General features: G+C 34.3%; 9 protein-coding genes across 10 annotated transcripts; 5 read left to right on the top strand and 4 right to left on the bottom strand.

Annotated features, from left to right (window-relative positions):
- Positions 1–14,973: 14,973 nt before the first annotated feature.
- On the bottom strand, positions 14,974–16,769 carry LOC103498359 (cytochrome P450 89A2-like). The gene has a single exon (XM_008460938.3). The coding sequence runs from the start codon at positions 16,763–16,765 to the stop codon at positions 15,167–15,169; it is 1,599 nt and encodes a 532-aa protein (XP_008459160.2). The 5' UTR covers positions 16,766–16,769; the 3' UTR covers positions 14,974–15,166.
- Positions 16,770–26,890: 10,121 nt separating this feature from the next.
- Positions 26,891–31,646, top strand: LOC103498450 (uncharacterized). The gene is made up of 6 exons (XM_051079114.1): positions 26,891–26,971; positions 27,056–27,781; positions 27,888–28,421; positions 28,518–28,707; positions 31,220–31,362; positions 31,467–31,646. Exons 1-6 carry the CDS (start codon positions 26,891–26,893, stop codon positions 31,644–31,646), a joined length of 1,854 nt encoding a protein of 617 aa, XP_050935071.1.
- An 11,298-nt stretch (positions 31,647–42,944) lies between these two features.
- Positions 42,945–45,600, bottom strand: LOC103498360 (disease resistance protein RUN1). The gene is given in 4 exon segments (XM_051079170.1): positions 42,945–43,248; positions 43,660–44,308; positions 44,311–44,766; positions 44,932–45,600. Coding segments are annotated over 4 exon segments (1,869 nt in total). The 5' UTR covers positions 45,405–45,600; the 3' UTR covers positions 42,945–42,957.
- A 10,311-nt stretch (positions 45,601–55,911) lies between these two features.
- On the top strand, positions 55,912–60,290 carry LOC127143854 (uncharacterized). The gene is made up of 3 exons (XM_051079113.1): positions 55,912–56,067; positions 57,167–59,768; positions 59,849–60,290. The coding sequence occupies exons 2-3, from the start codon at positions 57,169–57,171 to the stop codon at positions 60,288–60,290; spliced, it is 3,042 nt and encodes a 1,013-aa protein (XP_050935070.1). The 5' UTR covers positions 55,912–56,067; positions 57,167–57,168.
- A 4-nt stretch (positions 60,291–60,294) lies between these two features.
- LOC127151683 (uncharacterized) lies at positions 60,295–61,404 on the top strand. The gene is made up of 4 exons (XM_051091598.1): positions 60,295–60,480; positions 60,556–60,747; positions 60,829–61,183; positions 61,269–61,404. The coding sequence occupies exons 1-3, from the start codon at positions 60,298–60,300 to the stop codon at positions 61,174–61,176; spliced, it is 723 nt and encodes a 240-aa protein (XP_050947555.1). The 5' UTR covers positions 60,295–60,297; the 3' UTR covers positions 61,177–61,183; positions 61,269–61,404.
- Positions 61,405–66,139: 4,735 nt separating this feature from the next.
- LOC127143863 (disease resistance protein SUMM2-like) lies at positions 66,140–77,546 on the top strand. The gene is made up of 2 exons (XM_051079124.1): positions 66,140–66,264; positions 75,327–77,546. Exon 2 carries the CDS (start codon positions 75,381–75,383, stop codon positions 76,392–76,394), a length of 1,014 nt encoding a protein of 337 aa, XP_050935081.1. The 5' UTR covers positions 66,140–66,264; positions 75,327–75,380; the 3' UTR covers positions 76,395–77,546.
- LOC103498458 (glycosyl hydrolase 5 family protein-like) lies at positions 76,621–85,424 on the top strand. Its single transcript, XM_051079112.1, has 7 exons — positions 76,621–76,891; positions 78,624–78,712; positions 78,832–78,872; positions 78,971–79,142; positions 83,206–83,721; positions 84,250–84,850; positions 84,964–85,424. Exons 1-7 carry the CDS (start codon positions 76,621–76,623, stop codon positions 85,422–85,424), a joined length of 2,151 nt encoding a protein of 716 aa, XP_050935069.1.
- Positions 85,425–91,199: 5,775 nt separating this feature from the next.
- Positions 91,200–102,968, bottom strand: LOC103498393 (uncharacterized). The gene is made up of 8 exons (XM_008460978.3): positions 102,661–102,968; positions 101,935–102,240; positions 101,751–101,809; positions 99,586–99,645; positions 99,421–99,490; positions 98,407–98,476; positions 98,292–98,318; positions 91,200–91,552 (listed from the first exon to the last, which is right to left on the bottom strand). The coding sequence occupies exons 2-8, from the start codon at positions 102,142–102,144 to the stop codon at positions 91,503–91,505; spliced, it is 546 nt and encodes a 181-aa protein (XP_008459200.1). The 5' UTR covers positions 102,145–102,240; positions 102,661–102,968; the 3' UTR covers positions 91,200–91,502.
- Positions 102,969–112,550: 9,582 nt separating this feature from the next.
- LOC103498392 (binding partner of ACD11 1-like) lies at positions 112,551–115,009 on the bottom strand. Of its 2 annotated transcripts, none has more exons than XM_008460977.3 (5): positions 114,719–115,009; positions 114,229–114,332; positions 114,063–114,138; positions 113,363–113,467; positions 112,551–113,272 (listed from the first exon to the last, which is right to left on the bottom strand). In XM_008460977.3, the coding sequence occupies exons 1-5, from the start codon at positions 114,722–114,724 to the stop codon at positions 112,805–112,807; spliced, it is 759 nt and encodes a 252-aa protein (XP_008459199.3). In that variant the 5' UTR covers positions 114,725–115,009; the 3' UTR covers positions 112,551–112,804. The 2 variants fall into 2 exon arrangements, with proteins under 2 accessions (XP_008459199.3, XP_016902374.2); XM_017046885.2 differs by lacking the exon at positions 114,719–115,009 and adding an exon at positions 114,408–114,685.
- Between the last annotated feature and the right edge of the window lie 10,473 nt (positions 115,010–125,482).

Here is a 125,482-nt window from a genome sequence, read left to right as displayed (position 1 = left end):
TTTTGGGGGAGAAGAGTTTTGTGCAAAAAGTTGTTTTTGATAGGCCACCTAAAGGAGATGCTAAAGTTTGTTGTTTTTGTGGAGCTTATATGATTATTATTAATGTTGATTGAAGAGTTTTGTGCAGATTTTATTTTTGATGGATTAAGGAGTTTGTGGTAGATGTGCTTATTTTGTTTTGGGTCAAAAGAGCAGTATATTTTGTTTCTGTGATATGCCCTACGTTTTTTTATGCTTCTTGTTTCTAGTGATGTATGTTTTGACTTCTACAATGGCTTTAGTTTTGACTACTGTTAGTTTGATGGCGTTTGTCGAGTTCTTATTGATATATACCTTTGGAAGTCTCTGCATCACAAGATGGTTTTATATCGATTATTTGGTTTTCTATTGATGATATTTTATTATGGGGCATCTAGTTGAACATAAAAATAATTTTTCTTTTTTTGACAAAAATGGAGAGTTTATTGAGATTTTTGTCAAAACGAATTAATGAGATTCAAAAGAAGGTTAAAAGGATATTTCTTTTAAAAGATAAAAAATAAAAGATAAAAGATATTCCTCATAAATAAGAATCTTTTATCTATATGTTTTAAAGAATATCTCGAATATTTAATAGAGTGGTTATGTATGGAAGTGTTTTGCTTGGAATAATGTGGATATTACTGAACTTTCAATTTGAAAGCATTATCCTTCTGTCTCATTTCTTGTCAAGTCTTCTGATTCATCTGAACGCTGATATCCTAACTCCAAATGATGATTGTGTTGCTGAATGTTGAATGCTCATATCCTGAAGCTGTTTATGTTGTTGTTTCTGTGGAAGTTGTTCAGTTAAGATGTTGTTTCAAGACTGTTGTAGGTCAATATCTTGAAGTTGTTTATGTTGCTGTTTCTCTTGAAGCTGTGCAATTCAGATGTTATTTTGAATACTGGCTACAAGGTAGAGAAATGAAATGATGATCGTGTTGATCTGTTGTGTTAGTTATGTGGTTGAATATGGATGTTTACTGATTGTTACTTTATGAAAAGCCTCTGAGATGCATTGTATTGAACCTAAAAAGAAATTTATTTTAGACAAAAGGGGGAGTTTGTTGAAGATTTGTCTAAAAGATATTATGAGATCATTCTTTTTAAAGATAAGATAATTAAAAAGATTCTCCTTTTATTTTAGGAATCTTGCTAATTATCTTTAAGAAATAAGATTTATACATATAGATCTTATATGTATAAATAGGGCATTAAAAGATAGGGTATGTGTGCGAAAAAATATTAAAAGATTATTTACAGCTGAAGGTCATTGAAGAACTGGTTGCAGAAGCTGAAGGAACGAAAAGGTATTATGATCTTATGTCTATAAGATCATCTTGTTGATCTAAGTTGATGTCGTCGATGAGTAATGAAAAGGACGAGATAGTGGTTTGTGTGGTCACAATAATCTTTAGAAGTATATAAAGATATCGTCGAAGACATTCACGCATACATTCAGGGGCAGCCTGTAATCAGACATCATGGAGGAGAGTTACTCATGCATTCAGAGAGAGCCTGGAGTCTGAAGCTAATACGCATGTTATTTAGTCATATAGTTGAACAGAGTTTATATGTTGTATCGATGTATATTGACTAAAGTGAATCTTAATAAAATTACTCATCAAGGTTGTGCGCAGCTCCTCAAACGTAGGCAACATTGGTCGAACTGGGTTATAAGAGTTTCTTATGTTATTCTCTTTTGTTGTCCCTCTAGCTATTACAACAGTCATTAGTTTTATTATTAACTGAAGGTTTAATTAATTATCTCATATTGTTTTTTCATATTGTTTTTTTCTAAAATAATCGAACTCCCGACCATAAATATTAGGTGTCGGGAGTTGTATATGATCTCTTGACGTCGCACTGCATTTTCTGCATCGGGAAACACATATTGTCCGACACTTTCCTGACGAGCATTTATGCGTCAAGAGATCATTTTCTGAAGCTTTTTCGTACATATCCAGATGATTTGGTGCATCAAAAAATCCCCAATTTCTTGTGGTGTATCATTACAATTACAATTATTGTCACAATCGCAAAGAAAAAATTATGAATTTTGGTACATTTAGTGTTACCATTACCATTTCTCTGTTTGACACTCAAGGTAAATAAGAGTAGATGTGACAAAATTTTGTCATTACAAGTAAATATGATAAAAAAGTTTCATCATCATCATCTAATAATTAAATTAGATAATATAATTATTTCACCATTCCTTTAAAATTAATTAATTATATCTATCTATCTATATATCTATATATATGTAATTAACCTAATTCCTTAAATCTCACCGATTAACTAATAAAATTCAACTTAACTCAAATATTTCATAACACCAAAAACCCAATTTCTATAATTAATTAAATACTCATCCAAAAATATTTAATTAATTCTAGTTTCCACAAACCAAACAAATCTCAAAGTATTTCAGATTAACACCCTTTCAATTCCAGCATGCTTAAAATTAAAACTTAAGATAATTAAATTTAAATTAACTTACTTTGGGGTGTTACAGTTCCATTGTAGAAAGACCCGAAACGATCAGATTTACTTTCACATCTACCAAATTCAGTGCTTTTCAAATTGTTTATACTAAGGTGCCTAATTAACTTTGTTATATTCCGACGTAGAAAGGAACGTCAGGAAGCCTGTCGAAAGAAATGCATCAAGAGACCGATCCTGACGCATCACCAATAAGGCATCGGGAATCGTCTTCTCCCAACATCATCTTTATCGACGTCTTTGATGCATTGGCAACAAGTGATCCCCAACGTCGACAGTTCTGACGTCATTTATGCGTCGGAAAAAATGACTCCCGACGTTTGTATATACGACGTCATCCATGCGTCGGCAATAACCATCCCTAACGTGACGTTTGCACCATATTCCCGACGTATGTACTACATAGAAAACATTTTAAATATGTAACATTTTATTTTTTTCCTAAAATATTTTTATGTAGTACTTTCTTGTAAGATTTATTTCTTAAAATATTTGCATTCATTTTCGATACAATTAAAGAAAATTCAAAATAAATTAGTAAATTACGAAATACAAACACAAATTCAACAAAAAATTAAATGTTCACAATACAAAGAAGTTCAAAAAATGTAACAACGTTCATAATACAAATAAAAAATATTCCTCATTAAAAAAAGCGCAAAGAAAGTCGTGTTTCATAACGTACGTTTCTTAACGAGCCTCATATGCCATTCTACACTGTGGGTCCTACAGTAATACAAAAGTGGCTAAACATAGTACATATCTATGCATATCATCACTGTATACTGTGGTTTCAAGAACTTAAGAATAATGGAAACATGTATATGTACAACAAAGCTAGGGATCATGTGGTGGTCCTTGCTGTGCCCGAGTCATGTCTTCTATGAGCTTCCGCATTCGTTTCACTTCTGAAACTAATGCTTAGTGATTTCTTTTATTTCTTCAATCCGTTGTATTTCTTGATCAAGCTTAGCCAATAATTAGAACTCTACTGTAGACTGCGGACATGAGGTCATGGAATTACTCGCATTGGTTGTCTTGCAGACCCTAGGCTTGGATCCCCAACCAAGGCCTTTTGAGTAGTCCAGTCGTCTACCCAACACCGTCTCGCATATCTCGTCCTTAGAAAGTGGTTGAGTACCCTCTAGGGTAAGTTGGAACCGGAGTTCTAGCATTTGATTCTGCGACAAATATAGAAATTATCTTAGTAAGTAAAAAATACATTATATATTAAAGAGGACAAATAAGAGCAGAAGTGTTGCTTGGATAACATATATGCACATCCTCCGCAGACTGTTACACGAACGTCCTGCGAACATGTGTTTACCCAAACAACTCCACACAGTTGACCGGGTCCCCACTTTGCTCAGCGAGCTCATGCTGCCGTTGTAGAAACGACTTTGACCCGCTGCTATAATTGTAAGGCTGCTTCTATCTAGCATTCTTGTTCGTCCGTGATTGCTCCTGCATGAAAAAAAATATATTGTTTATTTCTTATACATATTAAAAGTTGAAATCATAATTAACCATCACAAAGGGTTTAGTTACTCACCTAGAATGCACGGCTCATGTAGTGGTCATAGAGGTAGTGTCAATCCTCCTCACGTCCAACCAATTGGTGTAGTGGGTTGGCACGAGCCTCCTTGGGGTCACTGTACTTTTAAAGTGCTTGTAATAGTCGCCCCGAAAATCTTTAAATGTGCTAAGTAACTGATGCTTAACGAACCTATTCATTACTTGATCATTGAAATCAAACACAAAAAACCGCTACACATTACAAAATCAACACACTAGCTTAGTTAACTTAAATATGTTTCAAATGAAAACAGAAATATGTAGTGGATTTACCTGGAGGTTGCCCTTGACGACCTCAATGTAATCTCTACCTACACCCGCCCACTTAAGGCAACAATGGGAAAATATCTTTAACACACACATGCCTATCACCTAGCTAAAGCAAACGGTGTGTAAGAAAATAGGCTTCTCCGTGTCAGGGGCAATTGTCATCATAATCCACCCATTGGCTGCAACGTAACACTCCATCTCTAAGAGTCGAGACTGCACACGTCTCCTAGGAGTCAAAGTTGTAGATGGTTGAGAAGAACATGCTCAATAAATTATAAGAACATATATTGTTAGAAAAAAACTTGAAATAATCCCAAGTTAAAATGTATACTATTATTAGACTCACCCATAATTGTTGCTCACCAACGATGATCCTCCCATAGGGTTATCTAGATCCTTTGCAAACTCGAGGAACATGGCATCCGTCTCGATGAAATCACTCGAAAATGGTGACATAGTGCCTGTAGACCTAGAAAAAAACATTCAATAAGCAAATACGAACCATATAACTAGAATTGAAATATATAAACTACATAAATATATCGGTAGGTGGTTCGTCACTATAATTTGTCGTCGTTGTTCGTTCCGCTTGCATGTGACAACTGTTTATCCACATCGTCGATGAAGTCGTTAGTGACATGACGCACAACCAATCTTTCAACGATTGTGGGATCAATGTCAGTCCTGCACAAAGTGTCGTCCTCCATGTGCTCATCCACTCGATGGCTGACAAAGATTTCTAGTACATTTAGGTGCTCATTCTCAATATATTCCACTTTTGGCACGTCCCATATATGCTTATTCTAAATTGCTTGCACAACTTTCCAATTGCTACTATTTTTTGGGTCATTTAGATAAAAAACTTGATCTACTTGCTTCGCAAGAATTACAATTTCCTCGACAAACAAAAAATGGGACGTGTTGAGAGATTTGTATCCTAGTTCAGCGTATGTTCTTTGACTTTTGTTGACGTCTGTGTCATACCACCGACACTTAAATAACCAGACATTTATTTCCAATGGATATTGAACATGCAAGACTTCATCTAGAACACTGTAAAAAGTATTGTCGCCACTTTCACTTGCATCACTTTCACTAATGACCATCAGTTCACTATTTTGTGTAATGCACCGGGACGTTTTGATGTAGAAAATCTCAACCCATCCACGATGCATCCATTGTAACAATGAGGTCAAATGATAGTGCCATCACAATTGAAAAGAAATCGTGAGATAGATTTTCAGACTCACGTAGTTCTATAACCTTGAATCAATGTGACAATGATTAATCATATTCATGTGCTTAAATACGTTACTACATACATCTCACACGAAAACTTTCTATATACTTGTGCTCAAAACCATTCAAGGAATCCCCTTTGACGTCTTTTATACAAATCCATAACATTTTGAGCATGTCGACGTATTAGCCTCAAATGTTTCCTGACGAGGATGATTATTAGTTTAATTTGTGTAACAATAATGTATAACAAATACTAAACAACTATACCTAACAATTATGAAGGTAAGGAATGCTTACTTCCGATAGTCCAATATTTCATCTACATTGTTGAGTATGTACTAATAGAAGAGGCGTTTCTCTTTCTGTGATATAATACAAAGACTTGATGCAGCTAATGGACGTACTTTCTGCTTGAAAATTTCAAACTCACCAATTACCTTGTCCTCTAGAATGGTATCATCATTTCACTCATCTCTTGTGAATCAAGTTTCTATACCACTTAGGTAATGCGAACAAAAGGTGCTCAATTCATTCATCACATATGCTTCTGCAATTGACCTCTCAGGACGTGCTTTATTTTTAACATACTGTTTTAAATTGCGTAGACTTTTTTCAATGGGATACATCCAGCTATAAGAAATCAGACTAGTAACCTTGATTTCATATGGTAAGTGAATGGCTAGGTGTACCATAACGCTAAAGAAGGCAGGTGGAAATATTCTTTCCAACTTAAAAAGTATGATTATGATATTTGCTTGCAATTTGTCCAAATCACTTACTCTTATCGTTCTGGCGCACAAGTCACGAAAAAAATTACATAATTTAGTAATAGTAGTGTACACATTTTTTTGATAATAATGCTCAAATACTAATAGGTACCACTCGATGTAATAGAATATGACAATCGTGCATTTTGAGTTCTGATATTTTCCCCTCTTTCATGCACACATCGCGATATATTGAAAACAAATCCATCAGAAAACTTAACTGATTTCAGGAACTTACAAAACTCAAATCTTTAATTGTTAGTCAACGTGTAGCTCGGGTGTGGCTTGACCAATAGGTTACCAACTTCTATAAGGTGTAAATCCTTTCTTATCTTCAGATCTTGTAGGTATAATCGAGCATTCATGGTATCCTTGGTTTTTCCTTCGATATTTAACTACGTACCAACCATATTGTTACAAACATTCTTCTCAATGTGCATTTGGTCAAGTTTTTAACGTAACAGTAGTCTCGACCAGTTAGAAAGTTTGAAAAAAAATACTTCTCTTCGTCCAATTAAGAGCTTTCTTTCTTTTTTTATCCTTTATTGAAAGATGTTTATTCATAACTGGAAAGTCCAACTGATCTAGCTGTTCTAAGATGTCATACCCATTAAGAGTTTTCTTTCTTTTCTTTCCCATCGTGTAGCCTACTTCTACGCCACACATGGTCCTCTGGAAGATAACGTATAAGTTCCATAAGGATATTCTACCTCGTATTCCGAATGACGATCTATCACCCATGCATATGGGACATGCCTAATACCCCTTTATACTCCACTCTGATAGGTCACCATACATCAGGAAGTCATTAATCATCTACAACAAGGTTGCATGTAACTAAAAGAACTGACCTATAAAAGAGTCATACGTACGCACCCCGAAAGTCCATAACTCTTTTAGCTCCTCAATCAATGGTTGAAATACACACCGATTTCCTACCAGAAGATCTAGGATCGAGTATGAGTAGTGACATAAAGAAATTTGTCTCTTTCATGCATTTTCATGGCGGCAAATTGTAAGGAAGTAACACAACATGCCACATACTATATGAGGTACTCATTTGACCAAATGGGTTAAACCCATCAAAGTGCTTCCATCCCTCTCGATCAGCTGGATGTCTCAACACATCATCTGTTTCAACACGTTTATCCCTATGCCATCTCCTATTAGCGGACCCTTCTTGTGATACAAACAAGCGTTGTAATCTCGGTACCAAAGGAAAGTGGCGCAATACCTTATACAGAATTTTTCTCTCTATTATGATTAACCTTATACTGAGCCTCACCACATGTAGGACATTGTTGCAAATCAGCTAACTCTTTCCAGTACGATACACAATCGTATTTACACGGGTGAATAGTCTCGTATCTCAAGTCTAAGTCACAAAGTTTTTGCTTGGCTTCATAAAATGAATTAGGGATAATACTACTACACACTGGAAATGCTGCTCTTAAGAGTTCTAAAAACATGTCAAATGACATGTTACTTCAACCATTTAGAACCTTCACATGCATAAACTTAACCAAAAACTTCAAGGACGAAGATTCAAAAAAATCGGGGAACAACTCATTACGTGCTTCATTCAATAAGTCCTGAAATATATTTGTTGCATCTTCATCTATATCTACCCCAATATTCCTCAACATTTCATCTTCCAAACGACCTTCCTCCATTTCCTCTTCTTGTTCAATAGGGGCTTGTAAATCATTCAGCATACCAAACATATCATCTTCTTCATCAAACTGCCTACTATTAGTTCCTTCATCAACCTGCCTACTACTAGTTCTTTCATCAAAAGGGTTAATACTAGTTCCTTCCTCAAAGTTTTATGTACCTTTAAAGCTTAATCTCTCCATGATACACCAAAGTTTTATGTACCTTTAAAGTTTTATGTAGTAGGGGGATATTCCAATAGTCAGTAGATGTCATTGCACACCATCTAGCAAGTTCCAATTTAAGTTCATACAACTCTTGCATGGACACCTTATTCATCCGTAAGCATCAATGTGAAACATGGAAAATTCTAAAAATTGGGTCATTCCCTTTCTATACTCCAGAAAAAACTTATTTCTAAGTTTCATCCAACCATTGTCAATCATTTAAGTTCCTAAAACATAAATAAGTTTGATTAGAAAAATATATTCCTCTCCTCTCACATCCTAAACTTACTTCCATGAATATACAATCTCTCAAATTTTTCACTAAAACTAACTTCAAACTATAGAGGCTACCATAACTACAGGATAGCCAACACAACCTAATTATTAACTATAAACAACTTCAATCTTTGCATCCTACCCACCTCTTCCAACAACGTTACCTTACAAGCTATCCTACTACTACCCCTTCAGACACTCAGAAATACAAACAAATTAAAAAAAGAAAAAAAAAGGCTTCCATAACTGCAGGATGACTATCTCAAATCAACAACAAAGTTATTCAAAGCTACTAAGAAATAAACTACTAGAATTGAACTAAAGGCTACCATAACTGCAGGATAACCAAAACGAATCTTAGCACAATTTCAATTCAACCCCACTCCCTTCAAAATTTCAATTCAACGTCCTTCCCTTCAAAATTTCAACTCACCCCCCTCACAATTTCAATTCAACCTCCTCCCCTTTCAAAATTTCATTTCAACCCCCTTCAAAATTAGATTCAATTCGCTTCAAAATTTCATCCTCAACCCCCCCTCCTCTTTAATTTTCAATTCACCCCCTTATTCAATTAAACCCCACTCCCCCTCTTCAAATGCAACCTACACATTCAAATTTTTAATTCTCCAAATCAATTTCTCAAATACCCTCCCCCCTCCCCCCCCCCCCCCCCCTTCAACCCTTATTCAAAATTCCAACATAAAAAACCAAAATCTATTCTTAAACAATATCCTAAAACTAATTCATCATTAAAATCCTAAAACTAATTTTAAAAATAAAAAACCTAAACTATTTAAACTAACCTAAACTAACATTTAAGGATTTGGGGTTTTAAACTGACCTCAAATAGAGATGTGAGGTGGTAGACGACGAGAGAGACACGATGGCAGGCTCACGACAGCAAGGGCAACAGCAGCAACGGTTGACTTTTTTCCTCTCTTCGTTTCGCCAGTCGAACTCTCCTTTTCCCTATCTCTTTCGTTTTGGTTTTGGGTTTCATAGAACTGAAACAACTTTTTTATATGGTAACTCTCAATGCAGCACGAAAATGTTGGGAGCTCCCTTTAATCCCGATGCCATTTTCGTCGAACCACTAATGGCATCTTGATCCTCCATTACTCCATGCCATTCCCTACGTATCACTAATGGTATCAGGAACTCCTCTTACTCCCGACGCCATTCTCGACGCCATGCAGGAAGCGTCAGGAATCTCTATCTGACCTAATTAATATTAGAAAATTTCTGACTAAAAGTTCCCAATATGTGCTAGGGCGTCAGGATAAGGTGATTATTCCCGACGCTCTACACATAGACGTCGAAAAATGTGGTCTTGTTTCTCAACGACTTTATCACAACATCGGATAAAGGTGATAATAAAATAATGTTTTCGCCTGTGGCCAACGTGTGAAAAGTGGCGTCGAGATATGGCGTATGTTCCGGTGTTTGAAGAGTGAATCTATAGTTATTTTATTTACAAATTCTTTTATATTGTGCTACATCAACAAATATTTTAGGCTTGTTGTCACACCCCGCTCCAAATGTCACTCTATGCGACCAAGTGGGACGTGACCTCCTAAACATTCAACGCATATCTCCCCGCGAGATAACACGCAAAATGCCTAGTAAGGAAAATTACTTCAACAATAACCGATCTCAATGCAACTTGAACCTTTGCTTTATCACCTAGCACAACTTAAACCATTTAACTTCCAAGTGGTAAAACTAATACAAAGTAGCAAAATAAGACAAACAACTTCTCTTTATTAGCTTAACAACATGCATTCGAAATATAATACAATGTTCAATGCTCTTTAACAACAAAAACTTAAAATAAAGCTTTCTTGCCTTCATCGTCTAGCACAACTTCTCCAACTTAAAACGTCTTGCTAACGCCTCAACGCATAGCAGCTCACCTTACCTTCTTTACATGACCTCAACGCTTGATACCCAAGAAAGAGAAACTTAAACCATAAGTCAAATACTTAGTGAGTGATGGATTTAAAAAATCCTTTTGGGGAATACAATTCAATCAATAAATTCATTTTCAATTTCATAAATATGCTATCAATGCCTCATTTTAATAAAACATAAATCACACATTAGCCCGTACTTATTTATTTTCACCAAGAACATGAATGATTCCCACATATAGACTTGGGATTCATTTCACCAGTATCAAGCCTTATAGATTCCTGTGCTTAGACCTGGGATTCCTTCACCAGCATCCTTGGGGGTATTTCCCTAGTTCCTTTTCCATTGCTTTGGTTGTTGACTCAAACAACCTTTTACTCATTATGTGTACATAATGGTCAGCTCATTGATAGGAATAAGTCTAATGGTTTACTCGCATACAAGTATCACAATAATCATCACATAGAAACATTAGTTTTAGAAACTTTCTTTTCAAATAATATCAACATCAACAACATACATTATGCGTTAAACATAAATGCAACACAAGACTTGGAAAAAATGCTTTCAAAACACTTTTTTTTTAGAAAATTACTCAAAAAATATACTAAGTTTTCTTCATTTCAGAACACCTAACTTCAACTCCTTCTTCTCGCCTAGTGCTTCCTTTAGCAAATAACACAACACTTGGTAAAATCTCAGGAAATCGTCATAATAACAACATTTTCTTTAGTCCTTTTAATCTTATTTATACTATTCCAAAATTGGATTAGTCATCCTTGAGCCTCTCTTAGCTTGCCAGCTCTGATCCTACTTACAACTTTACATGTGTCAACTTATAACTCATCAAACCATGCATTAAGCTTAAACTCAACACGTAAACCAACTGTCAACTGAAGATTAATTTAAACATTTTCTTGAAATGATAAACTCTTCTCATCTAGAAGCACCTCATGTTGCAACACCATAACGCCTAACCTTTCTCACATTATAGAACTTGAAAGCATACTTCTTCTCCTCGCATTGCCTAGCTTCAACACGAACTTCTACTCAGAAAGCCTACTTTAAAACACTTAGTTCCATAAATCTTTCTAATCAAAATTCTTTCCTCTACAGGACCCTTCTATTCCAGACTTGGGCCTCACACTTGTTTACTATATTTGTAACTAAAAAATAAAAGAATAACTAAATTTAAACTACAGAGCACTGCGTAAAAAAACATTAAAAGCATTTAGTTTTTTTACAAAAAAACAAAATGCATCCAATCGGACATTTTAATAGTGTTAATTTACATATATAGAAAAAATTCAAAAATATTTTATGACCCTTATAACAAAAGCAAAAGCCCATGAATCCACCATTGTATTTTCATAAATTCCAAATTTGCCTCTGTAATTGGTTTTGAATTTTTTGTGGCTAGTATTGAATTTATGTGCATCTTCTTCATATTCTTCTTCTTCTTCTTCATATTTCCAATTCTTCTCGTTCGTGATTTCTTCATCTCCTCTTCTAGAATTTCTTCCTTCTTCACATCTCTCATCTTTTTTCTTGTTCTTTTTTCACTACAAAATCATGTACCAAAATCTAAACGATCAGTCGTCTATCCTAGATAGACAGAGATAAATCACTATCACTAAACGATCGTTTACCAAGATCATTTAGATTTGGTACGAGATCATGTATCAAATCGTTTAGATTTTGTACAAGATCATTGTGTCATGGCCTGCCCCGCATGCATCCTTAACCTCGCGATGTGGCATGCAATACAACTTAAGCAGCCTTGACGCCTTAAGATGAAATGTTAGAACGCTCAACTCAAGTTCTTAAATCTTAACTTTATCGCCTAGTTCAACTTAACTCCTTTAACTAATAAGCGATAAAAATAACACAACCTAGCGAAAAATATCAAAATATCTATTTTATTAGTTTAACAATATGCAATCCAAATACAATTAACATGTTTTCCTAAGTTTATAAATTACAACATAAAGCTTTAATTGCCTTGCACAACACCAATGCATGGTAGCTCTCCTTTCTTATTCCAACTTGACTCTAACACAGTGACCTAGGGGATGGAAAACTCAATTAAAACATAAGTCAAAGCTTAGTGAGTGATAGTTTTTTAAAACATTTTTTGGCACACAATATATGAAATCATTTTCAAAATCATGGTTTTCATTGCCTCATTTCAATAAAAAATAAATCACATATTAGCCCTTCATATTCCTTACGCAATGAATATGAACCATTCCCACGCATAGACTACTGTGATGTCCTTTTCATCAACAACATCCCTTTGAAAAATTTCTTATTCATTTCCAGTTGCTCAGGCCGGTTAGCGCAATACATTCCTTTTACACATTGCTAACTTCATTTCACAATGCAGTCATTTTCTACATGGCTCCCTTTGCTCCTAGTGTGCACATAATAGTTAGATTCATTGATAGGAATAACACTAATAGTTTACACACAAATAATATTCATTCAAAAAACATTGAATTTTATTTGAAACATGATGGAAGCTATCTTTAGAAATCATTCCTTTTATAAACATTAACATATAAACAATATTACAATTAACAAAAAGTTTAGAAGAAAGTTTGAAAATCTACAAACATTTTAGAAAATCACCCACAAACTCTTAGTTCCTTTCTTTGGAATGCCTAGATTCCCAAAATCTTCACTACAATAATTTTTGGCAATTCCGACACTTTTTATATTGACGAATCATTTTATGTGGCAAACCTATTTATCTCGACAAAATTCTAATTGGTTGGCAAAGTTTTAGAAATTCATACATATTATATACATATTTATGCCAACACAAGATTTATACATATGACGACACAAACAACGTTGACTTAAGTTTAAGGAAAAAATTGATATATTTTTATACATATTTATGCTAACGCAAGAATTATTCATATGACGTCGCAAAAAACATAGCCATAGGTTTTAAAAACAAAAAACCCATTTTTTTTACACATGTATATGTGAACGCAAAACTTATACATATGGCGACTCATAGAAACATTGGCATAAGTTTTAAAAACAAAAAAAAACCCAATCATTGTTTTACATATTTATGCCAATAAAATATTTATACATATGCTGTCGCAAAAACCACCGGCATAAATTTTTTAAAAAATATCCATAAGTTGGGAGGTTCATTGTGATCATTGGGAGACCATTAAATAGGAGGTAATTTTTATGTGTTTGTTGTACATATATTGTGCTCACAAATTGATTTGACTAATAAACTACAAATTTGTGCGGGAATAAATGCAGAAGAATAAGAAAAGTGGAGAATGTCTAAATTTCAACAATTATTGTGGATCAAAATCTTTTCTTTGAGTGCAGAATGAATTTGGAAGGATAGAAAAAGCAAATTCATTATCGTTTTATTCATTTTCATTGCATCTAAATATTTTTTTATTATGATTGAAATTATAGACAATCGATAAGCATGAAGGAGTAGGCCAAGTAGAGTCTTTTTTTACAAAGTTCACTTTTCAGAGAAGGATGAGTAGGTAAATGAGTCGGCCAAAGAATCATATGTAAGTTATATTCTATGATATGTTCGTAATTTTATACTAACCCATGTATATAATATTTACCATCTAAACCATTATAAATATAATTCGCAATGCAAGAGGAGATGAGAAAATCATTAGAAGATGGATGTGAACCAACACTAGAGGCAATTATTTATGAATCAGTTTTGGAAAAACTTTCAGGTCATACTAAAGGTCTTGGTGGAAGCCAACCCCCAATGTTGCAACATGTGGTATATCGACCCGTGTGTTTGAGAAAGATATTAGCCAAAGATAAGTATGAAAAGCTTCAAATGGAGGTGATCAACTTCAAAGAGGAAATTGTCATGTTGAAGTCAACAATTTTGGGCTTCCAAGATCAATTGACTAATATCACGAGACAACTTGCTCTGCAACAAAGGCAAGAAGGTAAACTTTTAGACAACTAGGTAGCATTATAACAGTATTGAGTTATGGTTAATGGATCTCACAATCATCTACCAATATCAAAACGATCCGTTGTTAGAAATAGACCACTATCGTTGTCTATGTCACATAAGTGATTGATTCAAACCATCGTTTACCAATATCTAAATGATCGTATAGCAATATTTAAACAATCGTATACCAATATCTAAACAATTTTTTAGATTATATTATATGATCGTTTAAATTAGAAGTTTTTTTGTGCACATGTGGCCAATTCACGTAAATTCATGTTTTCTTATTCAAAATTGTTCTATAGTATAAATATTTTTGCATTTTGTTATATTTTTTTTAAAAAATCCTTCTCATATTGGGGTGAAGAAACATGAAAGCGTTATAAAGTACATAAAAAGGGTGAAATCTGTTAATATAATTCAAATAAAAATCTATAAGAAAGATAAATATGTAATTTATGATTCTAATTCAAAGTAGTTAAATACTTTATGGGAGTTATGAAAAATTTACAACTTCCTCAGCTAAATAAAAACTTGGATCAATAAATCAATCTAAACCGACTATGAATCCTTACCTCATATCATTTATGCAAATTGAAACAAACTAATCTAAAACATTCCTTTCCTAAGACTAGCTACCGCATAGAACCGGGGAAAATCAAACATTCGCAAATTTGATGGCGTAGATATCATAATACATAAAACACAAAACTAATCATATAGTAGAATACGGAAACTTTATGACATTAGAATCTACAAATTACGTTGGCTTTAAGAGGTTTTTCCATCACCACGGTGAACTCTACCTTCTCCGTCAGATCAACATCCTCTCCCTCTACCCCCTTCCATTCAAATTTCCATACCAAATTCCCTATGAAATACTCCAAATGAAGAATTGCCAAACCAAATCCAGGACATATTCTCCTCCCTGCTCCAAACGGCATCATCTTTATCTCTTTGCTCCCTGTTATATCAAACTCAACTCCTCCTTCTTCTCCCGCACCGCCTTTCATGAACCTCTCTGGCTTGAACTCCATCGGATCTTCCCACACTTTTGGATCCCAACCCATTTCTGCCACCATGAAATTTACACTTCCATTCTTCGGTATGACATAATTCTCCAACTCTGTATCTTCTTTCACAGCGTGTGGTAACACGAAATGGCCTGGTGGGTGTCTTCTTAATCCTTCTAAAACCACCGCTTTCAAATATGGAAGTTTCCCCAATTCCTCTTCCTTCACCTCCTCTCTTGACCCATCTCCCATTACTCCTTTAATCTCTGCGTAAAGCTTGTTTTGAATTTCTGGGTTCTTCACTAAATTTGCCATTATCCATTGCAAAGCTGTGGATGTTGTATCGGTGCCGGCGTTGAGAAATTCGGAGGCTATGGCAACAATTTCTTCGTCTGTGAGCTTTCTCTTTTCCTCTGGGTGCTCCAAATCGAGAAGCGTATCGACGTACGACACCACGAATTCTTCGTCCTGTTTTTCTTCTTCTCCTCCTCCTCTATTTTCCTTGGCCTTTCTTCTTGCTTCGATCAATGGAATCAGGACTTCATCACGATTGTTCTTGAGTTTAAGAAAGGTTTCCCAACGCTTTCGGAGTAAAATCTTGGTCAATATAGGCCAGAAATTAAGAACATTAAAACGCCTAAGATTTATCAGCATCGTATGATGTACGTTCTCGATTTCCTTAATCTGGGATTCGTTGAGTTTATCTCCAAAACACATCAACACCAACAAACAGAACATAGCGTACTGAAAATGATCAACAACGCAGACGGGATTTCCCGATTGAGAGTGAGAAACAAATCGATTAATAAGAACATCCAAAACCCACTTACGAGCACGGCCGTAGGATTTGACACGAGAAGGATGGAGGATTTGGGAAGTAAGATTACGGCGGAGGAGACGCCAGAGTGGGCCGTAAGAAGCGGTGTTGATGTTGTGTTGGTTACTGGAAGCAATCTTGGTGACGGGTGGAGCCGGCGGACGGTCGGCGAAGAGAGCGCCATTGAGGACGAGAGCTTTGTGGGCGATAGAACGGTCGGCGATGAAGACGGCAGGGCGGGAGCCGATGGGGAGGGTGATGATGGGACCGTATTTGGAGACGAAGGTGCGGAGAAGTGATTCCATTTGAAGAGGGGATTTTCGGAGCCATCGGAGATTTGTGAGGATGGGGATTGAAGGAGGGCCTGGTGGGAGTTTTGTGGAGCTTCGGAAGTGGGAGAAAATGGAGTTTAGAAGAGAGCAGATACAGATAGAGATTATGATGATGAACCACATCTCCATTATTTTTTTTTTCCTTTCTTTCTTTCTTCTTCTTCGGTTCCTTTTATCTTTCATTCATTATAACATATATATGTATATGTATACATGTGGGTAGCCCCCACGTTTCTTGTTCGATAAGAGAGTTTTGTTTTTCATTAGTAATTTATGGTGAAAAAAATGTCAATTACATGAACAAATCAAAACTTCATTATAAAGAATATTATTTGAAATCTTTAGATTATCTTGACATTAAAAAAAAAAAAAAAATTGTTTTACTTATCATAATACTAAATCGAAATGGATTAATATTTTCAGATGAAACACACTAACATAATATCACTCAATCATTTAAAACACAACTTGTTTATAAGATTAAAAGTTCATCAAATCATAAATCAAACAAAGGTGCAGAGTAGATTAAATGGGGATATTGATATTTTAATTTTCTGATCATGGAGGAGGATGCCTTTTGTAGAAATCTAGAAATGGACTTTATATAGAATGGAATAAATTATTTGGATAAAATTAATGTGCACGAACAAAGAAACAAAAAGCATGTAAGTGCTTCCGTCACTAATGGTTGTCTTTCCCTTAAATTCCGAATTTTTTAATTTTTGCTTGGTGGCTATTCCATTGTTATCACTACATATCAATTTTATTTCACTTTCTTTTCCCGACCCAATTCTTGGAATCATCCTCATTCTTCCCTCGTGTTCATACTTACCTATTTCTTTGTATAACTTAAGTTGATTTTTTTTTTCATTCTTCGAAAAACAAATACAATACATTATTATACTTTAATCGAATGTCTTTAATAAATATGAATGTGTTTGACTACGCCAAAGTTTTCTTCAATAATTATATTAATATGTACTTTCCATTAAAATTGGAGTCTTGGGATACGTATGACCCAAGCCTTTTGGTAGAATAGCATGGACTTGTGAAATTCCACTCCTTACTTTGACTCGGATTTAGTTGGTCTCACCATTAAAAAAACAATGCGTTTATATCAAATCAAATTTTTATGTTGTGGATCGAAGAGTTCCTCTTATATCTCATGAGTACTCTAAACTCTCTGGTATGGGTGCTCCACTTGAGTTCTCTTCTAAGCTTCCTTGAACTCTTCTTGAGCTTGTTTGATGGGTCTTACTGAGCTCTTTATGTTGAGTTTTATATCCTAAAACTCGTAGATAGTTGTAAATTTAATTCATTGATTGTTTTAATCAAATGTTATTATTGTTTTCTTCAATAAGTGTTATTGATTATTTTACTAGTTTTGTTTTAATAACCCTAAATCCAATACCCTAAAATCCTAAGTTGTCGTATGAGTCTTAAACTGTATGAGAAGACATACAAAGCACTACAAGAAAGTGAAGATTTTTCGATGCACCAACAGACATCGGGGAAATGGATGTCAGGACAAAGAACTTTCCCCGACACTGTAATGGACATATCGAGGCAACGTAAATACATTGTTTAATTATTCACGACGCCATGCATAATTAAATAATATGTCTTTTCTCACTACACGGCTTGCATGGCATCAGGAATGGGCTTCCATTTTTCTGACACTTGGAGTAGTGCGCTAGTAATGTGGGGGGTTATTCTCGACGCACTACTAATGACGTCGAGAATGGTGAACAATTAAATAATATATATATATATATATACATATATTTTCTGGTAACGCGCCTTGTATGTCGTCGGGAACGGGCATCAATTTTCTCAAACGCCATTAGTGGTATGTCGGTAATGTGGGGGTTATTCCCAACACACTACTAATGGCATCAAAAAATGGGGGGATTCTCCCTACGCTTTTGTTGTGCGTCAGGAGTTTCCCTATAAAAAACAATTCTTCAATTCTGTAAATCACATAACCAAAAGAGAAAACAAAGAAGAACGAGAGACAGAGATCAAGAAGAAGAGAAAGAGAAGCTCGTCGTGCTCACCGTCGTTCCCCTCCGCCACTCGTCATTGTCTATCGTCGTTCCTCCTAATTCTGGTAAGTGTTTTAGTTTTAATTTTGGTTTAGTTTAGGGTTAGTTTAGATTTTTGTGTATATTTTTATATAGATTATGGATTTAAATTTAAAATTAGTTTTAGGATTTTTATTTTGAATTAGTTTTAGGATTTTGTTTTTGAATTACTTTTTGGTATTGGATTTGAAAATTTGAAGAGGGTGGTGATGCAGGGGTTAAATTGAAAACGTGAAGTGGGGAGTTGAATTGAAAATTTGAGGGGATGGGGTTTAATTGAAAATTTGAAAGGGGTTAGGTGTTGTAGAAAATTTGAGGGGGGAGGGGGGGTTAATTGAAAATTTAAAGGGAGTAATAGTATTAAGATCAATATTCAAGATACAATTTAAAGAGTCTATAGTATAGAGATAAAACTAAGTACCTTATCTTGGTAATACTATGAATACGACCCACTTTGTATTTGATCGAAACGCAACGATCAACACGTTTGTATAGGAGACATGTAGTGATGGTATGTTATGCAATGAGTTTCAATAAGATGTACTAGACCATGAAATACAAACAACTAAATGTAACTTCGTTGGCTAGTTAGGTTCTATTTCAATAGAATGACCTAGCCAATTTATTCTTATTATTGTGTGTATTATAAACGTTAGTTCGCAAGGTATTTTCTTTGATTTGTATTGGGTGAGTGTGGCTAGATTTCTATCTGAATAGGCTTACCATTTTGGGGACAATAACAAGCGAGGAGCTGGGAACATAATAATATGAGATGGAGTTTACTTCTTGTCAACTTTAGGGTAAGTAGATGAGTGTTTCCTTAAATAGTTTCTTTAGGACTTGAACAAAAAGCCCTACCATTTGTACGACATTAGAGGGGTTTATGATTATTGGTTGGACCAAAACTAGGTTGTTCATTAAAAAAGCATTGATATTTAAGGACTAAGAAGTAATTATGGATATGACTAACTTATTGTTATTGGTCTATGTCCTTGGACATAGAAATATATCTTTAGTGAGAAGAGAGTTCGGTGAAATTTTCTCTCATCTACTTTGTATTCTCTAAATTCCAAATTCCATTGGTTCTGAAAAACCAAACCTCCATATTCAATTTTGTGGCTCCTAAAAAGGCATTTTTTTTTTAAATTCAAAGACCTAGGTGAGAGTAAGAAATTTCTTCTCTATAATTTATTCTGCAAAGCGTGATTAACTATCTAAAATACAATAGATTGAATTGTCTTCAATGGGTCCACCAAAACTCTTCTTCTTGAATCGTTATCTACTATTGATAGGAAATATCTTGCACCTCCAAGAGTAGTTGTCCTCTTTGGTCCCCATGTGCATACTCTAGAATGCCAATTGAAGATACAGTGCTCTAGTAGTTTTACCCAAAGATACAGTGCTCATATACTCCCAAGGATCTAATTGATGTGGATCCTAAAAAACCTTGTTTATTTAATTAAAGCAATTCCTCTTTCATTGACATGCTTGAGTCTAGCACACCATAATTCAACATTCATTTCATCATTTTGAGAGGTTAACATTAAACAAAGTTCCTTTTAGTTTGACCATGACTCCTTTATTAACCTTCACCTTTTTTATTTTGCAAGTGTAGTCCGTTCTACCAAATACTCCTAGTGATAGGAAATTTTTTTAAGATCCCGTAATACCTTACTTTGAGAATAACTCTAACTTGGTTGTCGAACATCCTGAGTTGAATCAAACCCATTCTCTTGATTTTGCATTTAAAATGATTTCCAAACTAGATAGCTTCTATATTCCAGAGATCAAAGTCTTGAAACCTGTCCATGATCCAATCTAAGGTTCTTATACCAAATAGACATTCAGTTACCATAAGAACTGCAGATCATACCCCTCAGTTGCATTTTCATTATTGTTTTCTAATCCTTTTTTATACTTGAATTTCCTCTTTTAAGTGGTCACCTACTAGAAATTTGACCTTTCTTGATGCATGCAAATTTTGAATCCTTGATGGTCATGGTAAAGAACCATAAAAAAAATATTTTTCTTAATACAATATAGAAAAATATTTATCTTGACGTTTAGGTACGTCAAGAAAAGTTCACCCTTTTTTGAAGAAATATGAAAGATGTAAAAAATGTAGACTCTTGATTTCTTTATGGACAAAATTCCATTAATTTCGTTGATGGTCCAAAAACGTCAAGAAAATATTTCTTTATAGGCAACAAAAATCAAGGATAATCGATTAGTTGATTGACAATGTCCATCAAGTTAGATAGGTTTTCTTGATGGATAAGACTCATCATGGGATTATTTTTCTTGATTGACAATGGTTATCATCGAAATAAAAATTAATATATTTGGTTTTGGATATCTTGATGGGGTTAGGGGTTTCTTAATGGGCAAGCTAAGGCGCAAAAAATTATATGGGCAAGACCCATTGTTGAAGTGTAGTTTGCTAAAAGAATATCTTTTAAATTAAAAGAGAAGATATATTTGAGAGAAGATAATCAATGAATATTTGATTCTCCTATATTTATGGAATCCCCCTATTTATCTCCAAGATATAAAATAAGTTCCTCTTTTTTAGGGATCTTATATTTTTAGAAGATACAAGTTAGGTTATATATGTTCTCTGAAGAGGATTAAAACGTGGGCAGAAAGATAGAAAAAAAAAGCTTGGGTGCTAATTACGAAAACTGATCTTCTGATTGGTGATTGAAGCGGCTACGACTGAAACGAAAGGTAGTTTATAACTTCTGGAGCAACATGACTACCTAAAGTAGAGTTTTGAGGATGAGTAATATATAGAGTGAGTCTATCGTTAGTTTGATTAATGACTAAGTCACGCATACATTCAGGGGGAACCTGATCATCAGACGCTGTCGACGGGAGTCTTCTTTATTCCAGGGGGAGCCGGGAGTCTGATGTTAATTCACAAGTCATATAGTTATAGTATCGAGATGTATACTTAAGCTATATTGATATTTTGATGTTTATGGTGACTATTAATAAAATTACTCATCTGAGCTGTGCGTAGCTCCCCAGACGTAGGCATTATTGGCTGAACTGGGTTACCAAAGTTTCATGTGTTCTTCTCTTCTACTGTCTCACTAGTTATTACGTATATTATTAGTGGCAGTCGTAACTGAAGGGTCCTTGATTAGCTTTTACTGTTTTTCATTTGGTATCAGAGTGGGTTGAAAAATCATGGAGATAATCAGAGAAGGACCATCTGCATTTCGTCCTTCTATTTTAGATGGTAAAAACTACTCATATTGGAAACCTCGGATGATCTTCTTCATTAAGACGTTAGATGGAAAAGCTTGGAGAGCTCTTGTGGCTGGTTATGATCCTCTTATGATTATCGTGAATGGTGTCTCAATTCCAAAACCTGAAGTTGATTGGACCGATGTTGAAGAGCAAGCTTCTGTTGGGAATGCTAGAGCTCTTAACGCGATATTTAATGGTGTTGACCTGAACGTTTTCAAGTTAATAAATTACTGCAGTACAGCCAAAGAAGCTTGGAAAACCTTGGAGGTAGCATATGAAGGTACCTCCAAAGTAAAGATCTCAAGACTACAGCTGAAAACATCTAAGTTTGAGGCATTGAGAATGACCGAGGATGAATCAGTGTCTGATTACAATAAAATAGTTCTTGAAATCGCAAATGAATCCCTGCTGCTCGGTGACAAGATACCTGATTATAAGATAGTTTGGAAAGTTCTTCGATCCTTGCCCAGAAAATTGATATGAAAGTTACTGCGATTGAGGAAGCTCATGATATTACAACGCTGAAACTTGATGAATTGTTTGGTTCGTTGCTTACGTTTGAGATGACCACTGCTAATAGAGAAAGTAAGAAAGGCAAGGGAATTGCTTTTAAATCTACACATGTAAACGAGGAGGCTGATTGTGATACTGAAGCAAACATGGATGAGTCAATAGCTTTATTAACCAAACAATTCACAAACGCCCTTCAAAATTGAAAAAATCTGAATGCCACAGGTATGAATGTTTAAACTTCTAATCAGTATCGAAGAAGAAATGATAATTTTCCTACCAGAAGAAACAATGAAAATTCTGATAGAAGAAGTGATGGTTATCTTAAGAAAAAGAAAGGTGAAAGAAATATTTTCAGGTGTAGAGAATGTGGAGGAGTTGGTCATTATCAGGCAGAATGTCTCACATTCCTGAGAAAACAGAAGAAAAATTTTCGTGTCACACTGTCAGATAAAGAATTTGTTGATAGTAGAGATGATGATGGCAACATAAATGCTTTCACAATACGAATTACTAATAAGAACACTGATGATGATAGTGAATGTTCGATAGAAAGTAAAAATGATGAATTGTCAATTGAGAAGCTTGAAACTCTATGGAAAGAAGATTGTGAAGCAAGGGCAATACAAAAGGAAAGGATCCAAGATCTTTTAGAAGAAAATGAACGATTGATGTCTGTAATATCTTCTCTAAAGTTAAAATTGAGAGAGGTTCAAAATGAGAATGATCAGATTTTAAAATTTGTTAAAATGCTAAATTCATGAACGAAGAATTTAGATTCAATACTAAAAGCTGGACACAATGGCTCTCATAGATATGGGTTGGGATTTGTGGCCTCTGCAAGTAGTTCTAAAGCTACATCAGAAATCAAATTTGTCCCTGCCTCAATGAGAGTTGAATATGACACGATTCATACAAAGACTGGCATCAGGACTCCAGTTAAATCTCTTGGGAGAACTTGTTACTATTGTGGTCGAAAAGGTCATATCAGGTCAATTTGTTATAAATTAAAGCGAGACCAGTTACGTCAACAGAAACACTGGAATAGAAGCCGTGCTCAACCTCGCATGGTTTTGAGAATTAAATCTGCTGAAAGATGTAAGGTTGCCTTTACATCCGTTCAGACCGCAGATGATGTGTGGTATTTTGATAGTGGGTGCTCCAGACATATGAATGGAAACAGATCCTACTTTACGAACTTAAACGACTGTGTCATTAGACATGTTACTTTTGGTGATGGTGCAAAAGGAAAAATTATAGCTAAAGGTAACATAGACAAAGATGATCTATCACGACTGAACGATGTTAGGTATGTGGATGGACTAAAAGCAAACTTGATCAATATAAGTCAACTGTGTGATCAAGGTTACAAAGTTAGTTTTGATGATATTGGTTGTGTTGTCTTGAATAAAGAAAATCAAATTTGTATGAGTGGTAAACGACAAGCTGATAATTGCTATCATTGGAATTCAAATATGTCTGACACCTGTCAGTTGATAAGATCCGATCAAACATGGCTATGGCACAGAAAGCTGGGGCATGTCAGCATGAGAGGATTGGAAAAAGTTATTAAAAATAAAGCAGTTGTGGGAATTCCTAATTTAGACGTAAATGGAAACTTCTTCTGTGAAGACTGTCAAATTGGCAAGCAAACAAGGTCTACTCATAAAAGTTTGAAAGAATGTTATACCAATAGAGTCTTGGAACTGTTACATATGGATCTCATGGGTCCAATGCAAACAAAAAGTCTTGGAGGTAAGAGGTATGTGCTGGTTGTTGTTGATGATTACTCAAGTACACTTGGGTTTGTTTTCTCAAAGGAAAAACAGATACGGTTGAAATATGCAAAAATCTGTGTTTGAAGCTACAACGTGAAGAAGTGAAAAAGATAACAAGAATCCGAAGTGATCATGGTAAAGAATTCGATAATGAAGGCTTTAACAGTTTTTGTCTGTTAGAAGGAACTCACCATGAGTTTTCTGCACCGATAACTCCTCAACAAAATGGTGTAGTAGAAAGAAAGAACAAGACATTACAAGAAATGGCTCGTGTTATGATACATGCCAAAAATTTACCTTTATGTTTTTTCGCAGAAGCTGTAAATACTGCCTGTCACATTCATAACAGAGTAACTATTAGAACTGGAACAACTATTACTCTTTATGAACATTGGAAAGAGAGAAAACTAAATGTCAAATACTTCCATGTGTTTGGAAGTACATGTTATATCTTAGCTGACCGAGAATACCATAAAAAATGGGATGCAAGGTCGGAACAAGGAATCTTTCTCAGGTACTCTCAGATCAGTCGAGCCTATAGAGTCTACAATAACAGATCCGACAGTGTTATGGAAACAATCAATGAATTTATAAATGATCTCGATTCTGCTATCAAACTGATGAATGATGAGGAAGATGAGACTCCAAACATGTCTGAAGTCAGAACTACGAGTACTGTGGAAGAGTCTAAAGCTGATAATTCATCCGACGGTCCAGGAAAAAGTTTGAAAAAATCATCAGAAGAAATTATCAATAAAAAATTAGAACTAATTCCTTCAGCTCATGTAGAGAAAAATCATCCAGCAAGATCTATCATAGGTGATCCATCAGCTGGGATGCAGACCAGAAGGAAAGATAAGATTGACTATTTGAAGATGGTTGCTAATTTGTGTTATATTTCCACCATTGAACCTTCAACTGTTGACTCTGCTCTCAAGAATGAGTATTGGTTAAATGCTATGCAAGAGGAGCTACTGCAATTTAAACGAAACAATGTCTGAACGTTAGTCTCAAAGCCAGAAGGTGTAAATGTTATTGGCACCAAATGGATATTTAAAAATAAGATTGATGAAACTTGATGTGCGACGAAAAATAAAGCCAGATTAGTAGCTCAAGGGTATACTCAAGTTGAAGGTGTTGACTTTAATGAAACTTTTGCTCCTGTTGCTCGACTTGAAGCCATTCGACTTTTACTGGGTATATCATGCATACAGAAATTTAAATTGTATCAGATGGATGTAAAGAGTGCCTTCTTAAATGGGTACTTGAATGAGGAGGTTTATGTTGCTCAGCCAAAAGGTTTTATAAATTCCGAGCACCCGAAGCATGTCTATAAGCTCAACAAAGCCTTATATGGACTAAAGCAAGTTCCGAGAGCTTGGTATGACCGACTAACTGAATACTTGAGAAGTAGAGGGTATTCTAGAGGAGAAATTGACAAGACCTTGTTCATACACAGGAAATCCGACCAACTATTGGTGGCTCAAATTTATGTTGATGACATCATTTTTGGAGGATTTCCTCAGGATCTAGTACATAATTTCATTAATATTATGCAGTCAGAATTCGAAATGAGCATGGTAGGAGAGCTTTTATGCTTTCTGGGACTTCAAATTAAGCAAAAGAATGATGGCATTTTCATATCTCAAGAAAAGTATGCCAGGAGTATGGTCAAAAAGTTTGGTTTGGAACAGGCTCAAAATAAGCGAACTCCAGCTGTAACTCATGTTAAACTTACAAAAGACACTGAAGGTGCTGAAGTTGATCACAAACTTTACAGGAGTATAGTAGGTAGCCTATTATACTTAACAGCAAGTCGACTGGACATAGCTTATGCTGTGGGAATATGTGCTCGTTATCAGGCAGATCCCCGCATCACTCACCTAGAAGCTGTTAAACGAATTCTCAAATACATTCATGGGACCAGTGACTTTGGAATGATGTATTCCTATAATACAACTCCCACCCTAGTTGGATATTGTGATGCTGACTGGATAGTTTCAGCTGATGATCGTAAAAGTACGTCTGGAGGTTGGTTCTTTTTAGGAAACAATTTAATCTCTTAGTTAAGTAAGAAGCAAAACTATGTTTCTTTATCTACAGCTGAAGCTGAATATATAGCTGCAGGTAGTGGTTGTACACAATTGATTTGGATGAAAAACATGCTCCATGAATATGGCTTTGATCAGGACACTATGACGTTGTATTTTGACAATATGAGTGCAATTGATATATCTAAGAATCCCGTTCAACATAGTCAAACTAAGCATATTGATATAAGACACCACTTTATTCGAGAACTAGTTTAAGACAAAGTAATCAAGCTTGATCATATTCGTTCAAATTTACAATTAGTCGATATCTTCACTAAACCCCTGGATGCTAGCTCATTCGAATACTTACGTGTTGGTTTAGGTGTGTATCGCACTTAACTTCATGATGAGAAATAAAGACGGCGCATGTCTCCACTTTTCAAATATTTAAAGTTGTTAGTGCCGTTTTCGGAGTAAATGGAGGTCTTTTCGGCTGATAGAGCTCTGCTTTTCATTAATGAATGTTTAATTTCAGATTATTTGAATTTTATTCTGGCTATTTAAACTAAGATCATCTTAAGTCATTACACATTCTTGAGTTGATAGATTAGTTGAAATTTTTCATCGATTACTCGAATCGTATTCATCATGGTGAATACTCGCAAGGGGTCTTATGTGCCTAAGCAGTCTGAAGATGCACCTAATGCCATCACTTCTTTGCCTTCTGCAGTACATCATATAAAGGTCAGAGGCCATCGTTTCAAAAGCACTCCTCCCCGGAGACCCTATCGGCTTCCATCTGAGAAAGTGTAGGGAGAAGCCACCAGTAGGTTGCAGAAGTCTTTACGTTCTGAGGCTGTGCCTGAAGTCGGGGAGTCTGCTGCTCCTGTTTCTCCTGCTGTGCATGCACATCGAGCTTCTGAGGCCACTGTATCGGATATGGATTCAGATGATCAGGATAATGTTTCGTTAATTCGTTTGTTAAAGAAACCCTCAGAGCCAGTTACAACCGAGAGGCTCCCTTCTGATCCCCCAGGTTCCATTCACTCTCAAGAGAGCTCATCAACCGAAGGGGTATTCATTCCAACTTCAGGAGACCCTCGACGCTCACCAGCTATACCTTCAGGTCATTCTTCCTCTGTTCACCCTTCTCAATCGAAACTACCTACTTCGCAACCGGATGCAGTGCCTGCACACATTCTTGAAATCGCTACTGCTACACGTGAGGAACAAACTGATGGTTCTCAAAATGATGATCAGTGTGCTTCTTTTAACCAGACTGAGATACCTCCTGAAGATATTCTTCCTCCTACTGATGATCCCATTGCACCATCTTCTGAAGGAAGGCCAGAGTCTCTTAAAGGTCCTAAACCCCCAAAAAGAAAAACTCAACAAGGTATGAGAAATGTTACCAAAAAAACTGGTAGAAAGAAAATCCTTGCAAATGTTCCATCTGTTCCCATTGATGGAATTTCTTTTCATCATGAGGAAAGCGTTCAACGTTGGAAGTTTGTGATGCAGAGGAGAATTGTCGATGAGGTAAATATATCTGACAAACACCAATCCTACATGAGTATTATGGACCTTATCCATAAGGCTAGTTTGAAAAAAAACTATCTCGAATATTGGCCCTTTTTATCCCCAGTTAATTAGAGAATTTATTGTCAATCTGCCTGATGATTTTAATGATTCGAGTAGTGTTGACTATCAGACGGTGCACATTAGAGGGTTCAAATTTGTGATTTCACCTGCTGTGATAAATGGTTTTCTTAGAAATACTATTGATATTGACTGCTCTCCATCATGTCCTACTACTAAGGTTTTAGCTACTGTCTTACCTGGAGGGACCTTGTCCACATGGCCTGTGAATGGAATCCCTGCAGCTGCTCTCCGTGTCAAGTATGCCATTCTGCACAAGATTGGCATTGCCAATTGGTTTCCTTCCTCACATGCCTCAAGCATATCTGCTGCCTTAGATACATTCTTGTATCAAATTTGCAATAATGATAAAGTAGATACGGGTGCCTTCATTTACAATCAACTGTTGAGGCATGTTGGGTCATTTGGGGTCAAGGTTCTCATTGCTTTTCCGAGGTTGTTCTCCAGTCTGCTACTTCACCTAAATGGAGCGGTGCTTACTGCATCTGATGCTCCTGGACCTGAACCTAAGACAATTGTAGTTAGTTACAGACTTTTTCAAGGCAGTCATGTGCCTGATATTGACCATGATGTGCATCCAACTCGGGGCCCACGTATTTTTGACACTACTGACTAGGATGACTCTGCTGAAGGCTTCTATGTGGATCGTGAGTTAGCTACCCGCATTATTAATTCCTTGACTGCTGAATCTCGTGCATTGACTAACTTCATCACTCTGTTGTCTGAATGTCGATTAGAGGTTGATGATCTCATTCGACATTTGAAGTCTTCGACACCATCTACTAGTCGTCAGCAGCCACCATCTGGTTAATGTCATTACTTTTCAAGTTCAAAGGGGGACTGAATGTACTGAGAGAAATATTGTGGGATGTTTTTTGTTTTTAATGGTTTTGGGCAGAAATGGATAATGTTCTGGCCCTATTCTTTTGGTGACTGTAGTTTTCTTTTGTGACAGATGTAGTTTGATAAAATCATCTTTTATCTCCTAAATTGAAATATCTTCTGAATGGAATGACATCTGTCTTACTAAGAACTGACGGCTGCGAATGAATGAAATGACTCTGTGGTACTGCTGTTGTTGAACCAGAGAAGATATTCCTTTTAGACAAAAGGGGAGTTTGTTGAAGTGTAGTTTGTCTAAAAGAATATTTTTTAAATTAAAAGAGAAGATATATTTAAGAGAAGATAATCAATGAATATTTGATTCTCTTATATTTATGGAATCCCTCTATTTATCTCAAAGATATAAAATAAGTTCCTCTTCTTTAGGGATCTTATATTTTTAGAAGATACAAAAAGTTGGGTTATATATGTTCTCTGAAGAGGATTAAAACGTGAGCAAAAAGATAGAAAAACAAAAAAAGCTTGTGTGCTGATTACGAAGACTGATCTTCCGATTGGTGATTGAAGTGGCTACGGCTGAAACGAAAGATAGTTTATAACTTCTGGAGCAACATGACTACCTAAAGTAGACTTTTGAGGATGAGTAATATACAAAGTGAGTCTATGGTTAGTTTGATTAATGATTGAGTCACGCATACATTTAGGGGGAGCCTGACCATCAGACGCTGTCGATGGGAGTCTTTTTTATTCCAGGGGGAGCCTGGAGTCTGATGTTAATTCACAAGTCATATAGTTATAGTATTGATATGTATACTTAAGCTATATTAATGTTTTGATGTTTATGGTGACTATTAATAAAATTACTCATCTGAGCTGTGCACAGCTCCCCAGACGTAGGCATTATTGGTCGAACTGGGTTACCAAAGTCTCATGTGTTATTCTCTTCTACTGTCTCACTAGTTATTACGTATATTATTAGTGGCAGTCATAACTAAAGGGTCCTTGATTATCTTTTACTATTTTTCACCCATGAAGAAAAATGATGTATTGATAGGCATTCCCCATCAAGATTCAATTTTTTTCTTTTTAAATAATAAAATAGGTCAAACGCACTTACCGCTCAAGTTTACCTTCTATTGCACAAAAAATTTTTGCCGCTTAACTGCTTGATTTGAATGAAGATCCATGAAATCGAATGATTTGCATAAAAATCCGCTGCCACTTGAAACTTCTGTCAAAAAGTGACCATGCGTCGGAAGGGTTTGGAAGGTTCGCCGCTCAACTGATCTTTTTAAGCATAACTGCCGCTTGAAACTTATGCCGAAAGGTCACCGTTTGCCAGAAGGGTTAGGATGGTCGCTGCTCGCAAATGTCGTCGCCGCTCGAAAGTTTCCATCACCGATCAATTTCGCCATTCTCCCCGTACCCTTCTCCAATGTTTCATCGTTGACTTCTAGTCATGTTCTTAGACAAAAATATTTGTATTGAAGTTTATCTCAAGCGTCACATTGATAAGTTGAGATTATTATACCAAATATTTTTTACAAAGAAATAACTCTAGAAAGAGTATTGAAAGTAAATTAAAACAAATCAAATTTCAAGTAAAGTAGAACAAAACTTAAAGCATATTAATCAAAATGAAACTGAAATAAGAAGGATGAAAAAAAACATATAGAGAAATGGGATTTTGGAATTAAGATTTGGCGATGGGAAAGTATGGAATTGGATGGGAGTGATGGTGATGAGATGAGGATGATGGCCTAATTTTAGGATTATAAACAATAAATATAAACCCATTTTTTGCCCTTCAATTCCCATTTCCCATTATCCCCCTTTCAATTTTCATCTTTCTTCTTCTTCCACCTCACTCTCTTTCTGCACACCAACCAAAAGGAGAAAAAACCACCTTGTTGGTCCCACTTTACTTTTTTTGTTTAATTATTTCTATTGGATTTGGTTGTTGTGGTTCAACTATTATCTGAACTGCTTTGTTTGGATTTTGCTCCTTTTTCGATGGGTTGTTGGCTTGTTGGTTTTGGGTTTTATTTAGTGTAGGTTGGGCTTTCAGTAGGTATGCATAAAAAGACTAATCACAAAAGAGACTTTGAGACTAAAGGTGATACTCAATCGAGTGTGGATTGGTAATTATAGTGAGTACATCTCACACGACATTGATTCTCTACAACTATTGTTGACTAGGTTTTACTCAAGGATGTCATAGATGGTCAAGGGGTTCTTCACAGTATTAATGCCTAGTGACTTCGAATTCAGGGGGTGCTACCTCTCATTGTTCATGTGGCTATTTTAGTGATCTTATCTTTGAATTATGTATCAATATATCAAGCTTCACTATGTACAACATGATAAGTATTTTGTGTCAATACTAGTACTGTATGCCATTATCATGTACTTCTATATCATTTCATGTGGCAATATATGATCTATTTCTATGGGTCAATGACCCCCCAAATGTAGATGTTGTGTCATCGAGTTGGGTTATCAATTCCAAGTATTCTGATTACTGTTTTTCACTATCTGTTACCTTTGTCGTTACTCCAGTTCTTGACTTGAGTGTTAACTTAAGACATCAAGTTATTCGTAAGTTCCTTTTTCATTTGGTATCAGAAAGAGTTGCGTGTAATTTTTTATGGACACTATTCGTGAAGGAAGTTCTACTACAAGGCCCCCAATTCTTGATGGAACTAACTATACTTATTGAAAGGTAAGAATGATAGCATTTTTGAAATCTATGGACAACAAAACTTGGAAAGCTGTGATGACTGGATGGGAACACCCAACTATGACAGATGTTACTGGGAAAGTCTTGCTTAAGCCTGAATCTCGTGGTCAAATGTTGAAGATGAAGCTTTGTTGGGAAATTCCCACATATTCAACGGAGTAGACCAGAATATTTTCAAAATAATCAACACTTGCACGTATGCTAAGAAGGCTTGAAAAGTCTTAGAAGTGGTTTATGAAGGAACACCCAAAGTGATGATGTCTCAGTTACAAATTTTAACCTCTAAATTTGATCCATCAAAATGTATGAAGATGAATCAAGTTCTAAATACAATGTTCATTTTCTAGTTATTGCAAATGAATCTTTTGCCCTCGGGGAAAAGATTTCATAGACTAAACTAGTCTGAAAGGTTCTGTCTTCCCTACCCCAACGCTTCAATATGAAAGTCATGACCATAGAAAAAGTAAATGATATTGCCACTATGAAACTTGATGAACTATTTGGTTCTTTAAGAACCTTTGAGTCGAATCATCCTCACTCATAAAGAAAATTGAAATTCATTTACAATTTGTAAGTGAGGATGATTCCCAGCAACATAAAGAATGAATTCCTGATGATAACTTAGATGTCTCTATTGCTCTCTTGGAAGCAAGTTTCAAAACTAAGAAGTCAGTTTAACAACTTGTTGGAAAATTATGGAGGCCAGAACAACAACGATTTTGGTAGTACAAGTTCTTCCAACTTTGGAACCTACGACAGTAATGAACGAAGGGAGAATGAAAAATTCTCTAATGGTAATAACTTTGGACGTGACAGGAGTTTTAGATGTTAGGAGTGTGAAGGATTTGAGCATTATCAAGCAGAATGCCTCACCTTTGTTTAAAGAAAGAAGAAGAGTCTAACGACTACCTTGACTGTTGAAGAGTCATCCTCGAATAGTGATGAAGAAGAAAACAACAGAGGTCATCTTAGTTGTGTTGTTGAGGACGATCACGAGGCCATTGAACTTATTCTTAGGAGTTGGTTAATAATATCATTGATGATTGTGGTGCACCATAGTTTAATAAACCAAGCTATATAGATTTGTACTCAAAATGGTAAAAAGATCAGGATGTTTTGAAGTAGCAAAAAGTGCATACAATCATCTCCACTCTTAAAAATAAATTGAGGGAGGTTCGACTTGAATTTGATTCACTTACCAAATATGTCAAAATGCTTACCTCGGCTTTTAAAGTCTAGATAAAATTTTGACGAATGGAAAACCTGGTTTTCATAACAAAAGTCTAGGCTTTTTTGGACAAAGTTCAAGCACTAGAAGATCTACCATTGTATTTGTTCGTGCCTCTAACAGTAAAGGTTGGAATAAAGAAAAAAATCTTCCAAAAAAACTAATGATATGCATCAAAATACTATTTTGAAGTCTTTTAAGAGTTTGAATAAAATTTGACTTCTAAGTCTACTAAGAGATGGACATGTTATTTTTATGGTAGACTCGGACATATCTGTCCATCTTGTTTTTAGTTGCATGGTTACAATTACTCCAACAGAAGTCATCTTGGAAATCTGCAACAAGTCAAATTTTATTCAATCAGAATCCAAGACAGTGTGGAAAGGGAAGAGAAAAGACAATTTTGTCAATTGAAATGTGGCATTTACATCTATTCATGCCTCCAACAAAGAAGACTGATACTTTGACAGTGGATGCTCAAGACACATGGCTAGTAACTCAATGTTTTTTTCTGAATTTAAGGAAATGTTCTGTTGGTCATGTTATCTTTTTTGATGGAGAAAAAGGAAAAGGTCTTTGAAATGGGAACATGTACAAACCAGAATTACTAGAACTTCAAGATGTAAGGCTCATTGAGGGTTTATGAGGTAACATGATCAGAATTGGTCAACTATGTGATCAGGGGAACCTTGTCAACTTTTCTAAAGATAAATGTGAAGTTCTTGATAAAGAAAAGAATATTATCATGAGAGGAACTTGGCTATCTGCAATTGTTATCACTGGGTTTCAGGCATAGAACGTTTAGTTTGTAATTGGACAATGTCTGATGAAGTTGAGTTGTGAAACAAACATCTCGGGCACATAAGTCTACCTTCCATATGCAAAACTATTAGAGTTGAGGCTATTCTGGGAATCCCACTATTAAAGGCTGAATCCAATACTTTCTCTGGGGAATATGTCTGGCAGGAAAGCAAATAAAGGCATCTCATATGTCTGTAGGACAGTGTACTCTTGAGCTCCTTCACATGGAATTGATAGGTCCTATGCAGGTAGAAAGTCTTAGTGGAAAAAGGTATATGTGTTCGTGTGTATAGATAAGTTTTCCAAGTATACATAGGTAAAGTTTATCATAGTGAAGTTTGACAAATTTAAAGTGTGTTGTGCTTTAAGTCTTAAACTTTAAAAAAAGCAAGACAAAGAAGTACTTAGCATTCACAATGACCATAGAAGGGAGTTTGAAAATGTTGCTTTCAATGAATTCTATCTCAATGAATGGAAACGTCATGAATTTTCTGCTCGTCTGATCCCCTAATGGAATGGGGTTGTTGAGCGTAAAAATAGAACCTTTCAAAAAATGGCTCGTGTAATGCTACATGCTAAGTCTCTCCCTTTATATTTTTTGGCAAAAGCACTGAATACTGCCTGTCACATTTACAAGCGTATCTCTCTTCGTCCAGGTACTTTACTAATGAACTATCAACTATGGAAAGGTCGTAAGCCAAATGTAAAGTACTTTCAAATTTTCAACAGTACATGTTATATTCTGATGGACAAAGAGTTTCGCCATAAGTGGGATTCTAAGTCAAATAAAGCGATTTAGTTGGGGTATTCTACAAATAGTAGGGCCTTTAAGATATTTAATAAGAGAACCAGGATTGTCATGAAGTCTAACAATGTTATGATAAATGACTATGCATAAAAATCGTTGAAGCATGGAGATAATGATGATGACTGAGTTCCTTTCTTTGAGATTTTCTCTTCTAACGATGAATGCAGTCAAGATGATGCTACTTCAGTCAATAGCAAATGGTCTGGCACAATAATACCCTCGTTTGTCAATTGAGCTAAGTAATGCATCTGCAACAGATCCTACGATTAATGACTCTTGGAATACATCACGAGACAATAATCAAACAAGTTCCACGATAATCAGAGCAAATATTCCATTTGCTCATGTTATCAAGAATCATCCCTCTAGCAGCATTATAAGAGAAATAGATAGTGGAATCATAACTCGCAAAAAAGGAACGTCGTGACTATGCCAAAATGATTGCTAATGTCTGTTATTCCTCTCTTATTGAACTAACTAGTCTTACAGAGTGTCACACCCTACCCTACAAAATGCGTCCTGAACCTCGCATTGTGGCATGTGAAATGACCTAAGTAACTCTGATGTCACAAAATCAAATGCTTGAATGCTCAACTTAAGTCCTTTAACCTTAGCTTCATCGCTTAGTTTGAAATTAATCCTTAAAATACTAAACAATAAAGAATATACAACACAAGATAATTAATAAACTTCTCTTTATTTACTTAACTTCAGCGTTCCAAATATACATATAACATGCTTTCTTAAATACGTGAACTAAACAATAAAACTTCTAATGCCTTGCGCGGCTCCACACTAAAACGTCTTGCTAATGTCTCAACGTGTGTAGCAGCTCGCCTTATCTTTTCCAACTTGGCCTTCACGCATGGTAATCTGGGAAGGGAAACTTAACACGTAAGTCAAATACTTAGTGAGTGAGATTTTAGAAAAAAACTTTTCGGGAATACAATCATATAAATACTTTTCATAAAACAGGCTCTCAACGTCCCATTCAATAAAACATAAATCTCACATTACCCTTTCATATTTCTTTTGAGAACATGAACCATTCCCACACATAGACATTTTTTAGTTCATTTCCCATTGCTCTGGCTTGCTAACTCAATACACTCCTTTTACATATTTTCAGCTTCTTACGCCATGTGGTCCTTCACTCCATGGTTACTTTGACTCATTATGTGCACATAATAGCTAGCTCATTCACAGGAATAAGACTAATGATTTAATCACATACATAGCATTCAATCATCAAACATGAAACTTTAGCTTGAAACATCACATAAAACTTTATTTAGAAACCATGCTTTCTTATAAACATTAATAAGAATGTATATGCATTAAACATTAACTTAAAAATACACACTTAGAAAGAAAGCTTTGAAAACTCTATTCAACTTTAGAAAAATCACTCACTACACTAAGTTTCCTTCTTCTCTTTGAACACTTAACCCGAACCTTCTTCTCGTCTGATAGCTTCTCAGCAGAACAACAATTATCTTTTTCTCTTAGCAAAGTTTGAGAATAACATCCTTTCCTATTTATACTAATCCTAAGTTGGGATTAGTCAATCCTTAAGCTTCTTTAACTCACTAGCTCTTACTTGAGTGCTACACGTGTCTATTTAACATTTCTGTTAGCTATGCTTAAGCTTAACCTTGAAATGTAGCCGACTAATTAAACACAATTAGAAAATTTTCCCCAAAATTCCTAACTTTCCTCTCCTGGCTTCCTCTTGCGTTGAACTCCAAGACGCCTAGTTACTCTTGATCACAATTCCCTTCATCGCGTCACATAGCTTCAATACGAACTTATACTCATAATCCCTACTGAAAAACGCTTCCTTCTCGAAATCCCTTTTAATAAACTCTTACTTCAAAATGGCTCTTCTGATCCAGACTTGGGTCTCACATAGAGGCTCTCAAGGATGATCGATGGATATCAACTATGCAAGAGGAATTTCTTCAGTTTGAAAGGAATCGTGTATGAGAATTGGTTCCCAAACCTTTAAGATCTAATATAATCGTCATTAATCTATATTTAAAAGTAAAATTGATGAAAAGGGAACAATGACTAGAAACAAGGCTCGTCTGGTCGAGCAAGGATATTTTGAAATTGAAGAAGTAGACTTTAGTGAACATTTGCTTATGGAGCTCATCTTAAAGCTATTTAGTTGCTACTCGTAAAATCAAGCTTTACAAGATGGATATTAAAAATTCCTTTCTAAATGGATTTCTCAATGAAGAAGTTTATGTTGCTCAGCCAAAAGGTTTTGTGGATCCCATGAATCCAGATCATGTGTACAAGTTGCACAAAGCTCTAGATAGGCTGAAGCAAGAGCCCCGCGCCTTGTATGATAGATTATAGTTAAGTTTCTTTCTCAACAAGGCTATTGCCGATGGGAGCTGATAAGATGATGTTTATTAAATGCTCCGATTGCTCAAGTGTATGTGGATGATATTATATTTGGTGGATCTCCTCAAGCCTTCGTGAATGGGTTTGTTGATCAGATATTGTCCGAATGTGAAATGAGCATGGCTAGCAAGCTAGCATTTTTTCTGGCTTTCAAGTTTCGACAATGTAATATTGGATTTTTTCTATCTCAAGAGAAGTATGCCATAAATATGATCAAGAACTTTGGAAACCCAATTGCTTATCCTGCTAAGATCTCCAAAGTTGCTGGGGAGAAAGAGGATATGAGTGTGTACAAAAGCATAATTCGGAGTTTACTATACCTAACTACTGATCGTCCAGACATTCCCTTTGTTGTTGGTGTTTGCAATCGGTATCAGTAAATCCTATAGTATCTTATCTTCATTATGATAAGAGAATTTTGAAATATATTCTTGGCACATTGGACTATGGTCTGTGGTATTCTTTTGATACGAATTCCATTCTAGTTGGGTACTGCGATGCCAATTGGACAGGATGCTCTAAGGATCGTAAGAGCACATCTGATGGATGTTTTTTTGGGTAATAATCTAATTGAATGGTTTAGCAAGAAACAAAATCGCGTCTCCCTCTTTAGGCTGGAGCTAAATATATATCAGCAGGTAACAGTTATGCCCAGCTTCTTTGGATGAAACAGATGCTTTCTGAATATAGTTTTTCCTAAGATTCCATGTTACTTTATTGTGATAACATTAGTGCAATTAATATCTCCAAAATTCTTGTTTAGCACAGTCGAACCAAGCACATTGATATTCATCATCACTTTATTCGATAACTGGTTAAGAAGGAGATTATTATCTTAAGTATGTTTAGAGTCCAGTACAACTTGCAGACATTCTTATTAAGCCCTTGGATGCCACTATCTTTGAAGCGTTACGAGCTGCGCTCAAAGTTTGTAAATTCAACCCATAGAAATTAATGATTTTTTGTGGGCTTATTTCTATAGGTCTGCAAGTGGCAATTATGTTGATTTTTGGGCCTTTCCTCTGTTACCTGACTCATAAGTTATTCGTTTGAATTTTCTCATTTGGAGGATTTATCGGGGCATTTTTCATATTTGTCTGTTTGTGTATGATCATTTGTGTTCCCGATCCCTTCAATCGTTTTAGCTACTCAGTTTTGTGAAATATTTAGTGTTTCGATCTACTACCATGGTTTCCATGTGCAGAGGTAGCTATTGCTCTACTACTTCCATCTCTCATCCTTTTACTTCTCAAAAGTCGAATCCTTCAAGCTCCTATTCTGAGCATATTGTGCCCTCAAAGCCCAAGATATTTAAAATCCTATTTAGAGCCTTCTCAAGCGTCGTCGTAGTCAAGCTATGTCTCGAAAGTATCAACAGCCTCTTAGTTCCCAAAATGTTGAGGATGAAACGTTTGTTCGAGCCTCTGTGGCTCCTTTTGATTCTCGACTGCTAGAGGAGTTTTTTCCCCATGTTCACAAGTCTATTTAAACTCAAATGACTTTCCATGTCACCTCTTCGTGAATGTTCCCTACATTCTTCGAGCCCTCTCAAGTTGATACTTCTAGGGTTCCCCTCAATAACCTTATTCTCGTCGATGATGATTTTGACTCTTCTAGTGAAGATCATGTTGCTCTCTCTAAGTTGTTACAGTGTCCTCGTCGTGTTTCTAGTACGCTCCCTGTGATTCTTTTATACCTCCTCCTACAAATTTTGTTACTATAGCCTCCTCTGTTGGTATTGGTACTAAAACTTATGCGGTCCCTAAGGCTTCTTCACCTGTCAACCCCTCTACTGCTCTTTTTGATACTATTCTTCAGCTCAATATGGTTTCTTCTCCTTTTTAAGGTTAAAAGAACTTTCTAACTGTATTTTAGGATTTAGATCTCCCATAGTTAGATTTAAATTTCGCTCTTCTACTATTGTCCTTGTTCTCTTTCTTTTTAGATTTACCTCTAGCCAAAATGAGCTTCTCCATCTCTTTTACCTGTATTCTTAGTTTCGAGATAACGAGATCATAGAGCATTCATCGCTATTTCGAACAAACTATGTCTATCATACTTGACAACATTTTTAACCTCATTATAAGTTTCAGGTAGAAATTAAGCAGAATAATGACCTTATTTTCATTATCTAGTTTCTCCTCTATATTAGTGAGATGAAAAGTAATTCATATTCTATTAAACTCATCCACATTTTAAACGACATTAAAGAAAAATTGACATCAAAAGCCTTTAATAACATGTTCTTCGATGTCGGTTAAGAAACAACATCATACTTTATAATGTCAGTTTGACATTGAAGTCCAGGTTTGTTGTAGTGGATAGAGTTTATTGGTTAACGATTTGGTTAAAAATATTATTATCGTAGAGGATGATTGTACTACGTGTAATCTTCTTCACCTCTGCATAATCTTCTATCATTTGTTCAGGCTTGTCATCAGATTCAACCTTCATTTTCTTTTGTTGAACCAGTAGCATCTTCATTTTCTTCTTCCATATAGTGAAGTCCCCTCTTCCATCGAATCTGATCTCAACCACAAATTTCATTGTTGTTTTCGTTTAAGGCTCAAAGTAGAGTTAGAAGGAAAAAGAAGAAAAAAGATCTTAGCTCTATTGCTCTAATACCAATTGTTGAAGAAAAATTGAAGCAAGAAAGAACTAATATCCAACAGTTACATAGAAGTTATTAAACTATTTATTGAAAGCAATATACACGAAACCGACTTACGTGGAAACCCAAGAACTGGGAGAAAAACTACGATGTTTTTAGTTTTATTATTTTATGATATGAATACAATAGGTACAAAGGGAGAGAATAAATAGAGTACTATATGAGTAAGAAAGGAAAATATCTAGGAAATATTTAGGAAATAAAATCTTATGTATTATTTTTTCCAAAAATAATTCTAATAATTCCAACACTCCCCCTCAAGTTGGGACGTAAATATCAATGAGGCCCAACTTGCTAACACAAAAGTCAAAGTTTGGTTTGAGAAGCCCCTTGGTGAGGATATCAGCAACCTGTTGGCTCGAAGGGATGTACGGAATGCATATGCTCCCACTGTCAAGTCTTTCTTTGATGAAATATCGATCAATCTCAACATGTTTAGTTCTATCATGCTGAACTGGGTTGTTAGCAATACTAATAGTAGCTTTATTATCACAAAAGAGCTTCAATGGAGTCTCACATTCCTAATAAAGATTAGACAGAACTTTATGGAGCCAAATTTTCTCACATATTCTCAAACTCATAGCTCTATATTCGGCCTCAGCACTGCTTCTGGCCACAATACTTTGTTTCTTACTCCTCCAAGTTACAAGATTGCCCCAAACAAAGGTATAATAACCGGAGATAGACTTTTTGTCAACAACAGATCCTGTCCAATCTAAGTCAGTATATGCCTCAATGGTCTTTTTGTCTGTCTTTCTAAACATCAACCATTTACAAGGTGTCGTTTTTAAGTATCTCAAAATTCTTTTGACAACTTCCATGTGTTCCTCATATGGAGCCTGCATAAACTGGCTGACAGCTCTAACAACAAAGGAAATATCAGGACGAGTATGAGATAAGTAAATCAATTTACCCACAAGGCACTGATATTGGTCTTTATCAACTGGAACTTGATCATAAGAGTTTCTTAGTTTATAGTTGAATTCAATAGGAGTGTCAGCGGGACGACATCGCAACATACCTGTCTCGGTTAGCAGATCAAGGGTGTATTTTCTCTGAGACACGGAGATACCTTCTTTAGATCTGGCCACCTTCATTCCAAGGAAATATTTCAGATTTCCCAAATCCTTGATTTCAAATTCATTACCCATTCTCTGCTTAAGTTAACTGATTTCTGCCTAATCATCTCCAGATAAAACGATGTCATCCATATAAACTATCAGAACTGCAATATTTCCTGTCTCGAAAACTTTTGTAAATAAAGTGTGATCAGATTGTCCCTGACTGTATCCTTGGGACTTGACAAAAGTAGTGAATCTGTCAAACCATGCTCTAGGTGACTATTTTAGACCATATAAGGATTTCTGGAGTTTACAAACCTGTTGACCAAATTGGGCTTCAAAACCAAGCGGAGGGCTCATGTAGACCTTCTCTACTAGATCTCCATTCAAAAAAGCATTTTTAACATCCAGCTGATATAGAGGCCAATCTTTGTTTACAGCAACAGAGAGAAGGACTCTAACAGTATTCAACTTAGCAACATGAGAAAAAGTTTCTGAGTAATCAACACCATAAGTCTGAGTAAATCCTTTTGCAACTAACCTTGCCTTGTGTCTGTCAAGAGTTCCATCTGCTTTGTATTTGAGAGTGAACACCCATTTGCATCCCACGGGCTTGTGTCCCTTGGGTAGGGTATAGATCTCCCAAGTGTTATTCTTTTCAAGAGCTTTCATCTCTTCCATGACAGCATTCTTCCATTAAGGGCACTCTAGAGCAATATAAATATTTTTTGGTATTGTGGTAGAGTCAAGGCTAGCAGTAAAAGCTCTGAACTGTGGTGATAGATTCTCGTATGATACATAATTAGATATGGAGTGCTTTGTACAAGACCTAGTACCTTTTCTCAGTGCAATAGGAAGATCAAGAGAAGGATCACCACGGTTCTTTTCTTCCATATTTTCAAGAACAGCAGCCTCAAACCTGTCATTCTCACTGATCATCGTATTATTAGTATAAGGATCTGTAGGGTTTTCCATACCTTGGTCTCGAGGAGGTTCGAAGTCTTGGACTGGAGCCAGTGGTTGACTAGTAGGAGACCCGACTCCCTTTCTGAGATTCCTCCTGTAGTATGTTTCCCAAGGAACTTGGTTTGTAGGTAGGATTATAGGGTGAGGATTAATGTCAGACACAGTATTAGGAGTAGGTTCGATAAATTCAAAGGTGTTGTTAGACTCTTCATTCACACTCTCCCCCTAAAGATGGCTAACGGGAAAATAGAGTCGATCCTCACCGAAAGTAACATCCATAGTGACAAAGTATTTCCTAGACGGCGGGTGAAAACATTTATAACCACGCTGGTGAGAGGGATACCCAAAAAACACACAAGCTTGAGCCCGAGGGGTAAATTTGGTCTAATTAGGACCAAAACTATGGACATAAGTGGTACACCCAAACACACGAAGAGGAACCTCTGAAACGAGACGAGTAGAGGGGTAGGACTCCTTAAGGAATTCTAAGGGAGTTTGAAGGTGGAGGATATGAGAAGGCATTCTATTGATTAAATGAGCTGCTGTAACAATAACATCTCCCTACAGGTATGAAGGAAGGGAAGTGGAAAGCATAAGGGAACGAGCTACTTCTAGAAGGGGACGATTTTTTCGCTCGGCCACTCCATTTTGTTGAGGAGTGTAGGCGCACAAGTTTTGGTGAACAATCCCCTTAGAGGCTAGAAATTCACTAAGGTTATGGTTTTGGAATTCCTGACTGTTATCAATCCGAAGAATAGCAATTTTTTTATGGAATTGTGTTTCAATGGTGTGATAGAATTTAAGATTAAGGCATCGGAGAGTTTTCGATTTCAATCCCGTACTTAAAAAACACTCGAGGTTAAAGCAGTTGATTATTTCTAATTTGATAAGATTCGACATTAACGATATATCGCCAATTTCAGTCAGCATTTCACAATTTTCTAAACTTAACTGCCTTATGCTTTCAAAACACTGTCAAACAAAACAAATCAACTGTTAGGAAATTGACAAATAAAGAATAAGGAAACATGGAATAATAAACAATCTAACCCACCGCTACTTTATGTGGTTCACTATTTGGGTGTTATGTACATCATTAGTCATAAGAAGAACAATTTTACAAGAGAGCAGGTTACAAGATACAAAATAGTAGCGCCTTCTTCTAGAGTTAAAAGGTTTATACTGTACACTTCTCTAAATTCGTGCTTGGCCGTTCAAAGGCCATATAACACAGTCAAGATATTTTAACATCTATCATATGTAGGGTAACTCTAGTTAAATTATTTTTTCGTATTCTTAAATTAGAGGGTGAAAATAATGGCGTGAGTGTTGTAAAAACATTGAAAAAGAGTAGTTTCGTGATTGAGATCCTAAGAGAATTTTTTGTGATTTTCTAATAATTTTAGTAGAAATCCTTCCTATGGGTTGCGGTTTTTATTTTCTAATTCTTATTTTTGTTTTTCTCTGGTTGAAAAACTTGACAATCAAAGATAAATAGAAAACGTATATATAGATCAAAGTAACAATCACATTACCTTGAGGTTAGCTACGAGGTGCATTATAGGATAACGTGAGATGACCAATACAACAAGGTTTTTTGGATTAAAAGTATATAGTACCAGAGAGGATGAAGAACGATGACATTCAAACCATCTTAAGTAGTTAGAAAAGCATCGAGGAGTCCCAATAACATTAACATTATTCCGTATTATAAGCAACCTCAATTTTGTCATTTTTGAAAATGACTTAGCATCCAACCACACTACTTCTTCTGCTTTGGGCAATTCTAAAACTATCCCCTCAACATTTTCTGTTGCCTGAAAACACAAGAAGCCATTCAATATATCTAGCTGACAAGCAAAAGTTCTTTAATTGTAGATAACATATATGGGCCTCACACTATATATATAAATAAGTATAAATGAAAAGTCATGATTTTGTGAAACATATACAAAGGGTGTTTCGCCACGGACTTCATAAGTAAATGCTAAATAACTCAACTCCAATGGTGAGAAGTTTGCATATTTACCGAGACACTTCATCTTCCTTTTTTTCACTTTTGCAAATTATCAGCAAACCTCATCTTCACAACCTTACATACCGGACTTCATAGCTTCAACATATTAATTTCAGGCTTCTAAATTCACTCAGTGCTTTAAGCACCCAAACAAAGATATGTGAAAGGTATATTCTATTTATCTAAGTGCGAGGCTAGGAATAAATCATACCTCATCTTCTTGTAGAACTTGAACATCTTGGTGATACCACAATCTACTACGTCTTCCCAGATCTGAAGGAGATTCTTGACGAACGATCTCTTTGCCCATTAGTTGAATCAAGTCATGCATTTGGAATCTATTGTATTCAATATATATAAGACATTTCTTAATAAGCACTTCAATTTCAGAACGGGTGTAGAAATCACAAGCATCTATAAAAGAGTACACATCTTCTGTTGGATACCCTCTAAAGAAACATGCAATATCTAGAAAAATTGTCTTCTGAAGATCACCAAGTCTATCAAAACTTAGTTTAAGTTTATTATGAACATCTTGATTTGGAATCTTTTTCAACTTCTTCAATTGGCTTTCCCACTCAAGTTTACTACAATTACAAAGAGAACCTCCCACCACAACAAGGGCTAGAGGAAGTCCATTTGCCTGTTCTACTGCAACATTTGAAAGCTCTTCAAAACTCACATCAGGAACAGGATTGTTAAATGCATTCCAACAAAATAGCTCAAGCGCTTCTCTATGATTTAACTTATCAACCTTGTAGGTCCACTTAATGTTGAGTTTATTTAGAAGATGAAAATCTCTTGTTGTTATGATGATCCTACTTCCCGAACCAAACCAACTCAAATGTCCTACTAGTTTTTCTTGCTGATCTGAAGATCCACATCATCGAGAACAATAAGTACCTTTTTGTTTCTTAGTCTATGCCTCAACACATTACTTCCTTCGTCGGAAAAACTTATAGACCTATGCATTTTAATCAACAAGATGTCTTGAAGAAGAGATTCTTGCAATTTAGTTAGCTCATCATCCCTCGAGAAGTTGCATTTTTCTTTTATATTAGGAAGAAAACTACAGCCTTCAAACCGATATGCAATACAATTATAAACAGCTTTTGCAACAGTTGTCTTGCCTATTCCACCAAGGCCATAAATTCCAATCATTCGAACATCATTGGTCTCTAAATCTAATGCGGAGTTTAGCTTCTCAATATGAGAACTAATCCCAACTGGATTCTTGGCAATTGTTAAGAGCGTCTTGTTAAGCTTAGTCGATATCTCATGAACAATTTCTTTGACAAGAGTAGCCTCATCACACGAACTACATAAAAAACCACAATATATATAGATAGTGAGATATAGAAAATGATAATAAATAAAAGAATAATTAGAATAACACTGGAAAAATCAAGAGACCTTGTAATCTTTACAAGATAGATTATTTTTCGTTGGTTTTGAGATAGAATTCCACGTTATTATTTGTTACCTGTCATACAAATGCCAGCTTGATAAGTTGGCAGCTTTAGTTAGAGCTTCTCTCCATCTCTCTACCTTTTTCAAGTCTTCCTTGAATCTTTCTTTATGTACAATATATGCTTCTCCAAATACGCCTGTTTGTTTCCTAACTTCAGAAGGATCAATATGATAAAACAGTGGCCAAACCATTTGCCCTTTGCCACCTTCCATACAACTCATAATTTGAACAACCTCATCTAAACACCAACTAGAAGATGCATAATTTTTGGAAAAAGCTACAACAAAAAACCTTGATCCGTTGATTGCTTCACAAAGTTCTTGAGAAATTTGCATCCCCCTCTTCAGCTCCTCGGTGTCTCTAAAGACATTGATTCCAGCCCTCACCAAAGCTTCATACAAATGACCCATAAACGATTTCCGAGTATCCTCACCTCTAAAACTTAGAAACACGTCGTAAGACCAAGAAGACTTTGAAGAATCCATCATAATTTGGCTACCAATTTTTGCACTATTGTGTTAAGAAAATCAGCAGAACTGAGGATCGGAGTAGTAGACTTCAGCTACAAAGAATGGCTAAAAACAAGAGGCCTCCTGACATATGGATGCATCTAATTGTTTTTCCGTTTGTTTCCATATGCATATAGTTTGTATTAAGTGGTTCAATATTTCAAAATGGAAAATAAATTTGAGGGAGAGATGCATATGTAACTAGAGTTGACAATATTATTTAGTAAATTGAAAGATTCGTCTTGAAACCATAGTGTGACATCACCTATAATTGAATCCTACACGCATATTCTTTAAATATGTTTATTTACACACTAGGATTTGGTCTCGATTGTTTAAATAAACGTTTAGATGGGAGGTGTCATGTCAAATCCATTTTAATTACAAGGAGATTTGTCCAATAAGTTGATGGATTGAAAGGGAAATATGGTGGATGGGCAGTTTATAAGGTTAAACATGGTTGTCGACACACGTATACCCTAAATAAATAAATATAGTTTTACACAATTGTTTGAACCTTTTCCACACTTTTTACATAATTAGGCCAATGAGCTACTATTTACGCGCAAAAAAAAAGTTGACCTAATTTAGTTTTTCAGCTCTCTTTCCCAAGCATGTGCTAAGGGTTGTTATTCACGGTTATCAATTTTCTTTCTTTTCCAAACCTACACGATTAAAGAAAGTTTTTCCAAAAGTCCAAACACTGTTTCCCCCATTGGACAAAAGCAAGAATCAGCAAATCAGCAAATAAGATATGTTTTATGATTGATTTTCCTAAATAGTCAATGTTGTGTTTGTAAGCTTGTTGTATGAAAGATGTATTATATTGATGATTATCTGAAAGCATTTTGTCATTGATGCTTAATTACGTGATATTGTTATTACTATGATTTTATGTGAGAAAAGTAAGCTGAGAAGCTAACCTTTCTGTTTTTTATGATTGTATAACATGAGAGGATGAGATTTATCGCAAGACGCTAGTGGAAATCCCATGTAACTTGTGTGACGCTGGTTGAATATGAATCCCATGTCTAGGTGGGGGAGAATATCAGGACAGGGCGAGTTGTGATTGTTATTGATGCTGAACGTTGGTGGAAGTCCTAGGTAACTCGTGTGACGTTGGTTGAATGTGAATCTCAGGTCTCGGCAAAGGGAGAATTCCAAGTCTAGGTGAGATGGTGATGAGATGTTGGTTGAATGTGAATCCTAAGTCTGAGAAAGATTGAATGTGACGAGACGTTGGTGAAAATCCCAGGTAACTCACGTGACACTGGTTGAGTGTGAATTTATGGTCTAGGCGAAGGGAGAATCTCAAGTCTCAGTGTTAAGTATGTTCGTGAGATGATTTAAGCACGCAGTGCTTGTAACACTTGTTATAATAATGATTTAATTGTTTGTGGCTTGATGTGATGAGATTTATGCGTTGTGATTTGATCTTGTCGATTTTGTGTGTTTTCCCAAAAAAGGTCTTCTCAAACTGATCACTCACTAAGTTTATTTGACTTATGTTTTAAGTTTTCCCCTCCCTAGGTTTGTTAGGCATTAAAGCCAAGCAAATGATGGATTTCAGGTGTTGTAGCCTAGTTAAGGAGGGAAGGCATAGTTATTCTATAGTCTTAGGTGGCGTCTCATCTTGCTTCAGCCGGTTGGTAAGTGAATTTTCCAATTCAGAAAGAAGGAGAGTGCAATATCCAAGTTGGCAAGGCCTAACTCGGGGAGCAAAAGAGTCAAAGAGTTGAGTCTAGGAAAAGGTAGCCATAAAGGCAGTCTGCTAAGAGAGGTGGTTAGGTAACCGAGATGAAGGACGAAGTGCCACCGTTACACCTCTCGGTACCCTCCACAAAGAGCAGCATTTAGCAACGAAGAAAGAAAAAGAGACCCAGAAGTTTGTTCTTGAATTGGGTTGTTGATGACTCGAGGAAAAGGGTCGAGATCGGAGTTCTTATACTCCCAAACACCTTGGCGCGAAAAGCAGCACCTTGGTAGAAGAAGAAGGACGTGAGAAGATCAGATTGGGTTTTATTTTATGCCAAAGAAATATTTAATGGTTGTATTTTTGTAATTTATGGACCTTGTAAAAATGTTAAGTTAATAAAGAGAAGAAGTTTAATTTGTTATATTTCCTACAAGTTGTTAAGTAATGAGAGCTAGGGCGCAACGAAGATAATTTGAAGAGTTATTCTCTGCTGCAAAGAGTTGTGAAAGTCTCTAAAGCTCAATGGAAGAGCTTTACACACTACTAGAAAAATAGGTTTTACTAACACTACTAATCAAGACATTGTATCGTTAAAAATAAAAAAACGGGTGGGGTGAGGTAAATTGTGTCGTTGAAAATAAAAATATGGATTTTTTCTTCAATTTCACGCGCGCGAGCTCCAGATCATAGTTTCAAAGCTCTCTAACGGTTATTTTGATTTCTTTTTTATAAATACGTATTTCCCCATAATTTCTTATCAATTCATCAATCCAACTCCAATTTTCACCAAAATTCTCTCTAAATTTCATATTGCCATAACTCTTCCCTCTTTCCTCTCCATTCTATCGGTTTTGTCCCAAAAACTCTAGCAATCTTATTTACTCTTCCCTCTCCATTATGCTATTTTTCTCCCAAAAACTCCAGCAATTTTTTTTTATCCAATGGAAGGGTAATCTTCTAAGAGGTAAGAAGGCAATGGATATTCAATTTGTTTGAGAGTTTCTTCCCTTTATTTCTACTTTTTGTTTGTGAATTAAATTTGCATCTAAAAAATAACTTGTTTTGATTTTTGTTACAAATTCTCTTGATATCCCTTACATATTCTTTTATGTTTTCTTTTTTCTTAACCACTTTCCTTTTAAAATTCATCAATCCAACTTCAATTTTCACCAAAATTCTCTCTAAATTTCATTTTCATAGAACTCTTCCCTCTCCATTCTACCATTTTCTCCCCAAAACTCTAGCAATCTTTTTCACTCTTCTCTTACCATTTTGTAATTTTTCTTCCAAAAACTCCACCAATCTTTTTTGATTCAATGGAGGAATACTCTTCTCAGAGGTAAGAGTGCAATGGGTATTCAATTTGTTTGAGAATTTCTTTCATTTATTTCTATATTTTGCTTGTGAATTAAATTTGCATCTAAAAATCAACTTGATTTTATTCTTATTACAAATTTTCTTTATATTCACTACATATTATTTTATGTTTTACTTTTTCTACTAACTACCTTCCTTTCAAAATTCATCAATCCAACTCCAATTTTCACCAAAATTCTCTCTGAATTTCATTCAATGGAGGGGCAATCTTGTAAGTGATCGTAGGTACATCATTTTATCCTTTATTTATTTTTTATATCTATTTACTTTTTTATTTTATTTTTATTTTATTTTTAAAGTTGGATTTGAATTTAATTTTAACTTTTTCTTAAAAAAAAAAAAAAAAGAAAAACATTAGTCTCCTCCCTATTTTCCCTAACTCACCCAATTTTTTCTCCCACGATTTTTTTCTTCTCCCCTCTCATGACTCTCCCACCTTCTCCACTCTCAAAACACGAGCCCTCGCTACCCTATAAAAACAAAGGAGAATGTTTTTTAGAGAGTACATTAGATTGAGATCAATTGGATGGGTTGAAAAAAAGCTAAGGAAACTATTTTGTCAAATTGGTCTTCAAAGGTAACTTTTTTTTTTAATTTCCTCTCTTTTCATTCCCTTTTGAGACTATGATAAATTATAACGGTGTATTGTTTAAAAAAAAAATTGTTGGAATTTCATTAATTGATTTTATTTTGTTAGGGTTAGGTCAATTGGGTTGCTTTTATTGTTGCTTCAAATTTAGCACCAATTGATTTCAACGTGCTTTAAATTTGTTAGATTGAGGTCATTTGAGGCATTACTGTGCTTTAATTTTGTTAGGTTTAGGCCAATTGAATTTATCTTCAAATTTAGCGATTTAGCCCAATTGATTTCAATGTGCTTCAAATTTGTTAGATTTACGCCATTTTGTTAGGTTTAAGCCAATTGATTTAAATTTGTTAGATTTAGGGTTTAATTTGGCTATTGTTAATTTTTTATTTACTATTTATTAAATATGTTGCATGTTTGAAATTAATTGATTAGACGCCTATATGACAAAATACTTTGTTAGGTTTGATATTTATTTCAGCATACTACACTTTGTATTTATTTTCCAAACTTGTATTATTTTCAACCTGTATATTATTTCCAATATATTATTTTATATTATTACCAATATATTTATTCTCAACCTGTATATTATTTCCAACCTCTATTATTTGTCATATTTCACATTGTTTTGCAAATATTATTATTATTATTATTATTTATTTTTCAATTTCTATAATTGCAAAATGTATGGAAAAAATTCATTTGTTTTTTGTCATATGGATATAAAAATTTGAGACGGGAAAGAAGTAACGTTCATTTACGAATTTTATGATTTAAATTCCATAAATATATAAAATTTCTCATTTTGAAAAATTAATTAATAAATTGTTATAAAAAATATATCAACAATTTTATATTTTAAAATGGGTCTGCGTAGTGTTTTCTTAGAAATTTATTAATTCTTTAGATACATGAAATTTTCCATTAAATGTCTATGATGGAGATCAAAATATCAAAGTTCGATATGTTACTATTCTTGGGGTGAATAAAAAAAATATCTTTTAAAACAAAAAAATAAATTCCATTTTTCTAATGGCTCTCATGTTTAGCTATTCAAGTGTAGATGGTGTGACATCGACAACAACGAAACTCGTAGGACATCCGTGGAATTAGGCCCACAAATTCTTTAACACGTTGTGTTTTTGTTTGCTAAGGAAACAATCATTCTCACAACCTAGACATATCAAGTATTTTACCTCGATGACCCAAACAAAGGTACCAATTGGAATGTTGTTCAAGTGGTCCAAAATAAACGTATATAGGACGTGCCTGAGGTGGACGAAGATGTTGAGAATGAACAATTGAATGTATTGAAAATTGTTGTCGGACATCGTGTGGATAAACATATTAAGGATGACACTCTATCCAGACCAGGCATTGATCCTACACTGGTGGAAAGACCGGTTGCGTGTCATGTCGTTAACAACTTCATAAACAATGATGATGAACAATTATCACCTCAAAGTGGATCAAGCGAGAATGAATAATAATGACGAATCACGTATCCACATATTTCATTTTTTTTATATATTCATTTGAGATACTCTCATTTTTTTTACTAATTTTGGTTTTTATGTCCACAGGTACTATGTCATCATTCTCCAATGGTTTCGAGGAGATATATGCTCTGTTTCTCAAGTTCGACAACGCGTTAAATAAAACAGGAGGATCGTCCTTAGTGGGCAACACTTCAGGTTAGTCCCATTACTTTGTTGATAATTTGCGAACATATAAAGTTTTGTTTCTGATAGTATTTTGTTTTCTTAAATATATGGGGCTCAACCCACTCCAACTGATCTTAGGAAACGTCAACACTCACGAAACATAGAGTTGGAGAGGTACATCCATAAATATGGGAAGATTCCGATCACCATCGACTTAGGAGTGAAGAAGTCAATCTCTTCACATGTTCGGTTCACAACACTATTGGTGTATGTGTGAGAGATACATTTCCAGTTTGCTGCCTTAAGTGGGCGAATGTTCTGCCAAACTACATCGAGGTGGTCAAGAGCGCTCTACAGGTAACTTCAATAATTAATTGGCATTTATTTTAAACATATATAAGTATAAACCTAGCCAATACGTCTATTCTTTACTTTGTAGCGCTATTTCATACTTGATTTCACAGATCAATCACTTATTAGATTTATTGAGCATCAAATGCTCACATCTTTCAAGGAGTTCAACAAAGGTTGTCATATACATTTCAAAAAGTACAGCGACTCTGAAGAAGCACGTGTCAACCCACCAGACAAATTGGTGAATCGTTTGGAAGATTGACATTTCCTATACATCACTATTTGAGTCAAGCATTTCAAGTGATTCATATATTGTAATGTTACTTCACATTACTTCATTCTTTTTTTTTCTGCATGTATAATTTTAAGAAATGTTTGAATGTAGGCGCAACCAAGGACCATCAAGGCTGCTAGGCAGAAGTAGCCTTACAATTATAGTAGCGGGTCTAAGTCATTCCTACAACAACGGCACGAGCTCAATGAACAACACGGTCAGTCAGTGGTCCGTGTGGAGTTGTCTATAGAAACACGTGCTTAAAGTGGCCAATTCGTTTCACTCGCGGTCGTGATGCGCATGTAAGTTTATGAAAATATTTTTTCTTATTCTGTAACTTAATTAAAAATTGTGTTGCAGAATCAAATGCTGGAACACCAATCCTAACCCACCTCAGAAAGTTTTCAACCACTCTTAGGGGACAAGATATATGAGATTGTTTTGGATAGAAGACCAGACTACTCAGAAGGTCTTAGTTGGGGCCCCAAGGCCAAGTCCCGAAAGAGTGGTAGCAGTTCTTCATCTTCATATGAGCAAGACATGCACGCTAGAGAGGTTAGCGAACTAAGAGCTAGCCTTAAAATGCTCAACGATTAATTAAAGAACAACGAAGAACATCGAAGTTGCATGCCCGCCAAATGGAAGAAAATGCCAGACAAATGGAGGAAATGAAGAAGATGAGCGAGGAAATGAATCAGCCACAGAGAGTACCTTGATTTACTTGCATTACATACGTATTTTTCAAATTTTAAGTTGTTTAATTTGCTAACAATAATATATATCTAAATTTACTTTTATGTCGTTGTAGGTGTGGACTTGTGGGAATATGGCTTCTATGGCGATTAGGAGAATGTATTATTTTTCTTCTTTATATAATTTCTTTAAAAAAAATTTGTGATTGTTTGATGTTAACATTTAGTTTCTAATATAAATTATAATTAATTTTGTATTTTATATAATTATTTATTAATTTTGTATTAGCTTTTTTTAATTTTATTCAATTTAAATTGAATCGGAACCCAAAAGAGTTCCTCACGATAAAAAAAATTTGAATATAGTATTTGGAAAAAAAAAAGAATATATATATATATTTATTTATTTATTTAAAATAGGAGAATTGTCAAAAATGGCAAATTTGACAAAATATTTACAACATATAGCAAAATTTTAGATTCTATCATTGATAGATATTGATAGACACTGATATGCTTCTATCAATCATATTGTTAGAATCCAAAATTTTGTTATGTGTTGTAAATATTTTAGTTTATTTTACTATATTTAAAAATGTCTCTTAAAAATATCTTCGATGCATATAGGGTGTCGGGAAAGATGACCGTCCCTCGACGTCATGAGCAACATGTTAGGAGAACATCAAGTGTACCAGTGAAGAATTAAGTGTATTTGCAATACATTCTGTATATCAAACATATCACGTATATCAAGCGTATCAAATTTGTTCACTACTACAAAACTGGGTTTACTTGACGCTTTTTAACTGTCAAGTATTGGTTTACTTGACGTTTTTCAATGTGTCAACTAATCCAGTGTCAAGAATAAGGGAGTTTTACTTGACAGTTTCTAAGTGTCAAGTATAATTATACTTGATATTGAAAAAACGTCAAGTATATAATTATACTTGACAGTTTTTATGCGTCAACTAATCCAGTGTGAAGAATAAGGGGGTTTTATTTTTTACAGATTTTACACGTCAAGTGAAATTATACTTGACAGTTTATAGGTATCAAGTATATAAGGTTTGTTCAAATAAAAAATTATATATTTTAAAATATCCATATATCTTATATTCACCTGTTTTGAAGTCCAACAATACTAAAATACACATCAATTGAAAAATTGAATCAACCCAAACTTTCAATCAAAGAACTAATAAATTGCATATATATCCTTGAATATACATATAGTTGGTCATTACATACTTACAACTTAGGAACATCGTTCTTATTCATATTACAAAACATGTTATGATCATCAGTCTTAATCATAAAACACAAAGTATATGTAATAATAAGAAACAAGGACATCACCCTCCTCCAAGCTCCACACTCTTAGATAACTGCAAACTCAAAGTTTCACGATTGTTATCATCAACTCCTTGAAATCTACAAACAAGATGAGAACAACATTAAAACTAAGAACTCTAACTTTTAAGTCTAAGACCTTTGAACTAGAATTATGTCTTTGAAATAGACACAAAATGTAGGATCTCTATGAAGTATTGGACGCTTACAACATACTTTAAGAATTAGTGGATGGTTGCTCACATAGCTATCAAAAGAATAAGAGAGAACACATGGGATGTCATAGTACTTAGATGCCTTTTTTAAAAAAAAAAAGATTTTTTTTTAAACAAAATCAATAACTTCTTTAAGAGAACATAGGCTAAAGCAAATGGAAAACCTAAAAGTTGAGAAGAAAAAACATTACAGATTTATGCTTTCGGGTTTTGTAGTTGAAGATTCTCATCATTCTTTCTCCTTCCATGAAGTTGTGAACATAAACTTGAACCCCTATGAAATAACGCATTTGAGAAAGACAATATCTGCAGCTTAACTGAGAATTAAGTCATGAACATAAAATTGAATCAAAACATTATTTTTGCAAAGCTTAAATGAGAAATCACTACTCAACTCTTCCTTTCAGCATTCACATATCTAATTTCACCCACATGATTTGAGAAACATTAAACAAAATACCTTCCAAGATGATAACATTAGATGTATTGACCTGGTGCAAACCAATGATTAATTTTCTGAAATAAATGTACCAAAGAATATGTCTAATACCATTAAGAAAATGTAATTTAATTTTCTTAATAAATAAGACTCTTACCACAAATCCAAAAAGTAGCCAGATTATGATAAGAAAACCTGCAGTTGGTCCATTGCAAGTTCAGGAGGGAGAGACATACAATCTCGGCAAGATAGTGGGGAGAAGAGCGCCCAATTGACATACAATCTTGAGATTGAGTTTTGAGTTTACCTTGCAACGGACGAGCGCCCAATTAACACCTCAGAAGAAAGGATGTCATTTGATTTCACCGGCTCCTTCTCGAGAACCTAATCGATTTTTGGGGTCTCTATGCAATAACCTAAAAATTAACTGCTTTGCATTGAGACTAGCCTGAAACACAACATTTGAAAGGCCTCACAACTTAGATTTGTATATACATAAGGAATAAAAGACTTTCTAAACATTGATATATTTAATAGTGAGTAAAAAGAGATTTAATGAGCTCAGATAACTTTAAAATGTATTTACCAATATACTTCTCGGAAATTTAAGATCCTTATGGAGAATGTTGGCAAATGTCTTTTGCCTTGTCTTCCCCTTAAAAGGGTTTGTATCCATAAAGCATTTCATATAGAAGGATGCCTGAATTATAAACCATAAAGGAACACAAATATTATCAATCACAAGAGATCATAATGAGTTTATAAGGAGTTGAGGCAACTTGTTTCGTCAATCAGAGGATTTTTGGTTCGAACGCTAGAGATTGTGGAATGGGTTGCTTTACAATTGAAGGTTGGTTCCTTTTTTGCTGATTTTGGATGTTTTAACGGGTGGTGGTTGACTTTTCCTATTGGAAGATTTTAGAGTATGAGATTGATTGTTTCTTTTCAAGTTTCTCGGTGCTAGTTCATCAAAAGCTTCCTTCTGGGACTGTACTTCGTGCATTGTCGAAGAGTTTTCAGTATGCTTTGTCAGCTATTTGTTGGTTGGTCTCACGATGGTTTTCTAGATTTCTTTGGTTGGTTGTTGTAGTAGCCATTGTTTTTTTCTGCTAAAGACCAATGGTTGATTAAAGTTGTTTTTTTTTTTTTTTTTTTTTTGCCTCTGTTTTTGTGGATCGTAATCAGAAAGCGAAGCCAATTGAATGGATTAACCTAGCGAATTTGAAAAACTAGTTTCATCTCACAACACACAACACCAGTAACTATCTGTAGTAAGAAACTACTCGAAGAAAAGCAAACTGATGAAAGTTTCACTGATATTTCAAGAGAGAGAGATTACATGTCGAGCTCCCGAAGACTGTAGGCATGGCGAATAAGGTGAGCAGTGGAGTTATCATCCATCTTCCAACCAGCAAAGCTCAAATTATTCCTCCTACCGAGAGATAATTTAACTCTTTTCTTCCATTTTCTACATACGCCACACTACAAGAAAATGGCCCATTCCCGACGCCGAAAATCACGTCGGCATAAAAAACGTCGGGAATAAGGGCTTTCCCGACGCCATCAATAACGCGTCGGGAGATGCGTCGGGAAAACAATCTTTCCCGACGCACCACGAAGGCGTCGGCAACAATACGTCGGGAAAAGGGACTTTTCCCGACGCCGTGCACAGTGCGTCGGGAGAGGCGTCGGGAATAGGGGTTTTTCCCGACGCCACGTAAAACGTCGGGAAAAGGGGTTTAATGAGCGTCGGGAATTCCCCTTTTCCCGACGCATTTTGGGGGATTTCCCGACGCCTCGTGACTGCGTCGGGAAATCCCCTTTAAATTCATTTCGGTTCTGTGAATACAGAACCGAAGCCGAGAGGAGAGGAGAAAAAGAAAGGAGAAGAAGAAGAAGTCGCCTTGCCGCCGTTGTTTCCTTTTGTTCCGCCGCCGTCCGTCGCCGACCGCCCTCGCCGTTGTTCCTCGTCGCCGTCTGCCACGTTAGGTAAGTGAAATATGTAAATTTATTTGATTTAAGTTTATGTTTTAGGGTTTTTTTTTGATAAAAATTAGTTTAGGGTTATTTTTTATGAAAATTAGTTTAGGATTTTCTTTTGGAATAGATTTTTGTTTGTTAAATGTATTTTTGTATAGAGTGTGTGTAATTTGTAGTTGAATTGAAATTTGAAATTTGAATGGTTTAGGATTTTTGTTTTAGAAAATTGAATAAAATTGAATGGGGGTTGAATTGGGGGAGAGGTTTATTGTTAAATTGAAAATTGAATTGGGAGGGGGGTTTATATTTGAATTGAAAATTGAAAATTGAAAATTGAAATTGGGGGGGGGGGGAGGGGAATTTAGTTGAATGGAAAATTGAAATTGGAGAGGGGGGGGGGAGTGGAGTTAATAGTTAAATTTAAAATTGAATTAGAGGGAGGGGGTTTAAGTTAAATTGAAAATTGAGATTGGGGGGGGGGGGGAGGGGAATTTATAGTTGAATGGAAAATTGAAATTGGAGAGGGGGGGGGGGAGTGGAGTTAATAGTTAAATTTAAAATTGAATTGGAGGGAGGGGGTTTAAGTTAAATTGAAAATTGAGATTGGGGGGGGGGGGGGAGGGGAATTTATAGTTGAATGAAAAATTGAAATTTGAAGGGGGGGGGGGGGAGTTAATAGTTAAATTGAATTGGGAATGTAATATGTGTGTTAAGATTTGTTTTTGCTATCCTGCAGTTATGGTAGCATTTTTTGTTTTGAATTTGTTTATGTTTGGGATGGCTATCCTGCAGTTATGGTAGCCTTTTTTGTTTTGAATTTGTTTATGTTTGGGATGGCTATCCTGCAGTTATGGTAGCCTTTTTTGTTTTGAATTTGTTTATGTTTGGGATGGCTATCCTGCAGTTATGGTAGCCTTTTTTGTTTTGAATTTGCTGGTATCAAGGGGTGGTAGTTAGGATAGCTTGAAGTATTTTGTTGTTAATAATTAGGTTGTGTTGGCTATCCTGCAGTTATGGTAGCCTTTGTAGTTTGGAGGGGTTTGTAGGATGTGAAGATATTTTGAAGTATTGTGTTGTTAATAATTAGGTTGTGTTGGCTATCCTGCAGTTATGGATAAGGGTTGGATGAAACTTAGAAATAAGTTATCCCTTGAGTATAGACATGGAGTGACCCAATTTTTAGAATTTGCCAAATTTCACGTTGATGCTTACGGACGATTGAGGTGTCCATGCAAGAGATGTTTGAATTTAAATTGGAGCTCATTAGAGGGTGTGGAAAGACATCTGCTGACTATAGGAATATCCCCCTACTACACAGAATGGGTGTATCATGGAGAGTCATTAAGCTATAGAGGTACAGAAAACTTTGAGGAAGGAACTAGTAGTAATCCTTTTAATGAAGGAACTAGTAGTACACAATTTAATGAAGAAGGTGATATCTTTGGTATGCTAAATGATTTACAAGCCCCTATAGAACATGAAGAGGAAATAGAGGAATTTCGTTTGGAAGATGAAATGGCGATGAATGTTGGGGTAAATATAGATGAAGATACAACAAATAATATATTTCAGGACTTATTGAATCAAGCATGTAATGAGTTGTACCCCGGTTGTTCTGAATTTTCGTCGTTGAATTTTTTGGTTAAGTTGATGCATGTGAAAGTTCTAAATGGTTGGAGTAACAAGTCGTTCGACATGTTGTTAGAACTTTTAAGAGCAGCGTTTCCAATGTGTAATAGTACTATTCCTAGTTCATTTTATGAAGCAAAACGAAAACTTCGTGACTTGGGCTTGGGATACGAGACTATTCACGCGTGCAAGTATGATTGTGTATTGTATTGGAAAGAGTTTGCTGATTTGCAACATTGTCCTACATGTGGCGAGGCTAGGTACAAGGTTAATGATAATAGAGGGAAAAAAATTCCGCATAAGGTATTGCGCCACTTTCCTTTAGTACCTAGATTACAGCGCTTGTTTGTATCGCAGGAAGGGTCTGCTGACATGAGATGGCATAGGGACAAACGTGTTGAAACAGATGATGTCTTGAGACATCCAGCTGATGCAGAGGGGTGGAAGCACTTTGATTCTGAATTTCCTGATTTTGCTTCTGATCCACGAAACGTGCGTTTGGGCTTGGCTTCAGATGGGTTTAACCCATTTGGTCAAATGAGTACCTCGTACAGTATGTGGCCTGTTGTGTTACTTCCTTACAATTTGCCACCATGGAAATGCATGAAAGAGACAAATTTCTTTATGTCATTGCTCATACCCGGTCCTAAATCTCCTGGTAGGGAAATTGATGTGTATCTCCAACCATTGATTGAGGAATTGAAAGACTTATGGACTTTTGGGGTGCGTACGTATGACTCTCTTACAGGTCAGTTCTTTCAGCTATACGCAGCCTTGTTGTGGACGATTAATGACTTCCCGGCGTATGGTGACCTATCAGGGTGGAGTACGAAGGGGTATCAGGCATGTCCTATATGCATGAGTGATAGATCGTCCTTCGGGATACGAGGTAGAATATCTTTCATGGGACATAGACGCTATCTTCCACAGAATCACGTGTGGCGTAGAAGTAGGCTACACGATGGAAAGGTAGAGCGTAAGGCTCCTCCTGTGGTGATGAATGGGTATGAAATATTAGAACAACTAGATCAGTTGGAATTTCCAGTTATGAGTAAACATCCTTCAATACAGGATAAGAAAAGAAAGAGAGCTCTTAATTGGACGAAGAAAAGTATTTTTTTCAATCTTCCTTATTGGTCGAGACTTTTGTTACGTCACAAACTTGATGTAATGCACATTGAGAAGAATGTTTGTGACAATTTGATTGGTACGTTATTGAACATCGAAGGGAAAACGAAGGATACCACGAATGCTAGGTTGGACTTACAAGATCTGAAGATAAGAAAGGATTTACATCTTGTAGAAGTGGGTAACCGATTGGTGAAGCCACATGCGAGCTACACGTTGACTACCTGTGAACGAGTAGAGTTTTGTAAGTTTCTGAAATCAGTTAAGTTTCCCGATGGATTTGTTTCCAATATATCGAGATGTGTGCATGAAAGAGAGGGGAAAATATCAGGACTAAAAACGCATGATTGCCATGTTTTATTACATCGACTGCTACCAATTGGTATTCGAGCATTCTTACCGAAGAACGTATACACTGCTATAACCGAATTATGTAATTTTTTCCGTGACTTGTGCGCCCGAACGATAAGAGTAAGTGATCTAGACAGATTGCAAGCAGATATCATAATCATACTTTGTAAGTTGGAAAGAATATTTCCACCTGCCTTTTTTAGCGTTATGGTGCACCTTGCCGTTCACTTACCATATGAAACGAAGATTACTGGTCCGGTTTCTTATAGTTGGATGTATCCGATCGAAAGGAGTCTACGAACGTTAAAGCAGTATGTTAGAAACAAAGCACGTCCTGAGGGGTCAATTGCAGAAGGCTATATCATGAATGAATCTAGTACCTTTTGTTCACGTTACCTACGTGGTATAGAGACTCGATTCACAAGAGATGAGCGAAATGATGATACCATTGTAGAGAACGAGGTAATTGGTGATTTTGAAATTTTCAAGCAGAAAGTACGACCCTTAGGTGCATCAAGTGTTCGTGCTATATCAGAGGAAGAGAAACGACTCTTCCATTGGTACATACTGAATAATGCTGACGAAATAACAGAGTATCGCAAGTAAGCATATTCATCATCTTTGTAATTTTTAAATATTTGTTATATATTGTTCTTACAGAAATTAAACTCATCTCTATTAGGAAACATTTGAGGCTCCAACGTCGACATGCTCAAACTTCTATGGATTTGTATAAAATACATGAACGAGCATTCCCTGAATGGTTTCGAGCACAGGTGTTAGAACTGCGTCAGTCTGCAAACCTATCTGATGATTTCTTCTCACTAGCGATGGGACCATCCTTTGACGTTCGTTGTTACAATGGATGCATCGTTGGTGGTGTAAGATTTCACACTATTGAACTTGATTCTCGACGTACTACTCAAAATAGTGGAATAATGGTCATTGGTGAAAGCGATGCAAGTGGAACTGGAGACAATAATTTCTACGGTGTTCTGGACGAAGTGTTGCACGTACAATATCCGTTGGGAAGAAATGTATGGCTATTTAAGTGTCGGTGGTATGACACGGACGTAAACAAAAGTCAAAGAACGACACACATTGAACGACACACACGGACGTAATCAAGCAATGAACAGGTTTGTTGAGCATCAGATGCTCACGACCTTTAAAGAGTTCCGGGCCGACTGTCATAAACATTTCAAAAAGTACAGCGACCCGGAGGAGGCTCGTGCCAACCCACCAAACGCATTGGTTGGACGTGATGAGGATTGGCACTTCCTCTGCGACCATTATATCAGCCGTGCATTCCAGGTATTTGTCATGATTAATTATGATAACAAGTTTTTATATGTATAAGAAATAAACAATATAATTGTTTTAATGCAGGAGCAATCACGGACAAACAAGGCTGCTCGACAGAAGCAGCCTTACAATCATAGTAGCGGGTCGAAGTCGTTTCTACAACGACAGTATGAGCTCGCTGAAAGAAGAGGGCAGCCGGTCGATCGTGTGGAATTGTTCCGGGAAACACACGTTCGAGCTGGGACATTCGTGTCGCAGGCCGCCGAGGATGCGCATGTAAGTTATACCCTTATTAATTATCCACTTTTATTATATATTTTAGCGCGTTACCTAACATAATTTTTAAATTTGTTGCAGAATCAAATGCTGGAACTCCAATCCCAGCCTACCCCAGAGGGTAGTCAGCCACTCTCTGAGGATGAGATATGCGATCAGGTGTTGGGTCGACGACCAGGCTACTCAAAAGGCCTTGGTTGGGGACCCAAGCCGAAGGCCCGCAGAACGGCAAGTGCAAGCAGTTCGTCGACATCTTGTTCGCAGTCCACACAAAAAGAGATTGAATTACAAGCTAAACTTCATGAAGCTTTGGAACGGATTGAAGTACAAGATAGAAATCACCAAGCATTAGCTTCACAAGTGGAAGCTATGAAAAAGATGATTGAAGACCTAACTCGTGCACAACAGGGACCACCACATGATCCCTAGCCCTGCGGTACGTCGTATATGTCTCTATTATTCTTAAGTTTTTGCAATATATAATTATGTATTAAACTTAGTTATTTTTATACCATTTTTAGGACCGAAGGTGTAGAATGACGCGCATACGCACCTCGTTGGGAGATTGGGTCTTATGTTTATGTTTTTTGTATATTGAAAACTATATTTTCTTGTAATCAACTTATTCGTATTATTAATTTTAATTCTATGTTTTAATTTGTGTTTGTATATTTATTAATTTAATCCAAAACGTCGCCAAATTTTTTTGAGCAATCCGAACATCATTGTGAATGTTTGAGCAAAATATTATAAGGAAAAAAGTAAAAATAAAATATTTAAAAAAATATATAAAAAATATTTCCCGACGTTCATTACGTCGGGAAAAAAACGTCGGAAAATAGGCTTTCCCGACGCCGTGAGATGCGTCGGCATAAACGGCGTCGGGAATAAGGTTTTCCCGACGCCGGCTTTCCCGACGCATCCCACGGCGTCGGGAAAGCCTTTCCCGACGCCGTACCAATTCGGCGTCGGGAAAGCCTCTCGCGACGCATTTCCCCCGACGTTCTTCCCGACGTCGTTTTGTACGTCGGGATATCCTTTCCCGACGTTCTTTGCATTTTCGCCGACGTATTTGTGCGTCGGGAGTACCCACATCTCTTGTAGTGCCACACGCCCTGTGTTTTTCCACAATCGCATAAACCCTCAAAATTGGGGGGAAATAAAAATAGCAATTGAAGAACCGAAATTGAAAATGAATTACGTACTGAGCCAAATCGATGAAGGAGGTGATCATAGCAAAAATATGAGCCAGTAGATCAACCCATAGTCTATTCTACTTCATTTTCAACCTCCACATCATAGCACCAAACACTACATTCTCAAACTCTCCACCACGCCTCTTCAGCAACATAAATACACAGTACAAAGATTTCGTAGATACCCATTCAATCTCCCATTTTAAGTTACTTACCGTGAAAAACCTTTTAGGCGACGAATGGATGCAACTTCACTAGAAAGCGGTGTACGAACGCAACAAAGCTTCAGCAGCGGTGGCTTATGGCGAACTTGTGGCTTGCGATGAACTTGTGAATGGCGGCAGATGAACTTGTTCTGAGTAGAAACGGTGCGCGACGAACTTCTAAACAACGACAGACGTACACAACTTCGCTTGAGCGACGAACGAACGCAACAAGTCTTAAGCGGCAGCTTGCAAGCAGACGAAAGAGACGATCATGAAGTCTTCAATCGTGAAGAGAAATATGAGAGGGGGGAGTTAGGGTTTTTTAACAAAATTTGGGGGAAAAAGGGAAAATTTAGGAAAATAAAATTAAAAGATCAAAAATTTTGAATGAAATATTGAAAAATATATATTACTTGACATTTTTTAAATGTCAAGTAATTAAAAATAATCTCGACACTTTTAACCTATCAAGTATTTAAAACAAAAAAAAAAACAAAAATTATGGATTTTTTCACTCTTTCTTATTCTTGGCGCTTTTTTATGTTACTTGACGGTTTTTATTAAAACTGTCAAGTATATCAATTATAAAAGCATCAAGTAAACCCAGTTTTGTAGTAGTGGTAGAGTGTATCAATTAAGCATAATAAGTTTATTAGAAGTGTATCATGTCTATCAAACTTATTAGTGAAGCATTTAAGTTTATGAAACTAATTCATCAAGTGTATTTCACCTAAGGCGTATAAGTGTATCGAAAAGAATCAAGTGTAAAAAGGAGTATTATATATATCAAGGTGTTTTTGGTGTATCAAAGAGTACCGAGTTTATCAAAGACTATCAAGTGTATCAAGGTCCAAAGGGTATCAAGAATTATCAAATTTATCAAGTGTGTATCAAGAAGTATTAGGTGCATAAAATGTATATCAGCAACGAGGAAAATTGAGGCATTTTATATTTTTTATATGTTGGCTGAGCTTTGTTTTTAGCCATTTCATAAACAATACATAATATGTGTGTGCTAGACTTAATTATTATAACTTGTTTTACCTTTTCTTCAAGTGCCCTAAAGTATTAAGATAAATGAAAAACTTCTTCGTTAAATTGTTCAAAATGTATATGTTTACATGACTTTGTGGGTCTCAAATGTGATAATGACGATCGGACAATTCTAAGATTTGGTTATTTATTTATTTTCTTTTAATTTTGGACAAGAGAATGAGCATATTAAGTAGGATTGTTCACTTTTAAGTTGAAAATATTAGATGAATTACTTATTTTTTTTATTTGATAAAAGACCAATATAAGAACAGATACATCAATTTGCATGTAAATACGTCAACCTACAAAATAAATACATTATATTGCGTCAGCATAAAAATAGTTGGATACGCCATAAATCACGTGTTAAAAAAGTATCGGTAATAAATACATATCTATTGTTTGCTTGGAAGGAGTATTTGTGCTTCATATGATTTTTTTTGGAAGAAAAACTTGTGAACAAAATATTGATGCGTGGCTTCTTAGAGACCACACAAACCAAATAAAATAATATCTGGAAAACTGGAAAGTAATGAAACGAAAAGTGGAAAAGGTTACGATAAAGTGGGAGAAAAAAGGTAGGAAAAAAAAAAAGGAAAGAAAGAAAGAGAGGGAGATAGTACAGAAACGTTTGATGTTGGTTTCTTAGGTTTTTTCTTGTATGTCCAAAATTTTGATGTTGGTTTCTTCAATAGATCGAAAAATTTCATGCGTCATTAACATTCTATTAATTGTCATACAATAAAGTTTAGACAAAAATTAAAAAGAATATGCTTTAGCCACACAAAAACACAAAATGTTACTACTATATATCTCCCTCTTAAAACTTTTCATTAAAGCTATTGAATTTCCCTCAATGATCTATTATATCCGATCCTCTCATTTTTTTAGAAGCTTTTGTACTATTTTCCTATAATTTTTACAAGCTTTTGAACTAATTTCGGAGAATAGATCGAAATAGGGACACCAATAATCTACGGAAAAAAACTACCATTGAAGGACTTACACTCAAAAAGTGGGGCTGAATTGAATTTAAGTTCATTTTGCAAATGGATATGTTCAAGGGGGTTTTGAGCTGGTTAGGTTCTATATGACACATCAACTAGAATAAAAGTAGAAGATATTTGTATGTTCAATTTATGAACAATTAAATTATTTTTAATACAAGGTATTTTTGCATATACAATACAATAAGGTACCTGTTTAGAAGATTCTCTTCAAGTTTTTTTAGCTATATTTTATCTTGTAATTACTATAGCTTAAAATCTACGTTATGGCATCCAAGGTAGATTTAAATCGTCTAACAAAATTTGAATATGAATATTTAAGGATAGGCTTTCTGAAGGAGGGATCAAAATCAAGAGAGAAAGCCTAGAGGGTCATAATCAATGGAAGACTTAAAGGAAGAAGAAAGTCGTCACATTGATAGGATCAACTATCTGATAGAATTGAACTTTGATGGTTAAGGAGCGCAAATCAAACTCTGTAGGAGGCTCGACTGAAAGGAGTCCAAGATTCAAGCTGAAAGGATCAAAGAATGATCGAAGAATTTGAGAAGCGACTGGTCCGGAGGACTTGTTCGTTCCACTAAGGATTGACTGAATAGTGAAAAGTATAAGAAGCAGGCAATTGGCCGACGGATGAGGCGGGATAGGATCGATCGAAGAACTTTTCCAGCAAGCGAAAAGGATACTTCAACTGCGAGGACCGGAACTGCCGAGGACGATTCCTTTAGGTGACTCCGCTTATCCAGGTCTGCCTTCTGCCCTTCTTCTCTTTCGAGCGGCAATCCCCACACCCATTCTATATCTATCGGAGGCGCGAGGCGGAGAAGGAGTTGAATTGACTTTCATGAATGAATGAAAGAAGATTCTAATATAAGCGGGCTTGGGCAATTCAAAGACTGAATCGACCGAAGGACTTCTGCTTCAAGCACTTATGCAAGAGCCAGAGAAAGGGCTCACCCTCGTGCCTCTCCTTATCTTAATCAGTTCTTCCCTTATCTCAATAGTCTTTGTTCATTGATTGCGCTCCGCAGTCAAATTCTTTGTATATTCCGTCGGACTATTCGCTATTCTAGGTTAATATGGTAGATTTCAGACTACGAATTAAGCTATGGAGGCTGCATTCAAAAAGAAAGAATGTCCAAAGTAAAGGCGAAAACAATGAACGAGGGAAAATGCAGAATTGACTCTGGGATAGTTTAAGCTAGTCCTAATACAAGATATTTGTGTGGAAAAAGCAGACAAAAGAGAAATCTAGCGTTTTTTTTAGTAGAAGATAAGACTTTAAATTGGTTTTATACAAAGTATTTACTTTAGTGTTTTAAATGTTAGGTGATTCTCACTAAATTATTAAAATAACTTATTCTATGTTTAAAATCAATCTAAAACACGAAAAGTGTTTTAAATGGCAAAATTGTTAAAAGCATATTAGATCTACGTTTTATCTATTATTGTGTATCTGGGTCTACCAATAAAATGATGGATTTTTATGTGTGTCTATCGTTACCTATGACATATAAAAAGTAAAAATTTTCCATATTTATAAATATTTTCAATAACCTTGATACATTTGAAAACATATTACAGCGATCATAGGGAACAATCTGGTTTGATTAATTTTAACCTATTTCAAAATTATGGTTCAACATGTCTTAAATTTAAACAAAATTGGTATGTTCTGTCACTCCGTCACCATCTAACGATCTACGTCAAAAGTAGTTCTCTTCTTATTTAAAGTTGAAAAGTAGTTTTCTTTTGTTATAATTTAAAGTCGAAAAATAGTAAAGGGTTAAAGTGGAAGAGTTAATTGTTCATATTTGGTTCATATGAGAAAAATAAAGCAAAGTTGATTGGACTCAATCATGAAATCTGGTCGGAAGGAATATTTTATCTATAGCATAAATACATGCAATCGATAAAGAATAATTCTGTCCTTCGTCCCACCATGCAAGTTTATAAATAAATGTATTTCCAAATTAATTTTCTCACCACCAGAGACTATCATTTCTACTCTTTTTTTATTTAGTCTCTCCCACAAGACGACGCTGTCCTCTCTTTTTCATCTAATTAATTAAGGTGAGTATATATTTATATATATGTGTGTGTGTTTCTTTCATATGTTCTTAAAACTTCATTATCGAGACAAAATTGCATAAATTGTAAATAAATAGCTTTGTTAGTTACATCTGTCCTTAGATGTGTTCTTAATTAGAATATGTAATAATATATTTGTCATTTTTATTATTGCTTTTAGTAGGTTTAATGGTGCTTCTTCAATTGCTGCCCTATTAAAGTAGTCTCTTTAGAAGACTTCAAATAAAAGTGTGTGTTTCCAGATCAATTGAAAAAGTCTTAAAAGCATTTTATTATTATTATTATTATTATTATTATTATTATTATTATTATTATTATTATTATTATTATTATTATTATTATTATTATTATTATTATTATTATTATTATTATTATTATTATTATTATTATTATTATTATTATTATTATTATGTTAGGGAAATTGTTGAATAAAACATTTTAGTTTTAACACACAAATAATAATAATAATAATAATAATAATAATAATAATAATAATAATAATAATAATAATAATAATAGTAATAATAAAACCAACTTTTCTCCAAAGTCCAAATTAAATGAAAATTAATTTCAACAAAACAGTGGATACAAACTTTTTATATTCATATCATTAAATTTACTAAGGTAATTTTAGTAAGGCTGATGGTAGTTTAAAAACATTTCTTTCATTCTTTTGGTGTTAGTCAATTTATTTCAAGTTTAGTTAATGAATCAATATGCGATAAGATTTAATTTATTTTTTAAAAACTTAATGTTATATCTCTAGATTATGGTATAATTTTGAATTATATTATATTATTGAAGATTATTGAGAGAAGTAGGAGTTACGAAGAAAAAGAACAAAAAGATATTAAAGTGATGTATAGAAACATGATAGAAATGATTATTGGAAAATTGATGAAGAAAATATTTGTGTGTATATATATAATTTTAGTTTTTTAGGAGATTAAATACTTAATTTATTATCTTTTATTATTTTAGTGTTTGGCTATTTGTAACAAATTAAATATTCATAAGACGTTCATAGTAGCTACAGAATATAAAGTTTATATAATATTTCTAAACTAAAAATTTGAAAACGTGTATATAAAATTATTGATTTCAAAAAATTTATATCTAAAGTAATACTAATTTTAAATTTAAAAATATATATATTATCCAAAGAAAATGTTAGAAATTTTATAGTGTTGATCTAGCTAGAAAAGCACAAAGAAGAGATATACTAATTTAAAATAAAAGACATAACAAAAAAAAATAATAAAGTCTTATGTTATTTTACTTTCTCATTTTAGCTAAAAAAAAAAGAAAAAATATAATAGAAAAGAATATGCAAGAAAAAATTTCATTCTACTCATGTAGATAATGAAAAAAATAACAAAAGAAAAATAGTTTCGAATAAATAAAAAATAAAATAAAATTTACAAAGAAATGAAAGAAAATATATTTGTATATATGATCTCCAACACCATCGAAAAATAAATCTTGTCTTTTTGCATTTTCCTCTACACCTAATTGATGATTCAATTTTCGAGATTCGCTCATTATCTTATCTTCTCATCTTTCGTGTCTCCTTGCATTCCCCTCTCTATTTGATAATGACTCAGTGCTTCAATGAAGCAAGGAGATACCATACATTTATATTGAATAAATTGGTAGAAAGCGTGAGTTAGAGAATTTTAAAAGGCTTCCTTGAGTTTATTATATCATGACTATAAAAACTCTTCCACTGCCCATGGAGTTAATTAGGATGATAAATATTTTTCAATCAAATATTGAAATGGTTAGAAAAATTGAGAAGAAAAGTTAAAATGCACCAATGACCACTATTCATGCATTGAAGTTGAATGACAAAATTGTCATCAAATGAATGATAAGAAAACTTATAATTAAAGGGTAAAATGGACAAAAAAATTTCTCCATGTAAAACCTCTTATATAGCTTAAGATATAGATATAGATTAAAGATTTAAGATATGAGAGTTAACTTCGTAAATTGAACAAAGTTGAAAATAATTTTGTATGAAAATTTAATTATGAAAATTTTTCATAAATATAACAAACTACTAAAATATTTACGGTCAGTGTAACAAAGTCCATAAAGTTAACCAATTTTTTTAATATTTCAGGTTTGCCCTTTCGTATTTCTTCTCCTCCTCCTGCGATTTCTTTCCATCGTCATTCTTCTTTTTCTTTTTCTTTTTTTACGTCACCAAATCTGATTTCTTTCTATCGTCTTTCTTCTTTTTTTATTTTTTTTCGCTGTGATTTCTTTCCATCATTTTTCTTCTTTTCTCTTTTTTTTTTTTTTTGCTGCGATTTCTTTCTTCCATCGTATTTTATCTTTTCCTTTTTTTACATCGTTCAGATTAGAATAACCAAATCTAAAAGATCGTGTATAAAGAATCTTGAAAAAAATCGTTTAGATTGAAGTAGTCAAATCTAAACGATTGTGTAAAAAAAAAATAAACAATCATATATCTGTTGAATAAGAAATTTTCGAAACCAATCACAAATTGTCACGTCATTTACTAAAATAATTGTATTTGGGATTAACTAAAATTTGGCACGTCCTAAATTAAATTTAAAGACAAATTTGACAATTCTAATAATGTCACATGTTTTTATTATGACAATTAGATCAAATTAATTATTTTTGCTCAATTAAATATTATTTACTTCGGCTAAAATTCAATTGAGCCCAAAATAAGCTTAATTTAGCCCAGAGTTAAATATTACCCAAATCCATGTGATTGAGCCCATGGGTCTAGTCCATTGACCAACTAGGCCCAAGTTCATAAAATTTCACCAGGGAACTCTATAAATAGAGGAGCTCTCTTCATTTGTGGGGTTGGAAAATTTTTTACTCTAGAAGGTCTAGAGATAATTCTCTCAAGAGCCAGAAAACTCTCTAACTCCAGAAGTCGACCACCTTTGAAGATTGAAGTTCTTCGAAGATACAAGCTTTCTTCCAAGACTCTAACTTCAAGAACATCACATGCTTTGCTTCCTTAAATCAAACGTAAGCATCCAACCGAGAGAGAATCAAAGGATCAAATTCTAGAGATCGAACTACATCACATCAAATCCAAATTGACACGCCCAATGAGACCTTTCTACCTCTCATCTCTCTCTCATCATCCAAATCTACAAAAAAAAAAAATCAATGGCATCAAAAAAGGTTGCATCCAAATCTTCTGTTGCAAGTGACGCTTACACAAGACCCATCACCTACAGTCGTTCTAAGGTAATCACCCAGGAGCAGGATCAAGGTTTTTTCATCATGCAAAGCATTCTTAAGCAATTGATGTTGTCTCCTAAAGCTGGAATTTTCATCAAGGAAAATCCTTTGTACGATAATTTTGATTCTGCCTTTAGCAAGTTAAAGAAGGAAGCACACCTTGACGTGATGTCTGTCATGATGGTTGACATAACGGCCGAAGCTGCTATGACGAAGATGGAGAGAAAAATTAACCTCCTGATGAAGGTTGTGGAGGAACAAGACCATAAAATCACAGCTTTGAGAGAGCAGATGCAGATTCATGAAACAGCTAAGTCGAGTCAAACTCCTATTGTCAAAGCTAGTGATAAAGGGAAGAATGTGGTGCAAGAAAACCAACCACAACAATAATCAGCTTCTGTTGCTTCTCTCTTAGTTCAGAAGTTGCAAGATATGATTACAAGCTCCATAAGAGCACAGTATGGAGGACCACCACAAACTTCTTTCATGTACTCCAAGCCATACACCAAGAGAATCAATGACTTACGAATGCATGTTGGGTACCAACCTCTAAGGTTCCAACAAATCGACAGAAAAGGCAATCTAAACCAACACGTTGCTCACTTTGTTGAAACATGCAAAAACACAGGATCAAGAGGAGATCAACTAGTCAAGCAATTCGTTCGAAGCTTAAAAGGAAATGCTTTCAAGTGGTATATTGATCTAGAGCCAGAAGTAATTGACAGCTAGAAACAGCTGGAAACAAAGTTTCTCAACCGCTTCTATAACACTAGGCATGTCATCAGCATGATGGAGTTGACAAACACCAAACAATGGAAGGGAGAGCCAGTCATTGACTACATAAATCGATGGAGAGCTCTAAGCCTGGATTGCAAAGACAAGCTCACAGAACTGTCTGCAGTGGAGATGTGCACCCAAGGTATGCACTGGAAACTTCTCTATATTTTACATGGAATAAAACCTCGCATGTTTGAAGAATTGATAACTCGTGCCCATGATATGGAGTTGAGTATCACTAACAGAGGAGCAAAAAATTTTTTCGTTCAAAGAATGAAGAGTAACAAGAATGAAATTAATGACACTAAAAATATTGCAAATATTATCCTAAACGAGTTTATGGTTGTTTAAGAGACTCCATTGAAATCTTTCTCTAAAAGAAAAAAAACAAAACTTGAAAGAAATCATGATGACGATGAAAAGCGACACCCAACTCTTAGAGAAAGACAGGAAAAAGTTTATCCATTTCTTGACTTCGATGTTGCAGACATGTTGGAGCAATTGATAGAGAAACAACTTATTCAATTGCCAGAATGTAAACGACCAGAGCAAGCAGGAAAAGTAGAGGATCCTAACTACTACAAGTATCATCAGACCATTAATCACCCAATTGCAAAGTGCTTCGTGTTGAAGGAGCTGATTTTAAAGTTGGCTTGTGAAAATAAGATTGAGCTGGATATTGATGAAGTAGCTCAAACGAATTATGTTACAGTCAAGATGACTTTAAGTGTTCTACCATCAACGTTGCTTTATGATCAAAGGGAAAGTTTGATTTAATTTGGGACTTTCGAATCTATACTTGTTCGATTCTAACAAAAGATCATGACGACGAACTCTCAAAACAAAAAGAGTCTATTGAAGATGATGGCGACGAATGGATAGTCGTGGTTCGTCAAAAAGGGAGACAAACAAATTCTATTCAAACGAAGTCGCACTTCCATCAAAAGCATTCAAAAGGAAGCATCACTCATAAAAAAAAGAATAAGAAACAAGAAGATATCGAAGCCTAGACTTATCAAAGGAAAAGACGAGGACTTCCTCTGACCTTGACGGTCGATAACTTTGATAGAATTCTTTTCAAGAAGCTTCCTTGAGGATAATCCAAAAGAAATATTAAAAGTCACTGCATGTCATGCTGTTAGCATAATAGAAGTTGACAACAATTATGCATCTTCTAAAGAAGTCGACAATTCAAATGAAATTAATCAAAGGACTTCTATCTTTCATTGTATCAAGCCTTCAACTACTCGATCTTCCGTCTTTCAAAGATTGAGTATGGCCAGAAAAGAAGAAAAAAATCAACGTCCAACATCTTCTTCCACTCGAACTTAAGCTTTCAAAAGGCTAAGTATCTCTACATTAAAGAAAGATCGACCTTCAACATCTACTTTGATCGCTCGTCTAAAGATGAAAAGCGATCAACATGAAAGAGAGATGAAAATATTGAAGGCAAAACTATTTCACGAAGAAAACAATGATGACGGTAAGATCCACAGTCGAGTCCCATCACACATGAAAAGGAAATTGTCTGTTGACATAAATACAAATGGTTCTTTGACGGTAAAGCCAAGACTTGTTATATTCACCAATCCTACAAACAAAGGAGGAGAACAAACTCTTGATGAAAATATGAGTTGCTAAATATACAAAGCTCCTTATCGTAAGAGCCTAAACTGCATGGTGCTCCTAGCCCACAAGAGCTTAAAAGTTGAATGCCAAAAAAAAAAAGTTAAACTATGTTTTAACTTGATCCCTATATTATAAAAGGGTACATAGGCAGCTTAAGAGAAATTTTAAGTTCAGTCTAATAAAAAAAAAATACCTCAAGTTGAACTACATTATGATTTGATTCCTATAAGGGTATGTAGCTAACTTAAAATAAATCTTAAGTTCAGTCACACGTAAAAGAAAAAAAAAAGAATTATGTTTCATTGTCATCTCATATGTAAAAAATGCAAAATAAATATAAATGCAACCACACTACATAAAAAAATTGTGCATTATCATTCAACAAAATTATTACATCTACAAGAATTGCAACAAAAGAAAATGGGGCAAAGAGCGCATAAACCAAAGCTTTCACTTGAAGTTCTTAAGTTCTTCACGTGCAACATCCATACTCTTGCGAACCGTAGCTAGGGCCTCGATCGCTTCTTCAATAATAGCAGAGGTGCTTTCAAGTGTGCTAACTTCATCCTGGAGCTTGACAACTTCAAGTTTTTGTTGGTCTATGGCCTCTGCTTTCACACAAGATAAGATCCACAGTTGTTCAGACTCAACATTTATGCTCTAAAGTCTCCTCTCCAGATCCTTCTTTTTTAAAGATAACTGTGTGGCTATTTCCTAAATAACTTTGGCATCCCCTCGTAGTTGGTCCATCAAAGTTAAAGTTTCCTTAATAACAGATGCCTTCTCATCTAATTGACGAGCTTTATCTGTTGACAACAACTGTGCAAAATATAAAGATTGCACATCGTTGAAATTGTCTACCCTCTTAAGGTAACTATTTAGATACTTTTCAAGAGGAGTCAGGCCGTCTACATGAATCTTCTCAAAACCTAAACGTTGACGAAGTAGTAGGGTGTCATGATAGAGTTGCATCGTCTATCATGAACAAACCCCAAGAAACAGCAGGATGTCGTAATAAAGTTGCATCGTCTATCATGAACAAACCTCAAGAAGTAGCAGTGCGTCATGATAGAGTTGCACCGTCTATCATGAACAAGCCCTGAAAAGCAGCAGGGTGTCAGAATTGCATCGTTTATCATGAACAAACCCCAGAAGCTGATAGTCAAAGAAGTAGGATGTGGAGGAGACTGTAAACTCATATATGCTTGCAAAAAAAAAAAACATTAACCTTTGGTAGAGCTTCAAGTTGGTGCAACAAATTAACAACTACTAAACATAAAAATAAAAAAAAAATAAGTTAAAAGTTAAAAAAAAAAAAAAAAAAAAAAAAAAAAAAAAAGGAAAAAAAGGGAGGGAGAAGAGAAGTTTTTTTTTTCATACATTTGTTCTGTTTGATGAGAAAAGAATGATAATGTATGGGTTTATTTATAAGGCTAACAAGTCAAATTTCTATGAGAATTTGAAATGATTTTAAATTTTTAAATAATAAAATAAAATTAAAATTGAATTATCTTATGTTATTTTATTTTCGAATAAAAATCTCGGATTTCACTTTTGAGATATTTAAACATATTTTAATATTTTAATTTTTTAAATAAAATTAAAATTCAATTATCTTATGTTATTTTATTTTGGAATGAAATCTCGAATTTCACTTTTGAGATATTTAATCATATTTTAATTTTTTTTATTTTTTAAATAAAATTAAAATTCAATTATCTTATGTTATTTTGTTTTGGAATAAAATCTCGGATTGCACTTTTGATGTATTTAAATATATTTTAAATTTTTTAATTTTTAAAATAAAATTAAAATTCAATTATGTTATTTTATTTTTGAATAAAATCTCGAATTCCACCTTTTGAGATAATTAAGCATAATTAAATATTTTAAAATTTAAATTGTACCTCCAAATTAAAATTAAAATTTAGATTTTCCTCCATTTTTATTTCAAATTTGAATTGGAGTCATAAGTCTAACTTTATTCTAAGATTGAGGTCTCGTATTTATCTTAAAATTAAGTTTGGTCATTTTATCCTAAAATTAAAATTGGTCATTCAAAATTCTTGTGGATCCTCACGACGAATTAGAGTATGGTAGAAACCTCATATTTGTCTCAAATTAAAATATGGTTCCAAATTTTATAAAAAAAAATCATCAAATTTAAATTTTTATCCTCAAATCAAAGTAAGTTAAACATAAAACTTTAAACTTTTCTCACATTAAGGATTTTCCATATTCCAACACTTATTTCAAATTTAAATCAAACTCATCTACTAAATTCTTAGTTTGATTAATTTGATATGTCAAATTTAAGTCAAATTAAGCAAAAAAATGCTCGTATTTTGGTTTCAAATTTATCTTTTCCAGATTCACCTACCCATAGACGTACGTAAATCTCAAGAGGGGGCTTTTGTTGAATAAGAAATTTTAGAACCAATCACAAATTGTCACGTCATTTACTAAAATAATTGTATTTGGGATTAACTAAAAATTGGTGTGTGTCCTAAATTAAATTTAAAGAAAAATTGGACAATTCTAATGATGTCACATGTCTTTATTATGACAATTGAATCAAATTAATTATTTTGATTCAACTAAATATTATTTACTTGAACTAAAATTCAATTGAGCCAAAAATAAGATTAACTTAGCCGAAAATTAAATATCCCATAGGTCTGGTCCATGGACCAATCAGGCCCAAATTCAAATAGAGAAGTTCTCTTCATTTGTTGGTGGAAAATTTGTTTACTCTAAAAAGTCTAGAGATTACAAGAGACAGAAGACTGAAGCTGGCCACTTTGTTTCCTCAAATGAAGCAACCGAGAGAGAATTAGAGGACCAAATTTCTCCAAGAATCTTGTGTGAACAGTACCAAAAGAATAAAAGAAATTGTTTAGTCAAATCTAAACGATCGTGTACCAAATTTTGAAAAATAAATCGTGTAGATTTGCGGTAGCCAAATCTAAACGAACAAATCTAAACGATCATTCCTTAAATGATTGATGGTGGTTGTTGATGGCGGTTGACAGTGCATTTTTGGTATTTTCTATCGTGGGCGCTTTGTTATATATTTGAAAAAGGCTCGTTTAATTATTATATTTTTGTCAGATTTGTACTCTATAAAAATAAAAATATTAAAATTAATAAAGTTATGTCACAATAGTCTAAAATTAACATAAAAAAGTATCCCTTTACCCTCGAGATAATAATAATAATCAAAAAAAAAAAAAAAACTGAACTGAATGATCAAAAGATCTTTTGTAGTAGAGATATCTTAAGATTACGGGGGAAAAATGGGTTTTATAGTGTACGTTTCCACGATTCTAATGATAAGTTTTTTCATTTTTTGATGTATATATTTATGCAATTTTACCATATCCTACATTCATTTTCCACAGAGAATGAAAGGGTATTGAAGATCAGTTTGAAGGCAGAAGAAAAAATACCAAAGAATGGCCGAATTTATAATAAATGTTGCATCAGGAATTGTAACACAAATAGCAAAGTATGTGATTAAACCAGTTGGTTACATTGTTTTCTACAACAGAAACAAGAATGAGCTTAAAGAGCTACTTGAAAATCTTGAGACTACTAGAAAGGATGTGGATCTAAGGGTTGAAGATGCAAAAAGCAAGGCATATACCATCTTTACCGAAGTTTCAGAGTGGTTGGTCGCTGCGGATGGCGAAAAAAAGAAACATGATGAGCTATTCAATTCCAACCCACCTTGCTTTAACTTTCTCCAACGACACCAAGTAAGTAGAAAAGCAAGGAAGAGGGAGACGGATATCTGCCGACTCAAAGACTGTGGAAACAAATTTCTGGAAGTTGGTTGTCCTGCACCTTTACCGGATACTAAGAATACTATTGTTCCTAAAGGTTATCAAATTTTAGGATCAAAAACCTCAATGGCCAAACAAATTAAGGATGAACTTGCAAAACCTGAGGTAAAAAAGGTTGGAATCTATGGTATGGGAGGTGTTGGAAAAACCTATTTGATCAAGGAAGTTAACAAATTGGTATTGGAAGAAAAATTGTTTGATCTAGTGATTGATGTGACTGTAGGTCAATCTAATGATGTAACGAATATGCAACAAATTGGGGACTTCCTCAATAAAGAATTGCCAAAGAGTAAGGAGGGAAGAGCAGCCTTTCTACGAAATGCATTGGTGGAAATGAAAGGTAATATCCTTATCACATTCGATGATCTGTGCAATGAATTTGATATTATAAAGGATGTTGGAATTCCATTAAGTAAAGAAGGATGTAAGACACTAATGACAAGTCGTTTTCAAAATGTTCTAGCCAATAAAATGAATATAAAAGAGTGTTTTGAGGTGACTTGCCTAGACAAGGAAGAGTCTTGGAAGTTTTTTAAGAAAATCATTGGTGATGAGTTCGATACAACAATGGAAAACATTGCAAAGGAGGTCCTAACAATGTGGAGGATTACCACTTGCACTTGATATCATTGCGAAAACATTAAAGAGATCAAAACATATAAATTATTATTGGGAGAGAGTGTTAAGTAAGCTGAAAACTTCAATTCCAGTGAATATTGACGTGGGTGAAAAAGTTTATGCTTCACTTAAATTGAGCTATGAATATTTGGACGGAGAAGAAGCGAAATCACTATTTCTTCTTTGTAGTGTATTTCCAGATGATCATAAGATTTCAGTAAAGAATCTACAAATGTATGTGATGGGTATGGGATTGCTGAAGGTAAATACTTGGAAGGAAGCAAGAAGTGAAGCACATTACTTGGTTGAGGATCTTACATCATCTTCTTTACTTCAACGACTTGAGAATAGAGATGTCGTTAAAATGCATGATATAGTTCGTGATGTTGCAATATACATTGGACAAAACTTTAACATGTCTACACTTTACTATGGATATAGTACAAGTTGCAAAGGGATAGATGAGGATAAATGTGGATCTTATCGGGGAATCTTTGTAGACTGTAACAAGTTTTGCAACCTTCTTCCAACATGAAGTTTCCAAAGCTAGAATTGTTAATATTAAGATTTCCTTATCGGGGGCAAGAGAAATATATTGACATTATGGATGCATATTTTGAAGGAATGGAAAATCTTAAGATTTTGGACATGAGAGGAACAAGTTTTCTTAAACCATTTTGGACATCGTTAAAGAACCTTCGAATGTTATGTATGTCACATTGTTGGTGTGAGGATATTGATACAATTGGACACTTGAAGGAATTGGAAATTTTGAGGATTAGTTATTGTTTCGGCATCACAGAATTACCAACGACGTCTATGTGTGAATTGAAACAACTTAAGGTATTAGTTGTGTCAAGTTGCTTAAATTTGGTGGTGATTCACACGAACATTATTTCAAGCATGACCAAATTAGAAGAGTTGGATATAGAATACTGCTTTGAGGAATGGGGAGAAGAAGTAAGGTACAAGAACACATGGATTCGGAATGCACAACTTTCAGAATTGAATTGTCTGTCACATCTTTCTATTTTAAGAGTATGTGTTTTGAAGCTTACCATTCTCTCAGAGACTTTGAGTTCACAAATTTTGAAAAACCTAAGAGAGTTCTTTATTTATGTTGGTGAATATAAGTACAAGTTTGATCATTATTTTGAACCATTGTCGAATTTTAATAAATATGAAAAAAAAATATGTATTTTAATATGGAATCACAGAATGGTTCATTAAACGAGGCGAAACTTAGTATATTATTAGAAGGAACTGAAAATTTGATGATTGTAAATGACTCCAAAAGCTTTGCAAATGATATTTTCAAACCAATTGGAAATGGTTATCCCCTGTTGAATTAGTGTCTTGAAATCGACTATAATTTAGAGACACCACATTTGAGAGGAAATGATTTCACATCTTTGGAGTGGTTGGTTCTTAATGAAATGGTGATGTTGGAGACTATAGTTCCGAGGCATTCTTCAACAAACTTAAAGTCATAAAAATAGAATGATGCAAGCAGCTGAGGAATTTTTTTTCACTCTCTATTTTTAAATTAAAGGGCTTTCAAATCTTCGAGAGATTATGATCTATGAATGTGATATGATGGAGGAGATTGTATCAATAGAAATTGAAGATCAGATCACTATTTGCACTTCTCCTTTGACATCTTTACACATTGAGGGTGTGAATAGACTTACAAGCTGTTTCTGCAGTACCAAATCATCCATCCAACAATCAAATGTTTCTTGCTTTGATCAACGACAGGTATGTGTACCATAAAACTCAACTCTTCTACCTTCCATTTGTTGCCTTAATAAATTAATTATGTTTGTTTGTAGCTGAGTAGATTAAATTAAAACTATTTCAGGTTTCATTTCCTCAATTGGAGTATTTATCAATTCGTAGAGCAAATTAGTGATTGCAAGGAGTTGAGATGCGTGTTTAGTGATTGCAAGGAGTTGAGATGCGTGTTTCCTTTAAATATAGTGACGTTACTTATCTTTTTAGATAGATTGGATATCCATGGTTGTGAGTTATTGGACATGATATTTGAAATTGAAAAGCCGAAGAGACTTCGGGTGATACAAAAGTAGTGGCGCCATTGAGATACTTATCTTTACAATCTCTACTAAATTTAAAGTACGTGTGGGACAAAGATGTTGACGATGTTGTGGCATTTCCAAATCTAAGGAAAGTTCAGGTTACTTGTTGTCCTAAGTTGAAAACTAGCTATTTTTCCAGCTTCCTTCACTAAATATATGAACGAAATTGAAGAGCTAGAAACGAATGAGCTAATTTTTCCGGTGGATGAAGCATCAAAGTTAAAAGAGGTAATTAATACACCATGTCATCAATGTATGTAGGTAGGCAAGAATTGTATATGCTTCAATTTGGTACTAATTAACTTCTATTATGCTAATCTACAAAGAATTTTGTGTGTGTATTTCAGGTTGCATTGTTCCAAAGCTTAGGAAACATTGAGAATGAGTTGTAAGCAGGCTGTAAATGAGAGGTTTTGGGTTATGTCAAAGTTTTTCAAACTCGGAAGTCTTGAATTGGTTGGTTGTGAAGATGATAAAAATGATTAGCTTGCCGATGGAAATGAGTGAAGTATTATACAGCATTGAAAAATTGAAAATTACAGGATGCCTCCAGCTGGTACAAGTATTTGGAAATGACTCTTATATCCAAAGATGTGCAAGTTTGAAGAACATGAATCAAATGACTGCAACCAGATTCTCCAAGTTGGTTGATCTTCAAGTACATTGGTTGCAATGGAATGATAAATTTATTTAGTCCTTTAGTGGCAAAGAATCTAGCGAATCTCAATTCCATTAAAATATAATTGTGACTAATAAGTGTTTGTGTTCTAATCATTCTCAATGCCAAGAAGATCTACAAAGCCAATGGTTTACACTTGTCCCATCAAATCTAAGTCTCATTTGATTGAGCTCAATATGTAATTACATATATATAGATAGATTTGTTATTTGAACCTCGTTTATTTCAATTCATGCAAATTATTATTCAAATACTTTTTAGGGAAATAAACTTATCTCAATTGAATTCAATAATGTCAAGGAAATCCCACAACTAAAATTTGAGGAGTAAAATAAGTATTATTACAATTTTTTTCCTTTGAGAATTAAATATTAAATTTATTTAACTAAAATTAGAAATTTGAAAAATGAGTTCTTTCTATGTAAATTATATTTAACATCATATTCATGGTAGCTATAACATGTTACTAAATAAATAATAGTATATTATAAGATTAAAATCAATCCATATCTAATTTTAAAGACAAATAATACTTTATCAAGATATATATCCATTTTTGTTTTAAATTTACACTTACATTGTTAAATTACACTAAATACTATGTTTTTAAATTTCAAGATACTAGTAAAGTTATTACTATTTATTTAATCTGAACATGAGATCGTTGAAATTATTCACACAATTAACTTTTATAAAAATTGTAATATTTAAGAAAAGATCAGTTAAGAGTGTCATGAATCGATGTTATATATATTGATGTTTTAATTAAGATTTAAGATGTCAAATTAGCAACTTCAATGTTTTTTTTTTGTTTCAATACAGAATCTTTGATGTTTTAATATATCCTTTGATGGACTCAAAAAATTAAATACCTTAAAGGTAAGATTTAAACTTAAATTAATTGAATATTATTCAAAATTACACTAATAATTATCTATATATTTTTTTCCTTAACAAGGTTGAGCCTTTTTTTCTATTAAGGAAAAAATTTGACTATTATAAAAAAGATATATAATTTCCCTACAAAGAGAAAAAACATTAGACAATAAAATAAGTAAAATTTAATATATGAAGAGAGTAGTGTTTATAAACTTAAACTTTTAAAAAAACAAATCGCAAAAAACCGACTCTAAAATATGGTGGTAATTAATTTATACAATTATATAAGTTAAAGATTCGATTTTTATCATCTATAGATTCAATTTTATAATCCCAACAAGTTTAAGGATATAATTTTAACATTTTTCACTACAAGAATTTTCGTCTTCGCTGACGCAGGAAATCGTGGGCAGTTCTTATGAAAAACGTGGATAGAAGCGTTTTTTTTTTTTTTTTTTTTTTTTGCGTGGACGAAACACTATCATCTTTTCCTTTGCCAACGTTTTTTACGTTTCATCGGCAAAAATACCCACACAAATTAAAATCGTGGGCAGAAAAGATATTTCTAGCCACGAAAAAAAGTTGCCAGAAAGGTATTTTTGTCCACGATCATCATCACGTCGGCAAAAATAAACTTTTTGGTCACGTTTGTTTCGTGGGCAAAAATAGTTTCTGCCAATGAAAGGATTTTTGTCGGGAAAGAAAAATTTCTCCCCACGCTAAATTGGTTTTTAAATAATATTTTTTTTCTTTTTGCCCACGCACCAAACGTCACCAGAGTTTTTTAATTGCCAACATATTTCTAGCCACACAAAGAACGTGGTAAAAATGATTTTAATTTTTTTTACATTTATTATTAATATTGTATGCTTCTAAATTAAATTTCAAATATATAATAAATTTCCAGTCTATAACAAAATATATTGAACACTGCAACCAAAAATTTAAAAATGAAAATATTTTCAACCATTAATATTTTGTCAAAATATGACAATCCATAATTCAATACTTTGTCAAAATATGACAAACAATCATTCTCTAGTGTGTCAAGGTTCATGAGCTATATTAAATTTCATTTTGGCATACCAAAATGGAAAAAAAGAATTACATATACAAAAAATGGTTAACTAAGCAGAATGTTTTCATTCTCCGCTCCTTCAAACTACATAAACCTAAAAAAGATATATTAAAATGAATAAGTCTCATTCTAATGTGAATGTTCAAATTAAACAAGATGCATGGCCTAAGTGTGACTTTCAAACCCAAAACCAACCTAAAAAGTCCTCAAAAAAGTGTTTAGGGGACACTATAACTCTCAGAACAACACTTACATGTCCCAAGTGTGACTAAAGATATGAAATTTGGGAAAACATTCATGTTTTAATCAATATAACAAATAGAAAGAATTGAAAACGATATGACCATCGGGTAAAAGACATATAGACAACAAAGAACCAATATATAATAAAGATACTTGTTAACTTGATAGGGCTTACCAAGTAAACAATAGGCTTGGCTATGAGCAATTGAAAAGTATTGAGAATCTCAACATTAGCAGCTTTCCAATCACCTAAACGAACATCTTTACCTTCTTCAAGCGACACCTTGACCTAAAAATATAATTGCAACATTTCGTTCTAATCTTTTAAAATTGTGTTCTATTTAGTCCTACTACTTTCAAAAAAAGTTTCCATTAGGTCCTTAAACGAACATCTTTACCTTCCCCAAGCGATGCCTTGACCTGAATTACGTCAGCATATATATATGTAAAAAACGTGAGGTCTTTCGCCACGTAAATTACGTCGACAAATATTTAAAATATCTGCCCACACACCATACGTGGATATAAACTAAAATAAATATCGACAGAAATACAACTTAAAAAATTTCCTTAAACCTCACAACTTTTTGCCAACATTTATATTTTAGTGGGCAAAAACGATGATGTGCCCACGCAATACGCAACTTTTGCCCACGTAAATATTTTTGTCGGCAGAAACGAATATGTGCCCACGTAATGAAAACTACTTCGACACATCATATGTTTACGCGCAGAAACCCAAATTCTTGTAGTGTTTATAAATTTAAAAATAATTTCTTAATCTTAAGAGAGGGTTTTTGCCCTTTGTCTTCTTTTAAAAATAATAACCAAAAGTTATATATCCAACAAGGTCTAAGGTCCCAAACTATTCCGACCAATGATATTTTTGTTCCTTTTGTTATCTCTACTTATTAAATATTGTCTTAAAAATAAATTCAAACCAAGTTTTTGAAAAATTTAAGGAAAACAGTGTTTAAAAATCCGATATTTTTATAATTTGACTAATAACTCAAAATTTAGATAAAAACCATACCAGAGATTATTAAGAAACAAACCCAAATAAAAAAAAATCAAAGAAGATCTAATTCATCCGAACTAAACAACTGAATAATCTCACAAAAAATCTAAAGAATAAATAGAAATGAGTTTGTAATAGGTTTTAATTCTAAGCTCAATTGAGCGTTTTAAGTCCATTTGGTTATACCAAACTCATCTATTTCTCCTACAGTTTTCAACGCTCGACCCTTTTTCCCATCGTTTTCGCACTGTTTCTTGTTTCGTTATTGATTTTCCACACATCTCAACATTCTTTATATTTCTGTAATCTTTATTATAATCCAACCTTTCCAAACAATGATGTCTTTATCGATTTTCTAGACAAAAAAAAAAAAAAAGGACAATAGACCCTTGGTGTGATCCATTTTATTAACACATGACCCCTAGATGGAAAAAACAAAAAGAAAAAAAAAACACCTACTACATACAACTCGTACTTAGAAAAAACACAGGTAAATTTACCTTGCCTCCTAATCTTTACCTTACAATCTACTTTAAGAATAATTAAGATATAACCAATCATCCTTAAAATAGAATTTAAACCAAATTCTAGTTAGACCATTTTATCCTTTCATTTGTTACAATTGATCCGATCTAGGTAGTTATTTTGATTTTAATATAGCTTATCCTTGATGGGTTATATAAATATTGAAGAAGTGTCTCTTTTGCATCATCAATCCAACACTTGACCGTATTCAATTTCAAAACAAGACCAAAATGAAAGGACAACAACAGTGGAAAAATATTGCTTTAGTTTGTGTTTTTGTGTTGTTATTAACTTTTAAGGCATATTCGTTGCCTCTTTCGACCAATGGAAGATGGATCATCGATGCCACAACAGGTCGACGTGTGAAGTTAATGTGCGTAAATTGGGCAGGGCACATGCAGGGTATGTTGGTAGAGGGTCTTCATCGCAGGCCACTTGATGATATTGCTGCTTTGGTAGCGAAGTTACGATTCAATTGTGTGCGTTTGACGTATTCAATTCATATGTTCACACGACATGCCAATGTGACAGTTAAACAATCTTTTGAGAATTTTGATATGAAGGATGCCCTAGTAGGAATAGCTCAAAACAATCCTTCTATATTGAACTTAACACTCGTTGAGGCGTATGGAGCAGTGGTTGATTCCCTTGCTGCCCATGGAATCATGGTAGTTTCGGATAATCATATAAGTCAGCCAAGATGGTGTTGTGATAATGATGATGGCAATGGCTTCTTTGGAGATCGATATTTCGATCCTCAAGAATGGTTTCAAGGAATCAGTTTGGCTGCTCAAAGCTTAAAAAGCAAAGCCCAAGTATGTTTTCTTTTCAAGAAAATTTCTATAGTTTTAGGATGATTAATGCAACGTATCTTAAACTTCTGCTTTTCATTTTTAACTAAAAAACCATCTTTTTTTTCCATGAGGATTCAAAGTCTAGCATTAATAATCTAATACAAGAACAAACCCATTTATTATGTCCATGAGGTATTTACCAAATACCAATATGATCATCCTAGATCAGTTATTTTTGTTTCCGATACTTTTCAAGCCTACTGTCTAATAATATATACCTCCAAACTTGTTTGTTTTAGCCTCTATATTTTCAAATTTTCAAAATTTGAAATTTTGATTTTATATAGTTCAATAAATAAAAATAGTCGTTAGTGTTAATATATATGAACTTATTTTTTTTTTTCAATCAAATTCTATATGATAAGAATAGTTTGATCCCTTCAAGAAAAGACACCATGTGTGATCGATATGGTTTAAAAATTTATATGCCTTCTCACTTATTTATATGATATACGCTGACCATTTGCATTAATATTATATATGTAAAAGGTTGTAGCAATGAGTTTGAGAAACGAACCACGAGGACCAAACCAAAACGTGGAGAAGTGGTTTCAGTATATGAGTCAGGGAGCTAAACTCATTCACCAAATTAACCCAAATGCTTTAGTAGTAGTTTCGGGATTGAGCTACGACACCGATCTTAGCTTCTTGAGAAATAGGTCAATGGGATTCAACTTGGACAATAAACTCGTATTTGAGGCTCACTTATACTCCTTCACAAACAACATGCGTGACTTTTGGATGTCGAAGCCATTAAACACATTTTGTGCTAGTATCAACCAAGGATTTGAAGATCGAGCAGGGTTTCTTGTGAGAGGACAAAACCCAATACCACTATTTGTTAGTGAGTTTGGGATTGACCAGACAGGCACAAACGAGGGTCAAAATCGATTTTTGAGCTGCTTTTTTTCTTATCTTACTGAGAATGATTTTGATTGGGGCTTATGGGCATTGCAAGGTAGCTACTATTATAAAGTTGGTGTGAAAAATGCAGAAGAAAATTTTGGTGTCTTAGATTCCAATTTTACAAAAGCAAAAAACTCAAAATTATTCCTTCAGAGGTTTCAACTAATGCAAACAAAACTTCAAGGTATACCTTATGAAGTTATACGTTATTTTTCTCTGGTACCTTTTTTTGAAATAGAAGATTAATTTCTATACATTTTCATACTCTACTTTTGTTTTTCTCTTTACTTGTGGAAGAATCTCAAAGGTTGCTCTTTTATACAGATCCAAGTTCAAATTTCACAACATCATTCATAATGTACCATCCTCTTAGCGGCGGGTGTATGCGGATGAACAAAAAATATCAATTAGGAATTAGTAGCTGTAAGACTTCTAACCGTTGGAGTCATGAACAAGACGGTGCTCCTATTAAGTTGGCAGGATCTATATTGTGTTTGAAAGCCATAGGAGTTGGGCTCCCTCCAATTCTTTCTCAAGACTGCTCAAGCCAACAAAGTATATGGAAATATGGTTCAAATGCCAAATTGCAACTGGCCACTGTTGATGAACAAGGACAAGCCTTATGCTTGCAAAGAGCTTCTCATTCCCATCAAATTGTGACCAATAAGTGTTTGTGTTCTAATGATTCTCAATGCCAAGAAGATCCACAAAGCCAATGGTTTACACTTGTCCCATCAAATCTACGTCTCATAGCTTAAAATGTAATGATATATATATATATATATATAATATATATATATATATAGATATAGATTTGTTTGAACCTCATTTATTTCAATTCATGCAAATTATTATTCAAATATTTTTTAGGGAAGTAAACTTAATTCAAATTGTTGTCAATAATGTCAAGGAAATCCCACAACTAAAATTTGAGGAGGAAAAATGGTATTATTACAATTTTTTTACCTTGAGAATTAAATAATAAATTTATTTGACTAAATTAGAAATTTTGAAAAATAAGTTCTTTATATGTAAATTTAATATTATATTAATGATAGCTATAACATGTTACCCAATAAATAATAATATACTATAAAATTAAAATCAACGATATCTAGTATTAAAAACAAATTAGACAACAATTATATGACATATATCAAATTTTTGTTTTAAACTTACCGTACTTGCATTGTTAAATTACACTAAATACTATATTTTTAATTTTGAGGGTTAGAAATTTATTTATATGAGATTAATTTTTGAAATTATTTTAATTATTTTTCTAGTTAGATATAAAGAATGAAAATTGACATAGTGATTGTGATCCATAAAAATTTCAAGATATTAGTGAAATTACTGTTTATTTCTTATGAACATTACATCATTTTGAAATTATTCACGTAGTTAACTTTTGTAGAAATTGTATTATTTAAAAAAGATGGTGTTAAGAATGTCATGAAAGATGTTATATATATTGATGTTTTAATTAAGATTTAAGATGTCAAATTAGCAACTTCAATGTTTTTTTTTTGTTTCAATACAGAATCTTTGATGTTTTAATATATCCTTTGATGCACTCAAAAAATTAAATACCTTAATGGTAAGATTTAAACTTAAATTAATTGAATATTAGTCAAAATTACACTAATAATTACATACACACACATATTTTCTTAATAATTTTGAGCCTTTTCTTATTAAGCAAAAATTTTGACCATTGTAAGTCAAAAAGATATATAATTTCCTTAAAAAAGAGAAAAAAAATTAAACCATAAAATAAGCAAATATATATATATATATATATATATATATATATATATATATATATATATATATATATATATATATATATAAATGAGAGTAGGGTTTATAAACTTAGATTTCTAATAAGAAAAATTACAAAAACGGCCTTCAAAGTATAGTGCTAATTAATTTATACAATTATATAATTTGTTTATGGATTCATTTTTAAATATTAACGTAAATTCAAGGTATAATTTTAACACTTTTATAAATTTAAAACTAATTTCTCTTAATTTTTAAAAGGGGTATATTTGCCCTTTAATTTTTAAAAAAATTATAATTAAAAAATGTAATATATCCAACAAGGTCGTCTAAGGTCCCAAGCTATTTCAACCAATGATACTTTTGTTCCTTTTGTTATCTCTACTTCTTGCATTGTCTAAACAAAAATTCAAAACACGTTTTTGAAAATTAAGGAAAATAGATTTTAAAAACACCTTATTTTTATAAATTTGACTAAAAATTAAAAAAAAAATCAGATAAAAACCATATTAAAGATTATTAAGAAACAAATCTAAATAAAAAGAACAAAAATCAAAGAAGATCTAATTCATCCGATCCGAACCAATTCGCCCTATGCGATAGAAGAGAGGCTTGATCATCTAGACATTCCACGCAATATTCTCCACGAAGTATTGCGCGAACCCCTAATAAGCGAAATTAAAAAGGTAATCATAAAGAAATTTCACACAGGACTTGGACTTTGATGAATTTCAAGATCTTCATTGACATTTCGATTATAAGTTCTTTTAGTACTATTTACAACATTTAGTACAACCATTAAATGTGACTCAAAAAAATACTTGGACTTTCCAACTAGTATATGCTATGCAAGAGCAGACAGTGGCCACTACCAAAATGATGCGATAAAGGAGGCACAATAAACGATTAAGGATACAAGTTCAACGTTGGATGTCCTTCGCTACCTGGGGGGAGGAGGGGAAGACAAATAAAACAAAACATTTGAAAGGCTAGACTAAAACATCTAGTAAGTGGGATTTTTATCAGTTCCTTTAATAAATCAAGTTTGCCTTAACACATCACAGACATTTTTCCAAATCAAGCGATAAAAATAATGTATGAGTCATTCATTGTGTCTTTAAGTATAAACACTCATTCTAGGGCGTTGAACATTTTTCAACATCTCAATTTTACCGACAATTTATAAATCTCAAGGGATAATCACTCCTTTTGTCATTCATCACAATTCATATGGAAAATCATCTTTTCAATTCTTTCACCATAAATCACATCGCATTGTATGCCAAGCATACTACATAATCATCTCACAGAATCAATTTGTATGTTCAATTACGTCTCTACACCCATTTCCTTAACTCTAGCGTTTCCCACACTCTTTTGTCAAGTTACATTTATGCGGAGTAATCTCGACGCAATTAGCAAATTTCATCAATCCCATCACGCATAACGCGCCTTCCGATACCAGACCACATAGCAAGCAAATGGCATCTCATACCAGATCACACAGCAAGTATGAGGCATCCTATTCGAGATTACATAGCATAAACAACGCATTCTATTCTATATCACACAACAAGAATAGAGCATCTTTTCCTAGGTCACATAGCAAGGATAAGGCATCATGTTCAAGATCACATAGCATGAACAGGGCATTCTATTACAGATTGCACAGCAAGAATAAAGAATTTTATTTCAAGTCCCACAACAACGATAAGGAATTATATCGCATAGGGTACAAAGATCATCTCATTCCAACCTTTATTGTTCTCATACATTTTGTAAAGCACATCATTTCAGTTTATAGTAAATCCTATTCGTTTGTAAGTCATATGCATTTTAAAAATTAGAAAGCATAAGGGAAATCATATAATTCATGGTTTCAATAGAAATATATTTAAGGATTCAAACTCATAGTCAACTAGCTCCTCAGTCTAGCTTCCTCTCGCCTAAGAGCTTCCTTTGCACTTTCTTGCAATTCTTGTCAAATTCAGACTTGTTTTGGATCTTTGAAAACCTTAGAAATCTTCTTAATTCTCTCTTAAGTCGAATCAGTGAAAAAAAAAACATATCATCAAACTAATCTAAATACCTCTATTTATAGGTCGCTTCTATGAGTTTTCCCATGCTAGAATGATTATCCTTACCAACAACGAGAAGTAGTCCAATCTCGAAACATCACGCGTCTCTACCCAACCCTTATCCTTAATTTGGATCAGGCGATAGAGTGCAATCAATCGTTGGCCTACTGACATTGGATGCATCACAGTTTGTAGGTGAAGTAGCCCTAACTTATCTAGTTGTTTGCTACATACCTTCTTTGCATAGAGACCTTTTATTGCATAATCTTTTTGTAAAACACGTTCTATCAAAAATCTCTTCATACAACATTGCTACAGTAAGGCCTTCATCGCATTAGGGTATGCGATCATGGCCTCACAACTACGACCTCTTAATTGGAATTTTCCCCCCAAATTCAACAAGCTAATACTAATAACTTTGTTTACTTGGCTTTTATAAGTTCTTCATTCTCCCAAGTAGTTTCCTCAACGCCATGATTGTTCCACAGAATCATGACCATGGGAATCACCTTTGTTCTCAATGTTTTCTCTTTTCTATCTAAGACACGTAGAGGTCTCTCTTCTTAAGTCAAGTTCTCTTGTACCTCTAGGGGTTGACCTTTGAGGAGTTCTATTATTTCTTGTCAGGTATGACCAAAATTGTTGAATGTCATGATGATATCTCCTTCAACTAATTGTTTCATGTTATCAATTTTCTTTCTTAAATTATGTAATATAGTATACAATATATAATGAACTCACTTTTTTTAGTTTATGGACTCCGGACCATTTATTCATTTTTAGGATCAATGGTGCACCCTGCGAACATACAAAATAAAAAATATTATATAATTTACCGTATATATCATATATCATTAAGCACACATAATATATAATTAAGCAGCAGACACATAATATTTCATATATGTTACAGTATATATTAAATACCATTAAGCATTGCACACATAATATATCTTTAAGGAGCAGACACATAATATATCATAAATTATACAATATATAAAATATCATTAACAATGCCTTTTCCTAATTGTATTGATATAAGTTTGTACTTTCACATAATAATATAAAATTTGTTACAAAACTAAAATACAATACAAAATATGCATACATACATTGTTATCTAATATTATGTTAAATATACAGTGGTATATGATTATCTATTTAAATCAAAAACAATTTCCGTCACCATAAGATTTTACAATTTAACTTCCATTATATGAAAATCAATGTAAATTTGATAAAATATAATAAATATATTTCAGAAATTATTAAATTACGTGGAATATATGAAAAACAATGCAAAATGAAAGAAAGAATGAACGGACAAAAAAATTGGAGAGTGGGAGAGATCGGAAGGAAATAACCTTTTAACAAAATCAACAAAGAAAAATAATTAAAAGATAATTTTGATTATAACATTACCATAATAGAATTAATCACATATCATATTTACATAGAATATCTAATAAATACAAATCTTAATCCTGGTCCACTTTCTTATTTTATTTTTCTATTTTTTTAATATATTATTAATAATAAATATGAATAAATTGTTGATTTGGACCTATATGTGTGTGAAATATAAGTCATTTTTAAGAGATTTCTGAAAAATTTAGGAAGTTTAAACCCATCTCGTAACATGGTCTACCATTTTAGGCATTAGTAGTTAAAATCATTATTATTATTCCTTCACTCCTTCCACCAGCCCAATGTTTTGCTCAATTGGGTTGTTGCCATCCGATCTGAGTTACGTGTTGAATTGCATTTCCTCCATCTCCCTTCTATATAATTCACTAATTATGTAGTAGAGATCTTTTTAACTAAATTGACTAAATTCAAGTAAAGTTATACATTATTTTGTTGTGTTTACAAACATTTTTAAGGTTGAAGATAGTTTTAATATGTCCCTCAGATTGTAAGAAGGGAGATAAATATAATAAAGAAAGATTGAAGAAAAAACTTTCTTTCAAGCCTTAATTTTCTGCCTTTATACAATAATCATAGTGACATCTTTTTGTCAATTCGAGGATAGATTGTGTCGTGAAGTGTGAACTAAAGACGCTACTAATTCAATTTTTTTTCCAAATCTTTTTCTGACAATTACTTTTTCTATAACTGAAAAAATGATTGAAACAGATGAAATGTTTTCAAAATCGAGTGATGAGAAAAGAACAAATTTTTCTTCCCATTATGCATCAAATTAAAGCTCTCTCGTCTGATTGGGACAATAAAGGCCAAGGGTCTTCGACTCCAGAGAAGGGATTCTTCCAGTAAGATTTGACTTTTATCTTTAGAGTTGCAGATTTTGTGGGCAGAGATTACGCTGATCAAGATATGGGTAAAACTGCAGCAAGAAATCAGTAAGTCTCTAGTTTTTGTTCTGATTAGTTTAGAACCTGACCTCCAAAGCAGTCAGTCATCCCCCAAACAAAGAAAAATGAAAACAGAAAGCCTTTCCGCGTTTCGTCAAGCGTTTTGGTGAACTTAACTTGAAGGAGATAGGAAAGAAGCTGCTTTTGAAGAGGGGTCTTCAAAGCAAGCTCTTTTTCAATAGAAAATATTTTCATTCTTTTCATACACATTCATTCTGTGGGGAACAAGTGAATTCTGAATTTTGTTTAGTGATTTCATAGTCATAAAACTAAAAGAAACACATTAATAGAGAAACAGTTCGTGAATCAAAAACTTTAAATAGGTTTGAACCGAATATAGTACTCAAACAAGGTAATCCAACTTCCCAACTGTTCAAATCATACTAAATTTCATAATAAATAGGTTAACTTAGATTATCGCTGTTAACATTATCCTTATCAGAAATTGGAAATAGTATTGAGTGTCAATAGCTCAGCTCCGCATTAAGATCGGTTTCATACCGTGCAATTGGTCCAAGCATGGATGGATTTTGCAGAGTAGAGTCTTCTGAGAACTGAAGTCTTCAAGAGATTTGGGAGATAACAGGCAATGAATCAGAAACTACAAAAGTTTCAACCCACCAGTTACATCATCAACCACTTCAACAGGACCTGCAATTTAGTAAGAAATGTATACTATTATATTCATCGGAACCAAATTAGTTCGTAATTTATTTTTTTTTATATGAAAACAACTTTCATGGAGAAAAAATTAAAAAAAGATTTGTACAAGCACATACAAAAAAAAAACAACCCACAAAACCACTCTTTTAAAGGAAGGGGTCCCAACTATGAAAAATGTTGCCTATAAAATAGTTACAAAAGTTCTTCAAAACCGAAGCCCAAAGAGACGCGAAATCTAAGCAAAGATTAAATCTCACTATGCCGCCCCTTCTCTCTACTCCTAAACACTCTAACATTCCTCTCTCCCCAAATATCCCAAATAACTGTCAACACCTCAACATGCCATAAAAAGCCTCCCTTATCACTGAAGGGAGGATGGAGAACGAACTCCTCAATCATCACTTTAACACTCGTCAAGCCAGCGAAGCTAACACCCAACAACTAAAGAAAGGAGCACCACACGACTCTTGCAAACTAGCAATCTCAAAAAAGGTGATCAAGATCTTCCTCTGCCATCCAACACAGCATATAACAGAAAGGCCCGACAAGCAAAGTCCTCCTCCTAACGAGCCTATCAACAGTGTTAATTCGACCAAGCAAGACTTGCCAGATAAAGAACCTAACTTTCTTAGGAACCTTAGTCCTCCACACCATATCAAAAACCGACTCCTTAAGGGGAGCAGGATCCAACAACAAAAAAACAAAGATTTACAAGGAAAACCCCAAATAGAATTAGGATTCCAAACACGAGCATCTTTCCTGCCCTCTTTAACAGTGCACCCCTCGAGTAAGGAAAGAAGAAAGGTTACATCCGTTCTTTCCCTATTGGTCAAGTTACGATGAAACACAAAAGAGAAAGACATAGAATTCTTAGATCTCACCAAAATATCTGAGATAGTAACTTTCGGAAGAAGAAAGATGATAGAGATGTGGAAAAACAGTACAAAGAGAATTCTCCCTCACCCATCTATCCTCCCAGAAATGCGTCCTTACCATCCCCCACAAAACAAGAAACAAACCGATAAAAAGTAGGAAGCTCAAACGAAATATCCTTCCAAGGATTTCAAAAAGTGCCTTTAACCTCTCTTGCAGTCCACTCAAAAGGATAGGAATCATGCTTGTTCACAATGATCCTATGCTAAAGAGAACCAGGCTCAAGATGGAAGCGCCAAAGCCACTTTGCCATTAGAGCTATGTTACGAATTCTAAGATTACCAATCTTTAATTGCCCAGGCTCACAATCTTTAATTGCCCAAACTCACAGAGTGCCCCACCACCTCCCAACTAACCAAATGGGAGTCGTGACCCTCGTTAGTCCCTCCCACAGAAAGTCTCTCATGTATTTTTCAATACTCTTACACACATGACACCACACTAGAGGCCCTAAACAAATAAATACACCAGAATCCACTCAACACCGATTTAATCAAAGTAAGTCTATCAGCTTTAGAAAAGAACCCTTTCTTCCATGTCGCAACTCTCTTATGAATTTTCTAACAAATAGGATTCCAAGAAGACACGGCTCTAGTATTACCCCCAACGAGAGACCAAGGTAGCAAGAAGAAGGGAAAGAGCCAATCTCACAATCAAACGCTTCCACCCACCTCAACAACTTAACCTGGTCAAAATTAATACCAAAGATGGTGCACTTGTTTCTATTGATTTCCAGGCCCGACATCTCTTCAAAGAATTTGACCATATGATTGAGGGTGTGGAAAGAATTCGAACATATCATCAGCAAACTGAAGGTGCGATAAGGCCACTTCATCTCAACCAATCTTAAAAAGCTCAATAATGTTGCCATCAACACCTTTAGTTATCAACTGACTTATGATATCCACAACTGGTAAGAATAAAAACAGAGACAAGATCACCTTGTCTAAGACCCCTGGAAGCTTGAATCGCCCCTTTTGGAACTCCATCAATGAGAATAGAATACTTAACATTTCTATCACACCCTCACATCCACATTCTCCATTTATACCTAAAGCCTTTCTTCATCATTACTCTATCCAGAAAGTCCCAAAAAGTCCCAGTCCACCTGGTCAAACGCTTTCTCAAAGTCAAGCTTTAATATAACACCCTCCAAATTCTTCGACCTATGTCTTCCAAACAAAAAGGCCCCTGTGTTTCAAAAATTGTTGATGGCAGCACTTTCCTTAAACAATTGGCAAAAACTTTAGCTAAAATCTTATAAACACTAGTAATTAGGTTGATAGGCTGAAACTCCTTCAACCTATTCGCATTACCCTTTTTAGGAATCAAACAAACAAAGCTTTCGATCACTGATCTGTTCAACATCCCTCTTTCGAAAAAATCCTTAAAGACTCCCTCCAAGTCACCTTTGATGATCCCAATTCTCTTGAAAGAAAGCCATAGAAAATCTGTCAGCATTAGGAGACTTGTTGCCATCACAACTAAAAACAACATTCTTGATCTCCTCAATCGTAAAAGGAGCCACTAACTCCTCATCCTCCCTAGGAAATATAGGGCTCCAATGAATACCCTCCACAAACGGCTTCTCCAACACCTCAGGGCTATAGAGGTTATAGAAAAACTTTTCCCCTCAATTTCCTCCCTATCTCTAGTACAGACCCCATTTTCCAAACGCAGAAGACCTATATGATTCTTGTTTCTTCTTCCGGTAATCACCCTATGGAGAAACCCGTATTACAATCTCCTTCCTTGGTCTACTTGATTTTACACTTTTGAAACCAGCTCGCATTTTCCTTTCTAATCACCTCAAGGCTCCTTCTAAAACTAAGACTTTCCTCAATATGGCCATTTTCAAGCCGACCATTCCACTCAATATTGTCAATTTCGTCAATCCCAACAACAATCTCCTTTTTAACCCGAAATCCCCAAACACCACGTTATTCCAAACTCTAATTTGGCCTTAAAAAAATCTCAACTTCTCCATAAATCTAAAACTCTCCCACCTACTAGGATACTAGTATTCCACCAAGAACCAATATTCGCTTTAAAGGAAGGATGGTCAAGCCATATGTTCTCAAACCTGAAGGAAACCGATACCCAATTCAACCTACCATTAGTCAAAATAAAGGGCCAATAATCCAAAGTGATTCTAGATCATCTAACCAGCCTAGGCTTCCTAAACCTCTCGATCCAAGCTTCCGACATAAGAGACCTCATTGATTCTCATGGTTGCTCTGTTATTGGCCCAAGTAAATTTACCCCCAACGGGAGGAGGATCAAACAAACCACAATCATCAATAAAGTTGTTAAACATCTCATAAGTCTGATGATTGTCCCTCCCGAAGCTTCCTCGTCGGGAGAACGGACAACAATAAAATCACATACCACACACCATCTCAACCCACAATAACTGAATAGATCTCCCAACTCATCCCATAATAAATTCCTACCACTAATCCTTGGGGGACTATAGACCCCTATGACCTAAAACTCTTGACCCTCACCATCCAGAAAAGCATTAGTAATGATTAGTAATGGAATGCCCGCCACAAACCACTTCAAAAGCAACACATGATCTTGAGTTCCACATCACAAGAATCCCACCAGACAAACCTTCAGCCTCAAGAACCTCCTACTCTACCCTCCTACTCTTCCAAAGACTACATATCCTTCTACTAAAATCACTTCTTTTAGTTTCTATCAGAAAAACAATGTCCAGATCCTCTTGTCTAAGAACCTCCTTCAGAAACCTTTTTTAGACTGACCCTCCAGGCCCTAACATTCCAAAAAATAATTTTTAACATAACGACCTAGACAATCCTAACTCCTTTGAAGGTTTCTTACCCCCATAGTTCATCGAGCTATCCAGTTTCTTTATCTCTCAAGACAACTTGTCATAGCCCATCCTTACGTTTCAACTTAACCACACCTTCCTCCACAGATTGATCGTCGCCTCCCTTACCTTTTTTTCCAACTTTAGCCTCCACACTCTTTTTGAAACAAAGACAAGCTTCTTTATTATTAATAAACTCAAAGTACAAGAAAGTTATACAGTGAGAATAATAGAGAAGCCTAGAAATAGGGGGAGAGAGAGGATCAGCCTCCACTCTCTTAATACCTACTGAATCCAAGACCTCCCATCTCTCATCGTTTTTAACTTCACCAAGCAGAGCCCCTGATTCAGAGAGGGTAGAATGGCCTAAAAGAAGCCCCCACAAAGTTAACGTTGGTAAGAGACCCTCTACCGCCACCTGAACCCACTCCCCCCACTTCGACGACATGATTAAGCAACAGCCACCTCTCTCCCAAAGAGTAGACAAGCGCAAGGGGTAAGGCACAATCCAAATAACCTTGATAAAGATAAGGATTCAAAAAGACCGAAAAAGAGAAAAAGCAATCGGCTATTGTTTGACCAACACCCCACCCCAATTACCAAAACCCGGATACACAATATTAGGAGTATATACAACACCATCCCTCTCAAACTCTCCCAAACCCCCGGAGGACAAGAAACCAGAGAAAGAGGACTTACCGTACCTGTCCCGCCGCTTGTTCACCAAATAGGAGTTGGGAGGAGACCCACTTACCTGAACTGCATGAAAAATGGCTTCTGGAGACATGTCCAACTTCATTGCATTGTTGACCACGTTCAACATACCTTCTTGATTAGCATCTTTCCGAAACATCCTCTAGAATCACATTAATACTCGTTTTCATAACCTTCATGGTCAGCGTCAGCGTAGATGAATCCCCTTTCGAACTTCCTAAAGCCTAAACACATCCATCCCCCTCATCAAAAAAGTCTCCCAAATAGACCTCCAGCACTTTGTTTCTCACCGAAGTAGACAAAAACGAGTCATCATCCGAATAGCTTACAACCGATGGGTCCAAACTGGAATCAGCTAACAGGCTAGGTAAGATAAATGGAACTCTTATAGACTATGCAACCTACCTATCTATTGGCTCTCCCCATCATCTAGACTTAGATCCGAAGGGCCAACTCTAAATTCCTTTTCCAAACCGATTCCTCAATGCTCATCTCCTTCCTTAGTAACTAAAGAAACGACCCCTGAACGATGATGTTTAGGTTAGACTCCATTGGGGTCTTTAAACGATCCACTTGGACCTCACATCTATATTTTGGCGGCCCACTTTTAATATTTCCTTTGCATAGCACAAAGCTCTTAAGCGGGCACAAATAAATCTTGTCCTCTTCATCCTGGCCCAACCTCATTTCCACCAACTCATCACACATCACACCCTTCCCACCTTCCAACTCGACATATTCCATAGACTTAACCTTACAATTCTCAGGCCCATTGTGGGCTTTCATCACACTTCGTGGAATTCAAATACTTCACATGACTTTCCTTATCCTTCCTCTTCTGACCCAAAGACAAGACTAAAAGACCAAGGGACTGCTAGGTTTGTATCTCACCGAAAAGGGAAATTCCTGGTGGTTAACAATGCACCCCATCTGAGTAAAATCATCTTCGCCATTCGCCCTAAAACTCACTTCCTTAAGCCAGTTGGACTCCAGCGAATACACTTCCTTGTTGGCAAGGCCACCATACTAAACGCAAGGGAATCGAGAACTCCTTTGTTTTCAAGAAAAGAGGGACATCCAGCATCGTGACCAACCCTCCCCTGAATTCCTGCTTTCTCTTCTCTTCAATCGCACGAAAATTCCAAGGTTGAAACGAAAAATTTTGGCTTTGAAACAACGTCCCGATCCGTATCAGTTCCTTCACCTCTGAAACTGAGTCACAAAACCCCACCGCCAAATTTGCACAAAAGATCTTGAAGCCACCACAAATATATGGGGCATTTCAAAAAGTTGCTTCAAGACTCCCCAATCTGTCAAGGCCTTGAATTTCTTGATAATAATCATAGTCTGGCATTCAAACGCAAAGTACATCATCTTATCTCTTTCCCCGGTTACCACTTTGACCTCTTATGCATCTCCTGCAAGTTTTTTGTGTATGGTTGCCCTCCATTCATCCTGTTAATCTTCACATTAGCAACGGGTGCCTGGGAGCCATCTTTTTCTTTCCGAGACAAGTCCTTTGATTTTTGGATTTCATTACTAGACTTCTGAGAACCTATATTTGAGCCTGTAAGATATACCGAGATTTCTTTGCTAATGAGCACTACCTCTACTTCCTTCCAAGATGTCGTTTTCCTTCCTTTAAAGGATTTAGAATAGCAAATCTTCCTATATTGTTCTCCAGCATCCGAAAAAAGATGATGGCAGAGACCAACTCGCATCCGCGGCTGCCTTCAAACAGTCCCTTACCCAAGCTGCAGTTCCCCAATCCAGCACCAGCTTACCAAATTTTCTCCATTCCTCTTCTCAATATAAATCTTCCTATCAATCCCTACAGTTCCGACCCTAAATTCCTTCATCTATTGTGAATTTCCCATCTCAAAACGATCTCACATTTTGAGAGAAAGTTAGAGAGAGAAAAGTTTGTATAACTTATCTTTCGACTAGTTCAAAATAATTTTATTTCGCACCACACCCATATGAAATTGATACATAGATCCACCCGTTGAGCTAGCTAACCAAAAATCAAGTCGAACATAAGAGTGAAAAATGTAGGAAATTTGCCGACTTGGTAGAACAGAGATAGAAACCAATGGCAAGGTCTTAAAAGTAGTCGAAGTCAACATTTTATCTCAAAATACGTTTGAGTGAGCATTCTTCCCATTTAAGGAATGCTTAAATTAAATGTCAATGGCAGCAATAAACTCTTTGGTTTTTGAAAGTTGCACAGAAAAATCTACTTACCAAGAATTGCCATCACCGTTCTCGAATCTGAAAGAACAATAATGTGAAAATTAGTGAAATTGATGAAGTTTCTATGAATAAATCGATCTACTTAAGTGAATTTCATATAACTTACTGGGTGCAATCTGAGTTCTTCCGGCATCAATAGTAATATGAGTTGGTAGCTTCAATGATTTTGCCCTCTCCTGATGTACAATAAAGTTAAGAGAAAATGAAAGAAATTACTCAAAGGCCTCAAAGAATAGATGAGACATAGAAAAGAGCAAGTTACATATGATGCAAAATCAACTGGGAAGAAAAGGAATAAAGATTATTAAAAAAGACCATGACCAATTGTATAATATGCTCTGAAATTTTCTGGCACTATGGTAAAGTTGGCAAGAGAAACAAGATCTACTGAAATGAAAAGAGGCTGCACCATGTTAACAATAATGAAGGGTGTTATAGCAGGGTGCTGCTAAAAGGAACAGATGTCTTGATTAATAGTTCGACTGTTTTGAACAATAGTCAACTAGTTCAGTCAAATACAACAAATAGTAGGTTGGGAAAAAAAAAATTGGTTTCAGCAAGAAATAATTGAGATCGGCTTCTATGGGAATGTCCATTTGCAAGATCTGTCAAGGACTGTTTCTTGCAAGAGTTTGATTTTTTACTGCTCGTTAAAGGGATGTTCAGTTGATGATTGGGGAGCTCCTCCTCCATCCGCCTTTCAAAGAGAGGTTGATTTCTTGGTCTATGGGGGGAGAGGAACAATAAAGCTTTCCATGGTGTGGAGAGGGACCCTCATAAGATTTGGCCTTTGATGAAGTTTAATGCTTTTTTTTTTCTTTTTTGCTTCGGTTTCAAAAGCTTTTTGTAATTATTTCCTAGGCAATATCTAACCTAGTTGGAAACCCATCCTTTAGTAGAAGTTTTTTGTGGACTTGGTTTTTTATGCCCTTGTATTCTTTCATTTTATTTAACAACAAATGAAAAGAAAAAAAAAAAAGCAGGTCAATTGCTTAAATATATATTCAAACATACAACAGAATAGAAAACTAGCAAACATCAACTAAATGCAGATGCGATATTATTTTGACATACACCAAGAAAATAGCTAGACAGCATAAAGTCAGAGTGGAATTGTTACTTGCAAAACTAGCATGTCTTCCTCACTTTCTATCTTCAGAACCACCTTGGGCTGCGCACACATCTCCCACCTACATGTAAATAAAATCAAACAACTGTACATAGAACAGAGTATGCAAAGTATCTCCGATATTAATATAGGGAGGACCTTTTTGTAGATACATACCTGTTCAAGGCTTTTGGTGCACGATAATGAAGCTTCTTATAGAGACCCAAAGTTGCATGACTAATAAAAGCAAGTAAAGCAGATTAAGAACGATTCCAAATCCAATTTACATCAGTGGGAAACTGGGAATTCTATACAAAGGTTTTAGAAATTTAGATCACTAGTATCAATTCTCAGAATTTATTTATTAAATAAGTAATAAGGCGGTACCTAAAATTATATGAAATTTTGGTCTCTCAAGTAGTAGTAACATAAAATTTTTGTGTAGGATCAGTAATTCTTTCAGTTACTATCGGCCACAAAGTTAGCTGATGATTGCAATAATGTAATATTGGTTTTTTCAGATGGTAGAACAAATGTTTGGTTTTGACTCATAGTATGAGCGAAGCTATGTAATATTAAAAACTATATTTCTGAGCACTACTAGAATTATTGATCCCAATAATTCTAGAATATGTATTTTGTATTTTTGAAAAGTTTCATGTTGCTGATCCCAATAAGAACTTTTATGCATTTTTTTTTCAATCATATAACCAAGTAATTTACTTTATTAGGGCCTTCCTGTAGTCCATTTGGAATGAGAGGAATCATCATATTTTTGCTGACAAGATAGGGATTTCAATAGTCTTTCTTATTTGCCCCTTACTTTGACCTATTGTTTGAATGTAGCTTTGAAGGAACAAGAAATCCTAAGGGCCAACAGTTATGCACATAATATTGAGTTTCATGAAAATCCACCATGAGGATTGAAAGCTATCTGTAAACCTTAATGCTGAAAATACGATCAAAGTTCAACATCAGTTAAATAAGGAGATGATCATGGGCTTATAAAGGAGCACAACTATCACTAATAGAATGAGGATTGTTTAGGTGAAACCGAAAACAAAGTCATGAGAAGATATGTCCAAAGTGAACAATATCATAACATGGCGGAGAGATGTAGAGGTTTGCTGTCCCTAACACTTAATATGAAAGAATATATGCTATAATTTTTCAACTAAACAATTTTTAACCGTGTCTATAATTTTCATGAAACATAAAGCCCATAGATTGTATGCTATAATTTTTCAACTAAACAATTTTGAACTGTCGGTTTCTATCATAAACAAATGATTACATGATAATGAACAAGAAATATATCTTAGAATATAGTACCCTTCATCTGAAAATTTAACAATAATTTACTTATTAAAAGAAAAAAAACTTAATATTATATTCCTTATGACTTCTATCTATTATTTAACTATCAGCCAACAAAGCAAAGAATCCTGACAATAAATCTCCAAACCAGACAACGAGAAAGCAGTTGAGAGATCCACCAAACCAGAACACCTAGATGATGAAGAACGAGATAATCTTCCTTAAAAAGTAAACTAATCTACTTCTATATATATCTGCGAGTGTCCAGACCAGCTTACGAGCACCTCGACTAATCTCACAAAACAACCTGTCTAACCATACAACATTTGGGTGTCTAGGAAACACTTAGAAAATTAATTCTTAAGTAGGTGGCCACCATTGAACCCATGACCTCCCTAAGAAAGAAAGATGTATTGATGACGCACTCTCTTCTTCACCTTTCTCATTTTCTGACGTAACCTGCTTAGTTACTTCCCAAGCTTTATCCAAAATCTTTCTATCACTTTTCTAGTCTCATTTGAAATACAAATGCAAGATTTAGTCTAAGTTTGCTGATCTTCTGAAATTATATTTACAGGGTATTTCCTAATTCTTTCCATTAGCACTTTCGCTGCAGTTTTGTAGATTGCATTCATCAATAACTTTCTTAATTTAGACAGTGCAATATTTCAAAAAAATAGTAGCACTATTATATTCCAAAATTCTGCATTGTGAAAACTTTGACTTGAACCCCATCATCATCCTAAATGTCACATGTTATTATAGTCGTTCATAAATTTTTGTTAACTTTATTATGGTCATTGTGAGTATTCTACTATATCAGGTGAGCAGTGGATTGTTAACCTAAACTTCTAAGCGCTCCATGTGTTCAATTCTTAGGAGGACAAGGACGACGACGCTAACGAAAACAACACCGCCTTTCACACTACACGACAGTAATAAAATTTAAAATTTCTTTCATTGTTAGCAATTAGCATTTAAATAGCAAGTAATGAAAGAGCAACAAAAAGGTGTTAATAAAATACCTGCATTGGGCTGCGATTTTTCCTTTTCCCATTTTCAAATCATTTCTCACAACTAAGACCTGTAGAGACACGGTTAAAAGTTGTTACTATTTGTTAGAGAAAAGATCATTAAAGTTATTGAGAATGATTTTCTAATAGATAGCACGATAGAAACAGAGATAGGCAGAGACACTCAGAAGCAGACCATCTTGAAGTCATCGAGAATGTCAGCCAAATTTTCGACCTCCAGTGGCTCTTTAGTCTTATCCTTCTTCTTCCCATTTCTGCTTGATTCATTGCTTTTGGCTAATTTAGCTTTGACAAAGACCCGAGGAGGATATTTTGAACCAATATAGTATCCCAAAACAAGGCAGCCGGCCCCAACTACAATGGCACTCAACCATGCCAGATCCATACAATTTTAGTCTATAAAATGCACTTCTCCACTACTGAAGTCCAGCAAGAATAATCCTGGACCAGATACCAAATTCTAATTCTAGCAATAAAACTCCTACATAGAACATGAAAAGCTCAAAATTAAAACTCGGAAACAGTAAATACAAAGAGAAAAGACCAATTGAAAGAAATAAAGACAAAGATAAAAATGAATGAAATAGCAGCTATTTCCTCAAATTCAGGATTATGAAGAAAAAAAAATCTTATGCTTTCAGAAAACACAAAAAACGCTTTGAATCGCATTTACCCCCGTTTGGAACTACGATTTTAAATCAGAATGAACTTCAAATCATTTATGGTGATTAAAAACATAGAAGTTAATAATAAAAATTATTTGAAATCTTGTTTTGATCCAAACATCGTCCGACTAAAATATGTCGGAATAATAGAAATTTCCCTGATTCCAAAATTGGGTCGAAACAGAGAAGAGCAAAAGAAAGAGAATGGAAAAAAAACTTTGATGGGGACGATAGACCTCGAGATAGAAGCATTGCGGCGTGAGATCGCAGTAGAGAGTGAGAGAAGAGAAGGAGAAAGAAACTGAGTGCAGGGGCGTGCTGAGAATCGGCAATGGCAACGGTGAAGATGAAGAGAGAATAAAGAAATCAAAGAAAGAGAGAAATTGGCGTGGGTGTGGCTGCCGCAGTGAGTGAGGGAGAGAAGCGTTGGGTTTATGGGGAGGGTGGCGATCTGCGGCTGCGACACAGATGGGATATGAAGGAAAAAGAGGAAATGGGGGTGGAGAGTGAACCAAAATGACACCCCTAGAGAGGTCTTAGTTTTACTATTCATTTGTAGGAGAAATTTTGAGAAACGTCTTTTTGGTCTTATATTTCAAAAGTTCAAAACTAGTACGATTTTAAAAAATTCGAAATCTGAAATTCTTTCCAAATTTTAAAAAATTATATCAAGAAAATATTCTGGTTCAGCTAAGTGTGTCATCAAGATAGTGCATTTTTTATTTAAAATTGGAAAATAAAGAGATATATCAAATTACCAAAATACCCTTGTTATTCGGAACGTTACATATTCTCTGAAGACACTAGACTCTAAACATATTGCTAATTTCGATCGAGAAGTGAACAATTCCGCTCCTACAATCTGAACTACTTTCAGTGATTTTTCCTCCGAAACTTTATGAACTCATCTGTCCACTTAAATCTCTCAAAGTGGAGCACTTTTAACGATTTCATAATTTACAGTTTAGTTTTTAGTTTTTAGTTTTTAGTTCGAAAATTGAGGCAGATGGGATTCTTTGTAATTGATGGTTTGATGTAGTTTTTTAGATGTACAACATTAGTTTCACTTAATGCATGTGGTCTCTTTCAAAGAATCTCGCCCATTTCATCAATTTGGGGCCGTGCAGACAAAGAATCTCGATCAAGATCTATGAAAATGACTTGAGATTCGTTGAAGGAGTCCCAAGATATCATGTGTTACACAAGCAGTCTGTGGGGAAATCTCGGGCTCGATTTTCCCGAGATGGGACTGAGATTTCCTTATAGAATGCATGTGAAACCTCTATCTCGTGTCATCCCGAACAATGTTGCTCGAGTTCAATTGGAGTTTCAAGTGGGGCAATCTCGGGGTTGATTTCGCCCGAGATAGGACTGAAATTACCTTACATAGTGCATTTGAAACACTTATCTCGTGGCATCCTGAGCAATGTTGCCTAAGTTCAATTGGAGTTTTTATATGGTTTCCGATCGAGATAGCCTTGAGATTAACCCAAGTTTAACATAGTATACTTATTTTGTTCAAATTTTTTATTTTACAAATGCCTCTTTTGACCAAAATCAATTCCAATAACTTTTTTCTTGCAAACTTGACCTGCTGTTCATGTCTATCAAAGACCGTGTCAGGTATAAAAAATAAGTTAACAACCAGACAACTTCACATGTTTAGGAAAACCTTATTTGGACACTTCTTAGATGTGAAGTTGGTATTCGTTAATAGACCTCTCTACCATTACATTTTGTTGAGAGAGGTCGAGGAGGGACGGGAGAACATAATTAGTTTTAAGTTACTGGGTGAAAAGGTCTTTTTCGGGCGGGAGAACTTTAACATATTAACAGTGTTAAGGTATAGGCCCAGACGTGAGGTCCAGTTTGAACATAACAAGGCCCTTCGATTAAGAAGGTTATATTTGGGGGATAGGACAAGCATGAACACGCCCTGCTTTAGATGTTGCTTCATGCGACCAAGTGGAGGTATGCCGCCTAGAGATTCAACGTGCATCTCTCACGAGATGGTACAATGAACGCCTAGTAAGCGGAACCACTTCTTACAGCACAAAGTTAAACGCAAAATTCGCGCTTTAATGAAACAAGAGGACTTTCATTGATAGACAATTTACAAGAGTACATTTGATTCCTAGTACACAAATTGTTTAAAAGAAATACAGACTCATATAACAACTTGACTTTTCACACCTAGCTTCTACATGCTACACAAGATAACAGTGGCCACTATCGAGACAATGTGATTCATGAGGCACGATAGACGATCAAGACAACAAGTTCTATGTCAGATGTCCTTCGCTATCTAGAGGGGAAGTAAAACAAAACATTGGAAGGGTTAGATGAAAACGTCTAATGAGTGAGATCTCTTAACAAGTGCTTTACATAAATCAATTGCCTTTTCACCACATAATCGTTTTCAAAACAGGTATTATAGCAAAATGTAAATCAACTATTTCGTGGATTCACTCTACAAAATTAATTTCATTTCTGTGTACCTTCTCCCTGGCTCAAGCGTTTACCACACTCTTTTTCCAAGTTGTAACCATGCGAAGAAATCTCGATGCACTGGTAAGTACAATAAATTTTCTTACGCATAATGCACCTTCCCATGCTAGATCATAAAGCAAGCAAAAGGGAATATCATACCAGATCACACAAAAAGTATAAGACATCTTAATCAAGATCACACAACATGAATATGACATTTTATTCCAAATCACACAGCAAGAATAGAGCATCTTATCCTACGTCATGTGACATTTCTTGATGTGTCATTTCTTAACCATACTCTTACTACTCACATGTGGTGAGAGTATAGGGAATTCAGAGGAAAATGAGTGTGTGTGGTCTATATAATCAAAGTAAGCGATGTGTCATATCTTGACCATACTCTCACACTCACATGTTTCTGTAAGGAGTTGCAGAGCAAGTTCCTATGTTTTAAGCTATTTCTTGCATGTGATTTAATTCCACCCTTTTACCAAACTTTTAGTCTTCTCGTTGAAAGTGTTTTCTATGCTTTAAAAGTCCACTTTTAAAAGGTGTTTTTGATTTGTTGGAAAAATAAGATGTTGTGAGTGTGGCCTTAGAAGAAGATGGATTTTGACCCAACTTTTTTAGAATGGGGAGAATACAAAGAAGATCCCCCCTCAAGTGGTGCCTTCCAACTTTTTCTAGAATAATAATCAATACATAACATTCTAGATCTTGATCTTCTTCTTCTTCTTCTTGTTTTTAATGGTATGCATATTGTCATCATTCTGTAGCAGCATCATGAGTTCATATAATGGGGATTCAGGTGAGGTATCATGATCATAAAGAGGTATGTGTGTATATATATTTCTCTGTGATATCCTGGTGGATGTGCTGATGTTATGTTCTTTAAATAACACTAGGAGCTGCTCATATGGTAAAGCTGTCAAGGTAATAAGTTTTCTTCTAAGGGGTGGGGAATAAGTTTTCTTTTACTTGATGTTTTCTTCTGCCCCCTTTCTTTTAGTTGACGTCTAATGTTGGTGAAGTGTGGAAGCTTTCACTGAGATATAGTGAAGTTCATCAAAGTTCGTTGATCTCTTCAAGCATTCCTTCTATATTTTCATGTGGTTATTCTTACATTATTCTTTTCCCATTTGAAGGTCTTTCTTCTCAATCATGAAAATTTATATATATATACATGTTGGATGTTTCTAATGATATATTGAGATATATTATGAACTAATAATTGGGTAAAGTAGATTCGATTTATCTCTCCTTTTAACTAGGGCTATAATTGGTATCTTGTGTTGGCACTATAAAGGGTAAAACTTTTCTTATATTCTTATATTAATGAGAGACATACTCTAAAATTTCATTTTGTTTTCTTACTAGGTTTTGCAAGAATCTATTGGAGCAGTGAAGCTATATTGGAGCAATTAATTTATTTATATGCCTTTTTGTATGTTTGTTAGCAAAATTTTGGTTCAAATGTGCTTATTTAAATAGCTTAATGGTACCAAAACATGTATGTTCATTCTATCATTGTACAAACCCTTTACTAACAATTGTACATATATTATAAAGTGTATGTTAACGTATATATATTAAAGCATTCACGGTCTGTTTCCATATGGGTGTGTTGTATAGTACTTTGATCTTGAATTGGTCTGTGTAATGGCAAGGCAGTAAGAAAAACAGGGATTGAACAAAATTTATGACATTTGAATTAAAAAAAAAAACTATCATGGAAAAGGTCTTCTTGACAATCAATTAAAGTCATGGTAGGTGAAACGATGATAGTTAATCAACTTTATAAAATATAAATAATGACATTTATTATCTGTCATAAAATATAAATAATGATAATTATTGTCTATCATCAATAAGAGATCTGTGACATTTGTTTTCTGTCATGAAAAACACCTATAGTAACCGTTTTTTCAAACTGTCATAATATATTTTTCATGACTGCTGGAACAATGACTGCAAATAACTTTCACGAAATTTAACTATGACAGCGTTTAACTGTCGTCGTAGGCTCTTTTTCTGGTAATGCACACAACAAGAATAAGGTATCATATTTACTTGGGGTACGAGATCATCTTTTAATCTTAACTTAACAGCCTTGTGTATTATTTAGCAATCATCATTTCAAGACATGACGTCAACATTAACCTCAATGCATTTAGTCGTAATGCAACATCCGATTCAAAGAGGATGCTTACATAGTATTTCTTTAACCAGAAGGTCATTCATAAAATACTTCTTTTCCATTTATAAATCACTTATGTTTTGAAGATGAAAGAACATAATGAAAATCATGTGGTTTATGGTTTTAAAAGAATATATCAAGGATTTTAAACACATTTTAAAACTATTTTTCGCTTAAAAACATTTAGTAAGGAGAACCACTCACAGTCACAAGCGACTAGCTTTCGAGATTGAAGTCTCCCTTACAATTCCAAGAATGCTTGTTGAAAATGAGATCGTTCTATGTCTAGATTCCTTAGGTACCCCTCCAGTTCTTTCTTAACGAAATCAGGGTTAAAGACAACCTCAAATGATCCAAATTCCTCAATTTATAGATTTTACCGGTGAGTTTTTTCATGCCAAAATGATTCCTCTAACCAATGACGAGAAGTGACCCAATCTCAAAATGCCATGTGCCTTCGTCAATCCTTATCCTAAACTTGGATCAGACACGACTGGATCAAATCAACCATTAACCTACTGACATCTAGGTCACACCAGTGTTTCTAGGTAAAGTAGCTCAGCTTGTCTGTCTGTTCGCCACGTAACTCTTTTCGTTGAGAGGTTTATCGTCGCATAGTCCTTCCCCAAGTCGCATTTTACCAATAGAAGTCTCTTCGTGCATTATCCTCATCGTAAAGCCTTCATCGCATTGGGGTATGTGATCAGGGCCTTACATGAACGAGTCTGAGTTCAAAAAGGATTACCCAACCCTTCAGTTTGAAAACGACAAGGATGGGGGAAAGATGTTGGTATTCTACTTCATCAAGCTTGCGATGATGAGTCGGAAGAGGAGGCAACACATAGATTGGACAATGTTGGGCATGATTAATGACTTGAAGGACTTCATCAGCTACGCATGGAGTGAGTTGGTATTGACCAAGACCTTCTCTAGTTTGAAAGGGGCACTTCATGGAAAGTGGCCTTGCACAAGAAGAAACCTGCAAATAACAATTCCCCAGAATCATGTAGCCTTTACGAATTTCCCTTCGCCTTTCAGGTTTGTGATTGTTTGCTAAGAGTCATATAGTCATATAGTCTTATTAATTTCATTAGTTTTATGATTATGTTAATAATATCATTGTATTTGTAAGCCTGAGCCTACGAGACAGTATCGTCCATCAGTGGGTGGGTTGCCCATAGGGAGTTATCATCTACGATACCACGCATCATGCGATGGAGTTGACACACTCATCTGAGTTGAAGGTGGTTAAGTCCCAGGTTTTCGGGTTGCAAATGGTTACGATTCATTTTCTTCCTCCACATTCGCTATAGTATTCTAAGGTTTTGCTCTTAATTAGCACCTATTGATGTTCAAATTTTAGGTTCGGATATATGACATTGAACCTATGGACGATGAGCGTGCTTACCTTGATCGGAGTTTAGAAATTCCGATGTTTGAAGGTTACGAGGAAGGCCTGCATGACCCTTCTCCTCCTCCTCATGTCCAACATCCTCTTCCTTATATCCAACACCCTCATTCTTGAGTGGGTTCGTATGTGTTTTCAGGGAACAAAACAAGTTGAAGGGATCATTGTAGAAATTCCCAAAGCAAAAAAAGTGGTGTGGTTGGATGCTAAAGCGATGACAAAATTGAGGTTGCTTATATTACGCAATAATGTTAATGTCATTGGGACTTTTTTATGCTTTTCTAAAGATGTAAACCTCGAACTAGGAAACTTGAGTCTTTTAAAAGCTTGGAAGGTTAGGTTGTGATTGGAGTTAGGATTGAGAAGAGACTCAAGAAGTGTCATTGAAGGTGTGTCATTATTATTGAAAATGAGAAAAGACAAGCTAAGGTGGTTAAGATGTTTTTAATGTTAGGTTGACGAGAGTAAAATTTTGGCAAACTCCATGTGAAGGCGAGAAGAGCATGGTAGGCAACCAAAAGAGAGTTAAGAACCTCTTAGGATGTGTTAGGTGAGATGACATGGGTAGACTGCCAAGATGTGAGTGTGTGTGTGGCTAGGGTGAGGAAAACCTCAATAGAAGTGTCTTAGGTGGGCCATGGTGCTTTTAGACAAGAAAGACCTTGTCATGGAAAGGTTAGTGAAGCTGAGAAAGTCTAGGCGAGATGGCTAGGCAAGCTGATGTTGGGCGAGGAGCCTTGCATGCGAAGAAAGGGCTTGCGGCCATGTAAGGAGGTTAGTTTGGTGTTTTGGATTTTTAGGCGTTTTGCTTGAGTTATAAGTTGTGAGGAGTTGGACGATCTAAGTAAGTTGATTAGGTGTTTTCTAGGTAGCCACTACACACTTAACTTAAATTTTGGCAAGTAGGAGGTGTCAAGAAATTTTCATGCAGAACTCTCTGTAAATAAGTAACTTCACAAGAGCATTTCTCACAATCTACCAGTGCGTTTTGCCTCAAACCAGTTTTAAAACTTCGAGAATTGAGCCTAGTTTTTAAATTAGGGCTATCAGTCAGATTTGAGGCAAGGAAGGTTAGGTTTGCGCGGAAGAAAGAATAAACTGAGCACGGTGCACTTTTCATAAGCCACAAAACACATCTCTTAAAATTTGGAGCTGAAATTTTTAGGTGAGAAATTTAAGATAATTCCAAGTACATTTGTAGAAGAAAGTTTTTCCAAAAGAGTTATGAACTTTAAGTTATGAGTTTTCAAAAATGAGTTAAGTTTCTGGACGAAAAACAGCTTCTAGGTGGTGCTAGAGGTTGGTCGAGTGACAAGCATGTGAAGGCAAGGTGGGCGTGATTGTTGGATCAAAAGAGGTTAGTAGCGTGAATTATGGTCTGTGTTGGGCGTACAACCAAAGGGTGTATAGCACGACCTACGGGCGAAGGCAAACAATGCAAGGTGCACACTGCAACCCTACGTGCAAATGACGCACGTGAGGCGTCAGGCAACCAGCCAAGTGGGACGTACAACATACGTTGTGCTTGAGGTTAGCACGCGGCAAGGCTGGGCAAGCCCTGTGGGCATGTCAACCTTCATACCGCCCATGTCTGCATGCCAACCTATGCCGGATGGGTGTTTTGGGGCATTTTAGTGGATTTTGGAATTTTAAGTTAAGTTTTGATATTTCCATGGTCAAAGGGAATTAAATGAACTTATTTACCATTTTTTAGGTCAAGAAGAGATTGAGAAAATGTATAGACCAAGGAATTAAGCCTGTATCTATGAGTGAAAAATAAGTTTATTAAATGGTCTGAATCATGTTTTATAAAGATGTTATTTACATAATGATTTGAGCTAAATGTTTAAGCTATCTAATTTACGAATAATCTCTAAAGCATTTTTACTTAAAATATTTGATAAAACGTGATTGTTGAAAAATGTTTAAGGCTAGTAAGGAAATGAGTTTATTAAGACATGATTATGTTTAAGGTTTGCTTTATGCAAAAGGATTCGTTAAAGGTTTGAAACACTATTTTCAAAACATATGATTTTATTCATGTCTTATCTAATTCAAGATATCCCAAATAGCCCTTCGGGGTAGGTTAAGGGGTGTTGAGGAATTTGAGGTAAGGACACTTATCTTCAAGGTCAAAGTTAGGGACGCCTACCTCTCAGGAATAGAGATTGGGGATGCCCGTCTCTTAGGAGTTAGTATTGTGTTCGCTTTACCACATCCCATGAGTATATTCTTGAGTTATTGTTACTAAGAAAAGTAAGGATTTGATTTATTGTTTTTCTAAATGTTTTCCAAGTTAAAGTATTCATGTTATCGCTTATGATTATTGTTTAAATGTTTATGAAGTTTTGTTTAAAAACCTGTCACTCATTGGACTAATTTAACTCGTACTTTCCAAAATGTTTTTCACTTTTCAGGTAGAGGTTGTGTTCTGGAAGCCTGATTCGCCACCATCTGTCTGCGGAAGGATTTTATCTTTTAGGTGTCTTTTTGTTTGAAGCTATCTATGTTTGGTCTTTTATTTACGTCAGACTTAAGTTGGAATCGGTTGGAGTTGGAGTCTGTCTCCATGTATATATGGGTTTTGAAATGTTTGTATAAAACTTATGTCAAAATTTGTTAAATAAGTGGGCTGCATCGCAATTTTGTTTATTAGTTGTGTAATTGGCTTCTGCTTGCATTTTATTTAAAGGTCAAGGGTTAAAGGTCAACTGGTGCCGTTTATAGGGCGAACGATATCGGTTAACTTCATGTCGTCTTTCAGATCGAGAGTAAGTGATCTGGAAGGGGGTGTAATAGTTGAGATAGTTTGAATGTTGTTGTTCTTCATCCTCTGCTACCATCCACTTTTCATTAAAAAAAGCTTGTTCTTTTCGACATCTCACGTTATACTATTGAGCAACTAAGAGCTAACCTCAAGGCATGGATTATTACTTTCATCTCTCTAAGTATTGAACTTACACGATAATGAGAAGCACTTTTAGAGCTAATAATTAATCGTATAACACATTTTGAATAAATTGCAGATATAGCAAAATTTGTTAGTGATAAACTCTAATAGACTCCTATTATGATAGAATCTATATTACCAATAAGCTTCTATTAGTAGTATAACCTATATATCATGATTTTGAAAGTGAATCTAAATTCTGTTATATTTACAAATTCTTCCGCACACTGTTATATATGTTAATACTTTAAATTTAAATAGCCTCTAATAATCAAGGCAAACGGAAGGTTTCAATAAGTGTGTTAATTGGCTTAAAATGTTGGGAAAAGCCCCTAATTTCACAACATAAACAAGCAAAATATTAATAATAATAATTGAAAATTCAAAACAAAAAAATATATTGAAATGCTTTGAATCCATTATATGACAACCATTATATGACGCTTCAAATGGTCAAGCATGCAACCTCGTTGATCACTTAGATATTTGAGGTCTGAGGCAACACACTCTTCAAACATAAAAGTTGCATTATTCTCTATAAGTTCTTTATTATTTATGATTTTTGCTCTAAAGTTTAGATGAGTATGCTATATAAACTGTACTTATGTATCTATATTTTCTCTATAATAATAACTTATTCTCCCCGTCTTCCCATGGATGCGATGCAACTAACATATTTTTGTGAACCAAACAATCTACTGTCGATTATTTATTTTTTTAATTTTTTTTATCTTTAATCGTCAAGTTATTAACAAAAACAAAAACAATACAGGAATCGGAGAAAAACCATGAACTAGATGAAAAAAATCCACTCATACGTGGAATTTTTGACAAACTCCTTGAGAGTGGTTCGAGTCCATCACAAAAGAAATCTAATGAGGGACATAAAGTTGCAATGAATAATAATTAGAAAAGACAACTAATTTTTTTTAAGAAAAACAATACTGATTCGATAGTTCAATTACAAAGATCTAAACAAATTGATTACACCTCACAAATAGAAATGGTTGTAGAAAAATATATCAACACACCAAAATGCACAAGTAGAAGCCAAGTATCTAAACAAAGAAAGCCGGTATCACAAAGCATATATATATATATATATATATATATATGAATATAGATATGCTTTTCTTACAATTGAATTACAACATAAGCATGTAATTTAGCGTATATGTATGTATAATCCTAATACTAAAACTAAAATAAAGCATTAAAATTACATCAAACTGAGATAAAAAATAGGAAGCTAAGAGAATTGGTCCTCACATTGTTTTGGCCAAATATATATGGATTTTGATATATTGGAGCGCAGCAATTCTTGGAATGAGTTTAAGAAGAATTTCCCACATGTTTCCCTTGATCCTCCTCAGCTAAAACCTTCTCCTTCGTTTTCTGGCTAACATCTACAGCAGCTTTTGCGACTCGTTGAAATGTCTGGCTAACCCAGGAAGCCCCGGTTAAGACGTAGCGGTTAGCCATTAAAGCTGATCCAGCATTACTCACGGCTGCCTTAGTCTTCTCAGACACTTGAAACTTCTCATCCATTTCCCTCACTTTCTCATTCACCACGGTTGTGCCAACACTAATTTTCTCACTAAGGCCGATTTTTTGGTCCAGAGAAGCAACTTTGGATGAGGCTGTCGAAGTCAATTGGTGCCTTTCGTCGAAAGACTTCGCCTTATTAAGGGCATCTTTGCCCAAAGTGAAGCCTTTGGCTAGCATGCTGCTGACAACATCCTCTGTCTTTTGGATTGCAGATCCAGCAGTAGTAGTAGTAGAGGTTGTGTTGTCTATAGCCTGGTGAAACATGTTTATTCATTCATGTTAGGAATCGCATTACTAACAAGATTGAAAATATATTGTTGATGGTAAGATTGAAGAAAATACAGGAGTAGACACGGGTACAGCTACAGGGGCACTGGCATCAACTGCAGGAAGGTTGTAATCTGGAGCCGAAGAAATGCTTACTGGCTGATCGACAATTGTAGCTCCCTTAGAGATGCAAGACCGTTTAATTAGGCAAAGGCAAGATAACAGATGAAACAAGAAGAAGCAGATAACATAAATTTCTTAGCTCTCCGTTTTGAAGAAGAGACAGATGTAAATATTAGTAGAAAAAGGAAAATTGATATGAAAGGAAGATGCCTCTTTCACATGTGGTGGTAGCAAAGAAGTTGTTTAACATGAGGGATAGAAAAATAATTTTTCCATTGTTCAGACGTTTGAGAATGAAACTAAAATGATAATAACTATGAATCAAGAGTTATACATAAAAATGCATGACAACTATATTGAACAGCTTCTCCATCTAAATCTTAAAGAAATAAATGTATGAAAAACTTGTTAAAACTCATCTTCCTCGTAAGAATAAAACTGTGTTCTATTTAATTTTCAAAACGTAACATCCCCGTATAGCCACTTTTCATAACAGAATAAATTACTTACTTTTCAGGAATCAATTTCTAATGAAAGTTTAAATAAATAAGCACATTAAAATGGCAAATAATCAAATAAAATCATTCAGAAGATCTGGAGATCAAGAAGGATAATCAAAATAGAGGAAGAAAAGATAGAGAATTGTATCAACCGAGAGTAGAATCGACGTCTCTGCCCCTTTTGGATCCTTAAAGGTAACAAATGCAAGTTGAGATCGCTCATTGTCACTATAAGAAAACAACATATAAAGTAAATGAAAATGCCCAAAAAAAAAATCACTCATCGACATAAAAAAAAACAGCCAAAATCATACTTACTTTCTCATTTCGACAAATTCAATTTCACCGGAAAAGGAAAAAAAGTCTCTCAAATCTTTCTCTGTCGCGCTCAAGGAGACATTGGTAACTCTCACCGTCCTCGTCTGTAACCACCATAAACAACAACAAAAAAAAAAAAAAAAAAAAAAAAACTTTACAATTCAACAAAAAAATTTAACCTAAATCAAAGCCGAATTTCAACAGTTCTCGTTTCGGCGCATCATAACTTCCTCCTTTATCGTTCGAAACTTTACTTTCCAGTCTTGTGCCATTAAGACACCGAAAAAACGCAATCTCCATCTCCTCAATACGAATTCACGCATCAGCTCATAAGAAATTACGGGAAAAAAGTGAAAATAGCGATTGATTCTTAAATCATAATTGATATTGATAACAAGTAGAACCAACGCATCAGATCAATAAAATCGCAAGAAATTAAACAGATTGAGAGGGTAATGAACAGAAAAAGAAAAAAAAGTTGAACACGTACCGCCATGATTCTTCTGTTTGATTCACCTGAGAGATTTGCCAATTCAAATTCTAAGAGAGAGAAAGGAGAAAATAAGAAGGAAGAACGCCTTGAGAGTTGTGTTGTGGCTTGGCGGTTGTTTAGGTTCGTAGTAATACATATGGCAAAATAACGAAACTGACTCCTTCCATTTCTTCATTATATATATATATATATATATATATATATATATATATATATATATATATATATATAATATTCGGACATAACTAAAATATCACGGAACAACATGTATAACTTTAATGATAAAATAAATGAAAATTTAAAGTTGAAAATGGAGGGTTATTTTAAGAAATATGGTTTTTTTTTTTAAATTATTGACAAAAATAGGGTGAGGTGAAAAGAAATTGCAAAAATAGGGTGATGGGGCAAAATATTGTCAAAAATAGAGTGAATCTGGAAATTTGGAAGGAAATCGTGTATGAGGTACACGATTTACTATGAATTCGTGTACCTCATACACGACTTGCATGGAAGTCGTGTACAGGGTTGGACTTCCACATCAGCTTGGACTTGTTGACCGTCCAACGTGGCAAGAAGTCGTGTACCAGGTACACGACTTCTTTGTTTGGTACACGACTTCTTTGTTTTAATTTAATATTATGTTGTTATTATTATTATTATTATTATTAGTATTATTATTATTATTATTACTATTATTATGTTTAGTGTTGTTATTATTATTATTATTATCATTATTAGTATATATTATTATTATTATTATTATTATTATTATTATTATTGTTATTATTATTATTATTGTTATTATTATTATTATTAGTATTATTATGTTATTATTATTTTTATCAATATTATTATTATTATTAGAATTAGAATTAGAATTAGAATTAGAATTATTATTGGATGACAACTCAAATTATGTTTAGCAAATACTTGTGTTAGTTTCCTTTATGAAGATTTTAATATAATTTCGGTGTAAACGATATGTTCTAAATTTCAATTGAATCGAGATAAATTGTTTGTGTACTAAATGTGTAAGTTTTCAAGAGTTTATAGTCAAATTTCTTAGTAAAAAACTATCATACTTTTAAAAAGGTTAGACATTTAAAAAATTAATTAACAATGTCTTATACATTTTTAATTGAAATTAACAAGAATTCAAAATTAATTTACAAACTTTTAATTATCCTCATCACCCTCTACGACATCATCGCCTTGCCGTCGTCGTCTACGTCGCATGCGTCTACGATCTGTGTCAGCAACAGTAAGTCGTCGAGTCTGTTGAATAATGTGATCTACGCGCTCTGTGGTTCTATCACATATTTGCCCTAAAGCTTCTATATCGTGTTCCACAGAGAAAGTTTGTACTTCGTCAACAAAATCATACTGAAAGATTGCAAGTAATACAAACCAAATTATTGTTTTATTTTGATTAAATGTATAAAACAAAGCATATTAAATCCTTACCATGCAATGATAGAAAGCGCCCTCTTGGGTGATAAAGCGTCTGGTAATCGACCTATACCAAACAAAATAGTTCTCTGATATCGTCGGTTCGCTTGTAGTGGGTGCTTCAACCCGAAAATCATATCGCGAATTCCACACTCCGATATGTTCCGCATGAATCCGACGCCAATCTTGATCATGTTTACCCCTTAAATCTATTTGATGCAACCTCTGATCTGTGTAGCTAATCGCTGGTGGCGTTTGCAACATATTAAATTGTCGCAATACGCGATCTGGTTGATGTTTCTCGACCAGATGGAAACAAATCAATGGACCCACGTAAGTCCAAACCGCTTGACCACTCTGACATCTAACAGGAAGCGATGCCATAATGTCGGGCGTGTATGGTGTCCAATTAATCTATTCAAAAAACAAACGTCAGTAGTCAACAAAAAAATAAAATTATAGAACATTTGGTTAATATTTAACCTGAGACCGACTAAGCCGATCAAATGTCCATCGATATATGAGCAACATATTCCCTGACTGTTCAGATGCAGCTTGAACACCGCTCCATCTAATTTGTGAAATAAACAATTAATAAATTATAGATAGTGCAAATTCTATTAAAAAAACAACATATATATTAAATAGTACCTGAAACTCAAAGGTCGACCATCTGAATGCTGCAACGTTCTCTGTGGAGCTATAATGGAGAATTTGTCGTATGCCCATACTTGTAGCAACATCAATGGGCCAGCGATCTCTAAGGACTGTGCATTACTCGCTCGACAGAGTTCCCTATATAACCATGCGAGAGTCGCAGCACCCCACGCATACGTACCAGCCTGGTCAAAATCAAATAAGAATTGAAGAAACATACAGTGGACCAGGGTGTTTGACTTATCAGCGAAAAGAAAGCCCCCAATCAACTGCATGATGTAGGCACGAGCATATCTCTGAACGCTCACAATATCAGCATCTGGTGGCAATTCTTCGAACTGTTCTACCAACCACGGAAGACTCAGTCGCTGACCTTTCATGTCAGGCGGTACGACTCCCAAGTAATCATTGCAGATAAGCATCCAATTATACCTTAATGATCCTGTTAGAGGCTCCCCATCCACTGGCAACCCCAACTGTACTACAACATCCTGCAGGGTGATCGTGCACTCCCCACATGGCATATGAAATGTGTGGATCTCTGGTCTCCAACGCTTGACCAATGCAGTAATTAAATGCCAATCTAACTGCATGAACCCAACCTGGGAAACCCCGAGGAATCCAGCAGCCTCTAAGTAGGGTGCAATACGCTGGTCGAAGGGGATGGTGTGCTGAGACGTTGCCTCTATCCTCCGACAACTCAACACGACGGTGGAGGAGGTATCCCATATGCTCTGTGATCTATGGGTCGCCTGTAGATATAGATGGCTATCATCAACTGGACCAGGATCCATTCTGCAAATAATATAAAAAATAATGTCATTAATTACACGAAGAAGAAAAGCAAGACCATTATGTAATTGCAGTAAAACAAAAGTATACATTAAACCCTAATTTACATTTATTATGAAAGTATACCCAAATGTATATATAAAAATACAGAAGTAGTTCATTAAAGCTTTCTGAAATTACATAGAAGCATTTACATCAAACAATTGCATCATCAAACAATTACATCATAAAATCCTATAATACATCCTAAAATTAGTGTCTTGAAGAAGAAGATGCACGTTGAGGACAGGTACGTCTGTTGTGTTCTTCGACTTTACAGATAGTGCATCTGAGTGATTGACCAGACTCTTTCCAATCCATTTCATTATGGATCCTTGTTGTTCTCGGTCGACCGGGTCCTTTAAGTAAGTCTGCATTTGGGCGAACTTTGGTGAATGACAACTCAGGCCAATAATCTGGGTGTTGGATTGGATGGAATCGACCGGCATAACATTGTTTGAAGTTCGACAACAAGTAGCATTCATCAATGTATGCTGCATACGTCAAGTGCATGTAATTACAAACTGCAATTACATGGGAGCATGGTATCTTAAAAGATTGCCACTTGTTGCACGAACAGGTCCCTTCCATCAAACTCACTACCTGTGTGTGCTGGCCTTTATATGGAGAAATCATACTCATACCCGTGTGAACCTCAAACGTCTGGGTTTCTCTATCAATGGATGTCACTGAATGTGCAGAAGCCCGTGTTTCCCATCTTTTTAGCTTTTTCACCGCATATTCTGTATAAACTTCGCCACGGTCAACTGCTTCACTTATCTCAGCTCTTCGGCGTTCAAAATATAGAATTGTGCGATAAAATATTAATCTAACCAAAGATGTCATGGGTAACATACGAGCTCCTTTAAATACCCCATTCATACATTCAGCTGCGTTGCTTGTCATCCACCCATATCGATACCCATTATCGTGAGACTGTGTCCATTTTTGTAGATCAATATCTTCAAAGAATTCAAGACACTCTGGGTTCAGTTGTTTTATTTCTTTCATGTTTCTTATAAATTAGCGCCTTTGGTGTTGATTACCTGCCCTAAACACCAAATCTTTTAGTTGCTTCGATTTGTATTTATTATTGAAGTTGCTAGCAACATGACGAAGACAATATCGATGGAATACTCGTAGTTCACTCCAACCTATCTCCTCATTATTAATGGCAGAAAGAATGCCCCTATGCCTGTCGGAGATCAAGCAAATGTCATCTCGATCAGTAACGTACTGGCGCAATGCATAAAGAAACCATGACCAACTGGACGCGTTTTCCCCTTCCACAATAGCAAATGCAAGAGGAAATATATGACCATTTGCATCGATAGATAGGGCAGTTAACATTTTGCCTTTATACTTTCCATACAAATGGGTTCCGTCGATTTGAATTAATGGCCTACAATATTTGAACCCTTCTATTGCAGGACCAAATGCCTAGAAAACGCGTCCAAATATGGTTGTCCCAGGTACATCAGATGGAAGAAAAAACCAATCAACTCGAGTTCCTGGATTATAATGTACAACGGCACTCAACCAGTACGGGAGCTCATTGTACGATTTGTCCCAATCACCAAAAACAGCAACCAAAGCTTTCCTCTTCGCTTGCCACACCCGTCTGTATTTAACCGTGTAACCATACTGTTGTTTTATCATTTCCATGAGCACAGACACAGTAACACTAGGATCAGCTCTGACTATGTTTTGAATTTCAATACTCATAAAATTAGAATCTAGTTGTGAGTGATCTTGTGTTAGGTTTGAGTACAGACATGAGTGCTCTCCTTCCAGTCGACTGATCTCAAACAATCCGTGGCTTTTACGCCTACTTCCACATAACCTCCAGTTGCAACCATTACTCCATTGTTTGCATCGAACAGACCAAATATTTTGGTTCGATTCGACTACAACAATTTCGTAGTGTTGGGTGACAATACTTTTTTACGGCTAATTGAAGATCTTTCTTGCAGTCAAATAACATTCCCTTCTGAATTAAACATGATGTGTCTACAAATTCATCCCTATTTGCCAACGTAGACCCTTGTTCACAAACAGAATTCGTAATATCCCAATCTATTTGTGTAAATATCTCAGAAGGGATCCTTTCATTCTCTCTTCTTCCATATTTTCTTCATTACCAAATAGTTCATCAATTTCTACATCTATATCACTATCTCCGTGATTACCAGGTTCAAGAATAACTAAATCTTCAGGTCGCAACGACATATTTAATTAGCTGTTCAATATGAATAACTCCATCAGACCTTCCATTACTGTTATTGTTATTATTATTAGTATTGTAATTAGTATTGTAATTATTATTATTATTATTATTATTATTATTATTATTATTATTATTATTATTATTATTATTATTATTATTATTATACTTATACTTATACTTATACTTATTATTTATTTATTTATTATTATTATTATTGTAATTATTATTAGTATTGTAATTGTTATTATTATTATTATTATTATTATTATACTTATTATTATTATTGTAATTGTTATTATTATTATTATTATTACTATTATTATTATTATTGTAATTATTTTATTATTATTATTATTAAACAACATAATAATTATTATTACTATTATTATTATTATTATTATTATTATATATTATTATTATTATTTATTATTATTATTATTATTGTAATTATTATTAGTATTGTAATTATTATTATTATTATTATTATACATTATTATTATTATTATTATTATTATTATACATTATTATTATTATTATTATTATTATCATTATTATTATTATTATTATATATTATTATTATTATTTATTATTATTATTATTATTATTATTATTATTAGTATTATTATTATTATTATTATTTTTTAATATTATTATTAATACTATTACCGTAATAATAATAATAATTATTATTATAATTATTATTATTATGATTATTATTATACATTATTATTATTATTGTTATTATTTATATTATTATTATTATTGAAAAGTATTATTTTTATTAGTATATGTTATTATTATTACTACAACTACTGTAATTATTATTATTATTATTATTATTATTAATATTATTAATATTATTATTATTATTATTATTATTATTATTATTATTATTATCATTATTATATTATTATTATTATTATTTTTTTTTATTATTAATATTATTATTAATACTATTACCGTAATAATAATAATTATAATTATTATAATTATTATTATTATTATGATTATTATTATACATTATTATTATTATTATTATTATTATTATTATTATTATTTATATTATTATTATTATTATTGAAAAGTATTATTATTATTAGTATATATTATTATTATTACTACAACTACTGTAATTATTATTATTATTATTATTGTTATTATTATTATCATTTTAATTATTGTTGTTATTATTATTATTATTATTAATATATTACTATTATTATTATTATAACAACATAAAAACAACATAATAATAACTATTTAATATATAACAAACTAAAAACAATACATAACTATTTCAATAATATTCCTAAAATATATAACAACCTAAAAATAATATACAACTAATAAAGAAAAATATATATATAACAACCTAATAACAATACATAATTAATAATAATTATTCCAATAATATTCTAAAAATATACAACAACCTAAAATCAATATATAACTAATAAATACAAATATATAAATATCTAAAAATAATATATAACTAATAAATAAATATATAAAACATAATAAAACTTACCTCACACTTTGATGGAGTTGGATGGAGAAGAAAGGTAGAGAAGATAGTTGAGGAGTAAAGGAGAAGAGGAAAATGGAGCAAAGTTTCGGAAGATAGTGAAAAAAAGGAAGAGAGGAGAGGGAAATTTGTTGAGAATGGAATGAAAGATGAAGAAATGAAATCGGGTGGGGGGGGGGGGGTTTATAGGCGGAGAAGTCGTGTAAGTGGGACACGACTTCCTGCATGAACGACACGTGGAAGTTCACGTGAAGGAAGTCGTGTGTACACGACTTCCGCACTACCAGACAAATTGGCAGTCAACGTTACTGTTGACTGCCATTTGTCAGTCTGCACGTACAGAAATCGTGTACCACGTACACGATTTCCCCGCTAGACGACAAACTGGCAGTCAACCTGACTGTTGACTGCCACGTGTACGGAAAACGTGTACGTGGTATACGACTACAGTCAGAAGTCGTGTACCGCGTACACGACTCCAGTCAATTGTCGTGGCCCCCGTTCACGACGCCATCCCAAATCGTGTACGCGACCCACGATTTCGTTGAAGTCGTGTACCGGGTACACGACTTCACTACCCCATTTTTGACAATTTTTTTCGATTGGCCCTATTTTTGATAATATTTTTATAAACTACATTATTTAAAAAAAAATTCGAAAATGGATATCATCATCCTAGACTATGCTATGGCATTGAGTTTTAGTCAATAAAATCATAGTACAAACTCAAATGTTATATTATACTAAAAGAACAAAGAAAAATATTATATTTTTTACGATTGTTGTTTTAGAAAAAGATTGCTAACTAAATCATAAATAAAATGCAATTAAACTAATATCATTTGAATACAAGGTATAAATATATTAGAGTAATAATTTATTTTATCAAAATCGCTTAATTCAAGGATAATTGATATAATATTTCATATTAGATGAAACATGTGTACTATTTTCAAAAATCGTTAAAAATAGTTTTTGATTTAGAAAATTCTATAACTTTTTAATGGTTGTTCTTTTATCATAAATTGACAATTAAAAGGTTAATTTTCATAAATGTAATAAAACCAAAAAATATTTACTTCTCTTATAACAAAAACAAAGAGAGTGTGAAGTCACTAAAATATTTTCATAAATTTCATATTTGTCCTTGATATTGTAGAAGATTCGTCATTTTTTTTTTTTTGCGATTTATTTATCTTGTCTTCCAGATTCCTTCAGCTTCTCTTCTAAATTTTCTTTTTTATATTTTAATACGATTTATTCTTCTTTTTAAATCTCTTATTTCATATTCACCATTTTTGGCAAGATTCTTTGAAGCTACTTTATCTTTCTCATATTCAAGAATATCAAGATTGTTTAAATATCACTTTGACATGATCTAAACGATTGTTTTACCATTATTAAAACGAACGTTTAACATTGTCAACATGATCATGTTGACAATGGTAAACATGATGGATAGCATACGAACGCAGCAGAAGTAAGGATCGGAAATTACTCTATAAGCAACTAAACACTTTATTAATTAACATGCTAAATACTACCCTAATTACACTAAATCTTCTCACTAATTACACTAATTACACTAAAACACTTACCTTCGAAGCTCCCGATGCTCCAAATCTTCTCATGATCACGAACCTAGGTCCACCACTAGCGTTTACCTGCTATTCTCCGGACTTAGAACCAGGTTGTGGGACCCATTAAGTGAAGCAATTTGAGAAAGAGATGGAAATTGAGGAGGAGATTTAGGTTGAGATTTGAAAGAGAAAAAATGGTTTATTTTGCAATTTTGCATGTAATTAATTCAACATTACAAAATTGACAAAAAAAAAATCTCTTCAATATGAAAAATACCCTATTTATGGACTAATTACATGCAAAATTGCATCTAATTAGTTTATTAAATCTCAACACTAATAATCCACTAACAATTAGTGGAACTTAGTGGGCTAGGTGTTTACATCTCATGTAACCACCTATCCTACTAAGTGTTAGTGGGATTCTCCTACAAAATGTTGGGTTTTTCCACTAAATTAGTCTAAGGGCATATTGGTCATTTGACCATTAAAGTCAAAGTCAAAATGGACTTTTCCAAGTCAAAAGTCAACCTTTTGACTTTTTACTATTTTGTCTTTCTTGACTAATTTCGACCTCCTGAGCATGAATTTGCATTCATTTTTCTAAAATCCAAATCACATTTGTATATAAAGCCGGTCAAAGTTTGACTTTTCAAAGTCAAACGTCAACATTTTGACTATTTAAAACTTTGACCTTTTCCATCAATGCCGAGCTTCCAAATATGAATCCATATTTATATTTTTAATATTTAAATCACATTTAAACTTAAAGCTCTATAACTGACAGCTATATCATATATATTTATCGATTTTTCTCTCTCTACCTAATTCAAACAATTCAGATTGTTCCAACATATTGTTCTAAGTTAATTATGTATGAGCTGATAGCAGAACCTAATGGACCTATAGATCATGGCTCCAACAAATTGTTAACTAACAGGTTATTCTACTAAAGTCTCGCAGTTGCACTCTACTTACTATAGATATATTTGTGTCCATTTGATATAACCATAATCAGTAAGTTAATCCTTCATAGGTTGTTCGTAACCTCAGTTGGGTTAAAATACCATTTTACCCCCAAGACTACATTTTGTTTCTTAAGTTCCACTGATCCACTATTGAACATTTGGTTTAAGGTCCAACCAATATTTTGCTGGTTTGTTATATTTTTAAATAACCCCTGATTAAAATTCAATTACACCAATATAAATTCATTTGTGAACTAAATTGTTTCAGTGAGTTTTTAAAATAAATATATAGCAGTAGTTGATTGCTACATTTTGAACTACGAAAAAATGGAAGGGGTTGTTTGACACAAATATTATTTTATGGATATACATATTAGATATCGAATATTTGAATGTGTGAGTTTTAAATGTCTGAAATATTTGGATGTACAAGATAATTAAGATCCAAAAATTAAATATTTATGTTCAATTTGATAATTTATAAAAATTTAATTAAATAATTACTTAACTAAATGTTTGTGATCAATTAAATTTAACAAAATTTAATTTATTCTTAAGTTTATTAGTTAATTTGGTTAATAAAATTAAAAAAATAAAAGAATACCTATAAACTAAAGAAGTCTTTTTAAAAATATAACAAAACGGCAAAATATTTACACTACATAGAAAAATTTTGAAAATGAAAAAAGTCTAAAAATCCACCATGGAAAATACCAAAAATTGTCCCGTCCGTCAACAACGCGTGTAGTATATTTGATACATAATCATTTATATTTGACTACTGTTTTACATGATCGTTTAGATTTAGATGGCCAAATCTAAACGATTTATTTTTTCAATTCGATCGTTTAATTCGATTACACGATTGTTTAGATTTGGTTACACGATCGTTTAGATTTGGTAGTTTAAATTTGGCTACAGGATCGTTTAGATTTGGCTACTCAAAACTAAACGATTTTTTTTTTCAAAATTTGGTTTTAGATTTGACTAAACGAATTTTTTTAAGATTCTTTTGGTACACCATCGTTTAGATTTGTTTACACGATCGTTTATTTTTTCAAGATTATTTGGTACACGATCGTTTAGATTTGGCTAAACGATTTTTTAATTCTTTTTGTTGCACGATCATTTAGATTTGACTACTCCAATCCAAATGATTTTTTTAAGATTTTCTATACATGATCTTTTATATTTGGTTACCCTAATCTAAACGACGTAAAAAAGATGAGGAAAAAAGAAAGATGATGAAAAAAATTGCAGTGAAAAAAAAAAAAAAAGAAGAAAGATAATAGAAAGAAATCAAATTTGGTTACTCTAAAAACAAGAGGAAAAGAAGAAAACAATGGAAATAAATCGTAGCGGAAAAAAAAAAAAGAGGAAATGAAGAAAGACGATAGAAAGAAAAGGAGAAGAAAGACGGAAAAGCAAACCTGAAATATTTAAAAAATGACTAATTTTATGAGTTTTGTTATTCGAGCGTAAATATTTTAGTAGTTTGTTATATTTAAGAAAATTTTCCTAAAC

The sequence above is a fragment of the Cucumis melo genome, chromosome 11 (assembly GCF_025177605.1).
Source record: "Cucumis melo cultivar AY chromosome 11, USDA_Cmelo_AY_1.0, whole genome shotgun sequence".
Lineage (NCBI taxonomy): Eukaryota > Viridiplantae > Streptophyta > Magnoliopsida > Cucurbitales > Cucurbitaceae > Cucumis > Cucumis melo.
The sequence above is the reverse complement of the archived record's forward strand: the minus strand, read 5'-3'. Positions and strand labels throughout refer to the sequence as shown.

Coding starts and splice junctions, on each gene's coding strand:
- LOC103498359 (XM_008460938.3), bottom strand. CDS start 16,765: ATGAAAGATAAAAGGAACCGAAGAAGAAGAAAGAAAGAAAGGAAAAAA.
- LOC103498450 (XM_051079114.1), top strand. CDS start 26,891: ATGGTGAATACTCGCAAGGGGTCTTATGTGCCTAAGCAGTCTGAAGAT. Junction 28,708..31,219: donor TCGTCAGCAGCCACCATCTG/GTTAATGTCATT, acceptor CCCCAAATGTAG/ATGTTGTGTCATCGAGTTGG. Junction 31,363..31,466: donor GTAAGTTCCTTTTTCATTTG/GTATCAGAAAGA, acceptor ACTTATTGAAAG/GTAAGAATGATAGCATTTTT.
- LOC127143854 (XM_051079113.1), top strand. CDS start 57,169: ATGGATAAGGGTTGGATGAAACTTAGAAATAAGTTATCCCTTGAGTAT. Junction 59,769..59,848: donor GAAATAACAGAGTATCGCAA/GTAAGCATATTC, acceptor CATCTCTATTAG/GAAACATTTGAGGCTCCAAC.
- LOC127151683 (XM_051091598.1), top strand. CDS start 60,298: ATGAACAGGTTTGTTGAGCATCAGATGCTCACGACCTTTAAAGAGTTC. Junction 60,481..60,555: donor ATATCAGCCGTGCATTCCAG/GTATTTGTCATG, acceptor GTTTTAATGCAG/GAGCAATCACGGACAAACAA. Junction 60,748..60,828: donor AGGCCGCCGAGGATGCGCAT/GTAAGTTATACC, acceptor AATTTGTTGCAG/AATCAAATGCTGGAACTCCA.
- LOC127143863 (XM_051079124.1), top strand. CDS start 75,381: ATGGCCGAATTTATAATAAATGTTGCATCAGGAATTGTAACACAAATA.
- LOC103498458 (XM_051079112.1), top strand. CDS start 76,621: ATGTATGTGATGGGTATGGGATTGCTGAAGGTAAATACTTGGAAGGAA. Junction 78,713..78,831: donor AAGCATCAAAGTTAAAAGAG/GTAATTAATACA, acceptor TGTGTATTTCAG/GTTGCATTGTTCCAAAGCTT. Junction 84,851..84,963: donor AATGCAAACAAAACTTCAAG/GTATACCTTATG, acceptor TACTTGTGGAAG/AATCTCAAAGGTTGCTCTTT.
- LOC103498393 (XM_008460978.3), bottom strand. CDS start 102,144: ATGGATCTGGCATGGTTGAGTGCCATTGTAGTTGGGGCCGGCTGCCTT. Junction 99,491..99,585: donor GCACCAAAAGCCTTGAACAG/GTATGTATCTAC, acceptor ATTTACATGTAG/GTGGGAGATGTGTGCGCAGC. Junction 98,319..98,406: donor AAGAACTCAGATTGCACCCA/GTAAGTTATATG, acceptor TTGTTCTTTCAG/ATTCGAGAACGGTGATGGCA.
- LOC103498392 (XM_008460977.3), bottom strand. Junction 113,468..114,062: donor AGACGTCGATTCTACTCTCG/GTTGATACAATT, acceptor TGCATCTCTAAG/GGAGCTACAATTGTCGATCA. Junction 113,273..113,362: donor CTGTACCCGTGTCTACTCCT/GTATTTTCTTCA, acceptor ATGTTTCACCAG/GCTATAGACAACACAACCTC.